Consider the following 142198-nt stretch of genomic DNA (forward strand, 5'->3'; position numbering starts at 1 on the left):
TTCTGCTTTCACTCAACCCTTTGAAATCTGCTCTGCAACCCAGTTTAAGTGACACGAACATGTTAATTGCTGTAAATGGAACAGCTGAGCAGAAATATGCTCTACTGACCTCTAATTAAGCGCTATACATTTGGCTCTTGAGTCAGAATACGGTTATTATTTATTGTCTTGGCAAAACACAATCTGCTGGTTTCAGCCATTTCTTCCTCGTTCCCATTTTCACTAAGTGTGGTGGGTGAGACATGAGCCAGTCAGAGCTGCTCTCAGCTCAAAGCTGTGTTCTAGACAGAGTGTTATTAGTCCTTCATGAATATGTATTCATTTCTCAAACTTTTGAGTCTGTTTAAATTATAAAACTTCTTTGCTGGGAAAGCTTAATTGGGAAATCAGCTGCATATTGTACCCCTGTGGGAATATGCAAGTGGCTGCAGATGGAGTCGCCAGCCTGGCTTCACTTTTGGGGCAACTTAAGCAACAACGTCAAAGCAACAGCTTCAGTTTTGTAAATATAATACCTTCCCTTCTGTATTCATCCACTAACAACTGCTTATTCAGTACTTTAAGATTATTTTAAATTTTAATACAAAATGAATGTGAAGAGAAAGGAAAGCGAAAAGAAGAAGTGTAACACCTGTAAAATCCATGTTGTACAGCGAGCCTGGCTTGCAGAGCTGTTCTGTGGTGCCCTCTAGGATTTGAGAGCACCGAAAAAGCGAATCCTGAGTCTTCACATTCCCAGGAAAGCAAACACCCAGCCCACGAGGCAGACACATGGCAAATGCAGTACAATGATACCAAGCCTACCACGCCAGCTTAGGGAAAAGCCATCTTGCTCCTCTGCATGAATCAGCTGCACGACCTGAAGCAGAATTTATTTTAATGCAGGGCTTGGATTCTTGTGTAAAACAATAATAAAATATGCAAACCGATGCTATTAGTAGAGGAGAAACCTTTTAGTTTCCCTATCTCTTTGTAAGAGCCGTTTCACTGTGACTTCTCAGTGCCACTGCTCACTGCAGCTTATCGTGGCAGCTTCCTTGAGTTTCCTGTCTTGAGCAAATTTTGAGTCATGCTGAAGCCGTGCCAATAGCATCAGTAAATATGCACTATGAACTAACTCCAGCCTGTTTCCCTCAGTCACCTAAGCAGCACTGTAAATCCAAACTGGAAAGACAAAGGGCTAGAGCAGCAATTCTGGGAGCACATAGCTGCCAGGGAAGGAGGCATTCCTGGGCTTCGTGCCGGTCCCAGAGCCAGGCTGAGGTGCAGGCAAGGCTGGGCACAGGCTGTGGGGAGCTGCTGTGCTGGCAGCGCTGCCAGAGTGGCAGGAGGCTGTTCCACCACAAGGATGATGTTCTGCTGGGAGGATGATGTTCCACCATGAGGGAGATGTTCTGCTGGGAGGATGATGTTCCACCATGAGGGAGATGTTCTGCTGGGAGGATGATGTTCCACCATGAGGGAGATGTTCTGCTGGGAGGATGATGTTCCTCTGCTGCAAGGATGATGTTCCACCATGAGGGTGATGTTCTGCTGCAAGGATGATGTTCCACCATGAGGATGATGTTCCTCCATGAGGATGTTCCACGTGTGCTGCACTTACCCAGGCACCTGTGGGTCACACTGACTGTCACTGCTGACGTGACAGAGACACCCCTGGGGAATCCATGGCTGCATGTAGAGGTGACAGCTGGACTGGCAGGACATTCCTGAGGTACCAGTGTGCGTGCTGAAGGATGGGTACAGAACTGCAAATACCTGAAGGCAGCAGTGCTCTGTACTGCATCCATCCTTGCCATCCCTCAGCTGCAGTACTCTTGATCTGTTACTAAACACTCCAAGCTCAGATTTGAGCAATTGGACAATTGGACAATTCATTCAGTCTTCCGTGCCAGGGCAGGATTTCCAAGATACCTGACTCATCCCTGTCACCTTTTCCTGAGTGTCATCTCATTTTCCAGTGGCTCTTTGGAAGGGTGGGCCGCTGAACCCAAGCACAACACTGGTTGTGACGGTGGCTGACATTGATCACAGGCACCAAGCTGCCTCCCTGCCCCGGCAGTGTCCAACGGGAAATCTCTGGAGCCGAGCAGCCTGTGCTGTCCAGGCAGCTCAGCCCTGTCCTCACGGGCAGCCTGCACCTCAGCACAGCCCTTCTGAGCCTGCTGGCACTGGGAATGGAGATCTCACATCCTGGCTACAACAGTTTGCACATTCTGGCTGCAGTGCTTCAGCTGCAAAAGGTCCAAACACATGAGTAAAGAAGGAGGCAGATTTTTTTCTCAGCCTCACTGTTCCATGCCTTCTCCCACAGCCAGCAAACGAGTGCCTTCCTGCTTGCCGTGCCGAGCTGTTCTTATTTTGGAGCACAACATGAAGCATGTTGCATTAGCACCTTTCCCTCCATCGCTCCAGCATATGCCTGGAGCTGACTCGGTTTCTGTCTGGTAGAGCTGGAGCTGAATTCCTTCCAGCTCTGCCTCCTAATGCACTTTCTGCAAAATCTGGGATTTTATACCACTGATTTCCATTAAACTGAATGTTTTGTTCCGTTAACAGCTGATTTAACCCAAACGGATGATATATCCCTAACGAGGAGCGAGAGTGTGCTGGAGCACAAATGGAAATTCCCAGTCAGTCCAATTAGTGCTGAGCTGTTGTGGTGTGGGGGAGTGTGGAGGGAACAGGCTGCTCCTGAATCCAGCTGTTTCTACCTGTTGGTGCTGGCTGTCAGGAGGACTCAGATGTCAATATTTCAGGGTCTGCTGGTACAGGCTGCTTGTTCATACAAGGGGCCCAGGCCAGCTGCAGGCTGAGAGCTGGTGACCTTGTAAATGGTCATCACAACGCCTGCTCATGGGGAGGGAAAATATATATAAATATACACATAGGATCTAAGGCACGCTGCACCTCACTCAGGAGTGCTGCTGCTGAGCACAGAGATTGCAGAGCGAGCACAGAGCTCAGGGGGTGAGCAGAGCTTGGAGACTGAGCTGCTCCCAACTCCCCGTCACAGGACACCTCACCTGCTGCAAAAATGCCTGTTTCACATTTTACCTCAATTGGCTTGTGACCTATCTATTGGCTTCTGGAGAGCTTCATTTGCCGCACCTCAGGAAACTCTTTAGGTCAAACAACACTTTACCACTTTCTTCGGTCCCCGAATCTTCCTTTATTCCTTCTTCACGTGTCAGAAGACAGCATCTCTTCTCAGCACTCTTTATACACCCTGCAGGCTTTCCACAGGGAGCCCAAAATACAATTTATTTTAAAATTATTTTAAAATACTTCCCAATGTTCCCGTTTCCCCTTGTGAAGGGCAGGTTTCCGTGGGCCGGGGCAGGAGCTGCTGCGGTGCGGGATCGGTTCGTGTGGCCGGGCAGCCGTGCGGGGTGAGCGGGCAGCGATCCTCCCCCGGATCGGCCGCCGCTCTTTGCCTTTCCTCGGCAAACAAGCGGGGAAATGGCAGCTCGGGAGGCGATAAGGACAATCACAAGCGTCTGTGGCGGATAGGACACGCAGGGCTGGCAGGGGCAGGTCCGAGCCCAGCCGGGACGCGCCCGCCGGAGAACGGGAGAAGCGAGCTCGCCCTGCACGGCTCCCCGGCAGGACGGTGAGCTGGGCTCTGTTCCCTCAGAACACGGGGAGAACCAACCCGGCTTGTGCCAGGGGACCGTGAGGCTGAAAAGAGGGGAAATTTCTTCACCAAAAGCCCCGGCACAGCCGGCCAGGGCAATGGTGGGGTCCCCACCCAGGAGGGATTTGAGAGCCCTGTGGATGTGGCACTGGAGAACCTGAGCGAACGGTGGCATTGGCAGTGGGAGGGGGACTCGGTGGTCTAGGAGAGCTTGCCCAGCCGAAATAATCCTGTCATTCTATGACTCTAAGCTCTGATGGTGTTTCTGTCCTGTTGCTGTCCTGGCAGAGCGGCAGCTGCTGTCCCTGGGACTGTCACCCCACAGTTCAGGGGGTGACAGAACCATGCTGTGCTCCAGCCCTCCAGGAGACTCCCCAGTGCCTCCTGTGGCCTGGGGAGCAGCTCTCCCCTCCAGCACAAGAGGAGCCGGCTCCTCTCTGCATTTTTATGTCAGAGCTGACATTTTGCTGTCTTGAAAACAAAAGCTGTTCCTGGGTTAATTAACTAGATCTCATCGTGTGTGCCCCAGGGAGCCCGAGCCCAGCGGGGTGTGAGCTCTGGGGGGCAGAATGGCACGGTGGTGTGCTGGGAACAGCAGGTAACTCTGTTCTCAGCAGTGGGAGCTGTGGTCAAGAGACAGGAGATGGGAGGCAGGAGTGCCCAGGCCAGTGTCCAGTGGGAATCTCACAGCCCCAGAGCCGTGAATGCTGCACCTCTTTGCTCCTCCCTTTTTGCCTTATTAATATTATAAACCAACAAGGATAATGAAGCTTTTCTGGAGTCCCTTCTGTATTCCAGAATATGCAAATGGTTTGTGATAGCAATACAGCACAGCAATAATTGGAGTTAATGGAGGTGACTTATTATTCCTAGTAGAGCAACTACACTTCCAGAGTCTAAAGATAACACAGGATCCTGGAAAACTTGTTCTAATTACAGCAGGGAGCAATCTTGCCTTCTTCCTACATTGCCATTTTAAACTGAAATTACTATTCTCAGTTGAAAAGCTCTTTTGTTCCGCTCCTGGCCAAGAAAGACAATTCTGCTGAGGCAGTTTGATAGCACATTAATACTCACGTTATACAATTGCCCCAAACGGCCAAGAAGACAAACAGGTCAGCAACACTGAAGATCACATACCAGGGGAGACAAAGTTAAATATTTCAATTAAGAATTTGTTACCTAATGCATAGGGGGAATGAATGTGGGGCTGGCTCTGGGGTGCTGTGCCCTAAGCTATGACCCAGCTGCCTGGCAGGGCACTACTGAGGCACCAGTGGGACCCTGCAGGTGCCTCCTTCCAGCCCTGTGAAGCTCCTCATGTGGCCACAAATGGGGGCAGCAGCCAAGCCTGGGACAGAAGAAGACGAATAGAGCTCAGAAAATACCTGTCATTGCACCACCATCACATCACAGCCAACATCATCTGCTGATGTTTAGCAAATATTAGCAAACTGGATTTTTAATTAAATTTCCCTTTTGAGATTTCTTTTTATATTTGTTTAAATATTGGCAAAATTGTTTCTTGATGTTTTAGTGTAGTTTTGATCAGGTCATCTCTTTGGTTAAAATAAGTCTTCTCAACCCTCAAAACCTCGAACAGCTAAAATCAGGCACAGTTTCAGGTGCTAAACTCATAAAGATGATGTTGAAACTGACCTGAGAGAGTTTTTTAAAGCTAAGACAATGAAATCAGAGGGCAGTAATGTAGTGAGAGGTGAGAGCCCAGAGTATTGCCTTTCCATGGGCAGCTGCGACCATAAATCCAGAGTTGTGGAGGTGACTCTTGCTGCTCTCCCAAACCCACATGCTGGAGCCCTCTGGAGCTGCCATCCTTCCACTCTCCTTCTCTCCCTGCCCACATTTCCCTCGGGATCAGCTCTGCTTGCGCCCAGATCCCAGCAATGATTCCTCAGGGCTTGTCTAATGCACCCAAAGTCCTGCTTTGGCTCTGTACCAGAATAGGGAAGGGGTGATTCCTGCCCATGGTTCATCCCTCACTGCCGGGGTGGAACCCAAGTGCTCCTGTTCCCTTCCTGCCCTTAGCACCAGCTCTGCCTGTCCACTCCTCACATCTCTTTGTGCTCTTGCAAACTGCCCCCACTCCCTCCCATTCCTGCCCCAAGGGTCTAATTAGGGCAAGGAAGGGCCTCAAAAACACCAGTCATGGAAATGGAAATCAAATTGTTCAGTTTCGTGCTGCCACATAATGAATCCTGGATTTTTAGCCTGATGCCAGTTCTCGCTTTTATTTTATTTTTGGAATATCTGAAAATGCAGTAATGACAAAGAAGTGTCAGGAGTTTAAAGTAAGCATTGAAAGTCCCCTTTTCTTTTCTTCCAGCAGGTTTGAAGCAGATGGGGGTAGGAGCACCTTGAGCAACACCTCTGCACTGCTCTCTCCACAGGCAGATCTCTTTATCCCTTCCCCAGCTATTGTTCCCTCATTATGCTGCAGCTTTGTGTCCCCAGCTGCTGTGTCCTCCTTCCTCGGGGAGCTCAGTGTGGGGCACAGTCACCCCTCATTACCGGGGTGCCCTGGCTGCTTCCTCTCGTGTCTCTCATGAGCCGAGTGCTCTGGGCTGAAGCCCAGCAGATGAATGTTCTCCTGTCACACAGCACCTGCCTGTACCTCCACCCTGGCCTCAGGGACACTTCTGTCTGCACATGAGAGCCAAAGGTGAGACTCAGCAGCTCCCAGTGATGGAGAGGAAGGAGGTGATGCCAAGGAACAAACACAGACACATCAGTACTTGAAATAAACCCCCCTAAAGCTAATTCTGCAGGACAAAGAAATGCCAGCTGAGCCCCTGGCACTCCTCACTGAGGCCACTCCAGGGACGAGGGGCAGCCTCTGACACTACAGCTGTAGTTGGGGCTGCAGGAGCTGCAGCTCTGCAGCGCTGGGGGGACCACGTTCCCTCCTCCCTGATGAAATTCCAGACACAAATAAACTCATCTGGTTTGTGCCCTGAGTCCCAGCCCACTGCACCCTGCTGGCACTGGGGCCCCACAGCCAGGAGAGGCCAGTGCCCGCTGCAGGTGCATCTCCCCCTCCTGCCCTTCAGCCTCTGCTTGCCCTGTGCTAATGCTTTCCAGCCCTTAATGAATGATTGTTTATCCAGCTCTTAAGGGATTAACCTTTGTCTTTTCAATTTGGAGCTTCAGGAGCTTATTCCATGAGCCCAGTCTAAAAATGTACTGGAAAAAAAATGACTGGCATAGATAATCCTTTTTATAACCTCTAGAATTTGACTAAAAGAACCCACTGTTAAGGAAAAATACATCTGTTAATGTTCAAACATGAGTGAGTCTGGTTGTTGTTGTACAAACCTTTTAAAGCTATTAATGATTGATTTGAATGTCTCTTATTTAGAGGGGGGGCAAGATCAGCGCTGATTTAGAACCATGGCAAACTGGGGGTGGGAAAGCAAAACCTCCCCTGTGAGTTTTCCTTTGCTGCCTTGATTTCTAAATGAAGTAAAATCAATTAGAAATGGGGCAGGTAAAAGAACTGTGCTCCCAGAGCTGCAGGGATGGTTCTGATAAGGATCAACACCAAGCCATTCTGTGTCTGGGGGTTTTCTTAAGAGCAAGTCATCCTTCATGCCCAGAAGCAGCACCCTGGCACAGAGCTCACTGGGTTTCCCTTGGCAGAGTGATTCCCCCATGCCTGACACTTCCATTGCAAACTGTAGATTGAGATGTTTTACCCTGTTCTGGTGAGAGCCCGACAGACAGGAATTAAGTTCTAATTTAGCCCAAAAAATGGGCACAGGCAGGAGGAGCAGGAGGTGACAGCCCTGCAGCAACAACCCCAACACGGGGAGTGCTGCATCCAGCCCTGGGGCCCAGCACAGGAGGGACCTGGAGCTGCTGGAGCAAATCCAGAGGAGCCCCTCTGGAGCCAGGCTGGGAGAGCTGGGGGTGCTCACCTGGAGAGGAGAAGGATCCAGGGAGAGCTCAGAGCCCCTGCCAGGGCCTGGAGGGGCTCCAGGAGAGCTGGAGAGGGACTGGGGACAAGGGATGGAGGGACAGGACACAGGGAATGGCTCCCAGTGCCAGAGGGCAGGGATGGATGGGGTTTTGGGCAGGAATTGTTCCTGGCAGGGTGGGCAGTGCCTGGCACAGGTGCCCAGAGCAGCTGGGGCTGCCCCTGGATCCCTGGAAATGCCAAAGGTCAGGTTGGACAGGGTTTGGAGCAGCCTGGGACAGGGGAAGGTGTCCCTGCCATGGCAGGGGTGGCACTGGAGGGGCTTTGGGGTCCCTCCCATTCAGTCTGGGATTCTGTGATTTCCAGGGATGGGATGCTGACTGTCCCAGAGGTGCTGCCCTGTCCCTGCCCCAGCCCTGGGGCTTGCCTGGGTGCTGGCAGTGGCACCAGGAGGGGAGGCAGAGCCACCGAGCTGCTTGTTTCCAGCCCAGTCTGGTTTGCTCAGCTGGTTTCACACCGTGTGAGTGATGAGGGAGCGCTGAGGAGAGGGGAGCAGGGCTTTTGTGTCGGCTGTGTTTGTGCTGTGCCTGGCAGGGAGGCACTCCACACTGCCTTAATGGCAATAAATACCTCCCTGCTACAGGTGCTAATGAGGCTTCATGTGTCTGGCTCAGGGATCTGCCTCAGGAACCCTGCCAAATCCCCTCGGCCTGGCTCCAGCCAGGAGAGGAGCAGCCACGGCCGGGGCTCAGTACAGGGATCATCCTGCCCAGCTCACTGCCCAAATAATGACATCACATCTCTGAAGTCAAAATCTGGTGGTTCAGTGAACTAATTCTATGTGAACTGCCAGGTCTAATTATGGGAGCCATTTCTGGAGACAATGGGGTGTGCGTGTCCTGCTCTGCCGTGTCTGTTCAGGGTCCCCCTGTCCCAGCGGCCCAGACGGGCCCTGTGGCTGTCCCTGGTGGTGCTGCAGGTGAGGGTCACACTCTGGGGCCTGTCCCTGAAACATGGCTGTGTCTGCTGCTCTGGGGCCTGTCCCTGAAACATGGCTGTGTCTGCTGCTCTGGGGCCTGTCCCTGAAACATGGCTGTGTCTGCTGCCCTGGGGCCTGTCCCTGAAACATGGCTGTGTCTGCTGCTCTGGGGCCTGTCCCTGAAACATGGCTGTGTCTGCTGCTCTGGGGCCTGTCCCTGAAACATGGCTGTGTCTGCTGCTCTGGGGCAGCGGCCACAAGGCTGCAGCTGTGCCCTGCCCTGCCCATCCCTGTCCAGGCTCTGAGGCTGCAGCCCATCCCTGCCCATCCCTGCCCATCCCTGCCCATCCCATCCTATCCCTGCCCATCCCTGCCCATCCCATCCTATCCCTGCCCATCCCTGCCCATCCCTGCCCATCCCATCCCTGCCCATCCCTGCCCATCCCATCCCATCCCTGCCCATCCCTGCCCATCCCTGCCCATCCCATCCTATCCCTGCCCAACCCTGCCCATCCCTGCCCATCCCATCCCATCCCTGCCCATCCCTGCCCATCCCTGCCCATCCCTGCCCATCCCTGCCCATCCCTGCCCATCCCTGCCCATCCCATCCCTGCCATTCCCATTCCTGTCCATCCCAGCCCATCCCATCCCTGCCCATCCCATCCCATCCCTGCCCATCCCATCCCATCCCTGCCCATCCCTGCCCATCCCTGCCCATCCCTGCCATTCCCATTCCTATCCATCCCTGCCCCAGGCCCGAGCAGCAGAGTGGCACAAAGCGGTGCCAGGGCTCCCTCAGCCCCCCGAGCACCAGCCCCAGCAGCAGCCCCCGGCCAGGGGAACTGCCCAGTGACCCTGACTTCTCAAACAGCAGCTGCTCTTCTGTGAGAAAATGGCATTTCTGGTAAACCCTGACGAGAGCATAAGGGGCAAGAAGAAAGGTCAGATACGGAGCCTTCTGTCACGTTGGAGGTTGTGTAGAAAACATGAAACCTGCTTTTTACAGCTCCCTGACAAACAGCTTCCTCATGCCTGCCCTGCATGCCAGGTCCCAGTGCCACGTGTTTAAACTTCATCCCTTTTCTGTGCTTTTCTCTAGTGGGTAAAACCTGATTTTTTTTTTAAATTTTTTAGCACTGATTAACATTAAAGCATATCTCCTTAGGGGCTGTTCAAAAAAAATGCAGAGCCTTTGGCGGGGGGGAGGGTGAACACTAACGTGCACTAAACCACATAATTTAATTTATATTTTCCTGTTTAAATTAATGCAGGGCTTTAAAAGGCTGTTTAAAATCAGGGCAAAAGATTCTCTGGTGGTGTTAACTGGGCCACTTAGAGCAAATGGGCTTTAGCAGAGAAATGCACAAATAAATGTGCTGTTCTAGCAGTGATCACGGAGCAGGCAGCGTATCTCCTCAGTGAAAGCACAGAGAAATGACAGACTCGTGGTTATTGACTTTGGGTTTTGAAATGAAATTACAGCAATTATTTTGCTCTTGCGAACAAGAAGCTCAGAATTAATGGAATTCGCAGGAGATGAATATTCAATTATGCTGGGTTAGTGGGGGTTGTGGTGTTGTCAGCCGGTGCTAAAGCAATAAACAAACATTCCTTGGGAGAGCTGCCTCCCGAGGTGGCTGCCCAGCCCCGGGCTGCCCGATGCTGTCCAGCAGCACAATCCTCAGCCAGGGCGCCTTTCCCAGCTCCCGGGGCCGGGGAACAGGGACAGGACTCATTTAGTTGGTGGCACCCAGGGCACGGATTCTGCTGCCCGCTGTGGCTCGGGCTCCAGCCGCAGGTAACTTTCTGCCCTGTGCCCACGGGCAGAGGTCTGGGGGAGCCTCAGGGAGGACCTGTGAGGCTCTGTGGATGCTGCTGTGCTGCAAACCTGACCCACAGCACGGGCTGTGCCTGCGGAGAGCTGCACTACCCCTGCTGCCCCTGGGCCAGGGCTGACCCTTCACTGCCCCTCTCCAGCCACTGCCCGGCCCCGCAGCGCTGCCAGGCAGGGAGCGTAAGGGCCACACTTCTCTTCCCAGCTCACAGCTCTGCTTTAGAAAAGCACAGCTGAAGATTTTTGAAAGTATTTTCTGCTGATAATTAAAAGGCTGGGTTTGTTTTTGAAAGCAACAAACTACCACGTGGCAGAAAGAAATGGGAGGAAACGATCTTTGGAACAGTAAAATGCATCAAAATTGGCTTATCCTAATGCTTGCAAGGTCCTTGAGCAGCCTGTCCACGTTTTGTCCCCAGGACTGTTCTGTGTGTGCCCAGGAACAGGGACCCACCCAGGCCATGGAGGGGACATCTGCACCAGAGCCACCAGAGCCCTGTCCTGCAGGGATCTGAGCTGAGGGAGGGCATTGGACACTATATATATATATATGTATTCTTTTCAGTTCTCCCAACTTTCTTGATTTTTATAATTTATATTTATATCTATATAAATATAAATATCTATATACTATATAAATATCTATATAAATATCTATATAAATATCTATATAAATATCTATATAAATATAAATATAAATATAATTCTAAATATAAATATAAATAAAATATATAAATATATATAAATATATATAAATATATAAAATATAAAATATAAAAATATAAAAATATAAAATATAAAAATATAAAAATATAAAAATATATAAAATAAATATAAATATAAATATAAATATAAATATAAATATAAATATAAATATAAATATAAATATAAATATAAATATAAATATTTCTTTTTTTCTTAATATACATATATATATTCTCTTAGGTTCCCACAGCCTTGCAGAGGAGGCATCAGAACAGCACAAGCAAATGTGTTTACAGCTTCACGCTTAAATCTGAAACGTGTTTCTAACCTGACATCTGTGTATTTTCAGCCTTTTCCAAAGCTCTTGTTTTGCTTTCTATGGCTTCTGCTTCATTATTCTAATTTAATAAAACTGCAGTGAAGGCAGAGTGCCGACTCTTTGTGGCTAATGAAAGACATTGATTTGTTTGTACTTCTTGTTATAGATTTTTCCTAATTACAGACATTTTTCAGAGGCAGTTGAAAAAATAAATGAGCAGCTGGTTTGAATGTGCAACCTATTATTGTATTTCCTAGAACTGCAGAAAAAGTATTAATGCTCACAGCGGGATGGTTTTCAATGGAGGAGGGCAGAAAAGGTATTTTCCAGGTGGGGGTCCACTCACTAGTCCATTCCCTTCCTTCCTTCAGCACTGCTGAAAGAAAAGATGAAAAATTGGCTTTTGCTGTCACAGCAGCTCCAAGTGTGGCACATGGGCTGTCCGGGGAGAGCAGAGCAGCCGGGGCAGGGAGGAAGAGGAGCAGCATCATCCCCGGGGCTGGAATGGACGCAGGATTGCCTGGGGGATTCCCAGTGGCATGGAAAGCACAGCAGGAGCCCTGGGTGCGAGATGCTTTCCAAAGCCAAGGACCAGGGGGAATGAGCAGCACACACAGAGCCTGCCCACAGACCCTCCCTGGCTTGTGGTGGCCACATGGCCCTGGCATGGCCCCAGCACATGGGACACGGGATACAGGACACACATGGGACATGGGACACACACAGGACAGGGGACACACACAGGACACACACAGGACACACACAGGACACACACAAGGGACACACACAGGACACAGGACACACACAGGACACACACAGGACACACACAGGACACACACAGGACACACACAGGACACACACGGGGCACACACACAGGACACACACAGGACACACACAGGACACACACAGGACACAGGACACACACAAGGGACACACACGGGACACACACAGGACACACACAGGACACAGGACACACACACAGGACACACACAGGACACACACAGGACACACACACAGGACACACACAGGACACACACAAGGGACACACACAGGACACAGGACACACACAGGACACACACAGGACACACACAGGACACACACAGGACACACACAGGACACACACAGGACACAGGACACACACACAGGACACACACACAGGACACACACAGGACACACACAAGGGACACACACAGGACACAGGACACACACAGGACACACACAGGACACACACAGGACACACACAGGACACACACAGGACACACACAGGACACACACAGGACACAGGACACACACAGGACACACACAGGACACACACAGGACACACACAGGACACAGGACACACACGGGACACACACAGGACACACACAGGACACAGGACACACACACAGGACACACACAGGACACACACACAGGACACACACAGGACACACACACAGGACACACACAGGACACACACAGGACACACACAGGACACACACAGGACACACACAGGACACACACAGGACACAGGACACACACAGGACACACACAGGACACACACAGGACACACACAGGACACAGGACACACACGGGACACACACAGGACACACACAGGACACAGGACACACACACAGGACACACACAGGACACAGGACACACACGGGACACACACGGGACACACACAGGACACACACAGGACACACACACAGGACACACACAGGACACAGGACACACACACAGGACACACACAGGACACACACACAGGACACACACAGGACACACACAGGACACACACAGGACACACACAGGACACACACAGGACACAGGACACACACAGGACACACACAGGACACACACAGGACACACACACAGGACACAGGACACACACAGGACACACACAGGACACACACAGGACACACACAGGACACACACAGGACACAGGACACACACAAAGGACAGGACAGCTGGCCCTGCTGCAGTGACAGAGGACAGCACAGGCACCTGTGGCTGCCAGGGGCTCTGGCACCCAGCTGCAAATCCCCCTCCACACAAATCGCAGGGACAGCTCCTGCGGGACCCCATTCACACGATCCACAGAAAGATTTCCCATTAAACACTGACGGGAACATTTCCCGAGGGGGGTGCAGACCTTTCTCTCCACGCAGGGATGTTATTTACTGCACAATGGAGAATTCCTCGCACTGAGGAGCTCTGCAGGGGCAGGACCTTGGCAAGCCCCACACAGCCCTTCCCTCCCCCTGCCAGTGCAGCCTGGCCTCTTCTTATCACACAGGAATCACGCACGTGTTGCAAAACTATTGCTAAACTCTGGAAACTCACCCAAGTCCCAGTCCCTACACGTTTGAATCATGCTCCCAACAAAGGCTGATTTTCCTATGAAAACAAACCACTACACGCTTCTCCACCCCTAGGCAGGAGGAGCTGTGGAGGTGGCTTTGTTTGTTTGTTGCTTTGTTTGTTGCTTTGGTTTTTTTATGGAGAAACCATTTAAGACTTGAATGAAAACAAAGATTTATTTGGAGCCGGTTCTCTTTGCTAGGGCAAATTAAGGAAAAGTTGCATTTTAAGCCAAACCATTGACATTTTGCCCTGGCAATGTGTTGTGGAAGGGCACAGCACAGGACTCCTGCCAGCACTCGGCAGCTCTGCCTCGTCCCTGCCCAAATCTCTTTCAGAGCAGCAGAATTGCAGCAGCAGGGTCAGGAAAGTGGTGTTCCTGGAACTGGAATTCTCTGTCGCCGAAGCAAGGTGCCTCAGGGGGCAAACAGAGCGAGTGCAGAGAAAACACTGAGCTCTACCTGAGGCAGGGGTCGGGATCTCTCCCCACGGGCACGGCCGGACAGTGCTGTGCTGGCTGTGCTGCCCTGGCTGTGCTGCAGCACGACGGAGGAGCAGGGGTCACTTTGCCAGCATCTGTGACAGAAGCAAAAATAATCCTTTCGCTCCCACATCATGAATTTCCTAGCATGATTCATTTGAAAGCAGAATTGGCTGCAGTGGGGTTGGCCACGAAGGCTGTTGCAATCGGGAAGCGGAGGTGGGAACGCTGGTGGGACAGCAGGAGCTGGCAGAGGGGAGCCTGGACTTCTGCAGGGAGCAAATCCCTTCACCTGCCCCTGCTTCAGCTTCCGAGTGAGCAAACCAGGATGGTCCAAATTAACCACCCTGGTAAAACACTTGGGAATCTAGAACTGAGAAGGACTGTAAAAGAGCTGGAGGTACTGCAGGGGTTTGGAAGCTGGAAGCTGTAATTGTTTGTGACCCCAAAGCTCAGAGCTGCACACACAGATTGGGTTCCCGTGCTGGGAACTCTCCAGCCTCGGGCAGAGGACTCGTTCCTCCTCGGACAGGAGCAGCAGGAGGACTCACAAAGAAGCAGGGAAGGAAAAACCCTCAGAAGTCCGGTCTGAAAACAAGGAAACAGCACTGTCAGCTCATTGTTCTCCTCGGCTGTGTGCAGCCCAGCCCCTCGGGTTTCCTGCCGGGGTGTCAGAGCCCTCGCTGCTGGCGCTGGCCGCGATGAGGGGCAGGATGAGATGACAGGACTCTGCTCTGCTGAAATATTTGGAGACCGAGAGACTCTCCCTTCTACTCCCTGCCCAGCAGAGCATCCGGAGAGGCCTGGGCTGGCCCCGGGCAGGAAAAGGATCTGCCTCTCTCAGGAGCCTCCTGCTCTGCTGCAGCCTGACCACAAACACGGAGCACGGGCGGGCAGGGGGGAGCCCTCTGCAGCATCTGTTTCCTATTCAAACCAGCACCAAAAAAACCCTTGGGACCACCCCCCATCCCCCAAAAGTTCAGTGGGGGTCTTCCACATGGAACCAGAACGAATTCCCAGCCGGGGCTGCCCAGGGGAGCAGGACCCGCAGCTCGCTCAGGACAGGAGCCCAAGGTAGCCGGTGAATGCGCCCAACTCTGGGCACAAACACAGCAGTCAAACAGGAGCCAAGGGGCTCAACTCACTGCTCAGCCCACCCAAGAAGCCCATCTCTGTCCCCTCAGCACCTCCAGGGTCTCTCCTCCCCTGGATGTGCCCATTCTGCCATCACACAGCTCATGCTGGAAGCTGCACCTCGGTAAGCACAGGAGCTTCATCTGACTCGGATTCACAGGCAGTTCTCTGCAGAGGAGCCAGCTCCCTCCTCACAGCCTGAATGAACTCTGGGCTTGAGCCAAAGCAGAGCAGAACCAGAGCCTTTATGCTCTCTGCTCCTTCCTTGTCACCCCAGGTGAAGGAGTTCAATGGCAACCACTTGGGGTGGTGTTTTGTTTGGTTTGGAGCTTAAGAACAGAGTTTTTATTACTCCAGCAATAACGAGAAGATAGCACTCCTCACAGAGCTGGTGTCCCGGCCTGCGGGTGCCCATCCCCTCAGCGAGGGCAGGCACACAGCCTGAGCTGTGAGCGCTCCGCTGCCGCAGCCTGGCCGATGCTGCTGGGTTAACTCCCCCGTGCCCTGCTCCTGCCACTGCTCCTGGGCCAGGGCTCCTGTGCCACGGGCCGGGGCCCCCAGCCCCACACGGGTGGCTGCGCTGAGAGGGGCCTGTGCTGAGCCCCGGACCGGAGCAGGGAGCGGGGACATGGGCAATGGGGGCTCTGGGGTGGAGCTTTCCCTCCTCCCCCGGCACTGAAAAGCAGCTTCTCCTTTTCCTGCCTGCAGCCCAGCCTCTGCCCTGGCTGCCCCTGCCCCTCCTGGGTGATGTGGAGCCTGACTGCTGCCGCAGGGCTGCGAGCTGGAGCACCCACCCTGCCCAGCACCCCCAGCCCCGCACGGGCTGCCAGGCTCGGGTGCCACCGAGAGAAGGAGCAGGAGCTGCTGCCGATGCTGCACGGTGCTCAGCCAGAACAGCAGGCTGCTGGGCACCTGGGGGGAGTGAGGGCACCTGCAAGGACCCAGGACACCTGGAGGGACCGAGGACACCTGGAGGGAGCGAGGGCACGGCCCCGCTGGCTCCTGCCCTTCTAGGATGTCTCTGGGCTTCACGGGCTGGGCAAACAGTCTTTACTCCTGGAAATTCCCAAATGGTTTTCAAGGCCTGAGAAAAGTGATTCTTAATAGTTCCCCTTTTATCCGAACTTTTGGCCAATCGTGCCAAAGCCTTTGTTGACATTTTGTAACTTTTTTATTTATAAATTTCCTTCCCTCCACCGCAGCTGCTCCACACAAACAGCTTTGTAAGCGGAGTTGTCTCCCAGGCTGAGTTATCATACTTCCCCCAGATACAGGCCTGCTTAATAACTGACAACTTTGTAAACTTTACTGGAATATTGTATGGATTCCTCTGGTGCACTGAAGGAACCCAACCCTGCTCTCAGTGCTTGGATGGGAGCTGGGAGATGAGTGCTGGGTGTGGGGCAGAGCCAGCTCCCAGCAAACTCTCATTCCTGCTGGAAGGTCACACATTTTTTTAAAGATTGCCACTTCCTGCAGCTCTGGGGAACGGTTCTCAGCCATGCAAAAAGTGGATGTTTAAAAAGGACACCAAGCCTCCGAGTCACCAAACGCTGGGGTTTGCCAGCAGCTCCCGTGGTACCTGCACAGGCCATCCTGTCTGCTGGGAGTGCCAGACGCTGACACAGCCACACCTGAAGGTGCTGTCACCCACAAAAGAAACCCCGAGGGTGATTTGCTGTCTCTGCAGAAGGCTGGGCTTGGGACAGAGCGTGGGGCTCCGCCCTGCAAACCCAGCAGCCCTGGCCCAGCACAGCTCACGGCGACGTCAGAGCTGCTGCCGAAAACCAAACGCATCAGTATTCCTCTCCCTGGGCAATTCTGACATGTTTTGAAGTGAGCTGAGAAGTTTTTACATTCATAGTTGCTATTCAGTATTTTGAGTAGAAATATTAATTTTTTTTCACATTGAGTAGTGTTAAACCCAAAGTGCTGGAGCATGGCAGTGCTTCAAGCTGCTAGCAACATTCTACTCTGAAATGTACCCATAAATAGGAAAGACTGGATAAATTATACTGCACAGCTCCATAAAACTGACATAAACCCATAAGCAAAACCAACAGGGAAGAAAACCTCTCCTCAACAAAGCTCATCTGAGTCCTTTAATTCTCATCTCCAAGTCTTTCCTTGTTTAACCCTGGTTTTAAAAGACCTTTGAAAGTTTACCCTTTCCCCTCTCCCCTTTCTTAAAATAGTTCCAGTTCCATGAAGTTTTGCAGAGTGAGTGACAGAATTTTTCCTCTCTCATTGCATTAATTCCCCTGCTACTGAAAAATGATGGCAATCCTGGGATTCAGCCTGGATTCAGACCTGGGATTCAGCCTGGATTCAGACCTGGGATTCAGCCTGGATTCAGACCTGGGATTCAGCCTGGATTCAGACCTGGGATTCAGCCTGGATTCAGACCTGGGATTCAGGTGGGGAAAAAGCAGTGGGGCAGCCAGAGCCAGTGCTCCGGGCTGGAGCTGTCCCACAGAGGGACTGTCCCCACCCAGAACTCAAAGCATGTCCTGAGCAGCCCGAGCACAGCAGCCAAGTGTGAGGCGCTTCTGTTTCCTCCCCTGATAAAGCTCGGCACATTTTTGTGTTATCTCAGCAATTTCTGCCCCGGTGCAAAGGCGCCCCAGGAATGCGGCTCCAGGAGCGCTGGTGCCCGTGAGCATCGCCTGTGCCCTCCCCAGACCCCCAGCCCTGCTCTGGGCTCTCCCTGCCATGCTTGGTTGGTTTGGAGGCTTTTTTTAAATGTTAACTTCCCCAGCCGCCTGCAGGCACAGCAAATCAAGCTGCTGTGCTCTCCCCCCCGCCCAAATTCCAGGTTCCAGGCGCTGTATGGCCCCGGCACATCCTGCACCGTCCCCGTCCGGCCAGGGCAGCTCCTCAGCCCTGAACACATCCCCTCGCTCTCACGGCCTCTGGAACCCAGCAGGAGTCTGACAATGAACATTTCATTAAAGCAAATCCCCACGTGATTTGCAAACAAGTTTTGGTTTTTGGGGTTTTTTTAATTACAGTGCATCAGAGCTATATTTTAAAAGAATTGTACCATGCTGCTCCCAAAGCTCAGGAGCACGTAGATGTTCATTTTCTTATCTCCGTTTATTTGTTTTTACCCTGCACAAACATGCAGACAACAGCTGCCTGCAGATGCAGCACCTGGCCGGGGCGATGGCCACAGAAGGGCCCGGGCATTACGGGATCAGCAGCGCCGGTCCCGGCTGGGCTCTGTGTGGGGAACCCGTCTGGGAGCGCCCCAAACGTGCCGGAGCTGCTTCCGAGGCCATCGGTGTGGGGACAAGAACCAGGGGGCTGTGCCCGGAGCAGAGCGGGGCTGTTGGAGAGAGCTGAGGGCACAGACAGAGGCTGTGCCCCTCCCGGTACCGGCACAGACAGCGCCGTGCCCCTCCCGACCCTCCCGGTGCCGGAGCCGCCCCGGCCCGACCCTGCCATGTCTGGCAGAAGAGGCACGAGAAGCCGCAGCTTGCAGAGGCGCAGGACAAAGCAGCAGCTCCAGCGCGGTTTTGATGCTCCCGTCCCCTTCCCTTTGGGGAGAAGCTGGAGCGCAGCCCTGGGGCAGCCCCGGGAGCGGGGCTCGGGGGACACACGCTGTTCCCGGGGGCGACACCAGATGTGCTGGGCAGGCACCGAGCACGGAGCCGCTCCGCGCCTGGCGGGGACTCAGCTGAGCCTCCTTCGGAGCAGCAGAACCGGGCGTGACTCGGCTCCGGGCACTGGGAGCCGAGCCTGGGGCTGCACCGCCCCACGGGGCTCGGGCACCGGTGAGAGGTTCGGACACGGGTGAGAGGTTCGGGCTCGGGTGAGAGGTTCGGGCACCGGTGAGAGGTTCGGGCTCTGGTGAGAGGTTCGGACACGGGTGAGAGGTTCGGGCACCGGTGAGAGGTTCGGGCTCAGGTGAGAGGTTCGGACACGGGTGAGCAGCTCCAGCCCCAGTGAGCAGCTCGGCCCCAGTGAGCAGCTCGGCCCCGGGGCTCCAGCAGCATCCCAAGGAGCTGGGAGCAGCTCTGCCAAAGGCATTCCCAGCTTGGCACGGGACCTGCTCCCCAGGCAAGAGGAGACACGAAGCCGCTGACACGTTTCTTCCTGTTCCCTTTGAAACGGCATCGGAGCAAGGCTGCGAGAAATCACGCGCTGGGTTTAACAGATTTTTCTCCAGCATGAGTCTTCGGCCCGGAAGGGGAGGATGTGAGAGTTTAAAAAATTAATACAAAATTCTGTTTGCCTGAGAGTACTGTCACAGCACACTCGGACAGGCTGCCAGGTCCCTCCCGACTGCTCCTGGCCTGCAGGAATCTGAGCCGGTGCCACTTGGAAAGCAGCAGTTCGGTTTGTGTAATCATTAATATCCACTGCATCGGGAAAGGATTCACAAATCAAATACAAGAAAATGTTGCCCATCTGTTATGAGTGGGAACCTTCAAACTGCAGCGTCACGAACTATTGCCCAGGACTGTGAAGGGAAAAAAGGAGGAAGGAAAGAAAAAGGGGGAGGGATTGGATGTCCTTTCCCTGCTGTGTGTCAGGGACACTGACCCGCCGGGCAGAGCTGTGGCCACTGGCACCGGGACTGGCAGGTACCAGGGATGGGAGCACTGCAGGTGCTGCAGCAGGGAGAAGTGCAGAATACCAGGAAATATCCAGGAAATAGGAAAGGACCCTTCCAGCTCTGAGTGTGGAACGACACGGGAGAGGCACGTGAAGCACAGAGCAGGGCCTGGCAGTTTCGAACACTGCGCGCTGCCCGTGGGTCGCTGCCTTGCACCTGCATGTTCGGGCACCTCAGGGCGTGAGGCCACCCCCATCCTGTCCCTTCCTGTCCCTTCCTGTCCCTTCCTGTCCCTTCCTGTCCCTTTCTGTCCCGTCCTGTCCCTTTCTATCCCGTCCCCACAGGAGGTGGCAGCGCTCGGCCCCTGCAGCCCCAGCTCACAGCCCCATCTGCCCTGTGCAGCCTGTGAGTGACTCGGGGCTGCAGGACCCCAGAGGCGGCTCAGGCTGCAGGATGGGACCCAGGGGAGCCGGTGGCAGCCCCGGGGGGCTCGGCAGTGGGCTCTGGACACTGCCCCGTCCTCCTTGACATGAAAAACGAGGGGTCCTGCCGGCATCTGCCGGGCAGCGGAGCCGCGTGTGTGAACTCGCAGATGAATTACGTTTTGGCTGCCCTGAAAGCAACGTGATGACTGAATTCCTGAGAAAGAAAACAGATTGGGAAACAGAAGATTGCTCAATGCACCTGCTGGTGAGTCAGAGGCACAGACCCTGCAGGCTCCCTCTGCAGAGAGTGGCAGCCAGGAGCGACCCAGGGGCACCAAACCCTCACTCCGGCAGAGAATTCGCACTCCAGGCTCGGCTCTGGCCTGAGCCCTGGCCTGGAGCACTGCCTAGGGCAGGGAATTCCGAGGGCTCTGGGCTGGGTTGGCCAGAGCTGCCCCAGCCAGCCCTGGGGACAGGCACGGCCAGGACAGGGCCTGGCACGGGTGGCTGTGGCTGGGGGCTCACAGGAACGGGAACAGCTCAGCAGCTTCACCACTGGAGCTGTCTGGCACTGCCAGCCCAACACCCGGCACAGGAGGTTCCCCCAAAGGAAAATAACGTGGATAAAGCACATGAAAAGGCAGCTCAGACCCAGCTGCACATTTCACTGCAGACACATATCCTCCAAACAGCGTGGAGGAGTTTTGGAGAGCAGACACAAAGTGACTGATTGCAGCTATGGGGAGCGCTCAATACAGGCGGCAGCAGTGACCCTCGAGAGGGAATGTTGATAGAGGCTCAGGGAACCCCCCAAAACATTTATAAGGGAAGTTTATAGGGATTTTGGTGAATTCCCTCCAGCTCTCTCGTGTAAGCTGCTCCTCTTCCCTCTCTATCTGTGCATCTATTTTAGGATGAAGTTTTCACTTCAGCACAGATGTTCAGAACTGGGTTTTGTGCAGTAACGATCTGTTCACATTTTTTCCTTTTTGCACCAGGAACCACGAATTGCAGAGCTGGAGCCAGCAGCAGCTGGCAGAGCCGGTGACACTCTGGGCGTGTTTCCCCCTTTGCTTACGGCTGCCGGTGCCACGGGCACGGTGGCCACAGTCACAAAGCCCTTGGCCACCGTGTGGGGCTGTCCCCGGCAGCAGCCCCGGCTGTGGCACCGCTGCCACCCCTCGGGGCAGCCTCGGCCCCGAAGCGCCGGGTGTTACCGGAGCCTCTGCCCGGACAGCCGGCGAGCTCCGGGCAGCGAAGGCGAGCGGGGAAAGCGAGGGCCGGCATCGGAAAAAGGGTGGGAATGGGAGGGAAGGGACCAGCAGAGCCCCTCCAGGGCCACGGGGCTCAGAGTCCTGGCACTGCTCGGGGCAGCTCCGCCGGGATGTGCAGCGAGCACAGGGACCCCGGGCCGGGCTCCCGGCTCCAGCAGCACCGAGACAAGGTTTGCTGTGCCCAGCCCTACCCCGAGCGGCAGCGCAGAGGGCCCGGGCTCGGGCATCGGGGTCCTATCGGGGGCTGCCGCTGCAGCAGCTCCTACCTGAGCACACAGAGGCTCCAGATCCCTTCTCCCTTCTCCCTTCTCCCTTCTCCCTTCTCCCTTCTCCCTTCTCCCTTCTCCCTTCTCCCTTCTCCCTTCTCCCTTCTCCCTTCTCCCTTCTGCTGTGCCGGTGGCTCGGGATGCTGGCGATGCTGTGACAGCAGCAGCCGTGGCACCCCCGGACACTGCAGTTGGCACCGCTGAGCCTTTCCCAGCCCCTCTCCCCATGCCCAGCACCAGGGCACGGTGCCACCCACAGCTGGGAACACACAGATGGGTGCCATCGGCTCTGTTTGGGTAAGAAATATGCTTTTTAAAAACTGCAACTGATATCCGGATGCAAAAACACCCTCAGAATTATTCTGTTTCCTTCTTCCTGCAACCATTTCCTGCTCAGGGAACCAGAGGCGACTCGAACTCTTCCCCAGGTTCTTGTTCCTCCCTCCCTGAAGGCCCAGAATCCTCCCCCAGTTCAGAAAAGCCTCTCAGCTGCAGACACAGGAGATCCTTGGAACAAAATTCTATTATTTTGCCTCTCGCAGCTGATGCAGTTGTGCTCCCGTGGTTGTCACTGTCCTGGCCCTGGCCAGGGAGGGAGCGGCGGGGCTGGGGCAGCCCGGGATGGAGCCCGGGAGCCACCGCAGTTCCAGCCGGAGTCACAGAGGAAAATCGGGCTCTTTTTGCCAGTTCTGAGCACCGGCACCGGGCTTGTTTCCCCTTGGCAGCTAAATGTGGGGATAAAGGAAATGCCGGTGCCACCCCGAGCACGGGGGCAGAGGGAGTGCAGGGCAGAGGATGCTCGGGCAGCAGGGATGGGGTGTCCAGGTGTGCTGAGCTGGGAAATGGTGCCGATAGATCTGTCTGGGAAAGGCCGCTTCGTGCTGGGGGTCACAGGAGACACCCGGAATCCCCCTAGGAAACAACTGCCCTGCGGTGTTTCCTTTAATCAATTAGAGCTGGGATGTGGTGATCAAAAATTCCGATTATCGGTGATTTGTGGGAAACCGACGGAGGAACTGCAACACGGGCTCCCTCTAATGTCAGCCGCTGCCTGGCGGCACCCCACTCCCTGCTGCCCCATTCCCTGCACCTCCCTTCCCACTTCCCTTTATTCCCTGTGCCCCTTCCCCTGCTCCACCTTTCCCTGCTCCTCCAGGTTTCTGCTCCCCATTTCTTGCCCCCCCAGTTCCATGCTCTGCTCGTTCCTTTCACTCTGAATTCCCTGCATCCCCCAGCTCCGTGTTCCCCAATTCCCTGAGCATCCACGTCCCTGTGCCCCCATTCCCTGCAGAGGGAGGGGCTGGGGGTCCCAGTGTGTCCCTGAATCTCCCTCTCATTGCCACAGCTGGGGCTGATCCAGAGCATCCTGGTGCTTTGTGTTTACCCCCTGGATCTGACAGGAATATCCCGAACAGGTGGCATTTTAATACACATCCTGTGGTTGGAACGTGCTGGTGCAGGAAAACCCCGGTCCCAAATAACCTGTGGGCAGTCCCACAAGTGCTCAGACACGTTCAAGCCTACATAACCTGGTGGAGCCACTTTTAACCTGGTAGAGGAAAAGAGAATTAAGAAAGAGAACTTTTCTTAGGGCAATTTCACTTTATTTTTTCCATACAGCAAGGTCAACTATAGCAGTAATAATAAAATAAGCATAAACCCAAATTGCAGCCCAGGACAGAGTACGTAACTGGAGCAACTACAAGCGAAAGTAAGTCTGTGGTTACGTAAGAGCAAACGCGAGCGCGCCCGTCCTTGCAGCAGATGAGGCCGAGAGCAGCTCGGTTATCGCGGCTGTGGCCGGGCTCCTGCAGCGCCTGCCGCCAGCAGGGAAAATCTCCCGGCTCCTCTTTCACCTGCTAAAAGAACAGGACCGCTACAGCGAGAAAATAATCCCCTACCCTACAGCTACGGCTGCTGTTCCGTTTGCCTGTCCATGGCTGAACTCTGTGAACGTCAGTATTTGTTTTGAAGAATCTCTTTTTTGTGAACAAGAAACCACTGAAATTGTCAGAAACTGGTTTGAATAGCATATATCTTTAATATATTTTGATACTTTAAACATGCAGTAGATTTTGAATAATGTACGGAATATCTGAGCCATGATTCCCTGGATGGGCTGAAGTACCTGCTTTTTTTTTTTTTTTATTTTTATTTTCTTTATTTTTTTTTTATCATTTTTTTTTCTTAATGATTCTCAGGCAGATTTGACCCAGTGGAGCTTCTGTCAGTCATGAGATCTCGGAAGGATGGCAGATCTTTCCAGCTGAAAAAATCCTGGCAAACTACAAGCTGTCCACATAAAGCAAAGCAACTTTTTGGAAGGGGGATGGAGTGCTAACTCTGTGCCACTTTTGCAAGCAATTTTGTTCAGCCTGTCATTTTATTTAGCCTTAACAAAACTCCTTGTAATTATAGACATTTTTATTCAAAATAAGATCTTACTATTATACAGGTTTCTCTCTTTTTTGACTATATACAGAAGTGCAAAAAGTCAACCTTCGCTCTCGACGTCCCAACTGCAGCATAATCAACCCTCAAGAGTTTGCACACACACACTAGAATTCTTGTTACGTAAACTTTGAGTATTTGGATTATCAACAAAAAGTCCCTTGATCTATTGATTATGCAGCTTATTTATAACAAGGCCTGATATTCAGGGATTTCAAAAAATATTTAAACAATATTTTAACATTTGAAATGGATACAGTAGAAAATAAATTTTATTCTAATATCTAGGAACTAGATTTTTTTTTTTCTCATAATAACTAATTACAAACAAAATAAATCATCAAAATATTACTCAATTGTCTGCCAGGATTGTTGCCATAGCAACAACTTAACTTCTTACTTAGCAATGATTATATAATTATAAGATATCCATATAAAAGATCTTTGTTCTTTTAATGAAAACTAGACAAGAACTAACAATGACTGACATTCTTACATTGTCATATTAGATCAGTAAAATAGAAATCATTTAGTTAACAATAATACGAATACTCATAAGACACTACATGTAGATTCCAAACTGAGTATGTTATGAAGAAAACTACTTTTTTTTTTTTTTTTGTATTTTGAAAAAGTCATCAGTAAATTCTAATAAAACAAAATTCTATGAACTGAAATGGTATCAACTGGTAATAAAAAATGAAAACGAGCTAATATATGTAAGAAATAAAAACTACATTTTTAACAAGAAAAAAATAAGTAAATTCTCTATGGTAAGTCACTACAATAACATGTGAAGTCACCTATACTTTCTTAACACGATTGAAATTACATTGGTATGGGTTTTAACCCGTAATGTAATAATCTAAGGCTTTAATAGATGTACAGTACAATCAGGAAAATCAACACATCATTCTTATCTATAAAGCATCTCTCTCAAGCATAAAAACTCGCAGTAAACTCGGAGTATGGCGAGTTCTAGAACCGAACCCGCGCCTCTCCCTCCCTGCCCACCCGGGGCCTGGCCCCAGGCAGCCCCTGGCTGAACAGAGCAAAAATATCCTTTACTGGCTGCAACATCCAAACCACAAAAAGGAATTCCTTTGGATGAATCCATTCTTAAAACTTGAATGCACATCTATTTGTTTGTTTTTATTTTGTAAAGGCTTTCTAAGGCTATAAGCAGTTAATCTGAACAAAAAAAAATCACGTATAAAACTCACCCGAGTATTAACCCACCCAATTTCTACACTAATTAACATCTCATTTGTCCTATTTTGGTTTGTCATGCATCTGCTGTCAGTGCTTCTGCGTCTTTGTTTAGAGTCGCCGCGGACGCGGGACTTGATGAATTAAAGTGAAACCCATCTCTGCAAAACATTTATAGTCCTTGTGACTCGACAGAGGCTATAAACAGAGCAAAAGAAGTTCCTCAAACATTTGTTACTGTGTCTCAGAAATGGCTTTTCCCTTTCGCAGCTCACCTTATACAGTAAATATGCATAAATATGACACACACCGCCTCGGGAGAGTTTACAGATAGCATTGTCCATAGGGTTATGCACAGCTGGAGCATCTCTCTGCTGCTGCCCACTGGCTGTGAGGAGCAATTGGCCATTTCTGAGACAGCTTTGGTTTGAAACAGAACGGTGCCCTTTGACTGATCAGTACTCATCAAGTCAGTGAAAACGTGGTTCTGAAAATAACACTGCGGAAATAATACTCTGATGGATGTACAGTCTATGGCACTTCATGAGAATCCTTAACAACGTGGTACTTAAAGCCATTGATGTGCTTTAAAATATACACAGTTGTGGTTTTGCTTGGCACATTCATCTCTGTCAGATTCCTCTCTTCTCATTTCTTACAATCTATTACATTAAAAATATTACTCTTAAACAAAAATTACTGTGCATGCACGCTCTCGTCTATAATGGCAATTTTAAATACAAGGTGCACCTTTGTTATTTGTAAACCTTGAAAGAAATAAACTTACTTTAAAAAATTATATCTTGGTCTACAGACGTACCAATACATAATAGATTTCTGGTTACAGCATCGTCGGTCTTTCCGGTGACGTCCGTGATTGTGGGGAGCAGCCCCGAGGCAGGGCCCGGGCACCGCGGGCCGGGAAAGGCGGACGATGCTGCAGGCTTAGACAATAAATCACCTCAGCACAAATATCAATTCAATGTACAAAGTAGATAGGCAACAGTGTGCAGTGGAGTCCCACGGTCTCGCTTCGTCTCGTTAACATGCAATGTGTGATGTCACTGCTGAGGGGTTCCCAGTGCTGCTGGACAGTATTTACAAACGCTATGGCTAATGAGCTCGGCCTCTTCCCACCCAAATCCGGCCTCTCCGCCTCGGACACCATCTGGGGAGGGAAAGCACAAAGTGTTCTCGGCACAGCCAGGACCCGGGGTCACACCACACCAGCCCCAGCTTTACGGGGAGCTGTGTCCCTGCAGGAAGCCTCCAGCAGCAGAAGCATCCCGTCCCACTCGAGCCCTCCCATCCGTCCCACCCTCCCTGCATCGCTCCAGCAGTTTAACAATGCTTATGCTCAGCTGAAAGGAGCAGCTGTGATTACAAAGCCACTGTGGCCAAAGGGCCAATCCTCGCCCTCAGAAACAATCCCATTATGGCCAAGGAATCCAATAAAAACGCTGCAGAAATGGACAGAGCAAGGTAATACAAAGGAAGAGCCATCCTGGGACGGGATGGCTGCGGCAGGGGGAATCTCACAACAACAGAATTATGAGTTTCCAAACCCAGGAAATGCTGAGGTTCCGAATTTTGAGATTTAAAAGCTCCTCTTTCTGAAGAGAACCTGATGGAATCATCTTCCCCCTCAGTCTGCCCCTCAGCTCACCACAGGCCACCACAGAGAGAACATAAACCTCTGTGAACGCTGATTTTGCTGGGTGGGCACGTACAAACGAACACGATGTGACCACTGGTATCTGTGGGATCTCCCCTTGGAGAGGATTGGCCCCTCAGGGGGGGCAGAGCCTCCACTCCCAGAGATTACTGGTTTTCTTAGAAAGAAAATAAAAACCTTCTGTCCCTTACAGCAACAAATTACACACATAAGAGTAAGAAAAAACCAGCAACAACACACGGGGAACTTACTGTTTGATGACCAAATGTCTACATCTGTGTAACATACTTGTGGCTAGTCAGATGTTCGGCAGATATTATGGGTATCTACAGGTAAGAAATGTACACAGTGAGTGACATGTGCAATGAGCCCCCCAGAGGCACAGCATTTGCTACAGAACATCAGTTTGGGAAAGGATCAGCTGTGAGTTGGTGGATTTTATATCGTAACTAGAAGTTAAAGTCAACTGAATGCTACAATAGCAACTTACAACTGGAGGACACTGGGTTAAGTACTATTGGACAAATACAAGTAAGTATTTATTGGTTGTTCAGGAAATAGGAGAAGTTAACATCTACAAGTCATGCAGTGCAGTAATTGAAAATAGCCCTTTTTGTTGGCCTACACAAAATTCTGTGCTTTCAGCATCTCAGATGATGGATTCTACAGTGGCCTTGTGTCAGTGTGATTTTGTGAAGCGTTCACTGCCGTCACTGTCCTGTTTGAATGCCAAACCTAGGATGCCCTGAACTTGCTTTTCATGGCTGGTGACAATCCCCAGCTGAGAAGAGCTGTGCCCTTCCCACAGCAGCTGCGGCACCGCGCAGAGCAGCCGGCAAGCAAAGCCTCCCCAGGCAGGGAAACAACTCCCAAACGTTTGGCTGCACGAACAGGACTGAGCACTGAACAGGACTGAGCACAGGCTCCCTTCTCGTGCCCATCAGCTCAGTTTCCCCTTTGAAAAGCCAGGATTGCACTGGGAGCCAACTGCCAGCAGTGCCACGAACAAACGGCACCGTGCCCCGGCCGGGGGGCACCGCGCCCTGCAGCGCCCAGGGGGAGCAGATGGGCACAGGGACACAAAATGGATTTGCACAGTCACAAAGGGCTGTGGCACTTGGAAAGTTTTTCCTGATGGGCACCAAGGCTGGCCTGTGAATCTGCCTGGTAAAGAGGACGGGGGTTCCTCTCAGTGAACTCATTGGCAGGCGCTGCTGCTGCTGCTGCTGCTTTTCCACCCGTGCGCCCTCTCCTCCCCTGGCAGCTCACACACCACAGCACTGCCAACAGAACGGGCCTGGAGCAGAACAAAGCTTCTCATACCATGTTCTCCTGCTGCTGCAGGACAGGCTGTGGAACCCCACTGGAGCAGCGTCAGGGGCAGTGCTGTCGAACACACCAAGGACCTTCAGCACCAGCCCGGGAAGATGCAGGGCCAGATCTTTAGCCTTTGGCATGCAGGCACACGGCTGGGCAGCATTAAATACCTTCAGCATTGCTCACATGGTATATACATATATGGCTATATATGTATATATGGAGGTTTGGCTGCAGAACTGCACTAAGTGTGTTATGAGGCTCTGGGGAGGAAAGGCATGAAATGACCAATTCCACAGCAGAAGGTTTTCCCTGGGATCTACCTGGGAAGTGCATGGTTACTAACAGAGAGATGATTTAAAAATAATGACTTTTTCTGTGGCTTATCTTGTTCTCACAACCCTCAGGACACGCACAGGATACAGAGACACACTGAAAGTAACTGTCTGGTGCAATAAACTGCAATATTAAGAGACTCTGGGCACACAAGAGGTTGCCTGCTGAGGTGGCACATATGCAGAGGGAGCCCCACCTATGAACTAGCTTTTCAAAACACAAATTCTTAGGCCACGCTTAAAGCCCTGAGTGAGCTGTTTGTTCTGCAAACTCTTCTCAAGAACGTGCTAGCTGCTGAGCAGACTGAGCTGGGCTGGTTTTGGAATTCTACAATATCTAGGTCCCTTTGGAGGCTCGGGATGTGCACACCTAGGTGTCACTGCAATGATGCCATTTGGGAACTGTATTTGTGAGAGATGAGGAAGCAGACAGGGTAACGAGGGATGTACAGCTGGGGCAGCACAAACTGGTAGTGCTCAACAGGTAAAGGTGCAAAGGCTCGAAGCCAAAGGCCCTGAGGCTTACTCTGCAGCTCTGGGTGTCCTGAGGAGTCACCTGTCCTGAGCCAGAAGCCAAGGGTGTCAGGTAAGCCTGAACATTGACAATTACCTGCACAGCTCATCCCAGACACAGGACCACACCTGCACAACGCTGAGAACCTGGAGTTCCCTTTTCTAGAGGGCACAGTTGTGATCCCACTGAGCTGGGTATCAGACCAGAACTGACGGCTTCATGGCATGGACAACTAACTGCCCAGTAAATCTCCAAAAAGAATTTGCTTTTAGGAGAGGAACAGAAGGCTCTTTAAAATGTTTTTATTGTTGCACTTTCAGCCAGGTGTTGTACAGAAATCTGCCCTTCTGACAGCGTCCTGTGCTCAGGTGCAGCTCCAGCCTCTCCTCTGGACCAGGGACTCATCTCTAAGCAGTGGCTCTGGCTTTCCTGGGAGGACTTCTAATCACTTACGTGGTAAAGCATTACTCATATTCCTGAAATACATCCAAACACAGCAATGACTGGGGTGGCTATTGAGAAACAAACCCAGACTCTTATGGGCATTTTCTTAACTGAGCTCTGTTCAAAGCAATGGGCCATTCCAAAGAGAATCACAAGACTGAAACAAAGGTTTCAAGGAAGTTTCTGTGTGGTCCATGCTCACAGGGTTTTGTTTTAAGCTTCGAAGAGGAGAGTCAGAACATGTTTGGACTGCTAAACTCAGACTGTATGAACCTGTAACCCCTCTGCACAAAGACTCCCCTGGCTTTCCCTGAGTTTTGTACTGAAAGGAGCTGCTGGCTCCACAGAAACGGAAATAAATCATGGGTTTGTGTATTATCCCTTGCTCTTTGCATCCCTGAGAGCAGAAATAAGCAGCATGGCCCATAAATGTCAAGACTGAGTCAGAAACTCTATTGTCAATTATTTTTAGCATCAGAAATGGAACTGCAGCACCTTTGGAGCACAGCTAAGGGCTGATTAAGCTGTGCTGCAGCTCTCTGAGAGAATGTGTAGGCCAACAAGAGGTCAGATCCAAACCCCCATGCTCATTAAAGCACCGATTTCGAGATGTCTGTAAGGAACAAAGCTGTAAATTAGCAAACCTGGTTGGCTGTGGCTGTTGCAGCGAAGGGAACACTTGTGGCAGATGTTGTTGCTGCAGACACAGTGGCTGGCGTAGCACCGTGCACCATGGGAACTTTCGGAAGGAAAATCAAATAAGCAAACATACAGAAGAGTGTGGCAGAATGGGACCAGAGCGACACGTGGGAGGGTCATTGAGCATGGTTTACCACAGCGAAAAGCCCGAGACATCATTGCCAGCGCGTGACATGCAACCACAGTGCAAAGCAGGACAACATTCCGGCCGGGAGGGGAGGGAGATGAGAGAGAAAAAAAAGGGGAAAATGCTTGTTACCATCAAATCAAGAAAATCGACACAAACAAGCTTAACCATTTCAATATGAAAAACAACAGCAGAGTTTTTTCAATGCCCTTTATATTTACAAATTTCTGTCTTTTAAAAATTCAACCCAAATGTTTACTGCTAACAGAAATTAATCTTGTAGAAGGACAGAATACAGCTACATGGCTATGGTAAGATACAGTCTTTAGTTAACACAAGATAGGCTCTAAACACTGGAACTCATAGTCCAGTCAAAATCCACCAAGGAACAATGTGCAATTAAAAAGTGCTGTACAAAATTAACATCTACGTGTCCATGTCAATTAAATAAAACAATCACATTTAATTGACAGGTGTTAGTGCAGAAGGCTCGGGGAGATGGACTGGCACAAGGGCTGTATGTTAAACCTAGCAGTGGATTTTGAGGGTCTGTGAGCTGCACCACAGGTTTAAGATAATCAAGAAACAAAGCTGGCACCTACCAACACTTGTAGCGGGTGTCATGCACAATATTGAGCCTGCTCATCATGCATTGCAACAGGAAGGTGGATTTGGAAAGGGAAAAGAATTAAAACAACCCATCACACGTGTAATTAGAAATTTCATTTGAACAAAGAAGAAAAATGGTTATTAGGGGCACAGTGGCATGTAACTGTCAGCACAATCAAACCATACAATAGCACAGTGATCCATCAGAACGAGGCCTCAGGGACAGATGGAGCCGTGCTGAGACCCTGCTGGCCCCGGAGCACAGCCAGGAAAACCTTCCTCAGCTCTAGCTCAGAACTCCTGAAACCCTTCTGCCTTTTGACACAAGCCTTGCCATGGTCCTTTCCCTGCTCTTCTCACATCCAAAGAGATACTTCAGACTCACCCTCCTGGTGCCTGCGGTCCCCGGTGCGAGGGCAGCGGGACCAGGCCCTGCTGTCCTTGTTGGACCTGTCCAAGCAGATGGACGGTGGGAGGTGACAGAGTCCTGTCCTGTCCTGTCCTGTCCTCTCCCCTGCAGGTGAATGCTTGCTGTGTCCTGTGCAGCTCATGGTGACACCTCTGAACACCTGTTCAGCCTCTTGTTCTACATTTTAGGATGTATTTTAAGCTGTTGGTGCCTGAGCTCACAGCCCAAATTCCCTTCAGACCACGCAACAATAAAGCACCTGGAGAGTTCTGCCCTGCAGCCAGAACCAGGAGCAGGAAGGTGTTTTTAGGATCATTCTGGCATAATTTTAAAGTATCACCAAGTTGGCAATTCTCTTTACATTACACAGCAAAATGCCTTCCACCAGACTGACCTCACAATCTTCTATTTCTGCTTCCAAATGATAAACATATACTGATCTTCCAGACTATCCATTTTTAATAAATTATTTACTTTTTAAGGTAACAAATAACATTTATTAACACTGTTAATGATGACTGACACAGCAGAAACTGAAATAAACTCTGAAATCTGGGAATGAGATTGCAATTGAAATGGAAACATGTCCTGGCAGACTGGCAGAGGCAGGAAATGCAGCCTCTGTGACACCCCGTGACTGTATGGGGACAGGAAATAGCTCCAGCCCTGCTGGAGGGGATCCTCAGGAGCATTTCACTATGCAGGGAAGAAGTCGGCCAGTTTAATTGCTGCTGGAGCCAAGATTATTGTCTGTCACTGCTGTATCTGGAAGGCAACAAAGGCAGGGCCATCATCATGTTTCCTAATTCTGTGTGTCACGGGAGAGACTGAGAATGCTCCCAAAGCAAGGGTGAAGGTGCCTCTCCTGACCTCCTCAGGCACAGATGATGGCTGGGGCCAATGGGATCACTTGCAAGATTAACAAATGGCGCAAAATTTGGCTAAAAAGTACAAACAGTAAGCAAAACTGTTTCCTTGGTTCCTCTTACGGGCTCTCAGTGGCGTTAGTGAGGTTCCAGAGCAGCTCTGAGCTGTGGCTCTGCAGAAGTGCCCAGGGCTGTGCACCCTGCACTAGAGCTGCAACAGAACCTCACTCCGTGCTACACACGAGCTGGGTCTTCACAACCACTCTGAAACATCTCTGTAAAGCTCTCCAGTTAAAAGCTCTGAATTTCAGTCTGAATGATCATCATTAACATTATGACCAGTGCACACAGGTTTTGAAAAGGAATTTAGGCAAATGAACATGAGGCAAAAAGTAGAACGCCTGCTAGGGTGGCATAACGCCCAAACACAGATATTGTGTTATGTGACCTTCTTACCAGTAATAAAAATAATTTTTGCTATGATCTTAATATTCAGCTTGACTTCAGAAGCTTTGACTGACTAATGAGAACACATGAATAATGAATGTGCACTTTCAGTGTTCCCTGGCTGTTCGGCACAAGGCAGAATTTTAATTTGAGGATGTTCTGACGTAACTGACCATAACTTCACAATCAGATTATTTCTGCATCACAATAAAGCTATTTTTAGAAATATTCTGGGTTTACTGTTTTAATTATTTTTTTCTCTTTTCTCCCTTGTATTGTTCCCCTCAATCTATTTTTTCTGCCCAATCTACTACAGCCTAATTAAAAACAACACTCCAGACAGCACAAGCACTCTGGTGGAGGTGAGCAGTGGTGCTTTCCTGTAGGTTTTGGGGGAGAGCAGTGGTTTAGCACCAGCCCAGCAGCCCCAGGGAGGAAAGTGCTTTAGGAAAGCCCCTGGGCACAGAGTCCCAGCCAGGAACAAGAGTGTCTGTGGTGCTGAAGCTGCAGTAATTGAACAAATACACAAAGGGTTAACACCATGCAGAGGCAGCTGCAGCCTTTCCTCACTGGCTCGGGGGTTCAGCTGCCAGCTGCAATTCTGCCCCTTGCAGCTGCACCACAACATCAACTCCTGGGAGCATCCTGCCAACCTGAGCCCTTCCCCTGGAGGATGCAGCTTCTCAAGAACACTCTGGTCACCTGGGGACCACGCCTGGGGCAAAGGCTGTGCTCACACTCCTGAGGAGACAGGGACTGAGGCACAGGATGGGCACAGGATGCCACTCGCCTGTCCCCAGCAGCACTCTCCAGTCGCTGCAGGACATGCAGCAGGTCAAGGTCTGAGGACCCAGAGCTCTGCACATTCACAGCAGGAGGGTCAGCCACATCTGCTGAGGTGTCCCAAGCTGGCAGCCAGGACCAGGGAGCAAACCAAGCTGTGAACACCTCCAAGGCACGCAGAGCTCCTGACGCAGCCCACTAACTCCCCTTACTTCAACAGCACAAATGTCCCTGGTTCCTTCTTGTAACACACCTGAACTCCTCTCTCAGCTGGGGACAGCTTCCAGCAGCCCAGGTTACGGGGACACCTCAAGAGAGGAGCTGTGCACAGAGGGAGCTTTAGCTGGGAGAGGTGGTATGAATGTCTGAAGAACATCTAATCACTTAAGGCTGGAGTGCAGTGTCCACTCCCAGGCACGGACGTTCCCTGGATGTGCTTCACATCCCTGGCACACAGCCAGCCAGAACAATGCCTTACAATTCACAAAAGGCACCTGAGGTTTTCTGGAGTATCAGTGGGAGAACACGAGGAGCAAAGTGCCCTGCAGAGAGGAGGGTCCTGCCCAGCTCGAGCACAGGGGACCAGCCCTGGGCACACTCCCCTGGGCAGGCTCTGCAGGTGTCCTGCCCCCAGCCCTCCTGCATACTCTGTCTGGAGCAACTAGGAACACAAATGAGCACTTACACCTCGGCTGTCTGAACCTGAAAAATGTCACTTTAATTCAGATGCCACTGAGCTGCCCTGGCCCTGCTCCGTGTCCATGGACACACGCTCTGTGCTCTCCGTGGCTTCGTAGGGACACATGGAGAAACTCTCTTTCCAGGTGACTGTGCCGAAACAGGAACTGATGCCACTTCATCTGAAGTGGGAAAAACTAAAAAGGGCAAGGTGCCAAAGGCATTTTTCAAACTTTTTGAAAAGTACTGGATTACTGGAAAGCTCAAAATGCAGCTATCTGAAAAATATAAACAGAGAATTTATAATAGCTCAAGCTAAAAACTCCCTTACTTTTCTTATGTAACATACACTAAACTTCAGTGGTAAGGAAAGGTCTAATGAAGCCTCAAGAACCACTGCCAAGCTCCTGGAGGTTTCAGTGTGGATCTGCTGGAGCAAGAGCTGAGGTAAGGTGAGTCAAGAGCCAATGGGAAAGACCCCAGTCTATGATGAGGTGCAAATGGGGTCTGGCACACACAGACCACAACCCCAGCTCCAGAGTTCCAAGGGGAAGTGCAAAGGCAGTTCCAGCATTTCCAGAAACCATCCAGCCCCTCGCTGCTTTCATGGGAGTGGGAAAACTTCAGTTTACAGACTCCACTGGTTATGCTGTGCCAAAAGAGAACTGTGAATTGTTTAACATTCATAGGTAGGATTCTGAGTCTATCTGGATGGGGCTCTGAGCAATCTGATCTATTGGAAGGTGTCCCCCCATAGCAGGGGGTTTGCAAGGTGGTCTTTAAGGTCCTTCCCAACCCAAACCATACTGTGGTTCCATGAGTCTATGATTGCATATGCATTTTTATATGGATTTTAATATGTGGGCTAGGGATCTGACCTGCAGCTTACTCGAACCATCTTGCTATTGACTCCAGCAAGCTTTGCAACATTTACTGATACATTTCAGTGGCTGCAATGTATTTTTGCATTATTAAAATGCACTAGATCAAGAAACTGATTTTTGTGCCATTTAAAGTACACATGTTGGCTGTATGCCAGACCAAGACAGAATAGTAAAGGGCGTTATACTGATCTCCTGGGAACATACTTGCCAAAGATGTTTAGGATAAAATCCTTTAAATTTTTTGGGTAAAGACTGATTAGCTGTATTTCTTCCCCTTCCTGGTCTGCATTATGAAGGGCTGTCCTCACAGACTCTTTCCCATTTTTGAGTACAGATCTATCAGCTGGGCTCTGCACACCTGCTGGAATGATGGTGCTGCTTTGTGTGGGTTCAGGGCTAACAAACTACCTCAGCTGTGTAACTAAGGGCAGAAGCTCCTGATCATTTCCCATGCAGTGCCATGGGCAGAACCAAAGCACATGCTCCAACTTCATGTCCCATCACTAGTTCGCCAAAGGGATTTCTGCTTGGTGCATAGTACAGGTGTCAACTCTTCAGCAGTGACACCAGGCCAAGTGTAGAGCTGAGAACAAGCACTTGGCTTTGCTCAGTCCAAGACCAGCCCTGAGACATCAGCGGTAGAGGCCCAACCTGTGACTTCTTGTGTAGGTTTGTGATTCTCCACCTGTGAGACTGCCTGTGCTGCCTGGGATCACTGCACCTCATTAAAACCTCATTAAAAACCCTTTTGTGCGTGTGACTCAGAGCCACGGCCAAGGGGTTTTACAGGGAAACAAGCACAACAGCTGAGGGATGTGGAAGGAAGAGCAGTTAATCCAGGGAAACAGGAAGGAGAGAGATTTCCAGTTCTGATTTGGGGTGACAGAGCATGATGCTGATTTTGTGTTAGACTGGAAAACACCCACCCAGCTTCTGCAAGGAGCAGAGAGAAGGCAGCGTTCCCACAGCCAGCCCCTCCTCTGCCCACGGGCACAGGGCACTGCTGTGCCATGGCCGGAGGGGCTGCCTGTGCCTGGCACCAGCTGCCTCCAGCACACACCACATTCGCCACCAGCAGCCAACAGCTGCCTCCTCCTGTGCTTTCTCCAGGAGTCCCCCCTCTCCCTCCCCTGAAAAGGTGCCCGTGCAGCACTTACCTGGTGGGAGAAAGGCTGTATGCTGCTGTAACTGCATGTTGGCAAGAGCTTGCTGGTATTGGAAGATACCAGTGTTAAAGACTGCGGTGGCACCATTGGTTTTTTCAAGCGCAGGCCTCTTTGGTAAGGGGGGAAGTACAGCTTGAGGAATTCCCTGAATGGTGGATGGGTATAAAAATAAAGTCCAGTAACAAAAAGAAAAAAAAAAAGGGGGGGGGGGGGGGGGGGAGGAGGGGGTGTGGGGTGCGGAGGAGGATGGGAGGGAGGGAGGGAAGAAGGGAGGAGAAAAGGAGAGAGAAAAAGGGAAAAAGATAAATCAGTAGAAGGCAAAACAACCAGGCAGCACCATGTTTCTCCATGAGCAAGCAAGCGGCATAGCAGACTGAACTACCAAATAAAAGGCGCGGGAACAGCTTTCCAGGGAGCACTATTTGCCTTCCACTACAGCGGCACAGGGACCGGCGGGACAGCCGCTCTGGGCACCGGCATCAGTACCACGCCACGGGAAAGCTTCGGGCTGGGCCAGGAGCGAGGCTCTCGGGGAAGCAGCACTGCTAGCTCCATGAGGATCACACGTAGAAGCCATGTTAATAGTCACCGTCCGGAGCGGATGGCAGGGCCGTGGTGACACCCCAGTCGCGGGCCCCGGCGCCGCCCGGGCATGCAGAGCGCGCCGCATGCCGGCCCGGCCGCTCCGCGCCACCAAGCCATGCCAACGCCCCAGCGCCGGCACCCGCCAGGGACACGAGGGACACGAGGGACACGGGGGGACGGGAGGGCAGGGCAGGGCACGCAAGGGGCCGGCGGGGCGCGGGGGCGGCTGCGGGGAGGGTGCCCAGCCTGGCCCGGCCGCCCACACGCCCTTGGCCGGGGACACGGGGAGGGAAACCGGGATGTTCCATTTCTACACGGTAACCCCAAACTCGACTCTACGATACAGCTACATGCCAAGCTAAAAGGTGAAAGGTCATAGTACCAGGTCAAAGGTTGCCTCGAGGGGTCGCTTCAGTGATTTGACAGCCGACTGAGTCTTAATTAGCAGGCAGCGAGCACATGATGGCAATGGCCAGTGGGGTCAAGCGCATTAACATAAACAGCAAGCAGAGGTGCGTCATGGGGGCAGCAGTGCATTTGGGGAGGTGAGAAAAAACAAATAAAAACAAATCACCGGATGCCGTGTACAACGGTAACAAGACTAGGCATGCACGGGGCCCGCGGGGCAGGGCAGCGGGCAGCGGCGGTGCCCACGGCCGGCCCTGCCACGGTTCCCAGGCCGGGCGGGCTGCGGGGCTCACGGCCACGCCGGGCTGGGCTCCCCGCCCGTGCCGGACCCCGCGGCCACCGCCTCGCCCCGCCGCCCCCACTGTGCTCCGCTTCCCACACCCACGGGCTCAGCACAGGCGGGACCCTCTGCCACCACAGCCCCCCGGTGCTGCCCTCGCCTCGCCAGCAAAGCAGCTCCTCGCTGGGCCCAGAGCCGCCTGCCACGGCTGCGGGCCTGCGCTAGCGCCCGGGACAGCCACCGCCAGCCCTCGGGACACGGGACAGCGCTGACACGGTCAGATCCACTTCCAAATACACCTCTACAAACACGGACTTACAGAAACTAAACACGGATTTCTCTAGCTGTGCGGCTGGATACGTTCACATCTGCCCACACACGGACATACGGCCAACCAGAGACACAAGCAGCCCACACGCACACACACGTACGCACGCACAGAGGCACACGCGGGTACTCCGTACATCAGCAGGCACAATCAGTCAAACACCTCAGTGCTCTGCAACTACTTCAGAGCAGATCTGGCACCGCATGCTGAGAAAGCTCAGAGCACTGTGTCGTGTCCCCAGGCACACGCACCCTCCTTAGCAAGGACAAACACACATCCACCATTGCCTCTCCTCAATGTACATCTACGTCCAGAAGTGTTCCCACACTCACCATGGCAGCTGCAGTCGCTGCTGCTTGGGCAGCTGCAGCTTGGTTAACCTGGTACTGGGCAGCCTTGATCTTGGCTTGCAGGTGTGCAGGAGGGTGAAAATATTTGCACTTTTCCCGGGAGCACCTCCCTTTGATGTAATCCATGCAGACGGTGACCGTGTTGTCGTTGGTGTCGATCATGGCGCTGTCGGCGGGGTGAGCGAACCGGCAGTCGTTCTCTCCCCTGTTGCAGTTCCCACGCTGGTACTCTCGACACACCTGTGACACCAGGAAAAGAAAGCTACTTAGTTTTGGTGATGGGTGTCGCAGGCTTGGAGCAGAGACAAGCTTTCTGAAAGCCTGTGAGAGCACCACGAGGAAGGGGGCCTGGCCCAGGCACTTCAGTGGGATGGAGGGCTCAGGGACCTGGCAGCAGACACTGGCTTCTCCAGAGCCACTTCTGATGTCAAGGAGCATGAAACCCCACCGTGATCAGAGCCAAGCACGCAGCAGCTGTCATTGTGGCTCCCCCTTAGCTGCCCCGGGGCTGCTTCTGTCTCCTCGAGTGTGCCGTGGCCACTCTCGGGCACCACCCAAGCACCCCAAGGCGCTCGACCATGCCCTGCTGTGACCTGGCTGTGCTTGATGTGCTCATTCGGGTGAGTGGACGGTGTGTGGCCGCCCCCAGGGAGCCCCCCAGGTGGACACTGTGTCCATGTGCCCCCCACGATCCCGGTGCCTGCCAGGAGACATCGACCCCCGGCCCAGGGTGGGGGCCCAGCCCCTGCGCTGCCCAGCCATCGCCCCGAGCTGAGGTGGGGAATGCCAGCGGCCACAGCCAGCAGCCAGATGGAGCTGGAGGGCTCAGACACTGCAGCTGCTCGGGTGACAGCCCTGCAGCGTCCCGTGGGCTGCAGCCCCCAGCCCACACACACCCCAGACCCCTGCCACCCTGACACGGTGTCACAGTGTGACAAACACCTGCCCCTCTCCTCACAAAACCCTGTGTCTGAGACTGACGTGGCCTCCTGTCACGGTCAGCTCTCCCCAAACTGCCAACAAAACACACTCAGCATTCCAGTTTCCAAAGGCATAGGAAACCAAGGGACAAAAGCAGCCAAGTCTGCATAAAATAAAACCCTTTTGTAGATGGAATTTCCTCTTCAAGGTGGGTGCCTGTGAACTTGGATCATGAGTATTTTCTCAAGGACCTTGGCTCTGATCCCTGCAACAACCCAGATTTGGTGGTGGTTTGGTTTCCCTTCACACCAGTCCTCTGGCTGCTGTTTAACCCTCGTGTCACTGCCAGTGCCACCTGCCCATCCTCCATGGCTACGAACTGTCCCCCCTGCAGGACCAGGACCAGGTCAGGTGTGAGAACATCTGGCCAGGGTCACTCCTGCACGATCGTTTATAGGCTTTTTCAGGTGTGACAGACTCTGGGTGTGTATTTGCACCAGAGCCACACAGGCCAGGCCCAGCCCCTCCATGGCCCCTGCTCATCCTGTGCCCTCTTGCTCTGGGCTTGCTGAACGGATTCTGCAGCGTGTCAGAAACAGCTCAGGCAAATTCCTGGGCTGGAAAATAACCACTGGCCTGCCAGGTAATCCTGCAGCCAGATCCCTTCTCTAGTCCAGTCCCCTGCAGTGACATGCCAGCCAGCACAACAGTCCTGACCACCCAGAGCTGACCAGCTCCAAGAACTTCTAAGTTGCTTCTTTCTGGGAAAACATGGCATGAAAGGACCAAGCAAGAAACAGCAGCTTGGCTGTGGCGATTCCTGACTTTGGAACACTTCTAATAGAAAATGATGGCATTCCAACAGAAACAGCTGTTTTTGATAAAGCGTTAGGCAATTCCTTTCTCTCTCACTTCCTTGTCCTTCTTGCTACTTTTCTAGTTCACTGAAGAACCACACTTTGTTCAAGATATTTCCTGCAGGGGAGGAGTGTGAGGAAAGCTGTGGAAAAGTCTCAAGCCATGACATTTCCATCCTTACAGGAGTGGCTGAAAGCACTGGGCACCCATCCCCTACCTGCATGCTCTCGGTATGAAATCCAGATTAAAGCAATCCCACTGCTAGCAGCAGTCACTCACCTTACTTTACCAAGACTCCCATTAATTCAGGAGACACAGCACTGCCCGACAGAGCTGTGGTGTCTGCCTGCATCCCTGCAAGCCCCAGGTGTGCCTACTGAGAGCTTGCAGCTTGGGAACAGCCTGGGTCTGTATGCCAGAACGTGTGCTGACTTAATTCCTGCCAGTGGACATCACTCTTGAAAATAAATATTTAAAATTCTAAGCAGAACCAATCATAGTCCAAGATTAGATGCTAACATCATTGTGGTTATTTTCCTCCAGGACAGTTCATTCCAAGGGAGAGTGAGTGGAGCCTTATAAAGCTCTGATCACGCCATAACAAATGGCAATGCCACGGCTGCAGCTCCCTGGAAGAGCAGGTAGACACTGCTGGCTCCTATGGGAGGTAATAGCCAGATCATGCAGAATCTCCAAAATCTATTCTGCATTTCTGTAGCCTATAAAGTACATTCAAATATTTTGCTGTTCATAAAAATGACATGCTTGTTTAGTGTTTGGATACTTAATTTGGATACTCCAGATCAGATGACCACTGTACTGGAAAGCATTTACAAATGACGTTATCGCCTACATGTTTCACTGTTTAAACTGGATTTGCAGAGGGAAAAACAGTATTGTGACCCTGAGAAAGTCTAGCATCTCCCTGTCATGCAGAGGAGGTTGGCTCAGCAGTGCATCACTTCTCTGAAAGGCAGTATCAAGAGAATGCAGTGTCCAGAGGGCCCAATCCTGCACTGAGGTCCCAGATGTCATTGGCTCCCTGTGCACAGCACAGCCTGCAGCCAGCGCCAGGGCTGCCCTGGAGGGGCACACCAAGGGCTGCCCCTGCTTCCCTGGGCACTGGGGTGCTTTTGAGCCCTCGTGTCCTACCCTGACCAGCCCATGGGCACTGCAGGAAGCACAATCAAACACAGCAGCTGATCTTGGCAGCACAACCCAAGGGGTTCCCACCATAGGCCTCCTCCTCTCCATACTCATTTCCAAATCCATTATGATTTATTTATGAATTTACCTAATTGCATTTTGGTTTTAATCCACCTCTGGCAGGTGTCCATCATGAAACAGAGTCCTCAAGGGAAAAACATCCCTGGGTGATTCCAGCCAGCCACCTGTGTTCCAGCTCAGAGCTCGGCACGGCTGCCTCCCCTGCAACCCGAGCGTGCTTTGGGGAACGCTTCCCTCAGGGAAAACATCTCTAAAAAGGGAAATGATGCCATCCCACAGGAGGGTGACCTGTGGTGATGTGAGCTCTGAGAATAGTGACAGTAGCAGCGGGAAATGCTGGCTGCCAGATGACCCTCCACACTCCTCCCAGCTCACCCCTTCTGAGCAGCAGCTTGTCAGTCAGGGATGCAGCTAAGGAAAAGGAATTCATTTCCCTTGGAAAGAGAGTTAATCCCTGTTAGTGCAGATGCACAGGCAGAAGGAACAGAGTTACAAATACAGTCAGCTGCATAAAACGGAGATCCTTCTTCCTCCTCCCAGTGTGCTCCCTGACTCAGGGACCAGACCCACAGCCTGAGACCAGTAGGAGACAGCAGCCTTGTGCCCTCACACCCATGTCCAGCACACACCAGGGTGACAGCAGGGCAGCCTGGCTGCTCAGCCTCCCCCACCAGACCTAACCAGGGCTGCCAAGCACCTGCTCTCAGGCTGTGCCCATGGGCTGGGATCTGTGTTCTCAGGCTGTGCTCTCAGGCTGTGCTCTCAGGCTGTGCTCCATGCTCTCAGGCTGTGCTCCATGCTCTCAGGCTGTGCTCCATGCTCTCAGGCTGTGTTCCATGCTCTCAGGCTGTGTTCCATGCTCTCAGGCTGTGCTCCATGCTCTCAGGCTGTGCTCTCAGGCTGTGTTCCACGCTCTCAGGCTGTGTTCCACGCTCTCAGGCTGTGTTCCATGCTCTCAGGCTGTGCTCTCAGGCTGTGTTCCATGCTCTCAGGCTGTGCTCCATGCTCTCAGGCTGTGCTCTCAGGCTGTGCTCCATGCTCTCAGGTGTGCTCTCAGGCTGTGTTCCATGCTCTCAGGCTGTGTTCCATGCTCTCAGGTGTGCTCTCAGGCTGTGTTCCATGCTCTCAGGCTGTGCTCCATGCTCTCAGGTGTGCTCTCAGGCTGTGTTCCATGCTCTCAGGCTGTGTTCCATGCTCTCAGGCTGTGCTCCATGCTCTCAGGCTGTGTTCCATGCTCTCAGGCTGTGTTCCATGCTCTCAGGCTGTGCTCCATGCTCTCAGGCTGTGCTCTCAGGCTGTGCTCCATGCTCTCAGGCTGTGCTCTCAGGCTGTGCTCTCAGGCTGTGTTCCATGCTCTCAGGCTGTGCTCTCAGGCTGTGCTCCATGCTCTCAGGCTGTGCTCTCAGGCTGTGTTCCACGCTCTCAGGCTGTGCTCCATGCTCTCAGGCTGTGCTCTCAGGCTGTGCCCACGGGCTGAGCCCCAAGCTCATGGCAGCAGGCAGCAGGTCCCTGGCTCCCTGCCCACGCTGCCGCAGCACCGATAAGGTGCCGAAAACACTGTCAGGCCTTTCAGATAAGAAAGATTTGGAGCAAGGGAGAGCAGCAGCTCGAGAGCACCAACACTTGTCAGGGTTGTAGCGAGGGTGATAAGCCAGGTGCGGGAGGCCAGCAGGGGAGCGTGGACACCGTGTGCCCAGAGCCAGGGAGGCCGAATCATCCTCACTCCAGCAGCTGCAGCTCTGCACCTCTCCCCAGTGCTCAGTGCCCCCACCATGTTAAGGCCTTCTGGGCACACACTAACAGCTTCCTGGCTTCCTCCTGCTGCTGCCGTGATCTTTCCTAAATGTTTCCATTTCCTTCTGCAAGGGAGGGTCAGAAGCAGAGTGGCAGCCTGAACTTCCTGTACAATCACTCTGTCACTCCTCGCTCTTACCGTCACAAATTTACAGCATTACCAGCACAAGTGAAACCGGCATTATTTGCTTTCACAAGAAAAGGATTTCATATCTAGAAAACATAATAAATGATAGTGCTTGTGAGAATAAGCTCCACCACCCAGCTCCTACCTCCAGCCTGTCTGTCCTCATCAGCTTCTGGGCAGCGGCGGCAGCGGCGGCAGGAACCGGCACGCCAGGGTTTCCTGTCACCAGCATGGGGGCCGTGGGCAGGATCTCGGCGGGGACCAGGCCCGGGGAGACGGGCCCCAGGTAGGGGTTGAAGGCGGCTGACGCGTTGGTGGCTAAGCTCGGTGCGACGGAAAACATCGGCTGCAATTGGAGACGGGGAAAGAGACACTTAACGTCTGTGCTTGCCGTGCCATCACCAAAACAACTCTCTGGCCATCCCCTAAGCTGAACGAGGTGAGTTACTGCTGCTAACTGGAAAGGAGCACTTGTTGTGTTTGTGGGCCATGAGGAACACCCGTGCAGCTGCTGCACGTGAGCAAGAGCACGGACAGGTATCCCCACCTGCCTCTGCTGGTTCTCCTGCTCCAGCTTCCCTGCAAGCTCACAGCACGTGGCAGCTCCTGGAGCAAAATCCCAGTGGATCCACACTCCAGCAATGCCATAAGGAATGATAGACACTCTGTAGGGTCACAGAGAGTCTGGGGCTACCACAGGGACGTGGCCACAGCAGGTACAACACTGGCTCTTGAGGAAAAGACATTTGGGAGCCCTGACAAAACATCAACCACACTTGACTTCAGGCACTGGCAAAGCTTTTCTGACCCTGGTGCAGCTAGAGCTGCCTCAGGAACTCCTGGGGTTTCACACAGTCACAGTCCTGCTGTGTCCTACAGAATTCAACAGGCTGGCCATGCAGATACTCAGACACTCACTGCACTGCATCAGGGAGATGCATTAATTAGGCCAAAACATTAAACCAGTGGAAGAAGGAGCACATGCAAATATAATTTTCTTTTGTTTGTTTGTGTGTTTTCTAAAAAGAGTCAAGTGCCCTTGTGGGTGTGAAGATAATTGTGTGTAGAGCCCAAATAATGCTGTGAAAACCCAGCACAGAGCTGCTACACTGCGGCAAGGATTAAGTAAGTCTCCTGCCCCCAAATGCAGCATAACTGCCGAATAAAATTCGGCTAGGAGTATTTATCTTTCACTATCTAAATAAAGCAGTTACTCAAGGCATTTAGGTTTTTTCCCCAACTAATTTCTAGAGGGAAAAACAACTACAGAGTTAACAAAACTCTTTCTCTGTTTCATATCAATTTAAGGCAGACAGCAGAGAACAGCACATGTTTCTATATTCCTGAGGAAATGACTGAATTGTTTGGAAGCAAGAGACATTGGAAATAATGAACAAAAACATGCAGGGATTACTGGACAAAACAGAATGAGAGTTGCATAAATGGGTATAATTTCTGTAATGAATGATTCTTCATCCATGTGAATGAAAAACAATCTGGCAAATATTACAGAAAGTTAAATATTACTCTTAAATACACTATTAATTAACTGCACTTTTGATTACTGGGTTATCAGCTACGCAATAATGAACTTTAAAATAGAACCAGTCTGTTAGTGTGTAACTTAAGAGATGCTGATGTTTGATTTCAGCCCGATACACTCTAATAGACACCTGTGTGTCTGCTGTACAACAAATAAGACTACCAGATTTATTTTCTACTGTGCTTATTTTATAGCAATATAAATATCCTGCAGCCTTTTGACCACTGCAGAATAGCAGCACGTTATCAGAGCCACCTGGCACTGCTCTGAAGCTCACAGGTACATCATGATGTGCTGCACAGCTCCAAGTGGGGACAGCCCCCTGTCCTACAGCCCCATCAACACACGGCCACTGTGGCCAGGGCCCAGAGCCACCTCAGCTCTCTGCTGCTGGCTGGGCTCATACTGACTGATGCACTAGCCATGGCCAAGCTGAGCCTAACTCCCCCTAAACCAAAGCTCAATTCTGGCAAGCAGTTCTCTGGGAAAGTTCCTTTGAATGAAGGGAAAAGACCCAGTGGGCATCTTCTCAAAGCCAGGAGTTTCCTAGAGCACACGATAACTGCAAAGGAAATGGAAATCTCACACAGATCACTCGCTTTCCAAACTTTGAGAATTAAGTTGCAAAAGATAAATTAACCCAAGATTACTGAAATTAATATAAAAATATTACTTCAGGCAAGGCAGAATTAAGCAACACAAAGACATACAGAGGGGCATTTCAGTGCAGTTGATTCCTCTCCCATTCCCGACCTCTGTGGGATTTCCCTGGTGTGGAAGTGCCTGCACTCAGCCCCAGGGGCTGAGGGAACCCTGGAGTGCACGTACCACGGGCTGCAGCGGGGCTCCGGGCATCATGGCATTGGCGAGCTGCATCTGCTGGGCCAGCATGGCCATGTTCTTCTGCTGGATCAGGTTATTCCGGCCATTGATCTCCAGCTGCGTTTTTAAGTGTGGTGGTGGGTGAAGATATTTGCAGTTTTCCCTTGAACAGCGACCCTGAAGAAGAGAATGGGCACAGCAGGATTAGAAGCTGCATCTCTGTTCCTCATGCCATGGGCTAAAGCAAACACAAGCAGACACATTCACCAGATACCTGGAAAATGAGCAAAATGTAACAGTCAGAGCCAATTACTGCCAACATGAACTACAACATGTGCTGCTGGAATCAGAGGAGCAGTTGACCAACCTGATTCTGAAGTCCAGATTAAACTCAATGTCCTTATTTCAGTGCTGGGGTTTAGGCTGTTCCACAACTCTCTGGATGAGATCCAAAGCCTGGCAGTACATGCTGTACACCCCAACCACTTAATGTACTTCATACACTCAAATGCTTTAAAGCCATAAAAAAATCATTCCTGTGATCTAATGCAATGTCCTCCGGCTCCCAGGAAACAAGGAGCCTCGCTGCTTCCCCATTTCTATCCACCTAGGAGATGGTCTTTAAGGAAAGCTATTTACTCAAAGACTACCAGGATATACCACAGCCCTGGGTAAATTGTGCTTATGCTTAGCTATCACTAGCTACTATCAAAACATTTACATCCTCCTTGTTTGCAGGTAGCTCTGGAGCCCAGGGCACCTTTAACCTTCAATCTTTTTTAATTTACAGATCTTAGTGAATTTCCCAAAAGAAATGCAGACTTGTCTGTCTGGGAGCAGGGTTTCTTGTCTCGCTTTTATCCCATGGGCCTTTACAAATGGTCCACAGAGCGCCCAGGAGCTGGAAACCGCAGGCTGGGAACCACTGCCACGGATCTCAACAGAACACGGGCACCATTCATCCCTCCACCCTACAGCGAGCAGCTCCTAATTACCCTGTCACTGGATCCTGCTAACTGTGGTCACAGAGTTCAAGGCAGATTTTCATCTCTCTGAACCTTTTCTGAACTCTCTTCCAATCATTACAAAAGGATATTATAAGTGAGTAAATTCAGAGGCAGCGGTGGCTGCTGCAGAGTCCTGATGGGCCACAGCAGCACACCAGGGGATGAACCGATCCTGCTGGACTAAAGCTCAGGACAGGTGCTCCCGAGGCTGCCAGCACACCCCTCAGCAGAGGCCCTGGAGCAGTGGGGTGAGGGGCAGAGGGCCAGCAGGTCCCTCGGTGTCCCAGCCCCTCTCCCATGGTGCCAGCCCCTCGGCCATCGGACAGCACCGCGTCTGCAGCAGCTGTCACACAAACTCTTCACTCCTATTGCAAGCATGGCAGCAAGCACACATTTACTTTGCTCTCATTGCAGCAGTAAATCTTTTAATCTCATGCTGCCTCTCCATTTCTTTTTTTGGTACTTAATACGCAGATTTATTTCCTACTCTGTATAGTTCACTTTCACTGTCAAAATGAAGAAATGCCATGCACTCCGGATGGGAGCAGGATGTGCCTGACCTTGCTGTGCTCAGCCTCCTGTGACACCTCACTGGGTGCAGCACAGGGCTCAGCATGGTCTGGTGATCAGGAGTTGGATTGGGAGGATCTCTCACCTTGCCCTCAGGGAAGCAGGAACATGTGCCCGTCCCCAGGCACCTTCCCACAGGGCAGAAGCATCCCCAGCTCCACACCACGGCTTTACTCCCCACAAAGCACAAGGCACTTTGTGTGAACACTTGCACAATTGTGGAAAGTATGGAAAACTCAGACAAAAAAAAAAAAAAAAAGACCAATCATGCCTTGGAAAAATCACTCCTAAAATCCTACATTCCGAAAATACAGGTAATTCCTAGAAGATTTGGATCCTCTGACAGGCATGCTGGAGCATGACAGTACGCCTGGGCTTTTCAGACCTGCACACAGGTGAACAGGAGTGTGCCCGTTTCTGTGTGGTCACCACCAGGCTCTTCCCCACACCACAAATTTTCTGGGAAGCACAGCACACCCTGCTTTTAACATCCCACACTGAATGTTGGGAATACAACTGCAATTTTTGCTCCCTGATAATAATCTCCTTCCAGAAAACACCATGACTGCACATTTAATAACACAAAAGCTTTCTTGGGATCCCCTCCTGAGACTGCAAGCTCCTTTACTCACTGAGTCTGTGATTCTGTAATTTTAAATAGCTATTCATGGTCAGACCCACAACCCTCTAACATTTAACAGGCTACCTCCTAAAGAGAAAAGGAAAATCTCCTTGTGGCCAACAGAGCCTCCAGTGAGTGCTGCACATCCCAGCTGCCCTGCGTGAACACCCATCACTATGGGCGATAGTTAACTATAATTAACAATTATTAATGACTGTCAGGATTTTCAGGCCCTCAGCCAGCTGTGGGTGTCCCGAGGGTGCTGCTGGAGCTGCGGCCGTGCTCCCCCAGCCGGGGGCTCTGCCTGGGGCTGCCTCCCCGTGCTGAGGGTGCCAAAGCTGCAGGAGCAGCTCAGCAGTGCAGCTGGAACACACAGAACGCTTCTGATCCAAAACAAACACCCAAACACCTCCCTCTGTCAGGGACTACAAATTCCTCCTGACCCGGCGCGTTTGAACCCGAGCAGGAGGATGGCTGCTACATACCATCAACTATTGCCTGTAAATGGTAAAACTATTTATCCTGATGCCCGTGTGTTTTACAGGAAAACATTTAACTCCATGCAAGCTACGGTTTCCTCTTTAATAATAAACTGTTTGCAAGTGCTTTGTGTTGGGGCTGCCCACCACGTTCAGAGAAACCCTTGCAATGTTACAGGGCCTGCCTTGAAACACGCGGGCCCTGAGGCAGCAGAGGCAGGGCTGCAATCGCTGAGCCTCTACACAAGGTGAAGCACAGCCTGTTCAGACAGCCCAACACCTGCTGAGGGGTCACTGCACCCCGCTTCTGCCTGTTCAGACAGCCCAACACCTGCTGAGGGGTCACTGCACCCCGCTTCTGCCTGTTCAGACAGCCCAACACCTGCTGGGGGGTCACTGCACCCCGCTTCTGCCACTGCCTGATGCTGTGGGACCACAGCTGGGGGCAGTGCTCACCCTCCGGGCCCTGCAGCTCCCCCAGCTCACAGCCTGCCATGGAGGGGCTGTGGTTCTGGAACAGCTCACAGCCTGCCATGGAGGGGCTGTGGTTGTGAACAGCTCACAGCCTGCCATGGAGGGGCTGTGGTTCTGGAACAGCTCACAGCCTGCCATGGAGGGGCTGTGGTTGTGAACAGTTCACAGCCTGCCATGGAGGGGCTGTGGTTGTGAACAGCTCACAGCCTGCCATGGAGGGGCCGTGGTTGTGAACAGCTCACAGCCTGCCATGGAGGGGCTGTGGTTGTGAACAGTTCACAGCCTGCCATGGAGGGGCTGTGGTTGTGAACAGCTCACAGCCTGCCATGGAGGGGCTGTGGTTCTGGAACAGCTCACAGCCTGCCATGGAGGGGCTGTGGTTGTGAACAGTTCCCAAACAGCTCGGAGCAAGCAGAATTGCAGCTGGGGGAAAACGCACATCTCCAGGGCAAGGAAGGGAGGGCATCCCCCTGCCTCAGCTCCCTCCAGGGCACAGCGATACTGATGGCAGCGAGCTGCAGACACTTTCCTAAGCGAATCCTTTCATGTGAAAACACACCAAAGTGACCAGTTAATGACGTCTTTGTGTGTGATTCTCGTACATAAAAGCCTCAGCCCCTCTAATGGATCATTTGGCTTGCACAGCTAATAGCACTCCTACGGGAGCTGTCCTACTGCCATGAAATACAACAGGATTTAAAAAAAGAAAGAAAAAAGCAAACAGAGCAAGCAGACTGCCAGCACAAAACAGAAGGAAAGACACCAGCTCAGCAGCAAAACCCTCCCTGCTGCTCCTGCTGTCTGTGGGTCCCTCCTCCTCCTCAGCCCCGAGGAAGCACAGAATGATCCCCAGTGCCACAACAGTGGCATGAGGACAGGGACAGGGATGCAGATAGGGACATTCAAACCTGTGCCACTTTTCTTTGTACAGTGATGTCAACTGAGCACCCATCCAGCCCTAGCCACTCTGACCCTGGGTAAGGCGGCTGCTGGGACATCCCCAAATGACCTCAATTCTCATTTCATAACAGCATTTAGCAAGTGCATCAACCTCGTATGGACATACAAGTAATTATATAAATTCTTTAACTTTTATACACGTTATTTATATTTATGTATTTAAACATTTGTATGTTTTTAAAATTTATATAAATATTCAATAGAATTTGTGGTTGATCTTGGTATTACTACAAATGTTTGTATACCCCCATGTCTGTATAGACACAACATATACGTACCAATCCATCAGTATTTATGTTGACACTCCCAGGACACACAAACTCTGCAGCCCGAGATGGAGCAACACTTTATTGCCTCCCAAGCACCCCTCCTCCTGCCCCTGGCAGTGCTGTGCCCCAGGACACCAGGGAATTACATTTTTCCAGGTGGGTACAGAGAGAGCAGCCTCCCCCCAGCCCAGGGGGCTATGTCCCCCCAGGCACGGGGGTCACAGCACCCTTGGGAACCACGAGCTCTGCCCAGAGAGAGCTCCAGCTGCTCCTTGAACTTCCAATGCTGCCAAATCCTTCCAGAGAAATCTCTGGCAATCCATACAATCCCCACTCAGGCACGTAAAAACCCACAATTTAAGGGGAGAATGAATGGCTTTATGCATCAAGTAAAACACACAAGAGATTTAATCTGTTTATTGGTGCCCAGCAAGTGGGAATCAGAACAGATGGAACAGAACAGTGGGATGCTGAGCAGGTACGGGATTGCTCTGGTCACACTCCTGCTCACAGCTGTAATCCCCTGACAGTGACACCACAGGCACGACACAGAGCACTACACAGAGCCTTCTCAAGAGGCTTGCCCTGGAACAGACAAAGCAAATAAGCAGCAGGAGAGGGGTGAGGCACCACCACTGTGCTGAACCCTCTGCAGAGAGCTCGGGAATGAGCGCATCACGGGCACCCAGAGCACAGGGACCGCAGCCTGGGCACCCCTGACAGCTGCCTTTGGCTCCCAGAGATGCCCACAGCCACAGCCTGGCACCCCCCTGCCCCATCAGACAAGACACATAGCCCTTCTGACAGCACCCACATTCCCCACCTGCAGCTGCATGTGGCCAGGGCCAGAGCCACCCCTTCCAGATGTGTACAAGGGCTTGGGGTACACAAGCTCCAAAACAGGGGAGGAGAAGCAATCCCTGAGCTTTGATGCACTATTCCCCTGACAAGACCCAGGCCTTTCGCCAGTGTATTTTCAAGAGGTGTTGAACCTCTCCTGCAGCTCCCCCGGCTCTCTGGAGCTCTGATGCACACCTTGGCTGCGGAGGCTGCAGGTGATGCGAGGACAGGGCTGCAGTGCTCCCGTGCAGACGTCAGCGCCCTTACGGCTCAGGGCAGGCTGGATAACACAAAAATCAGCGTCACGTCGATAAACTGTTCTCTGCTGCCCAACAGCACAGCAACGGCCTCCTCCAGCAGGCTGAAGGTCAGTGGCTGTCAGTTTTTATGTCTGGATTTTTATGGGAGGGAGGCTGCTCTAAAAGCATTGCTGAGAACTGCAGCCCCACACCCCAGACACGAAATCACTGCTGCAATCGTATCCTGAGATGCCAACACATCCACGTTTGGGGTTTTTATTGGCACAGTTTATATACAAATTATACCTTTCCCTATTTTCTTGTTATCCTTTTAGTTGTATTTTTCCCTTGGTTTTAGCAAGAACAGCATCTTGACATGCTTTTGACATGTATTTCAAATACAATTTAAATATTATTAGAATACATTTGTTAGGCAAATATATTATTGACTGAAAAATAATTAATTCCCCAACATTATTAGTAGGGAAAGTAATAATTAAAGTATTATTTTATTCAAGTGAAGTTAAATGATAAATTCTGGCTGAAATTTGGGAAGTTTATCGAACTTCATTTCAAAATAGGACCTGAGTTTACAACTGAGCGCAGGTGAAACAAAGCACTCTGAGAGGAAAAGCTCCAAATGGGAAATTTCGTAGCATCACAGCATCACAGACTTGTTAGGGTTGAAAGTGACCTTGAAGATCACCCAGTTCCACCCCCCTGCCATGGGCAGGACACTTCCCACTATCCCAGATTCCTCTAAGCCCTGTCCCACCCAGCCTTGGACACCTGCAGGGAGCCAGGGGCAGCCACAGCTTCTCTGACAACCTGTGCCAGGGCCTCACCAGGCCCACCACTCACAGAGAAGAATTTCTGCTGAAAGAAGAAATCTGCCTGGACCTGTCCTTATAGATTAATAAACATTTCCTGAAACCAAGGTCAGCCACTCAAATGGGAACTGCTCTGGGGATCAATACCAACGTCTGCAGATATGATTTCAAATTAATCCCCTGAGCTCTGCTCTGAGATGCCACTGCTCTTAGAATGTGGAAAGCAGAGAGTGAAGCCTCCCCAGGTGGAGAGCACCAGCACAGGGACCCGTGGCCAGGCACAGAGCAGCTTCCTGGCACTGTGGGAAGCAGTGGCTGTTGGTTTGCACCTGGAGAAGCCAACAGCTGCTTTCTCAGCACGAGGAACTTTCCCCCAAAGGATCACAAGTTTGAATTAGCAGCATGAGGGATGATCTCGACTCTCTTTCAGCAGCACCACACAGAAATCTCCGCTGCCACATGTGGCTCTGCGAGGGCTGGCTGGCACCTGGCAAAACAAACCTGGCACATCCCACTGCTGGAAAACCCATGGGCTGCAGGGCAGCCTGTGACATCCCTGAAAGGAGCACGGAGACGTGACCTGATTTTCAGGAATGCAAACAGCTCCAGGCCCCTGACCGCACACGTGCAAGAGACGTTTTACAACACAATAAACTGCCTAAGACGGAAACATACTGCTTGATCACATCCAAACCTTTCTACTTAATTACTGCACTCTTCCAGTACTGCCAAAATAACCCAGAGCAGTGGCTATGGAGGCGATGGGGAGAGCTGTCAGGACTGGGACAGGAATGGGAAAGGCATTACAGAACCCACAGCCTCTCGGAGCAGCAGGGGGGCCTGTGTGGCTGCCATACCCACAGACTTTGGCAGCTGGCACCAAGTTCTGCCTCTGGCAACCAAAAAATTTGACACTTCTGGCTTTTCTGTACAGCTTGCTTACATGATAAGCAAATTAAGGCCATTCAGTCCACTCAGTAACAAAACAAAAGAGAGGCCCATATATCACACCTGGCACCCAGGACAGGCTGCTGCAGGAGGCACAGGAGCTCCAGAGCAGTTTAGTCTGATGTTGCTGCACCACAAAACACTCAAGCTTGGAGATCAATTTCCACAGCAGGCTGATGGACCACTAATGTCTGTCACAGCGGGTAAAAGGTGGATGTGGAGCCCCTTAGAGCAGCATGGGGTGACACACAGGTTTGACAGTGAAGGTTCACAGCTGCCACCACCACAGTGCCACTGACTGCAGGTGTGTGGGCCAGTGCTGCCCTGCCTTGCAAACCTGAACAACAAGAGAAGTTCACACAGGAATGGAAGGAAAACCAATCAGAGTTTCCAGTAACAGGACAGATCAGGCCAGCGAACACCTCTCCCAGCCAGAATCCCACTGTGACTGAAAGGATGAACCCACAGAAAGCACTGCCACTGTCCAACAAGAATTTTAGGAACTAAATAAAGCTGAAGCATTTATCTTTCAAAAAAAAAATCCAAAACAAATCCAGGGAATCTTTAACAATTTCTAAGAAAAAATTCCACCTGTTTTCCACAAGAGGGAACTTTTGACAAGACAGTGATTTCCTATAAAACACCCTTTTAAAATCAGTCAGTGCAGCTTCCCAGGAGCAGAGGCAGAAAGGAGCCCCTTAATCAGCAATTCAGGAGGCATTAATGAACCCAGCCACATTCACCTATGAGGGCAACACCCAAAGGGACCCCCAGATCAGCAACAGCCCCTGGCACAGTTGTGCCCAGCCCAGGGCACTGCCATGCCCCTTCCCAGGGCACCACCACATCCTCCTGAGACACTGCCACATTCCCCCTCCAAGGGCACTGCTGTGTGCCCCTGCCAGGGACACCACATCCCACCCCAGGGCACCCTGCTATCCCACACCTTTCCTCTTTCCTTCTGTTGGATAGCAATTAAGTACCCTTGGTCTCTTAGAATTATTTTTTTAAAGCTCGTTCTTTCTGGTTTGAAGTGAAAATCAAAGAACAATCATTAAAAGATAAAGATTAGGCTGACAGAAAAGTAGGCTTGCATCTTTCCTTAAATGTGCAAGACAGACTCAACACAGCTCTTCTTCTACTCTCTACCATATCATAATTATCACATAAGCAGAATTGTTAGCCTTGGCCTTTGTTTCTCTATGTGTCACCTCTATAAAACCCACGGAGCCTCATGGGTATGGTGCCCTGGAATTTGGTAATTGACAGAATTCAACACATGAAAGTAAAACAATTAAAATTAATACTTGTTGTAGTGATAAAGTGCCATAAAAACGTAAATAAAAAAGGGAGATGCTCTTACCCTGGCATAGCCAGCCCTGCTGAGGCCTGGGGTCACGAGCAGTTTAATTCGACGTATGAGAAACTGTCTTTCATGCTGTGACATTTATGTGTCAGTTTTCACACCCAATCTCTGCCAGGCACTGTTCATTTCCTGCGAGCTCTGTCCCCATTTGCTTCCAGATGAAGTTTCCCTCCCCACTTTTGAAATTCTGTGTAATTGATGGTGCCTGGCCACAAGCAGCAGCTCCAGCAGGAGCCGCCCGTGGTGCTGGGGACCCGAGGAGCTGGCACTCGGATGCTGTGTGACACAGCAGCAGTGGCTGGCAGCCAGCAGCCCCTCTGGGCACCTCCCAGCCCCACTGGCCCTGTCCCACCCTCCCAGCACCAGGGGAAGCGCCTCAAGCTGCTCCCAGTGCTCGGGATGTCTGAATAAGCCCTCGGTGGCAGCGCGAGGCAAGGCCCTGACTCAGCTCTGCGTGGCCACCCCTAATACACAAAAATAGCTTGTTTATTCCTCCTGAGGTATTATTTTTACACCAGCAGCACTGGGCTGCCGTGGCTGTTTGCTGCTACTGGTCCCAGTGGAGGCACGTGGTGGGGGCCAGGTGCATAAGCCCTGCCGGATCGGGATGTCCCAACCCCTGACCACCCTGCCTGGGTGCAGAGGGCTCAGTGCGGGGCTGGCAGAGCTCCCTGGACTCAGGGGGTCCATGAGAGACACCTGCCAGCCCTGCCCAGCACCCTCCAGAGCTCCCTGGACTCAGGGGGTCCATGAGAGACACCTGCCAGCCCTGCCCAGCACCCTCCACCTCCCCACAGCATCAGCCAATGCCTCCAGGCTGTCCTCACAGCTCCAGAGGGAAAACCCTCTCCTGAGCAGCTCCTTCGATTTCCCATCATCTGAAGGAAAGCCCTGCTAAATCAAAGTGTGCCTGTGGTTTCCAAGGAGGCAGGAACGATTCCTCTGTACACACAAACACACCCATCAGGCAGGGACAGCTCAGGACAAGGCTGCGATGCCGCCCTGGCTGCACCCACACCGGGTGGGCTCACATCACAAACCAAAGTGCAGCTCTCCCTCCACAGACCAAGCATGGTCCACAGTGCATTCCTGCAGCATCCAGGTAACATTCTCCTGGTGCTCACAGCTTTTTATAAATCCTGCCTTTAGTGGAAATAAGTCCAACAGAGTGAGTGGGAACATCCCTGAGGGCCGCAGGATGAGAAATTGAGAGGTAAGTGGGAACAGGACAGAGTGGAGCGGGACAGAGGCAGAGGAAGCTGCTGGCAAGTAAGTATTGCCCAACACGACAGCAGGATTGGGGAAAAACTGACAGAGTGGAATAACAGGAAGCTTAGTCACTTCTGGACAAAGAAAGCGAGCGTGCGAGCGGGGCGGAGGGGCGCGGAGGGAGGGACGGGATGGACGGGACACGCTGCCGTGGGCACTGCACTGGCCAGAGGACACTGTCCTGCTGCCCTGCTGCACCAGACCCACCACAAAGCCAGCAGGGTCCTGCACAGGCTCCCCCAGTCCAACTGTGACCCCGTAAATCCTCACAGCCAGCTCCTCCTCCGCCTTCCTCAGCACCAAGAACAGCCCAGCTGCTCGGCTTGGGGTGGATGAAAAAACACCAGCAACAGCGCCCTGGAGAGCCCTGTGCTGGTGATGGAGTTACCGTGGCTCTGGTGGCCCTCCAGCCAGCTGGTATCCACATCACACAGGCACTCTGCAGAAGCCTCAGGAGTGGGGAGGAAAGTGGAAAGGAAGATCAGATTTCCCTGATGGCAACCAAATTATGGTGTGCCCCATCACTGATGAGGGGATAACAGCACTGGGTGTAAGTAAAGGGACGTGAAAAACACAAACACAGAATTTTACTACATCATCCAGAGAGGCAAGAGAAAAGACAAATTTGAAGTAATTAGAAGCTAGATAAAGAAAGCCACCAAACCATGGCCAACTGAAGACAAGCTTGAGTAATGTTGCTTTTTTTTTACTGCTTAGGCAAACTAGGGAAGAAAAGGATATAAATAACAAACGGTATAGCAGCAGAGAAATAAAGAAACTTAAGCTAATTTTATAGTTCAAAAATTCTTACAGGAAGGATCAATCTAAGTAATTCAGACTTGAGGGACAAAGATAAATGATACCAAAAAATGTTGATGTATTCAACATCAGAAGGCAAACAGAGAGTTAAAAGTCTTTAACAAAGAACAAATTGAAGCAAGCAAGAGTAGGAAAGGGAAAGTGTCGTGGGTAAACAAAGGCTGACACATCAGGTTTGTTTTACCTTGCAAGTGTGCATTGAGGCACAGTAAAAGCTTCCTAACCAAACAAACACCCTTGCAGTCCCTGCGGGAAGCACCCCGGGAAGGAGGGCAGGGCTGGAGGCCCTGCTGGAGCAGCACCACATCCACTGTGCCTTGGGGACACACTTGTCTCTTTGGAAAAAACCAAACCCAATCCAGCCCTGAAGCACTGAACAGCTCCAGGGACAGCCAAGGAGCGGAGGAGATTCCAGCTGGGGAGGAAAAGCTCCGTGTCCCGTGGAAGGCAGCACAGCACAGGCACAGAGGGAACACCAGCTCCCTTTGCCAAATTCCTCCTCTGGGCTTCAGCAGGGCCTTGCCATCCCCACAGTGATGGGACAGTGCAGTGTCCATCCCCAGGGTGACAGGGCACTGCAGTGTCCATCCCCAGGGTGATGGGACAGTGCAGTGTCCATCCCCAGGGTGACAGGGCACTGCAGTGTCCATCCCCAGGGTGACAGGGCACTGCAGTGTCCATCCCCAGGGTGACAGGGCAGTGCAGTGTCCATCCCCAGGGTGACAGGGCAGTGCAGTGTCCATCCCCAGGGTGGCAGGGCACTGCAGTGTCCATCCCCAGGGTGATGGGACAGTGCAGTGTCCATCCCCAGGGTGACAGGGCACTGCAGTGTCCATCCCCAGGGTGACAGGGCACTGCAGTGTCCATCCCCAGGGTGACAGGGCAGTGCAGTGTCCATCCCCACAGTGACAGGGCACTGCAGTGTCCATCCCCAGGGTGACAGGGCAGTGCAGTGTCCATCCCCACAGTGACAGGGCACTGCAGTGTCCATCCCCAGGGTGACAGGGCACTGCAGTGTCCATCCCCAGGGTGGCAGGGCACTGCAGTGTCCATCCCCAGGGTGACAGGGCAGTGCAGTGTCCATCCCCAGGGTGACAGGGCAGTGCAGTGTCCATCCCCAGGGTGACAGGGCAGTGCAGTGTCCATCCCCACAGTGACAGGGCACTGCAGTGTCCAGCCTCCGTGCCCTTGAGTCAGGGTCTGGCTCCACCACTGACACACCCACGACATGATCCAATAATCATTAATGCTGGACATGGAAGCATCAACCAAAATGGGAAGTTTCAGCCCATACCAATGCTGAATTCCTTGCTCAGCTCTGTGCTGCACTGCTGAGGGGGGAAAGGCAGGACAGAGGGCTCAACAGGCCCTGTATCAGTCACAGGTTTTTTTTCTCATATAGCTCAGGAATAATTTCCAGCACTAAGTGCTTTCCAGACCTCTTAACATTGGTATTACAGATCAATATTTCACAAAGACAAAGCTGCCTGATGGATATGTGCACTCATTTAGGCATCTCTAACAGGCAGCGCTGCTGTAATCACACTCTGCACCCCTGCTACCTTCTACCCCAGAGGTTTGGCCTTGCTCACTTTCCACATGAAACAAAATGACAGTAAAATGACAGAACAAAAGACCCACTGTAAAGCAGTGTGCAAATAAAGACAGTATCTATCTGCTCTGCCCGCACCAGTGCAGTGCAAATATAATTACAGCTACCAGGAACCACTGCTTGCTCTCAGGAGCTCTCCAGCCTCTCTCTGTTGAAGCCTCTACACACACTTTACTTTTAAAAATGCAACTCCTTGTTAGCACAAATATTCACCCAGAGCAGGACCAGGTGAGAGCTTCTGTGTGCTCAGAGATACGGCTGCAGGGGGATTATTTGATACAAGTCTTGAAAAGCTCAACCCTGTCAGTCACACATTAAGGGGAAAAATGCTCAGAAAATCTTATGAAATATGTGACAATGATACCAGAGGAGCAGAAACAACACACAAACAGCAGAAGGTGTTTTTCAGTGTCTGCAAGGCCTCGCAGAGCACGTGGGCATGCAGGAACACAGAGGTGCAGAGCCATCTGCCCTTGCTGTGCTGCCTCAGCTGTGAACAGAGCAGGTCAGTGCACACGGACCAGTGGGAAACACAGGTGGTAGGATTCATTTTTCTAAAGTTAAATAATCACAAAACATGCCAAACACTGCTCTGTGGTCAGAATTCCCTGACTGTTTATTTTCACATGGGCACTGACAACTGCCATGTCCTGTCCCAAAGCACAGCTGTGCAGACTGCAGCAGCGCTCCATTCCTCCGGAGGGAAGCTCGGCTCCCCAGCGCATGCTGAGAGGAGCTCACCCAGGAGGAAGACACAAAATCCCAACCCAATGGTAAAAAGGAAAGAGGAGTAGTATTTGTTTGACAGATGCAGACTTTCTGCAGGAAGCAGCATTTTCAGGAAGAATCTCTTTACAGAAAAGGTGGTCAGGCAGTGGAAGGGGCCGCCAGGGATGTGATGGAGCCCCCAACCCTGGAGGTGTCCAAGGAATGACTGCATGTGGCACTGAGTGCTCTGGGCTGGCTGACAAGGTGGGGATTGGGCACAGATTGGACTAAATGATCTTGGAGGTGTTTTCCAGCCTAAATGATTCTGTGGCTTCTGCTCCTGTCGGTTTGATGTCGTTGTAGGACACTCGGGCAGCGTCACTGCCCTTGGTGCACACGCTGAGCTGCAGGAAATGCCACCTTGGCAGATACAACCTGTGCCTGCCTGTGAGCTCAAACACACAAACATCACCTGAAGACTCAAATGCTCTCACTTCAAGTGATCAGCCACATAGCTGGTGGGAAATGAGAAACTTTCCATGTGTGGGTGCCAACCGAGCTGATGAAACAAACAGGAACATTCAGAGGGAGGACTCTGAATCATGATCTCATTGCAGAAGCACTTTTTCCCCAAGTTCAGCATGTGTGAGGCAGAATCAAAGCTCCAAAGATGAGAGCATCATCCTCTGGGCTGGGTTGCAGGGCCGCCTTACAGGTGCTTGCTCTTTAAAAAACTAAGTTCTCTTTAAATATATTTCACTTAGATCTATGAGAGGAAACAACTTATTTCTGAGTATTAAAGGGAAATAAAACAAATACTGAATTCTTCTCTTTTCCATGACCTTTTTTTTTACATGAGACCTGACTCACTCTAAAAGTAGTAAAAGAGCAAAGTAGTGAAATAGAAAATGAGAACTTTTTACCCCACAACTACTCCCTACAAAGAAACAAGTTCACGGTGACAGCTTTGCTCACCATTATGCCCAAGAGCTCAGAACCCCAGCATTCCAGGAGACCTGGAGATGTGCTGCTCCCAACAGCTGATCCTGCTCTTCCACGGCTCCACTGCCACTGGGAACCCCTGCCTTGTGCAGCATCACACCAACACTGGGAACCCCTGCCTTGTGCAGCATCACACCAACACTGGGAACCCCTGCCTTGTGCAGCATCACACCAACACTGGGAACCCCTGCCTTGTACAGCATCACACCAACACTGGGAACCCCTGCCTTGTACAGCATCACACCAACACTGGGAACCCCTGCCTTGTACAGCATCACACCAACACTGGGAACCCCTGCCTTGTGCAGCCTCACACCAACACTGGGAACCCCTGCCTTGTGCAGCATCACACCAACACTGGGAACCCCTGCCTTGTACAGCCTCACACCAACACTGGGAACCCCTGCCTTCCCCAGCCTCACACCAACACTGGGAACCCCTGCCTTGTGCAGCATCACACCAACACTGGGAACCCCTGCCTTGTACAGCATCACACCAACACTGGGAACCCCTGCCTTGTGCAGCATCACACCAACACTGGGAACCCCTGCCTTGTACAGCATCACACCAACACTGGGAACCCCTGCCTTGTACAGCATCACACCAACACTGGGAACCCCTGCCTTCCCCAGCATCACACCAACACTGGGAACCCCTGCCTTGTACAGCATCACACCAACACTGGGAACCCCTGCCTTGTGCAGCATCACACCAACACTGGGAACCCCTGCCTTGTGCAGCATCACACCAACACTGGGAACCCCTGCCTTGTGCAGCATCACACCAACACTGGGAACCCCTGCCTTGTACAGCATCACACCAACACTGGGAACCCCTGCCTTCCCCAGCATCACACCAACACTGGGAACCCCTGCCTTGTACAGCCTCACACCAACACTGGGAACCCCTGCCTTGTGCAGCATCACACCAACACTGGGAACCCCTGCCTTCCCCAGCATCACACCAACACTGGGAACCCCTGCCTTGTACAGCATCACACCAACACTGGGAACCCCTGCCTTGTGCAGCATCACACCAACACTGGGAACCCCTGCCTTCCCCAGCCTCACACCAACACTGGGAACCCCTGCCTTGTACAGCATCACACCAACACTGGGAACCCCTGCCTTGTACAGCATCACACCAACACTGGGAACCCCTGCCTTGTACAGCCTCACACCAACACTGGGAACCCCTGCCTTGTACAGCCTCACACCAACACTGGGAACCCCTGCCTTGTGCAGCATCACACCAACACTGGGAACCCCTGCCTTGTACAGCCTCACACCAACACTGGGAACCCCTGCCTTGTGCAGCATCACACCAACACTGGGAACCCCTGCCTTCCCCAGCATCACACCAACACTGGGAACCCCTGCCTTGTACAGCCTCACACCAACACTGGGAACCCCTGCCTTGTGCAGCATCACACCAACACTGGGAACCCCTGCCTTCCCCAGCATCACACCAACACTGGGAACCCCTGCCTTGTACAGCCTCACACCAACACTGGGAACCCCTGCCTTGTGCAGCATCACACCAACACTGGGAACCCCTGCCTTCCCCAGCATCACACCAACACTGGGAACCCCTGCCTTCCCCAGCTCCCAGGGCTCAGACAGCTTTTACACAACACTGAGGAGCAGAAGCTGAACCAAGTAATTTGTCAGGTGATCAAAACAGAACTTGAGCAGTCACTCAGTAACACTTAATTATTTGTCATTTAAACAGAACAGAGAGGAAAGAATGGAACAGCTACAGATGGTGCTGGACAACTGACCCATGGCTGTAATCCAGACAATGATAAAATCCAGCAATGCTTTCCAAATTTTAAATACTAAATATGGGCGCATTTTTAGCAACTACTATTTTTATTTTTTTTAAGCATAAAGCAGCTTCTTAATTCACAAAAGGTCTTTGCAGCTCCTGTATGCTCCTTTTTGTGTACAAACCCAAAGTCAACACACAAAACACACAGCCTGAAAAACCCTGGAGTTGTATACATACTGACATATATTATATAGAATATACATTGAGCACACATACATACACAAACAGTCTACACTGTGTGCATAGAGCAAAACAGTTGACAAGTATAACAAGTAACTTCAACCTTCCACTGTTGCTACTTTTTCAGTGTCTAATTCCTTACATATCTAAAATCACCGGAAACATCTAAACCATAAATATGTGACAAATGCTGTGTAGAAACAGTTTACATTGTTACAAACATGAGCAGTCTCTTCAGCCAACGGACTAAACACGCACAGGAGACCTCACTTCCCTTCTGATTTTCAGTGCTGGACGTCGTGAAGCCAAATACTAAAGGATTCCAACAAGACAAAACAAGGTGTGCCTTCCTCCAGTGTAAAAAAAATAAATAAAAAAAATCCATCAGCAAGTGTTATTTTTCTCTTCAGATATATTTAAACACACCAGTAACCACGTCTGGAACCAGGTGCAAAAGATGTGTTGCAAAAAGCTGGCAGAACCTGGGAACAAGCACATTTTGTCAAGGAATCTTGGAGCCCGTCTGCACACTACATCCTCGGATATCCCCTGATCTCCCTGTCCTGTGCTTTGCTCTTGCTTCCCCTTCCCCTCCCACCTGCTCCCACAGTTCAGACAGAGCCCTCTCTCCTGTGTTATCTGCCAGGTGGTACAACAGCATCTGACCTCTTCAGCCTTTTGTCTCTTTTCTGTCCCTCCCTTTTTCTTTCTCTCTTCTGCCTTGTCTTCTCTTCTAGTTAAACTTAATCACCTTTATCACTGTCATAAAAAATCCCATTTCCTCCTGTTCAGTGCAGCCATAGAAAAAGCCCCAAACCCTGGTCCTGGTTGCAGTGAACTCACTCTGTGCTGCACATCTGTTTTGCTCCACACACCATCACTTCTCTGCAGCCCAGTCTGGAGATGTTCCCTGGACTGACCAACCCCACCACACCCCTCCAGTATCACCTGGAAATATTTAAATCGCAAATTAACTATTTTCTATGAAACAATTCCTTTTGCTCCACTATCAACAAGAGCTTTGCATTTTAAGGTACTTAAATTTATGGTACTTTGGAATTAAAGCTGCCATATATATCCATCCATCCATCCCTTGCATGCTGTGTGCAAGGGAAGCACCTCACTCTGCTCCACGAGGTGCAGCCGGTGTTCAACCAACAACAGGAGTAAATAACAACACAGTAGATACAAAGAACTGACTCTTCTGCTTCCTCTAAGGAGTGTTTAGTGAGCATGAACTCTTTAACCCTTCAGTTTGCCCAGTCAGGGGCTTTCCCAGCTCACCTGCATTTTTATTTGGTTACAGTCACTGCGGATGTCCAGGCTGTCTCCTGACTCAGCTCACTACAGGGAAGATTTTACCAGGACACCAGACAGGCAACGGTATGTCAATGCAGATCATTTTCTGAACATACCCTCCAACCAGAAAGCTGAGTTCCAGGCACAATTTCCCATCTGCAGCTGGCTCTAAACACTGGCTGCACTGTAAAAAATGGGAAGGGATAGCAGAACCAGCAGCCCATCCAGCTGCAGCTCGCCCTGTGGCACAGTGTGCTCCAAGCTGCTGCCTGCTGACGGCCGAATTCTGCACAAAGAGCCCAACCAAGTGTACTCTTCCTTTTCCACTAAGTGTTTGTTTCACTAGTGTCAGTTTACAGCGAGCCTCAAGGACCCAGAAAACATTTCATTCTGCCTATTCTTTTCAAAATACTTCAGTTAGATGTGCTCTTGTTCCTATATAACAGAACAAAGTACAAAAAACTGTGCTGTTCCTGACATTGCTGTGGTGACTACTGCACACCTAAAAACCTGCCAGACTCCTGGGGAGACTCCTGAGCCAGACAAGGCTGGAAAGATGCTCTCAAATTAAAAAACACAATCTCCTCCTCGCCCACTATCAAATACCAGCACTGAACCTGTACAGGTATTGGACTGAATCCCACCAGGATAAAGAAGGAGCAGAAAACAGTGAGTTTTACTCCTGCAAAGTGGTAGTTACCTACTACACCTGCAGCTACCCTGGCTTTGCTGGCTGCTCCCAGACTGGGGGGTTTTCCAGCATGTCCACACACAAATGACCCTGTCCCCCAGAACACCACAGACCCCTTGGGCCTGAGCTGAGCCGTGCCCATGACCTTCCCCAGCCACAAACTGCCCTGCTCCATCTGGGATTCAATGGAATGCTTGCTCCTCCTGGTCACACAGGTGTGTCTCCCCAGCAGAGGTGGCCCCAGAGCCACCCACTCACCTTCCACATCCTCACAGCTCCCCCTCTACTGCATCCTCCCATCCTCCTGCCCTCCCCTGCAGCCGGCACAGCAGGGTGGGCAGTGCGCACACACACAAACGACAATTTCCATACTTTGCAATTCCTCTCTTCCAAATTTAAATCTTAATCTCACAACCATTTTGTCTCTATGTAAGCCTGGAATTAACCCATGTAAATTCAGTGAAATCGCACCAACAAGAAGTAACCCGCTTTGCTTCCTCCCAGAACTGCTCCTCTTTTCAAACAGCACTTCTCTCTTTTTGCTGCTCTCTGTACTATTTTGCCAAGTTAGGAAGGGTCCAGAGAAATCTGGAGCTGAAGAGAGTCTTTCCAGGAACTTGACGGGATTTGAAGTGCTCAGAGATGAAGCTGGATCCAAACCTGTTCCCCCAGCCGGCCCCTTCCCCCCTGCTGCTCCTGTCAGCAAACTTGGGAAGCATCAGGCGTCTCCCATCAGGGCTGCACCACCAGCCCCTCTCGGGAAAGACAGAGAACTTCTTGGGATCTCCAGGGCTGAGAGCTGAGAGTTTATCCAGCGAGTGGAGTATAACAAAAAGGCAGTCTGAGGAAGCAGCGTGCTAGTGGCAGAGTGAAGCCCTCCAGCAGCACTACACTGGATTTCCTCTTCTTTAGAAATCCTCTTCATCAGATCTATTTTCCTTTATTTGATCAAACACTGCAGTTGCTTTCAGCTACCTCAGTGTGTGTTCTACATCAGTTAAATCTTGAGATGTTTCCTAATGAAGAGGGTAAGTCATAAGTATTTCAATAAATTCAACCATGAACCTGAAGGTTTTCTTACTTGCATACTCCTGCGTTTCAGGACCTGACAATTCAGCGTCGACTTAAATCTCATTTCAACAGCAGTAATCCTCCTAGCAGCACCGTGAAACGGGGGACAAGGCAGACCTCTGGATGAGGATAAAAGCAGCTCTTGCTTCCTCCGGGGGCTGCTTTGAGGGCCAGCGCAGCCCCGCGGGGGCACAGCCCAGCACGCAGCACCGGGGACGTGCCCCACACTGACAAATCGCTGGTTCTCCCTCTGAGGGGATGTCTGGAGCACTTGCAGGGAGGCTGCTCACCTGGGGAAGAGGCTCCTTCCTTCTCAGGCATCGGCACGGGAGCAGCTCCTGCCGGGAAGCGCAGACTCAAAGCAGCACCCGGGACAGGAGTTCCTAAATAACATCCAGCTGGGCTAGCAAGGCTCTGCAGTCCCAACAGAGAAACACCAGCATTTCTCCAAAGTCAAAAAACAGATGTGATCATTCGGTCTTGAATGTAATTTGTTGCTTCCAACAAATTTCAGTGAGCCTTGGCAACAAGGCATCTGTATTTGGAAAAACAGACACTTGGGGTCATCCTGGGAAGGAGACAGGCCTCACAGGCTGCTCCTGATCACTCACTTAAGATTTGGGACAAACCTCTGAATGTTCTCGACATGAGGTTTTCTTATTTGATGCCTCTTTACATCTTCCCTGCAAACCAGTTCAGAATTTGACTGATTTTGACTTTGCCCAGCAGAGTTCCTGACTGTAACAGGAGCCCACGCTGGTTTCTATTATGCACAGCCTTTAAAAAATGACAGTGCAAATGCTGCAGTGCAATGTTTTAATTTCTACTTCATTTCTTTCTGCCGAGGCAGAGCCGAAGCTGTAAAATGAGCTGTGAAGGCTGTAGTTAGTTGTTACTCTTCTGTCCAAAGACCTGATAAGATTTCAAAACACCATCTATCTTCCCACAGAGGAACACACGTGCTTTCAATTGTTTGCTTTGCTAATGGACTATTTGCCACTCCACCTAACAATTGCCCCATTTTCCCGAACTGTTTGCCACTTTTCCCTTTGCTTCCTCTTCTGGAGCTCAGCCTGCTGGCAGTTGCACAGGCTGGAGAGGAGAAAAATGGCAAATCAGACCTTAGGAATTTGAACATTGTTTATGTTTTCATTTTTTGCCAAGGGTTACTGCTTTACGAGCTTCCTTGGGATCAGCCGTGTGTCCATCTGCCTCCCAGCCCTGAGCCTCAGCTCATGTCTGCACCCCGAATCCTGGCACTGCTCCAGGGATGCCAGACACCCAAGAATCACCTGCTCAGGTGTTCTGGCTTTCTTCTTTTGCCTTCATTAATAGAAGAATCAGATCCATGATCTGCCATTCTCAACATGATTAGTGCAATAGGCTTACAGGATTTCCTTTTCTTTGTATTAAATGAAATAAGGTTCTTACTCTATACCCTTAGGTAAGTGTCACACAAAGGGGAACAACAAGTCAAAAAAAAAACAGGATTTTTTTTAAGCAACAACAAAGTAGAGATACTTGAACAACTAACAATTACATCTCTGAGGTGGAAAAAATAAGATGCTCACCAATTTCAGCATTAATAATAATAATAATAATAATAATAATAATAAGAAGAAGAAGAAGAAGAAGAAGAAGAATGCTACATTTATATATTTTTAAGCCTTCTTGGAAAAATGTGGCAGTCACTTTTACAGAGTTCAGGTGTACCATTTAAAAAAAAATAAAAACTACGTCAGAAGATAAAACACTATCATACCAAGTGCTGATGGGTCTCAGACACAAGGCACCAGAGCTTTAACCTCAGATATCATCACTACAGTGACTTACACTTCTGGCTTCCAGCTTTTTCTTAGAATTAAAAAAAAAAAGCAGAGAAATGTGGAAGTTTAAGACTTTCCAGCTGTTGAAGAAAGAGTAGAAAAAGCTTTTACACCGCATTGGGACACCCAGCTTGAAGAAGAAGGAGCCGCCTTAGCAGGAGCATAACTCAGGAGACCAAAAGCGGACTGGGAGCTGCAGCGCCGAGGTGCACACTGGCTCCAAGGGCCTGGGCTAGCTCGGCTCGGCTCAGCTCAGCCCGGCTCGGCTCAGCCCAGCTCGGCTCGGCTCAGCTCAGCCTGGTTCAGCACGGCTCAGCTCAGCTCAGCCCGGCTCGGCTCAGCTCAGCCTGGCTCAGCACGGCTCAGCTCAGCTCGGCTCAGCTCGGCTCGGCTCAGCTCGGCCCAGCTCAGCTCAGCTCAGCTCAGCACGGCTCAGCTCAGCTCAGCCCGGCTCGGCTCAGCTCAGCCTGGCTCGCTCAGCTCAGCCTGGCTCGGCTCGGCTCAGCACGGCTCAGCTCAGCCCGGCTCGGCTCGGCTCAGCTCAGCCTGGCTCAGCACGGCTCAGCTCAGCTCAGCTCAGCCTGGCTCGGCTCGGCTCAGCACGGCTCAGCTCAGCTCGGCTCGGCTCGGCTCAGCTCAGCTCAGTCAGCCTGGCTCAGCACGGCTCAGCTCAGCTCAGCTCGGCTCAGCCTGGCTCAGCTCAGCTCAGCCTGGCTCAGCACGGCTCAGCTCAGCTCAGCTCGGCTCAGCTCAGCTCAGCTCAGTCAGCCTGGCTCAGCACGGCTCAGCTCAGCTCAGCTCGGCTCAGCTCAGCTCAGCTCAGTCAGCCTGGCTCAGCACGGCTCAGCTCAGCTCAGCTCGGCTCAGCCTGGCTCGGCTCGGCTCAGCACGGCTCAGCTCAGCTCAGCTCGGCTCAGCCTGGCTCGGCTCAGCTCAGCCTGGCTCGGCTCAGCTCAGCTCGGCTCAGCCTGGCCCAGCTCAGGCTTTGGGAGCACAGCAGCCCCTGTCCCACAGAGCCGTGCCGGGCTGTGCCGAGCCCCTGCCCCTTTCCCCGGCGCAGTGACCGCGTGGCCTCGGCGCATCTGCTGCTCCCACAAGATTTGCATTTGACATCCATCTCCCCATTGTTCAGACATCTTTATCTCAGCTTTCAGGAAACGCGGATGACTCATCTATCGGAACATCTGACGAAGCAAACGTAATTTCAAAAACGAGTTCTACTTAGACTTATTTTTCCAAGAAAAATAAAAGAAGAAAAATGTTTCAAAATTATGGTAAAAATCAAATTTCTGTTGCAAACCAGTTTCCTGATTTAGGAACTCGAGCTTATTTTTGCTGTAGACAGTCTAACGGGGTTTTAGGCATCCAAATTTAGGAAAAAAATCCTACGGCATTTAAACAAGGCAGAGCGGGAGCTGGAGCTGACTCAGCCGCTCCAGCGCATAATTTGAATACACTACATAATCATTCTTGGTTTAAAATTATCCTCCTAATATCTAAGGGCCACATTATCCCACACACGTTCATCTTGATTCATGCGCTCCCCTAGGCCAGCCTTGCAGGTTTCATTAGCGCTAATTAGGCAGCAGGATGATGACATCTCGCTGGGGCTGTCCCAGCCCTGACCTCCTGCAGCACCTCCGAGGTCACAGCCACGGCCTGGCTGCCTTTTGCTCCCCACAGGTAAGGGAGGAGCTGCCAGGTGCAGCCCAGGCCGTGTTTCCCAACCGGAGACGTGTCCAGAGCCCAGTGCCACCGCTGCCACCCAGCACGGGAGAGAACCTCGGGAGAGAACCTCGGGAGAGAACCTCGGGAGAGAACCTCGGGAGAGAACCTCGGGACGGAACCTCGGGAGAGAACCTCGGGAGAGAACCTCGGGAGAGAACCTCGGGAGAGAACCTCGGGAGGGAACCTCGGGAGAGAACCTCGGGAGAGAACCTCGGGAGAGAACCTCGGGACGGAACCTCGGGACGGAACCTCGGGACGGAACCTCGGGAGAGAACCTCGGGAGAGAACCTCGGGAGAGAACCTCGGGAGAGAACCTCGGGAGAGAACCTCGGGAGAGAACCTCGGGACGGAACCTCGGGACGGAACCTCGGGAGGGAACCTCAGGAGGGAACCTCGGGACAGAACCTCGGGAGAGAACCTCGGGACAGAACCTCGGGAGAGAACCTCGGGACAGAACCTCGGGAGAGAACCTCGGGAGAGAACCTCGGGACAGAACCTCGGGACAGAACCTCGGGACAGAACCTCGGGACAGAACCTCGGGAGAGAACCTCGGGAGAGAACCTCGGGACGGAACCTCGGGAGAGAACCTCGGGAGAGAACCTCGGGAGGGAACGCTGCTTGCCCTGCTCTAGCCCTACACCGAGTTTGTGCCTGCATCTCGCAGGTCGCAGAAATAATAATTTAAAAAAAATAAAACAGCGCTTTACCCAAGCTGCAAGTTTCACTTCTGGGATCTATTTTTGCCTCCTCCCGGCAGGGCAGCGGTGCTCGGCTGCGCACTCGCTGTGCTCTGTCCCCGCGCCCGCAGAGGACACCTGGGCCAGGGCCAGAGGCGAAGGGCACTGCCACTGCACGGGGTCCCCTCCGAGGATCTGCTCTGCCTGTTTATCTCCTATAAATATAAATATAAATATAGCAGAGCACACGGGCCATCTCCAGCTCGGAGCGGTCCTGCCCAGGGGCTGCGGCTCTGCAGCACTCACACCTGCCTGACGTCAGCTCCACACAGCAGTCACTCCTCGGGCACACACCAGCTCCTGGACTGACACATCACAGCATCACACCGTGGGCTGGCCTGCAAGGGACCTTAAAGGTCACCTCCCTTCAACTCCTGCCAAGATGCAGGAATTTGTAAAGAAAAATCCAGTGACTAAGTATCTGTCTTATGTCCAAGAGATAATGCAAGAATAGCTGTCTAATTAATACTAATATTATATACATTAATAAGAAATCAAGTATTTTAACATTAAGGTAAATTTTTCAGTGCACTGCTATTTTAGTAAAGAACAAGGACATTACATCCATATTGAATTACTGAAAAATTAAAAATTACTTTTGAATGTCCTAACCAAAAATCTTTTTTAATCTGTACTAAAGTATTGACTGACCTTATAAGGCCCAGACAGAGCTGGTGCAGCATTTTCCTAAATTGCTTTTGCAGAACATCTAAAGTTTAGGATGTTGCAGACAAGGCAACTCAGTGACTAGCGTTGATTGAGCTCAGCACACACCAAAACCAACACAGAGCTGAAACAAAACCAGAACTGAGCAACGGCTTCAGCAATGGGGGCTGGACTGGGAATTCCCCAAAGGGGGATATTCCATTTTCTGTTCACGCAAGGTATTCACACATATGGCACAGCCACTTCACTGCCCACGCCTGCCCAGGGGCTGGGGAGCTGCTGGCAGCCACAGGCGCCGGGACACCGCAGGATCCTGCCCTGGGCTCAGCGAGGGGATGGCCGGATCCCCGGGAGCCTCTCCAGCACACAGCAGCTCAGCCACCGGCAAACCTTTCAGCATGAGCACAAGTAAACAGCTCTGGTCAGCAGTGTATTTTTAAACAGCAGATTCTTTCCCAGCTCCCAGCTCGGCCCCTGGCTGGCTCCACAGGGCAGCAGCGCACTCCTCTCCTCCGAGGATCCGCAGCAACGCTGAAACGTTACCCACGGTTATCACCCCCGGACCTTGCAGCGCTTGGCAAAGGTCAGCCTTGGTTCCTGCATTAAGAAAGGAAGCGAAGAGCCCTGCTGACGGCAGCAGGGCCAGTCACGCTGCCGGAGCTGGGGAAAGCAGGCCAGGCCCGGTCCATCCCCTCTTACACAGACAGCAGCTCCCGCTGCCGCCCGGCTCCAGCAGCTCCCGCACCCCCAGGCAGCGGCGACATTTGAAGGCACTTCCAGCGCCGCTGCCATCACGTCCGGCTCGCTCCAGTGGCCGGTGTCCAGCCGGTGTCCAGCCCTTCGGCCACAGCCTCACAAGCGCAAGGCCAGCGGGGTCAGGCGCGCCTTGCTGGGAAAGCAGCCCGGGGACACGCGGGTGCTGCTGCCACCAGCAAAGCCACCGCGGCTGTCACAGCCCCTCGCTCGGGACTCTGGAGCCAGGCCGTGCTCTGGCAGCACCGCCATCCCCACAGTGGCACCGCGTCCTCGCGATGACACCGCCGAGCTGGGACTCCCCACTGGCACGGGCAGCCCTGGCTCTGCTCCTACCGCCAGCACGTGCTTCATGCATAAAAACATCTTATTTCCACATTTTAAAATTAATACGCTGCATGCATTGTAATTGCTGTATTTAAAAATAAACCAAACACAGAAACAAATCCTTCCAGTACCTGAAAATTAAGCCATGGGTGGGGGTGATGGAGTGGGCATTTCAGGCCTGAGAGCATTGTAAAGCTTTACCCTGTGCCCTAACCAGAGACAAGACACATTTTGGAGCTGGGGACGTTGAGGATTCACAGAGACCCGCAGTAAGTCACTTCCTGCCTGCTCGTGCTGTGCCGGGCCCGGCTGGGACCTGCAGGAGCTGCTCCAGCTCCCTCCCTGTGTGCCAGCAGACAGCTCCACACACTCAGCTCCACTTCCCAGCATCGAGCCCAGCAAAAGAAAATCACATCAGAAAAAACCGACAGACAAATTTCTGCTTCCCAAGGTTTGATTTTTTCATGACTCCACTGGATGAATTCTGCACTGTTTGTGATATGAGTATTTTACACGTTAGGTTATTTACATCGTGGAAAAACCACGAGAAGGAGCTGGGACCTGCACATTTAACATCACTGACACCACAGCTACACTGAAACAACAGTCCTGTATTTATGGTGCCCAGCTGGGATGTGGCTCCTGCCATGCTTGCATGTCCAGAGGCACCTTGCCCTCTGCTAAGTGCTGTCCTTCCCTTAAAGCAAGTGCACTTGGGAAAAAGATGGGATAACCACACCAGTGCCAAGCACGGAAAGGCAAGCAGGGTGCTCACAGACATCCAAATAACCCAGGGAGGAAAACACTCTTCTAAGGTTCACCATCAGCTGTCCAGAGACACCAACAACCCACTGGTAGTTATGAGATGGAAACAAATCCGCATATTGCTTACGTGGTTTGTGCTATTAAAAACAAAGAATCCTCACAGTGACTTTGCTGTTTCTACGTGAAGTGCCCTTTATTCCAGCTACAGGCAGGGAATGATTTGGAGGCAAAGAATGAGCCCCTGTAGCCATACTGGAGGATCTGAGCACTGACAGACGTATTTTCCTTTCGTTCCCTATATCCTTCCCCTTCTCCTGAGGAAAGAAGCAACACAAATCGCCAAGCATCAATAAAATAAAAGCAGCAAAACACCCCACTGCTGGCAGCCAGCACTTGCTCCTGTTTGGCTGCAGGATTTCTCTGGCTACAACTGCTTCTTTCATTAACCACGTATCCTTGAAAATAATGTAATATTTACTCACTTTCAATGAGTCAAAGCAGGCGATTACGCGTCCGTTTTCAACTTGGCAGCTTTTCGATGGGTGTGCAAATTTACATTCCGTGTCTGGTCGTGAGCAAGTCCCCCTTTGGAACTCCCTACACACTTCCAGCGTTAGCCATTTTGTGTCCCGGATCGGTGTGACGCTAACAGCCATCTTTAGATTTTACAGGTAGTTAAAATTTCCAATAAAAATGGGCAAACGAGTAGCTGAACTGATAAACTGGAAATTATGAAAGCGCCACCTCCAGAACACTTTTTCCCCCCCCCGCTCCCTATTTTAAAATAAGTACGTGTAAAACTGGGTGGCTGCAATCTGGAGGAAGAGCTGTGTCACCAGAGTTCAGAGCGTGGCACGGTGAGCGGGGCTGGGGAAGGCCGGGGCGGCGGGCCGGGGTCAGCCCCGAGCGCACAGCATCCCGTCCTGAGTGCGGCCGCCGCAAGCATGGGAAGGTGGCGGGCTCCGGCAGCGATTCCCGAGCTGCTCCCGGGGACGGCGGCTGGCAGGTGCCTCCGGCAGCGGGCTCGCAGCGGGCGCTGCGGTGCAATCGGGATCGATTAGTTTGGCATAGACAGATGCAGCAGTTTAGAGCAACGACCGACACCGGCTTTGGGCTGGGGTTTTTTCTCCTCCTCTCCTTGGCTTTCGGGCAGCAGAGCTCTGACCTTCGGGGCACACTTTAGTGCACAGTGCAGCGGCGGCGGGGGAGCAGCGCCGGACCGTCCTCCCGGCGGGCGCGGGGCTGGCAGCGGCGGAGCGCTGTCGTCGCAGTCTAGCTGGCAGCAAGCAAGGCAAAAGCAGCGGCTGCTCTAGAAGCGGTCCCAAGCAGCAGCGACGTCAGGAAAGGCACTTCTTAGTACCAACCTGTGGAGAGAAGAGACACGTTACGAGCGGGCGGCGCGGGCGCCCCGCGAGCCGCCGCCCCGCGCAGGGCACTCACGGCTGCGGGCGGCGGGGCCGCGTCCCCGCGCGGGGCCGGGCGGCAGCACCGCCGCGGGCCAATCGCGGCGAGCGTTGCAGCGACACTCCGGGCAGGGAGCCAATGGCGGGGGCCGTCTTATGAAAGGTCGCGCCTGTCAGACGCCGGCCGCGCCGCGCTGCCCCGAGCGCGCCCGCCGGGGGACGCGCGTGCGGCCCGGCGGTACCGGCGAGCGAGCCCGGCCCGGAACGGCGCCGGCACCGGCACCGGGAGCGCCCGCCGGCCCCCCCCGCGGGTCGGGCCCGGCGCCGCCTGACCGCCCGCCGCGGCTCCCCGGGTGCGGCCCGGCGGTACCGGCGGCCGAACGGGACCGGCACCGCCCCGTCGGCCCGCCCGGCGTGAGGACAGCCCCGAGACACGCTGAGCCCGGAGCGGCTCGGGCCCGGCGGCGCTCGGAGGGGGACACCGGCCCCCGCGCCGGGCCCGCCCGATGGAGCAGCGCTCTGCCCCCGGCGCTGCCGCCCGCCGCCGCCCGGCAGCCACGGCAAACCCTGCCTCGGGTGCCTGGCCGGGGTGCATGGGCTTCCCTTCCCGAGACTCAGCTGCCCAGCTCTGCCACGGAAGCCCGGTGCCAGCTGCGAATACAAATCTAGCACGATGAACTGCAGCTCCTGCCCCACTGGAGGATCCCGGCCCAGAGCACGGAGCAGAGGGACCCTCGTGGCACTGCCTGGGACACGCTGACAACACCAGCCACGACGGGGATTCTGCCAGCACTGCAACCCCAACAGCATCCTCCACCTGCTAAGGGGAAGACTATTCCCATCCCCGTCTATCTAAAGATGCTGCTTCATCATCTTCCTATTTTCCACTACCTTCCAATGCAGGTCACTGACACGGCCTCCAGAATCACACCCTGGGAAGTGATGCTCTCAGTGTGGATGCAAACCGACAGATGAGAAAAAGCTACAGTCTTTTTGTAGGGACACAGTGATCACAACAACCAACTCCAGGGGAAGGAAAACACACCTAACAGAGCTAATGAGATTACAACAGGCACCCTGCGTTCTTTGCCAGGACACTTGAAATCATGCCACATTTTTAATCCCTGCGAGGGAGAGACAAACAACTACATAATTACTTGCAAGCACAAGTTAACAACTAAGTGTCTTTGTGGTAAACACAGATACTCATTTGCTTCAACTGCCTAAAACTCTGAAGTTTGGGGTCATCCTGCACCAGCAGTCACCACTCCTTAGAGCTTGGGATATCAAAAATTCGTGGGTTTTGAAAAATTGTTTTGCAACAAGTGTCCAGGCAAACCCGTTCGGTTGTTGCACGTGTGCCACACTTCCCAGCCGTGACAGATTAGCACCAAGAGATCTGAAAGCAGAGAATGTGCTGCTGGAGCCGTGTGCCAGCAGGTGCACCAGATCCACCAGGCATCCCTGCAGCCTCATGCAGGAATACCAGCACATCAGAGCGCTTCTGGAAGCCTAAACACATGTCCCAGCCTTCAGTCAAGGTGCACTGCACCTTGTCCTCCACAGACAAGAGCTGGATCTGCATCCTCCCACCATCACTCCTGCACTGCACAAAATGACTTGTGTTATTTTGGTAGGAACGTTTGTTCCCTGTGAGCCCTCAGGACAGGGTGCTTGCTGCCAATGCCACCAAGAAGAGCTCTATCACAAAGCTGTGGAACAGCTCTAAGCAGAGTTTTCTCCTGTTCATCAACTTGGTAACCAATCCATACCAAGCATTGATTTTTCCAAACACCAAGAAGAGTTAGAGCAGCAAATTGATGCATTTTATGCGCTAAAGCCAATGCAAGTTAAAGGCCACCGCTTCCAAACAAGATATTTCACTCTCATTACACAAGCAGTCACCCCTAACAAGAAATGAGAGCATGAAGGCAGCACCCAAAATGAAAAGATGAAAACTAGCTTTTGTGCTCACATGTACTGACAATAGAAATATTCCTGGTAATACTCCCTGAACTATGTTTTACTCCCAGGTTTGTAATAAGTTTTCTGTTAGGTTTTGGACAATCACCCACTCAGAGAGAAATCCTGTTCCTGCTGAGGTCAGTGACACACTTGTGACTGCACTAACTGAGCCTGAATTCCACCCTTCCTTCTTCAGGCTGCCAGCCACAAAAAGAAAAGTATTTCTCTGAGGAGCTGATGCCTCGAAGGTAAATCTTGGGAACACAAAGGAATACTAGACGTGTATTTTGTATGAACAGTTACTTGAAGAAAAAGTGTTTTGTTATAGTTTGTTGTCTACCTGAAAACAGCCAGAAATGTCAGCTTTAAAAATAGCCTTTGAGCAGAAATAAAGCCTGATGTCATACCAGAGGTTTATCTTCAATATCTCCACTAAATAAAGGAAGATGTTAGCATAGAATTATCTGTCTTTATCTGCATAAACTGTTTTCTCATCACTTTGAAATTCTCTTGTGATACTCAGTCACTAAGGAGTTCTCAGTTAGCTTCACATGCTGGAAGATACACTGTCTGCAAAACCCAGCTGATCCATGTGATGTCTCCTTTGGGCTGTTGCTGATAAGATGGGAACAACTGCAACAAATCCAGAGGGAGAACCACAGAGACAGGACAGGAAAAAGATTGAACTTTTTATTGTTCATTTAATTAAAACTGATTTAGGGGTTGACAGTTTCTAGACCCCACCTAGCAGAGCAGTCAGTAATAAAGATTCTTGTGATCCACAGGTGGGTTTTAAAGTTCACATTTTGAATTTCAGAAGCATTTGCTACTTGTCTTGGGAATAATTGCAACATTGGTTTGGCCAAAGCAAAACCTTGTCTTCACTGAGTATCAGGATACAAGGATTGAAAGCAAATTAAAAAGTGATTCTCAGAAGAGACAGAAGAGAGAAATAACACTGAGAAGTCATTCCTTAGGAGGGTTTCAGAGATGACTTATTTGTATCCAGAGCTGGGTCAATGAAAATGATTAAGAAACAGCCTCACAAATCAATGGAAGGGTTATCTGGAAATGTCCAAGAAATTGAATCTGACACAGAGGAGACTCCTGTTACTTCCCCTTATTGCTATAAAGAAATGTACAGACAGATTAATGATGCATTTTTCCTCCTCATTACAGTCTTTGACACAAAAATAAGGTATCTCCCTGCACTGAGAATTGCTCCCAAAGAGGCATTGTTTTCATTGTTCCTGTAACTGGGTTTGCTGGACATCCCTGTTTTCTCGATCTCAATTCACACACATCTCTCAAAGAAACATGTAGAAAGCTGGGCAGGCAAAGAGCCCAGCACTGAAGGAGAAGATGGCAGGGAAGAATGCTATTTTTATGCTTAGAGCAAGTGGAAGCTGAAAACACCAGTCTCAATGACATGAAAACTGTCAGCAAGAACAGATAATTACACAACGTGAATTCATCCTCATGACAATGACTCTAATGAGATAGGAAATGGAATAAAATCAATATTCTATTTACACTGACAGGGCAGTCTCAAAGCTTGAAATTGCCAAATGGCTGTCTTTTAAATCAAGGAACACAAAATTACTGACTCCTTACAGTATTTTCAAAACACCTCTGCCAAACTCAAAGTTTACTAATAACATATCTCAATAAAAAATTTGGAAGAGATACAGCAATTACCCCATGGCACAATTGAAGGATATAATTATTACACTGTCACAAAATTAAGCTGAAACAATGATCTAATTAACATCTTGTCACACAACAGTACAGGATTGGATAAAAGAAAATATTCTTTAGTAAACTACAGCTGAAGAACCCAATTGTCACACTCTGGGCTGCACCCACTGCTCCCACAGGACAGCACGGAAAAGCAAGATGACTCCTCTTTCAATTTTGTACTTTTGTACGTTTCAGGAAAAAACGGGAGTGCAAAGGCAGGAGCAGAGAGCAGCCAGCTCTAGAGCAGGACTGCCAGGGTCGTGTGCCCTGGGCTGGATTTCACAGCTCCCCAGCCCAGCAAACTGGGACTTGGAGCCTGGTAAAACTACAAGCACATGTTAGCTCTGAACTGCTAAGTGCCACACCAGATTTATAAAAAAACTGTCAACACTGCTTCTATGACCCAGATATTTTGCATGATATGCATAGTTTTAGTAGTAGTACTACTACTAGTGTTTTAAAGGCTTTTTTCTGTACTGTTTTAGCTCTGACAGACTTGCCTGGTGCAACCTCCCACTGACTTCAGTGGCTCCTCCAGCACATCCCCATCAGACATGGTTTTATCTTGAGTCTATTTCACAGTTTCTGAAACTGTTTTAGCAGAACCACCTAACTGTGACATTCCATCTGAATTTAAGACACCCAAGTGTACTGGGTTCATGAAAATTTGATAAATAATGAAAAAAGAGGCAACATGTTGTACACTACATGTCCCAACCACGTGCAGAAATCAGGTATCGCTCCAAGATTTCCCTGATCAAACTCTGAACCAATTCCCACCAGCAGCTCATGGGCACTGACGTACAAATCTCACAGCCCAACCCTCTCTTACTTTAGATTACAGTAATGCTATTTTCAAATCAGAAAGTTACACCAAAAATTCCATAAACCCTCTTTCCTTTAAGGAGCAGACGGTTATGGATTAACTGCTCTCGCTGTAATTTAACAAATATTCAAGTCAAGAAACATGCTGTTGGTTTTGGTTTTTTTTTAATAACCTGGGGTATATATCAATCTCTGTTACAAAATTCAAGACTTCAGGGACACACAGGGTTCAGTTTGACAGCATTAGCTGGGTGTGTATTAAAGAGCAAGAACATGCACAGGCCAGTCCCTGTCTCTGGACAAGGACGTGGCACACAAGCTGTTACTCTCTTCTTGCAACCTTATGCCAGGGACACAAAATGGGAAAGGACTACTTTCCCTTTAATCCACTTTTCATCAATTCATGTATTACAAAGCATTTACATATCCATCCCCACCCACCAATGAAGTTGCAAATACTGTTTCTGGCAATAAAAACATAATCACACTGTAATTCCTTTGCCATAACATTCACATAATGTATTTTAGAAATGGGAAATTCTCTATTATCCTGGCATAGGGGATTCCACCAAAAAAGAAGTGACATTGCCCAAGCAAATCTAAAAATAAGTTGCTTATCTTTAAAAATAACAGCAATCTAATAATTTAAGTTAAAAATCCAAGAAGTAACAAACCAAATTGAAAAAATAAAACCTGCTTTATTAAAATCAGTTTTATTTTTTTGTTCTAATAGTAATTTTAAACTTGTTTCTATACAAAGATATTTGAGAGGCCATAATAAATCAACTACGCAGCCTTCCAAAAACTACAAGCTATTTATTAATCCGACTCTTGCGCACTTTGTTTGATTAACTGCAAATGTACACAAGCCAAGCAAGGCAGGAGAGCAGCAAGGTGAGCCACGGCAGCGGGGCCAGCCCAGGAGCTGCCCCCCAGCCCGGCTCTCCCCAGGGCAGCACAGGGTGTGTGAACAGACCCCTGACTGCACCACGGAGCTGTGACTCTCTAGCTCATCTCCCGTCTCAGTGGGTGCTGGGTGCTGTCCTCCAGAACAGCCACATGGCAAACCCCTGGGTGAGTCCCACCAGCGAGATTCAGAGCTGGGGGGCACCTGCAGCAGTAGCTAAGAGGCAGAAACTGTCCCATAGTGACAGGTGATTTCTAGCTGCACGTGTGAGTGTGAATTTATATAAAACATGATGATTAGCACCATCCATAATAAGAATCCCTGCAGAAAAAAAGCCACGTCCATGACTCAGCAAGGGAAGGAACTGCTTCCCTCTGACACCAAATTCAGCTGATGCTGATGGTTTCAGGGAGAAGTGACCTCTCACTGGTGAGAGGTGCAGCAGGCACCAACCCCAGCTTCCTGTGGGTCTGATGCCTGAACATCTCCTGCACCGAAGGGAAAACAGACCAGCACCTTATTTTACTGCTCAGGTTTCCACTTCCCTTCCTAATGCAGCTGCCATGTGGCCCTGGTGCAAAGGGTGGCTTTTTCTTCCCAAGACAGCTGGATAAAGCAGGGGAAAAAAGGAGTCCTAAGAGACCACTGCAGTCAGCACCTGATTGATCAGGACATACACATGGCCACTACTAACATTATTGATTTAGTAATAGTAGCACTTCCTCCAGACAATTAGCTTCTCCCCTTGGCCTCACAAACTCATCCCTGGCTGGGCCACCCCTCCCACCTTCACCCACAGCAAAAACTCCACATTTCAAAGTTCTTGCCTGTTCACATGACAACCACTTCATTAGGACAATAATCTTGAGCCAGGAGTCTGGATGCAGCCACCACATCCCTGCACACATCAAATTAACTAGCAAGATTAAATCTGAACCCAATTACCAGGAAGAGAAGAGGCCATTCCTGTCACCTGCTCCACGCTGGTGTGTCATCCCACTCCCAGTGACAATGCCAGCAGCTCTCCTGGCCCTGAGGACACGTGGACCTCAGTGGGACACGATTCCATGGGGGACACCTTGCTGCTCTCTGCCTGCTGCATAACAGGCACACTGCCAGCCAGGCCCATTGGAGCTATGGTAATTACGGATTGCTTCATCCTGCATCTGACTTGAGGGCAACCGAAAAGGGACGTTGAGTCCAGCTGATGAGGAACTCCTTCCACCGAGTTCTGCTTGCAGCAGATCTGAGAACTGGTCACTTCAGCTCAGCCACGGCAAGCTATGGCGATGCAGGGACAGTCACCTGCTCCTCCCCAGGGACCAGCAAGTTACACGGGAATGAGGGACAGCGGAGTCCTCAGAGCAGTTCGGCGTGGACCGAAGGACTGCTGCCCAAGGGGCAAAGCAGGCTCTGCAGCACGGCCAGTGGCACCCCAGTCCCACAGCTCTGAAACCACACAGCACCACGGCTGGCAGCGCTGCCATGCTGGGGACACCGGGAGCAGGGAGCCACCGCCCGACTCCAGTCACCAACGTGAATCACAGGGCAAGGACAGCCCTGGAAAACGCTCCAGCATCTGCTGGGAGACAGGAGACACAGCCGACTGCATTTGCATTCACAGCTGGATGTTTCTCAGGGAATCTCAGATCCAAAATAGAGCGCTTCCCATGCTTTGATTCATTCTGGCCTTACATTTAATTTATGTTTATAATCACATCCTTCCAGGATAATAAAAATTTGTACAGCTTCTCAGAAAATACAACAAATCTATATAATCTATTTCAGTAGTTACATAAGAATCTAAACCACAGAGAATGGGATTTTTAATTCTCTCTGCTCTGCCACCATCTGAGGTATCAAAGATGACTGTTATATTCTAAATACGAAATTATTTTTCCACACACAACAAAACTAAACCAGTTTAGGAGCTGCCTTCCTTGACTTAATAGAGATCCCTACATATACAGCGCTTAGCAGCACAGAAACACTTCTGATATGATTAATTTTGGATCGTGACCAATCTCACGCAAACTAAACCAATACACGTGCCTTCATATAGCAAGCAAAAGCTCCAAATTAGTCACTGGAATTAAAAAGAAGTAGTAAAAACGGAATGACTTTTATTTTAGGAAAGAAGTGGAAAATATCTTTGAGACAAGTTGTTAATCAGTACTTGCTTTAGTATATTGTTACGCTTGTTCATTTCCAATCATGCTAACAATAACCATGAGGAAGAAGCCTGTAACAGCCCCAGCTGCACACAACCTCAGGCAGCAGAGCTTTGGGGGACAAGTCACAAAGGGGCTCCTGGGCTGGGCTGCTCCCTGTGTGTGTGTAGCACCAGTGCTGCCACTGACACTGTCCCATAGTATTTCTCACACGGAATACTCCATCCTCTACTTGGGCTTTCCTCAAGGTGTCCCCTTTTTCATTAACATAGCAAGCTACCCAAATTAAACACAATGAAAGCATTTTGGAAAAACCTCAAAAGATTCTCTTTGTATTTTCCCTCCTACCTCTAAAAGCCATTTTCAAACACCAAGAATGAAAGTTTAAATTCCTGCTCTTACACAAAAAACATGGGATATTTGGAAAACAGCTTCTGAAATGACTTAAGAAAACCTAGCTTTTATAAAAATGGTGATTAAAGACAGAATGCTCAGAAGTTGTAGGAACCAAACCAAATCCAAAGCAATAATTTTGGCAGTCATGCAGAAAAGTGAGTGAAAGAAGTTCAAGTGCTTGTATTTCTGTCCTACCATTAGCTGTATTTAATTAGAAGAATCGAATGGAGCTGTGTCTACTTTTCACAACAAAAATCACATCATTAAAGATTTATTTATTGAATATATTTGCACATAAATACAGGAGCTCAATAAAACAGTGATAAGCAGCAGAGATCTGCCCAGGGACTTCCTTCCCAGCAGCCTGCAAAGCTCCAGCACCACAGTAAGTGCCTGCACACCCTGAACCGCTACACATCAAAAAGCTGAAAAATACATAGTTACATTATCAGAAATACAGACTCACTACCTTTGATTTTTTACTGCTTGAAAGAAGACTCAAAGTCCACTGAAGTTGTGCCTATATTTGGAGCATGGAAGGATTCCCATATAAAATTATAGGTAAAGAGTATCAGAGCTCACTGAAAAGCAGAGGTGGCCACACAAAGTCCAGAATGCTGCCCAGGCACTAATAAACTCTTCCACACACCGGCATCAACGTTTTTGTTTGGATTTTATTCCAGGCTTCAGAGGGTCAGAGAGGAGAAGAGGAGAGTTCTTTCTCCCCAGAAGGCCGTGCCGTGTTTATCAGTGCGCGCAGCTGACGGGACCTTCCTTCCCTGGCAGCCAGAGCAGCTCTGAAATCCCAGGGGCGGCCCTTGGGAGCGGCGAGGAAGAGGAAGGGCGGGTGCCCCGCACAGCCCCTCTGCCAGCGGCTCCTTTCTGCGGCCAGTGCAGGGCTGCTGCTGCTGCTGCTGCTGCGCTCCAGCCCGGCACCCCGCTCGGGAAGGCTGGCACATGTGCCTGCTGCAGCGCCCGGGGCTCCGAGCTCCCGGCCCTGGGCACATCTACACCCAGCCGACACAGCAAACTCCACGTGCTCCCTCAGAAATTCCCTTCCATCTAAAGGAGAAGCTTATCTCCTGGCGCCGGGTGCTGTCACCGCAGTGCAGATAACGCCGCTGCAGCGCCGGGCTCCGGCAGCCTCGGGAGCGCATCCCGGTCCCCCGGGGACTCCGGCAGCCTCGGGAGCGCATCCCGGTCCCCCGGGGACTCCGGCAGCCTCGGGAGCGCATCCCGGTCCCCCGGGGACTCCGGCAGCCTCGGGAGCGCATCCCGGTCCCCCGGGGACTCCGGCAGCCTCGGGAGCGCATCCCGGTCCCCCGGGGACTCCGGCTGCCCGCAGCCCATCCCTGCCCGGCCTCGCACACCACGCTCAGCAGTGCCTGGCCTTGCGGGACTAAGCTGCGCGCTTCTGATTGCTCTCCCTTTTTTAGAAGGAAAAAATTCCAATTAACTTCTCTGGAAGCAGGATTGGGCCCAGAGCCCAAAAATGCTCTGGGTTCCCAAGTCCTTACTCACTGCTCGCAGTTGGAGTCGCTGGCGCGGGAGGCAGCAGGGCAGCAGGAATGCTGCGGGAGGCTTTGGGAGCCCGGGGCCCAGCCCTGCTCCTGCTGCCCTGCTCCTCCTGCAGCCCTGCTCCTCCTGCAGCCCTGCTCCTCCTGCAGCCCTGCTCCTCCTGCAGCCCTGCTCCTCCTGCAGCCCTGTTCGAGCACAGCCCTGCTCCTGCAGCCCTGCTCCTCCTGCAGCCCTGTTCGAGCACAGCCCTGCTCCTGCAGCCCTGCTCCTCCTGCAGCCCTGCTCCTCCTGCAGCCCTGCTCCTCCTGCAGCCCTGCTCCTCCTGCAGCCCTGCTCCTCCTGCAGCCCTGCTCCTCCTGCAGCCCTGTTCGAGCACAGCCCTGCTCCTGCTGCCCTGCTCCTCCTGCAGCCCTGCTCCTCCTGCAGCCCTGTTCGAGCACAGCCCTGCTCCTGCAGCCCTGCTCCTCCTGCAGCCCTGCTCCTCCTGCAGCCCTGCTCCTCCTGCAGCCCTGCTCCTCCTGCAGCCCTGCTCCTCCTGCAGCCCTGCTCCTCCTGCAGCCCTGCTCCTCCTGCAGCCCTGCTCCTCCTGCAGCCCTGCTCCTCCTGCAGCCCTGCTCCTCCTGCAGCCCTGCTCCTCCTGCAGCCCTGCTCCTGCAGCCCTGCCCGAGCACAGCCCCTCTCCCCAGCCCCTCTCCCGCATCCCCTCTCCCCAGCCCCTCTCCCCACCCAGCGAACAGCAGCCATGCAGGGCACGACCTGCCCTCACCCTCCCGCTCCGTCCGCACGGGAATGCAGACGCCATCAGCTGTGCAGCCTCTGCAGGCAGACCTGAACCCACAGCCACCCAAGTCAGGACACGCTATTTATAATGCTTTCGACATTTCACTTTTCTTTGCAAATAATACCTGCTCCAAGTTCAAGTCCGAGGCATACTTTGCCTTGCCAGATGATCTGCGACCGTCTCATGACTTATTACATTGTTATCGCTGCTAAGCTGAGCAAACAGGGCTGCTAAGTCTATTAATCTTCTGAAACACGAAGTCTGAAACTGTAGAAACAAAACATCTCACTACAAGATACATAAAATGTGCTATAGAGAGATAAGGGGGGAATTCAGCGCACGCTCTGGTAAGTTTTTTTCTGTGCCGCTGCAAGCAAGACTGACGCACTTTTGCAAGAGCCGACTCTGGATGTAACACCAACAAGTTACATAAGGGAAAAGAAATTCCTTTTACAAGAGCAGCCTGCCCCAGGGCGGACAGCGAGGTACACTTCCCACAGGGAAAGCCGGGCACGCTGCAGGCGCTGGAGCTGCCACCTGTACATTCACAAGGACTGATAAAAGGAGCCCAGCCCAGCCCAGCCAGGCTAACCGTGGCGGGCTGTGCAGGAGCTCTGCTCAAAACACACAAGGACTGGACACATTCCAACCCATCTAATACTCATTGCCTTTTATTCTGCACAAGTTCACTCGGTTCAGCTGCTTGTGTGCACCTTGCATGTTTACGTACCAAAATATTTTTCTGAGAAAAGTAGTATTTGGCCTATTTGCCCAAAGCAAAGGTCCCACAAGCACACAGGAGTGATAGATTTGATCACAGTGCTCAGATCAGGGCAGCTCCAGGAGGTAGCGGGGCTCTGGAAGGACAGGCAGACCCAAGCTGAGCTGGCCCATTCTCCAGGCTGGGCTAATGCTGGTCGGGCACCTGCCCAATTTAATGCAGGATTTTGCACCCTTTTGACAGAAGTGCTGTCTGTCACCTTACACACCGCTGCTGCTCTTACTAATTAGTACCAACAGCAATTTTACCTTCAAAAATTCAAGATTAATCTAGCTGAATTGTGAGAAACTCAAGTTAGATTTTACTGGAGATAGATTATACCTATTGCAAACTTTTTTTTCTTCCCAGCTACTTAAAATAAAGATATTTTGGATAAAAATATTCTTCTATAGCAATTACATGCACATAATCTGAAACATGGACTGCTTCACAGGGTAGGAGTTGACAGAAAGTAGATATTTAAAAAAATTAATTGACCCTTTAGGAAAACCAATTCTTTATCTGATAGATAGTGGGATTTCACCCTGAGGTGAAATCAGCACACATCCAACCCCCAACTCCCCAATGGGCATAGGAAGCCTCGTATCTGTCAGCCTGCCCCAGCTCAGGTGCTGCTGTTGCTCTTCTGTCGCTGCCTCTGAAGCTGCTGAGGAGACTTCAGAGCATCTTCACAACAGCAAAACTTACTGCTGGTTTTGAACGCACAGATCAGGGTAAACCAACATTTGTCACTGGCTTTTTTCTCTGATCACAGTCCTGCCCAGGACATTCCCCTTGCACAGACTGCTGAAGGGAGAGTGGGCTCCAGCATCCTCACAGCAACCACAGCAAGCCTTCACCTCACAACTCGGCACATTAACTGTATTTTCCTATCTTAGGATGAACTGAAGTTTCAGCACAACCACAGCACAGTTTTAATAGTCCCTTCTCTTTCCTTGTTAATTGCTGGGAACTCTCTTTGATACTAATGGAATTGCAATTGCACATATTCTCGGCAGAGCAGGCTCCAAATGTAACCAGGGACAGCATTCAAACATATTTACATGTTTATCCTTTTGGTAAATAACTAGGGGATAGGAGGAAAGAAATGTTGTTTACTGCGTAACTTGGGAAACTAAGTTTACAGTATATAATTGTTAATAAAATTAAAAAATAATAACCATAGGAAACTGCTCTAATCCTTAAGGCACACAAACAGTGGAGACTACCAGTCATGCAAGGGAGAGGAGAGCCTCTGTGTAGGGCTGGGCACAGCAGGTCACACCGAAGGGCAGGAATTCCCAGGGAAGTGACTGAACTCTGCCAGATCCTCCCTCTCCCTTCCCTCCAGACAAGAGTAGTAGCAGGAATTTGCTGATAAACTCATAGTTGCAAAAATCATCCTTGGCATGAACATAAATCATAACAAATGGGAACAGAACTTTTCCTTGCAGCTTTACCTTAACAAGTTGCCCTTAGCTAACATGCTGTTTACAACATTCCCATCGAAAATATGCCTAAGGAAAACACCTATTAAGCCTTTGAAAGTAAGAGTTACCACAAGGCCTTTTACAGCCCAACACGGGTGACTTCCTCAGTGTCAGAAAATGATGTCTGCAGATTATCCAGCAGTTCCTGAACAGTAATCACCCTGAGCAGAAATCATCCACTATTTAGGAATGAAGAGGTGCTGAGGCTCATGCCCCTAATTACAGGCTGTCAATACACTGTCAATACCACCTCCCCACTGACACTGAAGCAGCAGAATGAAACAAGTACTCGAAGGAAATAAAACCAGAGAGGAAAGCCTATGATTTAATCTAAGCTGGCCATCAGATCTTCATCTACACCACACCTGTAAGAACCTTCCTGTGGCCACAGAAACCCTCCTGGACAGTGGGACCTCACAAGAGCCTTTACAGCCTGTCTGATGTGGCAGCCAAACCCCAGCCCTGCGGGGCAGCACCCTGCCAATGGGCAGTGCATGCTCCCATCACAGCTCCAGGACCTCACAGTTATACTCCAGGCTTCCAACACAGCCAGCTCCAAGGACAGCCAAGTCAGAGCAGCACCAGATGCAGGGATGCAGCAGGGCATGGCTGGGACATCACACCAAGGCCACGGAACGGGGCATTCACCTGCCCTCCAGACTGCAGGTGTACATTTCAGATTCTCCTCAGACACCTACCCGGGGGGACCAGGCTGGAGGCAGCTGTGGGATACACCCAAACTGGTCAGTACCCACACCTGCTTTCAGCCCAGAGCAGAAACACTCCCAACACCTCTGGCTCCTGCAGTGGCACATCCCAGCCTTCCACGTGCAGCAGTCCTGTCACCATTGCACTGAGCACGGGGCTGCCCAGCCTCTCATTTCTTCCTCTTTTATCTACTTTAAATTATCATAACACTGTTCTCTGCCAGTGGGCCTGCCCAGGGTCAGTGTCACATGCAGCCAGCCTGAGGGGAGCCTGCAACTTCTTCTCGGCTCTCACCCCAAACTTCCCCTGCAGCAACAAGCGCCATCGGTTAATTATTCATTATGCAAATCATTTGTCACTTTGGAATGTGTTGTCGTTTCATTAGAAACCTTTCTCCATAGTGCCAAAAAAAGACATAACCCAGTTAAGTTATTCACCATTACTATTCATTACTCCCATCCTTCTTTCCCGTTACATTCCTTCCCTGAACCTGCTCTCCTGCACTTCATTATCTCTGTCACCCATGTCCTGCTTCTCCCTTGCTCCGGGGCATACATTCCCCACCTCAAAAAAATGACCAAAAGAAATTATTTCTTTCTAAAAGAAACAGTCACATATTTTTCCAAGACAACCATTTTACACAAACATTCCTGCATTTTTCCCTTCCACTATACCAACATCTCAACAAACGGACTTGTTTGCACCTGCAAACCCAAGTTCTGAGTTCAAGAACTTTCTCTCGAAAGAAAACAAGCAGTTCAGTTTCCCGCGGGCCGTGCGGTGGGTGCGCACAGGGCTCCGCGCCCGCCTCGCACCGCGGCCCCGGCCTCTGCGGCCGCCCCCCGCCCGCCGGGGCAGCGCGGAGCCGGCCCGGGGGCCCCGACCCTCGGCCGAGCCCCGCGGGGGGAGTCCGGGCTCCCGGCGGGGACACGCGTGGGGAGCGCCGCGCCCCGGTCCCCGTTCCCGGCCCGCAGCAACGCTGCCTCCCTTCCCCGCGGAGCCGCCCCCCCCGGGCCGGCGCCCGCTTCCCCCGCCGCGGGGCCGGGGCCTCGGCGCCGCCCTCCCCCCGGGCCTGCCGGCGGGGCCCTGCCGGCGCGGCCCGCCCGGCTCAGCGGCTCATGCTGACGGTGCCGCGGGCGCGGCGGGCGGGGGCAGCGGCGGCCCGGGCTCCCCGCGCCAGCCCCGGCCCCGCTTCCGCCGCCGCCCCCGCCCCGCCCGGAAGCGCCACCCGGCCCCGGCCCCGCCGCCAGCCCCGGGCCCGCGGGGGGCCGGGCCCGCCCCGGCCCCGGCCCCGGCCCCGGCCCCGCCCCCGGCCCCGACCCCGGCCGCGCTCACCTAATCCCGGCGCGGCCTCCGCGCTCCGGGCACCGCGGGAGCGAGGGGAAGGCGCGGAGCGGGGCGGCGGCGCGGCGGGCTGCCCTCCCCCGGGGCCGCCCTCCCTCATCCTCCCCGCGGCGGAGCGGCCGGCGCCTCATGAGTCACCGAGCCCGGGCCCGCACACGTGCCCGGCCCCGCCGCCTCCGGCCGGGGGAGGCACGGCAGCGTTGGCCTGGGCGCGGGCAGCGCTGCCGCGGCCCGGCCGTGCCCGCAGAGCGCCCGGCGCGACTGCTCCAGACCCCCCTCACGCCGCTCCTGAGGACGCCATCCTCTAAAGATCTGCTGCCCAAAGCGGGTAGAAGGAGCCTGCTTTCCTCCCGGCTCCCGCTCCTCCTTCCCGGTAGCAAGAGGAGCCATCGCAGCGCGGTTGGTTTTGTCGGCGAGGCCAGCCCGGAGGCTGGAGGGGCTGCGGGGGCTGCCCGGGGCTCTCCCGGGGCTCTCCCGGGGCTCTCCCGGGGCTCCCCGGCACCCACCGTGAGCAGCTGCTCCGCTCCCCGGCCCTCCCGAGCAGCAGGCCCATCGCAGGCAACAGGTCGGCTCTGTGGCACAGGGCAGTGTCGGTCCTGCCGCGTGGGTGATGCTGACAGCAGAGTGCAGAAAAGGAAACAATAGTCTAGATTAGCCAGATGTGTATTAATGTGTCCCCTGCCAGCACACGCAGCCAGAGCCATGAAACCACTATCATGCTAACCACACTTTAGGAAAGACATAAACAAACTGAAAAGAGACAAGGAAAGAGACAAGGAAAACGACAAGGAATTTATCTCCAGTGTCAAGTAGTGTTAAACATCCTTTAACACAGACACCTAACCAAAGGGTTATGTTTTGTGAGATGAAGTTATAACAAATAATTCCTCATTTGACTTTGGGAGACAAATTTTGTTACCTGGTCTCGAGATCTAACTCCAGCTGCTTCCTTCATGAGGCTTTTTGTTCTATTGCACAGCCTGGAGGGGATATAATTAACTTTGCTTTTCTTGTGCTCTAATCACCTCTGCAACAGAGCAGGCAGCACTTTGGAAACAGGATGGGCTTAGTGAGTATCCTTCCTCAGAGCTGCCCAGCCTGGGGAGCATCCAGGTGTGCTGCATGCCCGAGGGAGTGCAGGCACCTCACTGGCAGGGAAGGAGAGCTTTCTGATACCTCTGATGGCTCTTTCCTAGAAACTGGAGACAAGAAACATGTCCTAGAAAGGACAAAGAAACATTCCATTTTCTTTCAGAAAAATGTCATGTTCTTACACGTGTTCTTGCATTGTGTTTCAATGAAGTTTAATCCAGATCAGAACAAGATCCATGACAACTGGTATCCCATATATTTTATATTTACCTGCCTCACCTGGTGCAGTGCAGATGTTCCCTCGGACAATGCAGCCCTGGCTGCACAGCCCCAGTGGGAGTGAACATTGTACTGGGTCATTTGTGCTCTTCCTGTTCCCGTTCGAGCACAAAGAGCTCCGTGGGCCATTTCCTCCCTGAGAACCGACATCACCATGCTGGGCATTTTCAAAGCACTTGTTCTGGTCACAAAGTTACTGTACTAACTCCTCCCTGCCCAAATTCTTCTTAAATAATGGTGTAGGACAGTGTCTTGGTGCTGCGAGACCGGAGCTGTGTCCTGGGCGCAGTGATAGCATTTCTGACTGTATCCCATAAAGTGAATGCATTCCATTCACATCAGTTTATGTAGGTTACAGGGGATCAAACCCTAGAGGACGTATGTCAGGCACAAGCTCTGTCATAACAAAATGTCCAGGCAGGGCAGGGTAAAGAGGAAACAGTAAGGAAATCTCAGATCCAGGGGTCTCCCAGGTCATCATCCAATACCAGCAACAGTCACCACCTGGGATTCCAGCAGACTAATTGTCTTACAGCAAAGATAAAGAAATGTGTCATTGCACACTCAGCATTGTGTGCCACTCAGCCCTGAAGACATAAATCAGTTCTCAAGGACAAAGAGAAACATTGTGTGCTGAGAAAGTTTTTTGAGAGGTATTTTATGGTTTAAAACGAGTCTCTATGTGCTACTGCACCTGGAGCAAGAAAGAGGAGCTCTCGTGGCTGAGTCAGTGCAGCCCTGGTGCTGTTGAGGTGAGAGGCTGACCTGTGAAAACAGTGCCAGGGTGCTGCCCTTCCCTCTGGGCCCGGCAGGCAGCAGGGCCAGTGGTCACCAAATATCTGCAATACAGCAGTCACAAAATCAACCTACACTCTGATTTTCCTTCCCTCCTTGAGCCTTTGTTAAAGGCAGACACATGAGTCACTTCAAACATGGTCTGAATATGACTGCGACCCTGGAGAAGCCGTTTGCTTCCTGATGCCCTTATTTGTGCAGCACTGGTGAAGCTCAAGTTCCCCAAAAAGGTCTGACACAAGCGGCAGTGCTGCCGCCACAGAAGGCCCTGCTGCCTCCCTGCTCCTCCGGAACCCGCTCCCGCGGCACGGCACACGCAGCCACCGCTTCCCGCCAGCCCAGAAACATTAAAACATTTCTGTTCTAATGATCTCATCTGCATTTCTGAAAATATAACACGCAAATTTATCATTTGGCCCTTACATCGTTTTGGCCTCTTATTTTAAAGCCTCCTGCAACTCCTATGTGATAGTATTTTTGTTGAAAACAATAAAATAATCTCTCCTAGTCTACAAGCACATAAATGAGCAAAATCCACAGTGCAATTCCCCGCAAATAATTGTGATACACATTATAGCTTTGCACTTTCTTTCCTTGTATGCAGCTCACGCTGCAGCCCCTCCAGCAGCGCCTGGTGGCTCCCCCAGCCCCTCGGGAGCAGTGTGGGTGCTCAGCCCGGCGGCTGCTGCCTGCGATCCAAGGTGGTGTTTAGTCACGGAGAGCTGCCGGGACGTTCGCCAGCAGCAGCGGATTTCACGGTAGGAAGCTGAGGGTCGCTCTCAAAGGATTAATGTCATTTTAATCTGCCATGTGCTTAAGGTACAGCCGCCCCCCAGCGCGGCAGAGCGGGGCTGAGGAGCGATGCTCCAGGGACGGACACCCAGCTGCCTCCAGGGCTGGCAGGACCCTGCGGAGGAGCAGCGCTCGGCCCCGCTGGGAACTGAACCCAAAGTGCAGCACAGCCATGGCGGGGCTGCCTCGCCGGCCCTGTGCCAGGACACACCGGGTGTTAAACCAGCTCACAGGGCTCTTGTAAGCATGTGAAAACCTCTCTCTCAACTTCTCCAGCACGGTAATCGCCACAGGTGATGAACAGATAAACTATAGTAAAAGCAGAGGAAAAGAGAAGATGCACGTGGTGGCGCCATGGCAGAGGACCCCAGCACACGCCGCAGAGGGTCTGTGGTGGCTCTGACTGCGACTTTTAATGCTCTTCAGGACCACAGAGGTTTGGCACTAGTGCCTTGCATAAAAACATCTTGCATTTAGTGTTCGTTTCTCTAATAAATTATTCCAGTCTTCACTAAGCCAAGATAGTGAGATGCATATGCGAAAGCAGCACAAGGAAAGGCGACCACGAAACCGTCCAGCTTTGCGAACAACTCACCGTCCGTGTCCGACGGCCGCCCCGTCCTGCTGCGCTCCGCGGCGGCGAGGCCGGGCCAGAGGCTCAGTCCCAGCTGGGGCTGCTGCGGGCGCACCGGGCTCTGGCAGCGCTGCTGGCACCGCCACCGCCTCCCCGGTGCCGCGGGGCCAATTGCAACATGTGGGGCTGCCCAGGGGAAGCGGTGACAGGCCAGGGAGTGACACTTACCAAACCTAGGGGGCCCGGGGATCCAAGCGAGCCCTACGTGCAGCGGTAACCACGGCCACGGCCTGGGCTTTGCATATGTATTTTCTTAAGGAAGCAAAACTGACTTTGTGCTAGCGAAGAAGGCCCACGCCAGAGGAAGTGCTTTGCACGGCTTTGCAGCCCAGCTCGCTGACGGGGAGCTCGCTTCGGGGAGTTTGGGGCTCAGGGACGCGGACACGCGGTTTGAGGCGCGCCGATTGCAGCCGTGTCCCTGTGACCCATTAATCTGCCCGCCGGCAGCTGCCGGGGGAAACGGGCTTGTGGCGCTGACATGGGCCATCGCCCGCCGTGCCTGGAGATGGGGCAAGGCCTGGGGCGGTGGCCCGGGACTCCTTCCTGCTGTGAGCCGCAGATAACGGCAGCCCGGCCAGCCTGCACCCGCAGCGGGGCCCGCCTCGCCAGCCTGCCGCTTTCAGGACAATTTTTGCTGTTTCTGCTGGGGTTACCACCATCTCCAGGCTTCCAAAGCCAGCAGCGCTTCCGCCCGAAGCTCTGCTGCTGCTCAGAGCCAGCTGGAAATGGAAATGTCCCTCGCTCGGCCCAGGGGGAAAAGGCCACGGTGCCCCATCTTCACCGGCCACGCCGGCTTTGGTAAACCCGTGCAGTGGGTTCACCAAAACCCCGGCAGCATCCACGGCGGGCACGGCCCAGGGCAAGGGCTGTGTGGGCAGTGCTGCACTGGAAGGGCCGTGCAGCTCGGCTGTGCCAGCTGTGCCAGCTGTGCCCCGCAGCCCCGTGCCAGGAGCGGAGCCGCCCGAGCTCGGGCCGTGCTGCAGGTGCAGCTGGAGGTGCAGCACGCAGCCGAGCAGCCTGGAAGCGCTGCCGAGGGGCGCTGCAGCCAGCACGGCCGCGCACAGGATTTCCCGTCCTTTCTTTCCGCTCCTCCACCGGCGTCCCACTCTGCACTGAGCGCTGCTGGATTCACCATCCCACCCTACGGGCTACTGCAGGAGCTCAGGGAACAGCTTTCCATGAGTCCCTGAGCCTGGCTCGTGGCAGGTACCAGGCAGCCCCAGCCTGGCACAGCCCCGGCCTGGCACAGCCCCAGCCTGGCAGAGCGGGGAGCGTGTCTCTGTGTCTGCACAGCTTCCGTGCCGAGACCGCCACAAGAACTGCCCCTGGTGAGAAAGACAAATCCTGAGTCCCGATTTCAATCACTAACAAATAATAAAATCAATTACAGAGAGTAAATGATACACTGATTTGACTTTACTAGGATTTGGAATAGTCACCTGAGAATATCCATTCCTATTACAGACTTTTGTGTGTTTTGGCAGGGATAGGGATACCCTTCCCATCCTGAAGCCTTTTTCCAAGTGGAACACAGGCACCCTGGTCCCTTCTCTGGGCTTTCCAGAGGCTCAGCAGCGTGGTCAGAGTGAAACTCCAATGAGGGTGAAAGGTACCTAGAAGTTTCACCCAGGGAGATACAACGGATAAAATTTCCCATGTGTGTCAGCTATCTGTGCAGAAACCCAACATCCTCAAGGCCTCCATCAGAAAAGAGGCCTCTGTGGAGAGGGGCCCTGGTCTAGTCTGAAAATCATGGCTGAAATGAGAGATTTTCTCCTTTCTCTTGATACAGCTCTGGCACTGCTGGGCACAGTGTGCTAGCAAACACCCCCGTTTAATGTGAAATGATTACCCAGGCTATAAACAGAGAGCCGGGCCCATCTGCCTTCCCTGTGGTGTCAGACATGCAGCAGGGGGAGTCTTCATGCTCTGCTGAAGGAGTGAAACTGCTCACTAAGCACTGATCACAGACACACTTGTTGGCACCTTATTGCTCAGACCATAGTTTGCTTTGTGGTGTTGGTTCTGAATTGAGCTGAAAGGTGTCATCAGCCCCAGGCTGCACAGGGGGAGCAGCAGTGGTGGGACAGGTGACAACACTGCCCAGCTTTTTTTTTTCAGTCCAAAGCCTGAGGTTTTTCTTAGGTTGCAATGATTAAAATAATGAGTTCCTCAAGGCAGCAAGGCCAGCCCATCTCATGGTGCTGCTGAAAGGGGTTTCTGTTCCAAACATTTCAGTAGCTTTAATTCTTTCCCATTAAAGCTGACAGTGTCTGACCAATCACCCAACTCCATCCTTCTTATTATTTTTCCAAATTTTGGTCACATCTTTGTTTTGAAAAATAATGACTGTAAAAGTTTTCAGGGACAGGAGCATTTTGTTTTGTTTGCAAAGAATGAGGAGCCTCTGGTTAATCTGTAAAAGATTATCTGAATCAGAGGAAGTATGGGAAACATATGGACAATCTTGTCTCTCCCTCATTTGGAGATAAAGTCCTCGCTCCTTGTTTTCATCCCAGCATTGGAGATAACAGCTTTGCCTTCCTGCTGGATATGGTGTCAAACAGATCCAGATTGGAAACAGAGGACTTGTCCTTGATATGGGAACCAGGATCAGGATTCTCATGTTTTTATATTAATCCCCAGTGGGAAATAATAATAAACTGACCCTTTTGCACCTTCTTGTGTTGTTTAGGTGGATTTAGTGTTTTCCATGAGGAATTGTGTATCCAGGCAGAGCTGTGACATGGGCACTCTGGCCTGGCTGGCACTGGGCAGGAGTGGGAGCATCCCAGCATCCCTGAACTTCATCCCATACACAATTGTTTGAGTCCAGCCATAAAGGAGGAGGAGGTTGGCTCAAAAAATAAAACATGTAAGTCCCAAAAGTAAAATTCATATGTAAATGCAAAGTGCACCAGGTAAAACAACAGACACTTGCTTTGCTTGGCATTTTTTCCCTTTCAAAAGGTAGATCCCAAACAAGTGATGTTACTAATGGCATTCCTGCCATATTCTTTGCCTTTTTACCCTCTTTTTTTTCGTTACTAAGTTTATCCAGGTATAAAGTAAAAGATAGTTTTAAGAAGTTTGCAGATTTTCAGGCCTAGGACTTAATTTAATTTTCTTTTTCAATCCTACATGTTATCATCCCAGTGCCTGACAAAGAGCCAGCGAAACTCCCCTCCTTCCCTGAGTTTCCCACCCTCCCTGGGCTTCCAGAGCAATGGCACATTCCTGCCTGCACCGATGCAGCCAAATTAAATATTAACTCCTGGAAACGTTGCTGATTTCTCTCACGTATCCTCTGGGTGAGGCTCTGCTGGCTCTGAAGCTGGCCGGCAGCGCGGTGCCTGTGATGCTCAGGCACATTCCGGGTGCTGCCAGCGGCTCTGCCAGAGGAGAGCGTCCCCACCCCAGGGCAGGGTGCAGGGGGGCTGGACCCACATCTCCCACTGGCATCATCTCCAAACACCTTGTACAACCAGCACTTCAGGCACTTTGATCCCATCTCCAAATCTGCCATTTCAAATCTGAGCTGCCCGGCTGAGGGGGTTGTGGGGAGCATTGCCTGTCCCCTAAGTGACAGAGGCATCAATAGTTCACAGCCACATTTAGAAACAAAGAAATTCTTTGGGGAAAAAACCACAGCAAACTACTTATTAGTTACTCTCAATATTTAACTCTAATCACGGCTGCTGCTGAGCAGGAAACACTGCTCTGGTGAAAGCTGTGGACTTTTAGCAAAGTATCCCTTTTGCTTCCAGGGGATTTGTGCACCTGTGACCCAAAACAGCCACGTCTAGAAGTATTCTGCTGTGAAATTGCCAAGGGCCACAAGTGGAAGCACAAGGTGAGTCTGCCTTCACACGGAACACAGCAATTCCAGACGTGGAGATGTTTGTAAAGGACGGCAGTAGTGCACAGCCTTTCACAGAGCCCCACACTACAGAACCCAGCATCGGAGAGACTGCCACAGACCGCAGGCAGTGACAGGGAGCAACAGCCCCCTCCTGCCGAGGAAGGACACTAAAATTACATTTCAAGTCTGGTTTCATTTCTATGAGACCATGGAGAGTTGCTCCTCCTTGGCCCACGCACACACTGAAGTATTACGGTATAAGGAGCGAGGCAGATGTGACTTGGTGACCCCCATATTTTTAGCCAAATAACAAACGTGCTGCAGTTTTCCGTGTTTTAGCACCGGCCCCAGCAGCGCCCAGCTCCAGCCTGACAGCACCCCATGCATACCTGGTGTCACACCCCGGTGTAAGTGTCACACCCCGGTGTAAGTGTCACACCCCGGTGTAAGTGTCACACCCCGGTGTGTCACACCCCTTCCCGCAGCTCCGGCACAGCCGGACCCGTGCCGCTCCCTCCCAGAACGCCAGGCCCGTGTGCCAGGAGGAGGAAAACGCTGTTCCAGCCCTCCCGAGGGCCAGGGGCAGTGCCAGGGCTGAGCCCCGCCGGGCCGGGCAGCGGGAGCACGGCAGGAGGCAAAGCACAGCCAGCGGCTCTGCCGGAGCGCCCCGGCACCTGCCGGGGACACGGTGCCACAAACCTGCCAGAGACTGCCGGGGAACGCCGGGGAACGCCGGGGAACATCGGGGAACGCAGGGGAACATCGGGGAACGCCGGGGAACATCGGGGAACGCAGGGGAACATCGGGGAACGCAGGGGAACATCGGGGAACGCAGGGGAACATCGGGGAACGCCGGGGAACGCCGGGGAACGCCGGGGAACGCCGGGGAACATCGGGGAACGCCGGGGAACATCGGGGAACGCCGGGGAACATCGGGGAACGCAGGGGAACATCGGGGAAGATCGGGGGACGCAGGGGAACACCGGGGAACGCAGGGGAACGCCGGGGAACGCAGAGGAACATCGGGGAACGCAGAGGAACATCGGGGAACGCAGGGGAACATCGGGGAACGCAGGGGAACATCGGGGAACGCCGGGGAACATCGGGGAACGCAGGGGAACGCCGGGGAACGCAGGGGAACATCGGGGAACGCAGGGGAACATCGGGGAACGCCGGGGAACGCCGTGCCCAGCCGAGCCTGCTGAGCCGAGGGGACCGGGATGCGGGGACCGGGATGAGGTGATGGGGATGCGGGGATGGGACTGCGGGGACCGGGCTTTGGGCCCCCACCGTGTCCCCGCCGGTCGCTCCCTGTGCCTGGCGCTGCTTCCGACAACAAAGTGCAGACCCTGCAGCGCCGGAGCACGAGGGGTTGGGAACTCTGGTGCCAAGGCACAGTCACCAACGCTCTCAGACCAAGCAGCCCCGGCTTGGAGCGGGTCCGGGGCTGTTGTTGCTGGGCCAGGCTGGGGAGCAGCGGCAGGACCTGCCCTGACCCGGCTCAGGCCGGGGCACATCCCGGCTCTGGAGGGGCCCCTGGCTCCAGGGCCGGGTGGTGTCTGGGCTCAGGTATCTGGATCAGGGCTGGGAGAGGACGGAGCCATCCCAGCAGGATGCTCAGGGATGCTCATGGATGCTCAGGGATGCTCAGGGATGCTCAGGGGTGCTCATGGATGCTCATGGATGCTCAGGGATGCTCAGGGATGCTCAGGGATGCTCAGGGGTGCTCAGGGATGCTCAGGGGTGCTCAGGGATGCTCAGGGATGCTCAGGGATGCTCAGGGGTGCTCAGGGATGCTCAGGGATGCTCAGGGGTGCTCAGGGATGCTCAGGGGTGCTCAGGGATGCTCAGGGATGCTCAGGGATGCTCAGGGGTGCTCAGGGATGCTCAGGGATGCTCAGGGGTGCTCAGGGATGCTCATGGATGCTCATGGATGCTCAGGGATGCTCAGGGGTGCTCAGGTGGTGTGGGACAGCCAAGACCCTGCCTGGGAGAAGGCATTGCCTTTTTGTCACTTTACTGAAGGGATACCTAAGGGTTTCCTCCAGCCTTGCAAACTCTGATCAATCTATGTTTCTGTCTCTCCAGGAAACCACAGTCCTCAATTTCTTCAGAAGACACTGCTAATTCACACGGCTGTAGTTGAGACCTACTTTCAGACACATCATCTGCTATGAGACACCCGCCAAAGAAGCATTTTGTAGCACATTTTCCCAGCCTGAGGAATTAACCAACACAGATAAAGTATTTTGGGGAGGGTTTTGGGTTCACAGCGTACGAGAGGCCACATTACTTCACTGGAGCAATTTCTCTGGCTGACAGCCCTCATCTGGAAGCACCAGCCCCATCCTGTCATGCCCAAAGCAAAAGAATCAGAATAAAACTATTGGAAGATGACAAGAGTGCTGTTTCTGTCTTGCTCTCATCAAGGCCACAGTTTCAGGGTTTTCTTCTGTAATCACACATTGCTCGAGAACTGCAGACAGGATGATGGGCCCTGTGCTTGTTCACCAAAGCACAGTGACAAGCACAGACCCCACAGACAGACAGGGGACAGACAGAACAGATCACCCACTTCACCCTGGCACCAAGCAAGAACTTCCATGATCTGCTTTTCTATGACACAGCTGCTCCTGAACGTGCATCCTGTTTGTCAGTGTCCGTGCTCCTGGCCCTGCTGCACTGGGGCACAGCCCTTCCCCAGGGACAGAAATCCAGAGCAGAGCTTGCCCAGCCCAGAGAAGCTGTGCAATGGGCACCCTGGGATGTAGGGTGACATCCCCAGAGCCAGAGTTAATGATCAGCTCATTCTGTAAACACCAGTGGATTCTCTAGCTCAGTGTTTAAAGTTGTACTCTTTCTAATCAAGTAGTGACTATAGCTACATGTCATAAAAATCAGATTGCAAGTAACTAATCATTAGGTCATGTTTTAATTGGGTTTTTTAGTGAAAAAGGCATCCTTTGTCTCTTGTGCTATTGAAGGGGATATAAAGAAAAATGTAACAGATACTATTACAGAAAGAGAGAAAAATAAATAAGAAGCAGCACATCCAGACAGTGAGTCCATTCCATGGATTTACAGTCTGCATGTTACAGGCATGAAGCAGAAACCTGCTTTAAAATAAGATTTAAAGAGCCCAAGGAATCAAAATCAAGCCTGGCATGCTAGGGAACACTGCTGGAGAAACTTACACTGAATGCTATCAGCACAACAGGCTGAGTCACTGTTGTGATGGGCAGCAGCTTTAAGAAAAACTGATCTCTCTGATAGATTCAATATAGGAATAAAGTAACTGAGAGGGACCATTAAACTCTGTTTATTTTTATCTTTAATTGCGTAAAGCAGTACTTTAATTGTGTAAAGCTACATAGAATGGTCTGAAAAGCAGTTTAGGAGGTAAGCTGGGTTTTTCTTCCTCACACAGGCAGCAGGTCTGGAAAAGCTGCTTTCATAAACATAGCAGAAGTCACACCAAACCCCTTGGAACCTTGTATGTCACAGTAAGCAGAGGAACTGTTTATGAGAACAGGATAATTGTAACTAAACATTAATTCCTCTCTATTTATTTTGGTACAAGGTCAATTCTGATGTTATTTCTTCCCATGCCAAGTTATACCAAACACTGCCCAAAGGTGTTGCAGGCAGGAGAAAACAAAGACTGAATTAATCTCAGATGGGAACAGGAAAAGTCATTTTGGGATCCTTTGAGGTTACTATTGCAATCCTTCTAGGAAATAACAGAAATCAAAGCAGAGGAGAGAGCATCTGCTCATCAGCTCCAGCTCCATGCACAGGATGAGGGTGAAGGACGTGCACTGCTCCTGTGGGAAGGCAGGGATGAGGCTGGGACAGGCACTTGGGGCCACAGCACTCCTAAAACACAGCCAAACCCTGAATTCAAAGGGATTTTGTGGAAATCAAGCCATCTAAAGCATCCTGTGACACTTCTTTACATGAAGCAAAATGAGCAGCATGAAGTGCCACCATTTTGTAATGATTGCCCTGAAATGCTCAAATACTAATTAAAAGGAAATAAGAAAAAACAGCCTGAAAGACAAATGGGCACTGAAAATAATTTGCTCCCAGATCAGGGAAAGCTTATTTCTCTGTGACAGAACTATAGACACAAACCTCAGAGAAGCAGGCATTTCTAAGGGTGGTCGATAGCTAAAGCATTCCTTGCAAAAATATTGGGAATATCCCCAAAAACCATAAAGAAAAATAAACATTAGGATGATAAAGCACTTCCTCTCCTGTCAAAAATATATTGCTAGATATAAAATCATGGCAATTGAACCTCTTACACGAGGTTTTTAAATTCAGGCCTCTGTAGAAATGTGCTCTAACAGGATGATGATTGTTTTCCCTGGCTGCTGCTCACCCTGGAGAGCCCCCAGCCATTGTGCTGTTGCAGGAGGAGGATTTCCGCTAGTAAACCTGCCAGGGGAACACAACCAGGCATCCCAGGAGCTGCATTTCTTCAGGAGAATGGAAAACCCCTCAAGTGCCAGGAGCTGTAAGGAGATGTGAGCCCAGGGCCCACCAGGTAATGTCATGCTTGTTTTGAGAGACTCCACAGGCTGATCAGGGGAAAGGAGACTCTGGGATTGTTTAAAGAGAGAAAGAGAAAGTCCAAAGTACTTTTAAAAGTACCATCCAAGGATGGAGGTGCCCGCTGGAAGGGTTCCCACATCCTGAGCCATTTGCCAGATCAGCTGAGACAGAAGTGCTGGGCATCCCTGCAGAGCCCGGGGGCAGCTCCAGGCTGCCTTGGCTCACAGCTGCTCCTCATACTTCCATTTGCAGGGGACATTTCTGAGTGCTTTCACTTGTCACCCAGCTCTAAGGATTAGTTTTTTGCACCCTGCCTCTGTTACTACAGCTGCAGAAGCCACTGGCCCTGCTTCCATGTGCCACACTTCACCTCCTGCCTTAGCACAGAGCAGCTCACCTCAGGCTGCTGCACGAGCACTGAACACACATTTCCCGTGCTACATAACCCAAACTGGGTCACTGTACTCCTCTGCAGGAACTGCTGATTGCATCTGTCCCACCACACTCACACAGCCTGTCTCTCCAGCACATTGCTTCACCACGCCGCCCCAAGCAGTGCCACAGCCAGCAGCGCTTTTTTCTGCTGTAACTTATTGAGTTATAAAATAGACCATCCTTACCTGTTCAGCTTGCTCCTTCCTTGTGCACCTGTGGCAGCCAGGAGCAGCCCAGGAGCAGCCCAGGAGCCTTGTGCAGGCAGGGAAGCAGCACCACAGCTCCTGTCCCACCCCTCTGGAGCCCCATCCTGATGGAGCTGCTGGGGCAGCTGGGATCCAGTCCCTGCTCTGTCGGCACTGCCCGCTGCTCCAGCCCCTCACCTGCCCAGGGGACGCTCCCCAGGCCCTGCCCAGCGCTGCATCACCTGCTGGGTGCCCCAACAGCTCCTCCACGATTTCCCCCAGGCTCTTTGGAAAGCTGGGCTGTGCCAGGCTTGTCCCCACCTTTCCCACCAGAAGGAAAGAATCGGGCCAACAGCAAGCGGGCCGTGTCTGTCCCTGAACAGCATTTACCAAACAGAGCAGGTCTCTGGGAAGGAAAAAGAATTCCTAAGACCAAGCCTTGGAGCAACCAAGAGCACAGGATTTATTTCAAAAGGCAGCAGGCAAGCTGCTGGATTGCTTTGTTTTTCAAATAATTTAATTATTTCATCTGGACTTTTTTTTGTGAGACCTTCCATCCTGTGACTCTTATGTAGCTGTGTCAGGAAGTGAGGCAAGAGTGCAAGAATGAGCAGAGCAGCAGTTAAATGTTCCACTTCACTTCTGTGGGTCAAAAGCTCGATAAGGCACAGAAAACTGAAAGGAAGATGAGTCTTGTAGGCACCTTGCCCTGCCACCAGCTCCCTGCAGCGCTCTGCCCCAGGTGTTTGTGTGCTCAGTCAGACCCCGATGCTGCTGATCCAAAAGCTGCTTTGAATGAGCAGGTGAAGCTGGAGGTGTTTCCACGAGTGCTGCACACCTCGGGCTGGGGTGAGCACACCTCCCCAGCCAAAGGAGAGCGCTGGGCTGCTGTACACAGTGCCCCGAGGTAAAGCTCCTCCTGGGCTCCAGGAAGAATATTTTTAGCTTAAATATTTTTAGAAAGTGAAAACCGAATTGAAACCAAGCAGAAGTCAGCTGGATTAGTGTCTTCATTGCTGCCAGCAGGAGCAGTTGGCTCTGAGCTGCCCGAGTGGCCGGGGCTGGCCGGGCAGGCAGGCTCACACAGCCCCAGGGCAGCCTGGCTGGGCAGTTTGCTGCTCTGCACACATGTCCTCATAAACCATTATTAAAATAAAGCAGAGCAGGAGCTGCTGTGGCACTGAGCACTGAAGAGAGCTGGGGCCAAGGAGCAGAGGCACCTGAGCCCAGGGCTGCGCTGCCCGGGCAGTGCTGGGGCAAAAGGCCATGGGAACAAAGGCAAATCCCCTCTAAATGTCAGGAAAAACATTGCAGGACGTTTTACGCGTTCCAAGCTGCAGAGGACCTGAGGTATGGTCGGGTTTGGAACGAATAAGAAACAGACCCACGTGTTTTCTCAGGGGTGTGGAGCTGGCTGCGAATCCCCTCCAAAGCCAGGTTCCTGCAGCTCACACCTGAGGAGGAGACCGAGTGCAGCCCAAGGTCCTGGGCAAGTGCCAGCAGGGCTGGGAGTGCTCAGCCAGGCAGGGCCAAGGGCAGCCCCTCGCCCTCCCCTCACCACTCTTCCCAGGAACAGCTATTTTTAGGTCACTTACCGCCACTAAAACATACTCGGGCTGTTTTCAGGCTGACTCACAGCTGAATTCCTGTTCTGGAGGCATTTTCAGTCCACACCCAAAATAAGGGAAGACAAAACAAAATGAAACCAAAAAAACTCCATCTGAATCAGAACCAAAGCCTGTGTCCAGCTGTGCTGATGCCGGTGCCTGCAGCCCAAGTGTGGCTCTGCCTGGGAGAACCTGCACCCACAACCCACTGCCCATCGCCTGTACCCACACCTGCACCCACAACCCACTGCCCATCTCCTGTACCCACACCTGCACCCACTGCCCATCTCCTGTACCCACACCTGCACCCACAACCCACTGCCCATCTCCTGTACCCACACCTGCACCCACAACCCACTGCCCATCTCCTGTACCCACACCTGCACCCACAACCCACTGCCCATCTCCTGTACCCACACCTGCACCCACAACCCACTGCCCATCTCCTGTACCCACACCTGCACCCACAACCCACTGCCCATCTCCTGTACCCACACCTGCACCCACAACCCACTGCCCATCTCCTGTACCCACACCTGCACCCACAACCCACTGCCCATCTCCTGTACCCACACCTGCACCCACTGCCCATCGCCTGTACCCACACCTGCACCCACTGCCCATCGCCTGTACCCACACCTGCACCCACAACCCACTGCCCATCGCCTGTACCCACACCTGCACCCACTGCCCATCGCCTGTACCCACACCTTCACCCACTGCCCATCTCCTGTACCCACACCTGCACCCACTGCCCATCTCCTGTACCCACACCTGCACCCACTGCCCATCTCCTGTACCCACACCTGCACCCACTGCCCATCTCCTGTACCCACACCTGCACCCACAACCCACTGCCCATCGCCTGTACCCACACCTGCACCCACAACCCACTGCCCATCGCCTGTACCCACACCTGCAACCACTGCCCATCGCCTGTACCCACACCTTCACCCACTGCCCATCGCCTGTACCCACACCTGCACCCACTGCCCATCTCCTGTACCCACACCTGCACCCACTGCCCATTGCCTGTACCCACACTTTCACCCGCTTCAGCCCTGCTTAGCCCAGCTCAGGTGAACCAGGTAATGCTTTGGTGCTTTATTAAGTTCAATTTTTCCATGTACTACTCAGGAGTAGAAGAATTAAAGAGTATGCGAAGCTTGAACATAATGGTTTTTATTCTATCACATTTTTCATTGCAAGGCCAGCGGCACCTCAGTAAACTGTGTCATGATCAGAAGTTTCTCTCATTAGTTTAGGGAAATGGAAGTCATGGAGACTTTAGAGATTGCCACTAAATCGAAAGTACAAACCAGGGCTGTCTCAGAAGGGGGAAGGACCAGAGCCCAGCAGTCTCTGAAGCCCTTTGAGGTGCCTGGGCTCTGTCTGGAGCTGCCCAGCTGAGGAGAACCTGCCGTGACCACTGCAGGTCACAGGTGACCAGGCAGGTGCTGGGGCAAAACCAGCATCACTGTGAGGAAACCAGGTGACAGAAGGTTGGGAGCTCTGCTCAGCACTGGGATCCCAGGACACAGCACCAGCTCTGCCTTTGCACCTTTCTGATGATGGATCTGGGGTATACACTGGCAGAAAGAGGATGCATTTGAGGCTGATGATTGCCCGTGGGTGAATGCCATGCCAGTGTGTGCTCAGGCAGGAGCCCTTAGTGACTCAGTCACTTAGAAGGAGGAGATGATCCTGCTCACCTCAGTGGACACAGCAAAACGAATAATTGAGCATATTAATCCATAAAAACTGTCACTGAACATCGTTTACAGAGAGAAATCAGCTCCTGGCCATGGGATGGCACCTGTGTACAGACACCTCTGGAGAGGGCAGTGGCACCCAGTGTGCCCGTGGCTGCAGCCCTGCCTCGGGGCCTGGGCTCGTTGGGCAGGACAGAGGACAAGGACCAGCAAGACCAGGGCAGTGACACCTGGGTGCTGCTCTTCCAGCAAACCCGGCCTCAAGGAGGAAATCTGAACTGACAAAGCACCTTGAGCTTCTGTACAGCTGTTTCTGGGCTAAAACCCCCAAAACTAGTTAAGTTTCTTCTGCATTTCTGTGAAGAGCCCAAAGTCGTCTCCCTGGCGGGCACAGAAGTGCTGCTGCTGTGTGGGGCTGGGACCCAGACCTGCCTTGATAACACTGTGACAGGGCTGTGTCCAGCCACTGGAACATGGGGCACAGACCAAGGCTGATGTTGGGGTTTCATGGATACTCCAGAGGTCAGCAAACAAAGTAAAACAACACAGAGGAGATATTTTCTAGTTTTTTAAGCGGTTTATTATCTGGGAGCTGGTGCCTCCAGCACGGTGAGGCACGTTGCAGGTGACTGACACATCAGAGAGCAGAAGCCAGGATGAGCTGGGTGATCCCTGTGCTGGGGAGCAGAGTCCCTGGCAGGGCTGGGGCCCCTCGGTGCCTGCAGCAGCACAGGCAGGGGAGGGGGCTGCCCACACCCTGCCCACCTTCCTTCCCAGCAGCCCTGGCCAGCCCAAGCTCACATGAGCTCATGAATCCATCGATCTTTCCCGTCTGTTTGAAGTCAGGTCAGTCCATTGGAGAGTAACTTGTGCTGCTGATCGATCCTGCAGGGATCAGGCAGGGACTGGCTCCTCATTAGCTCCTGGTTCATTAGTAGAACTTGCTAATGAAGTTTGAACTAAGTTCTGCTTCAGGCTGTGGGTGCCACGGGCACTTATGGACAGCTAGACTGGAGACAGGTAACTCCATCCCCCACAAGAGGCTGTGTGAGTGCCCGTGGCAGCGTGCCTGGTGACGCAGGAAGGCGCGTGGTGTCCCAGCCCAAGCCCATGTTATGGCTCACAGAGCAGCTGTCTGAGAGCACTGTGTTCTCCCTCCAAGAGCTGACTTGATGCTCTTTTGATGGCAGTGTTACCTGGCTGTGGGGTGTCCCAGTCAGAGAGCACGGTCCTGCTGTCCTGCTCCAGCAGAGCATCCCTCCTGGTTTGCTGGAGGCAGCTCAGCAGAAATCTCCCATACAATAAGGTAACAGCTGCATTTAGAGGAACACAATCAGCTCACACCTATTCTATTGCATAAATAAAGTTATCTAAAAAAAAATCACATTGCTGAATGCTCTCCCTAAGAGAGTTTCCTCCCAGACCTCTCCCACTGCAAGGTCTCCTTACTCCTTCACTTCCCAGTGGTTGCCAGCCTGCCCAAGAGCTGTCTTGTTTTGGCCATCAGCATCTCCCTGAACTGGTCACCCATTAGGAAATAAAAAACAGGATTAATGGCACTATTTAGAAAGGCAAAGGGTCTGGTGATGATGTAAATGGTGCTGATGATTCCCTGCGTGCACTCAGAGACGTTCAAGGCCGGAATTCGGGACGCGAGCCGGACGTTGCGCATGACGTGGTAGGGAGTGAAGAGCAGGGAGAAGATAACCATGGTGAGGATCACCAGGGTAAGGGGCTTCTCCAGGGGCAGGGCAGAGCTGATTTGCTCGCTCCTGTTTTTAAGAAAACGAACCATCTTCACGTAGAAGCAGCACATGGTCAGGAGAGGAATGAGGAAACCGAAGACAGTCAGGAACATGCTATAGATGAGGTTTCTCACGGGGTCTCCAGAGCTCGCGTAATCAAGACATTTGTAATTGCTGGTGGGAGTTGGAGGCTCCAGGAAATGCACCAGTGGCAGCAGCTCCAGGATCACCCCAATCCATATGGCAATGGACACCATAAGAGCTGTTCTCCTCTTCTGCAGGATGTGGTCCCTGAAGGGGTGCTTGATGAGCATGTAGCGGTCAGCGCTGATAGCGGTGAGGAAGAGGATGCTGCTGTACAGGTTGGCGTGCAGCAGGAACCTGTTGCTGTGGCACAGCATGCCCTCCTTTGCCCACTGATGTTGGGAGTAGCTGTTCACCAGTATTGGCAGAGTGCACAGAAATAACAAATCTGATATGGATAAATTGAACAGGTAGATGTTGCCGCTTTTCCATTTTTTCAGGCAGAAAATGTAGCCAAACACCACAATGGTGTTTCCAATGGCACCTAAAATGAACTCGAGGGTGTACATGGTGGAGAGATAATATTTTTCTAGTACTTTGTTTATCAGAAAACACTCACTGGTCTCATTCATCGCCTGGAAAATCAAAAGTAAAAGAATAAACACCAAACCCAAGTAAAAGACCATCGCACAGTTATCGTTATATCATTGCTGTAATCAGTGAATGCTATTTCCTTCCAGCCTACAGGGTAAGTGGATATGTGACCTCAAACAATGTCTCTCACACACGGGATCAGTACTTGCAGACACTGAGCAGGTACAGAACAAGATGAAAACTGCACAGCAAAGAGCTGTGTGGGGAAGTGGGAGCATCACCTGGATGAAGGTGGCAATCACAACGTGCCAGCTGCTGCTTGGCCAAAGCCAGGGCAGTTCCAGGGGCCAGGAAAGTGAAACCAGCCCACGGGTGCCCTGTCAGCCCCTCGTGGAGTCATCTGCCTGTTACCCAAGGCCAGTCCCGTGTTCCTCCCTCGTCACTGAGGCAGGGGTTTGCTGACAAGGCTGGTGAGGGATGAACCCTGCTCAGAACTCCTCAGAGAGCCAGGAGAGATGTGTTTGTTAAATTAACCCAGCCCTTAACCGAGCACTTTGTGTGCCGTGCGCACGGAGCATGGAGCCCGTCTGTGCGCTCTGCCAAAGCTTTCTCCGAAGCTGCAGCACACATGAGCTCGCTTTCTCTCTAAAGGCTGGTTCAAGAAATGCTTTCAGGGAAGGAAATAGAGCAGGATCTCAAATATTTACTCCTCTCCCTCCTCAGCAAAGCCACCTGCCCCTGCTGCAGGACACAGACAGCTTTTGGTGAGAGCCTTGGATACAGGGTCAGCAAACAATTGGACAGCAGGGAAAACTAAATGCCAGAAACTGGGATATAGATCAAAACTAAACTCAGGCTGAGGTTAAGCATTTCCAAAGGTGTTTCAGTGTCAAGAACTTGTTCACAGGTCTCTGCTGTCAAAGCACTGTATTTCATTCCGAAGGGAGATCATGAGGCAGAACAAAGACTTCATAAAGCTATTTCCATCAAGTCTCTGTACGTACTCTGTGCCCCCAGGAGACAGAAATGCTACAGAAAGAGCTCGCTCTGCTCAGACCTCACCTGCTGCACCTGCCGAGCCCTGTCTGCTCTTGAGGAGAAACCCAACAGCTTAGAGAGATGCTAAATCTGGAGAGCACACCATGGACATTAGCACTTTAAACAACAATAATAATTTAAAGCTTGGCGTGGACAGATACATTAATTTAGCAAGTTGTTAGGAAAAGGCCGATGGATCACTTTTAAGGTAAGAAGGTAAAGCAGTTAGAAGCACACTCAGAAATGGGCTTGGTAGAGGACAGAAGAGGCTGCCCAGCACTGGAGCCCTTACCATGGCCAGGGCCGTGGTGCTGCAGTCCCGGCAGAGCTGTGCGATCCCGGCTGCCGCCGCCTGCGCGCCCGGCTCGGTCATGAACGGGGCCAGGCGAAGGCGGGATCTATTTGCTGAGCTGTCGAGATGCAAACAACACTTCCCCTTCACAGGAAGCTACTGGGAAACCAGCTGGGAGGGAGAAGGCACCCACTGCTCCCACCCCGTGCCCTGAGACAGCCAGGGCCCGCGGGAGGGCACAGCCGGTGGGAAGAGGAGACTTCGTTTTCAGGCAGCAGCGCATCACCGCTCCAAAGCTCGCTGCTTTGCTCAGCATTGCTACATCAGTTACTGGCAAACATAAAATACAATTAATGGTGCTAATGCAGAGTGACCAAACCCCACAGAGACTTATTCCACCCCCTCTGCCATGGGCAGGGACACCTTCCTCTAGACCAGGCTGCTTCAAGCCCCATTCAACCTGCTCTTGAACATCCTGGGGTATGGGGCAGCCACAGCTTCTCTACCTTCCTCCCCTCTCCCCTTTATTGTGATGTACTTCACAGTTAACAAATATTAACCCTATTAATACATATAAAAAGCTATTGCAGCTTTTCTCTGGGGGACAAGGCAAATAAATCAGCTCATATTTAGGCGTTACAGAAGCTGATTTAAAATTTCCCCCATGGCTAATAACCAACACTGGCTTCTCATTTACCAGCTTTTAAATATCTTGTTCATTCAGGCAGCTGCTGTTGCATTGAAGGATAAAATAGGGCTGAACAAATGGAGCATTTCTTCCTTCCTGCTGCAGTAACTCCTCAGAAAACTGGTGAGGGAGCAAGAACTGCTCCTTAATGCCATTTCAGTAGGTTTAGATTGGTCCCTGCTTTACAGCTCTGTGACTATAGCATCAGTTGATTGTACCTCTCAACAGTTTTCTAACCCTTAGTTATCTTGAGGCTGTCCCAGTCACACACGCTGGTACCTGTGATTCCATTGCCTTTCAGCAGCCCTGTCCATGAGAAACCCCTGAGCTGGGGGTCCCAGCAGCAGGCTCTGTGGTTCTGGAGCACCTGGTGCCAGGCAGCTGCTGGCACGGCAGGCTGGGTCCTGCTGGGGGGCTCCAGCCAGGGTCAGCGTGAGGAACCAGAAGGAATCAGGAGGGGGAACCTGCGAGGGCAGCGCTGGGACCCTCCCCGAGCCCTTCCCGGGAGCGAGGGCCCGGCTGAGCACACAGCACACCAAGAACAGCTCGACCAACACCTCCAGAAACACCAGGAACACAAGGGCATTGGCAGGTCCCAGGGTCTGGGGTTTTGAGGGTGGTTTGTTGGGGATTTTTTGGTTTTTTTAACCAGTGTAGTACTTCAACAAAACGTTAAGGGTTTTTCAGAAATGGGTAATGGGGAAGCCCGGATTGCTGGGGATACATCGAGGATGCCTCATTTCCTCCTTGACTCACTTGCAAGCAGGAACCCCATTCTCTTCATGCACCTACCAGTGCACCCTGTGCTAGGAGAGTCTGTGATCAGTCTTGGACACCCTTGGAGGGTTTGATCTCTGCACCCAGAGCTGGCTCCAAACGGGGTCGTGAGCCTGAGCTTTGTCCTTGACTGTCAACCACCAAATCCCATTCTCCCTTCAAGGGAAGGCTTTTGGAGGAGTACCAAAGCCTTCCCTTGTGGTGGTTTGTCTTGTTTTCTGGTGTGGATAAATGGGTTGTTTACTGCAGCTCCAGCCTCTCCTGCCAGCAACATCAATAGTGCAGCTTTCACTGTCTCATTTTGTGCCTCACCACGCACTTCCAATCCCGAAAGTCTATTTTAAGAACCTAAACAAAAACATACAGCCCAATCAATCATGAGTCCATATTTAGGTGCTGGTGCTTAAAAGCCATTTACTTCTGGTTCCAAGAGAGTCCTATAAAAACACACAACGGAAGGCTGGCAATTTCTGGCTGGCATTGTTGCTTAGAACATAATTTTTTCTTCTGCCTTACAGACAGACATTGTGTCCCTGACACAGCTGATGCCTGAGGAAACACGATATTAGTGGCAGCGTGGGCAGGGAGGATGGCCCAGGTTTGCTCCAGCTGGGCTGGCACAGCACCTCCAGCACCCCTGGAGCGAGGCAAAGCCACCTGACCCCAACACTTCAGCCCAGTGCTGCTCTATCAGCAACATCCCAGAGCTGCAGGGCAGGAGAAAAACCAAAGCCAGTTTGGGTCACAGCAGGGCAACCTGCTGAGGGATGTGAAGTGGGCACGTCCCCTCCAAATCCAAAACAACCATCCTAGCCAAGCAGTCTCTTGAGCAAGGCTGTCCTCCTGGAAACCCCAGCTGGGCTCATTCCATTAGCATTCACAACCCAGAGATGTCCATCCCAGGGAACATTCTTGTGGACATGACCCTAAAACTGTATAGAAAACCAGACCAAAGGAGTTACTGAGCAAAACCCCAAAGCCCAGCTTCCTCAGGAACACTAAGAGGCTGTTAATTAATTCCAAATGTGGGAGGAATAAAACTGCAGCACAACTGGAGCGCTGGGATGTGCTGGCAGAGCTGCAGGGAGACCCGAGGAATAATTCCCAAACACTCTGGGATTGAGCAGGGAGCCCAGATGTGCACCCAGAGGGTGTGCAGAGGTGCAAAGAGAGACCTACAGAAGCAGTGCTGCCTCCCTCCCCGACAGCCCCTGCCAGCAGTGGGAGCAGAGCTGACACCTGGGGCTTCAGCACACCTGCCCCTGCTGCCCATGAACCGGACACCTGAGCGACACAACACACTGCACTGGAATCAAAACCGGGTTTAATGTTTATATCCAGCTTAGCAAAGATGGAAAACAGCAATCATCCTGTACGCAATCCATCTGAACAGGCTGTACACGCTCAGGAAAAATAACCCAGAATTATTGAAGATTCAGTACCTTTTATGCAAAAGAAAAGCAGGATACATGAAGTACCTGCTGAGTGTTTGATTTGCTTAAACCAACAGCCAACCCCTGCATTCATGCTTCAGTCAAAAATTTTAGGGTTTCTATTTAACACACAACATTTACACAGAGGTTATTTGTTCCACACAGCCAGCTGAACCATGTTTCTTTTTCAAGCCTATAAAGCTACTAAGCTAATTCTAGATTATAAGAAAACATAGTAGAATCTGAGGAACAATTTTTAGGACAATAGAACACCTAGTACATGACTTAACAGGTAAGTGGAGCACAGACCATGCAGCAGTGTTATCGTAAGGCTGGGACCTTCACAGCTTCCTTTTTCCAGTGAATATCCAGTGCTGGTTTGCTTCACTATTTCCTGCTAGTTCAAGGATTAAAGAAAGGAAGTAGGAAAAAGAGATGTGCTTTAAAGAAAACCCACAACACAACAAAAAACCCCAAATAAACAAAACCCCCAAAACAAACAAACAAACAAAGCCTAAAACACTTGCACAATTTTTCAGCCGTCCCACAGGGTTTCCAAGTGCTTCCCTCAAGCTGTGCAGGGCAGGAACAGCAGCCCCAGCCCAGCCTGGATGGGCAGGTCCCTCCAGCCTCCTGCAGCCTCCCGGTGCTTCTGTTCACCCCATCACCCCCGGCAGCAGGAGGGCCCTGCTGCCACATCCCTCAGAGCCAAAGGGGACACAGGACAGCAGCCAGCGAGCGCGTCCCGTGTCCCACAGCGACCCGGCCCTTTGACACACGCGCCGGTCTGAGGCTGCTGTGGCAGGAAGAAAGAAGCAGCAACAGAGACAAAACACCAAATCCCGGAGGCTGCAGGCCAGAAGAGGAGCCCCAGGGCAGTGCTGGCAGTCGGGGGTTTGAGGTTCAGAGGACGGCACGGGAGAACGTGTGGGTTGGGATCAGGCTGATTTCCTGCCAGAGAAGGTGGGACACGCTCCAGCCCCTACGCTGCGGGAATTGCAAGGGAGACGGAACCAAATCCAGCCCGGCTCCCTGGCCCCAGCCACACCTGGCGGGCGGGTGGGCTCCATTTCCCGCTCACAGGTGCTCCTTCAGCCAGTCCAGGCAGGCGTCGAACAGCCGATGGCCCACGGCCAGCTTGAACGGCCACACGAGGAAGGTGACGGCGCCGTGGAAGGCGTCCTTGGCGTGGTGGTGCGTGACGGGCACGCCAGCGGCGCGGAGCCGGCCCGCGTACATGACGCCGTCGTCGCGCAGCACATCGTGCTCGCAGGTCAGGATGTAGGCGGGAGGCACGTGGCGCAGCCGGGCCTCGCTGGCCAGCAGCGGCGATGCCCGCGGGTCCAGGAAGCCGGGGAACCTCCGCGCCAGCTCCGCGCTGCCCGGCGTGGGGCCCCCGTACGCGTGAGCCTTCCTCATCTCCGCCGGCAGCCAGCGGCTCCAGTTCACAAACTGGAACAGGTGGCTGGACTCGGCCGGGACGTGCCTGTTGGAGTCCATGGCCTCCCTGAGAGCGGGGTCCGACGTGAAATACTCGCTCCAGAACCTGACCATCAGCGACCTGGACAGGATCGGCTTGTCGGCGTTGTCTCGGTACGACGGCAGATTCAGGTCCAGGGCCTGCAGAGCAGGGTAGATCAGAATTTGAGCTTTGAGCTTCGTTTTGACTTCAGGGTCCTCCGACAGCTGTAGAAAAAAACCAGAAACCATCGCAAAGCATCAGTAAAGGTGTCGGTTCTCCCACACTGACAGGTCACCTGAGGTAAAGAATTAAGACGTGCATCTTGCAACCTGAGCAAAATATTGATAAAACCAGGATTAAGAAACTCTGAACCTATAGGCGGGTCATCAACAGTATGCTGTAATAAAAATTCTCAAACATAAAATATAATTTAATTCTATTTCTTATATTGAAGGTTAATTATTTTCGAGAAATACTTTTTGAAATTTTGATGCTTTCTGAAGTATTTACAGAAGATTTTCTATAGATTCAGAAAATTTCCATTCAAACATCATGAAACTTTCAGGTTTCTGGGTCTCCTTATCATTTCACACAATTTAGAGCACACTCATTTGTTTGGTTTTTAACTCTGAGATGTTACAACACAAGCAATAGCAATTCTGTGCATCTTAGAGATGTAACAAATAAAATGTGATGAACTGAACACTGACATTTTTTTATATGTCAACCTTTTCCCCTCTTCACTAATAAATTTTCCATTTTCTCCCTCATCTTCTGCCTTCAGCATCCTCAGCAAATTCACCACCATTCCCAGTGTTTCATTACAGTCCAGACAGCTCCTCAAGAGAGCAACAACACCGTGTTGACTTTATTTAATAAAGCTGAAGGAGAAGGGCAAGAGGCACCAGACTGTGATCAGACACTGCAACGTTTGGTGAGGGTTTTTTTTTGTTTGTTTGTTTTCCCTGCTATTTACATCTTTAGGAGTCACATAGTTAAAATTCCCTTTTCAAACATCATACCTAAACCAGTCAACATGAGCTTAAGGTCAGAGTGATGGATGCCCCAACTAGAGGGAAGAGAGCCTTTTTTAGGGGACAGATGTCCGGATGGCACCCAAGCCCTCCGATGTCACTGAGGGGCTCAGGCACAGTCGCTCGCCTGGTCCCTGGTGCCCTGTGACATTCTGTGTGCACAGACCAGCGCGTGCTGGGAGCTGAGCTTTTCTTAGTGGCTGTGAAACGACAAGAATACTGATTCTGAGCTTGCAAACCATTTCTGTTGTACCTGCTGTGCCACGGCCGCGGCCAGGTTGCCCCCGGCGCTGTCCCCGGCCACGCAGACCCGCGCAGGGTCCACCCCGTACTGGGCCAGGACCTCGCTCTGGAGGAAGAACTTGGTCACCACGTACACATCTTCAAACTGGGCGGGGAAACGGTGCGGAGGGGCCAGCCTGTAGCTGGTGGAGGCAAGAGAAGCGTGTTAGTACCTGCTGTTAATAAAGAGAATTATTTCTCCTGTGCCCAGAGAAGTGGGAACTGGCCATCCCAGAGGATCCACTTTGTTACCCACCCATCTTCATAAAGCCGAAGTAGCCACCAACCACAATTCCCCACTGTCACCCTGGCAGCCTCTGTTCACAAATGTTTATAAATCAGCAGGGAAGCACCACATACAGAATAAATAAATCAGAATAAATCAGCAGGAAAGTGACCAAATACAGAAACATTGAAAAATCCGATTCATTGAAACAGATTAATTTACTCCAAACCCTCATGCCATCTGGAAGGAGAATGTATCTTACTTGACTGACACCACGACAGCATTTAGCTCGTTTGAAATCCTCCGTGACATGTAGTCATAGCCGTGCATGCCTGAAATGAGAGCCCAGTGCGTGTGAGAAGGGACACACGCCCAGAACTGCCGGCTCCTCTGGGCAGCAGCTTTCAGCTGCCTTTCCTAAAGTTCCCCCTGCTTTTATCCGCTGCCACACCGGTCCCCTGCCCCTCCCTCCCTGTGGCAGCTGCCGGGAAACAAAGGGCAGCGCTTGGCAGGGCTGCTGAGATGTTCAGCGATGGAGCAGAGCTCACCTGCGTCTCCCAGGCACCAGCCGCCGCCGTGGAAGTAAAGCATGGCCCTCCTGAGCCCCCCGGCTGCCCTCCTGGGCAGGTACAGGCGGACGGGGACCTGCTCGAACTCTGTCTCTGTCACAGTGACGTTTTCATCGGATGTGGGAGCGACGAGCTCGACAACCGTGATCAGCCTCAAGCTCTCCATGTAGTGCATCAGCCCCAGCAGCTCGGCCGCCTCCGACTAAAGCACAAGAGAAGGGGAAACTCTTTAAGTGCAGCCGTCTTTACTGTCAGACTGAATTCCCGTGGAGCCTGCAATGCCCTGCACAAGCGGGTGAAGCCGCTGTAGGAGTCAGTACAGCAGCAGAGCGCATCCATCCGAGCTCGGCGGTGCGAGGAGCGCTCTGTGACACGCTCTGACACTGCCACCAGCTGCCCAGCAGGGCCAGAGCCGGCCAGAGCCAGGGCTGCTGCTCCCTGCTGCTCCCAGACACCTGCTCGCTGTTTGTGGGGTCACCTCACAGCCCAGTGCCCAGCCCAGCGACCCACCGGCACCGGCACCGGCACAGAGAGCCACCCACAGCCACCCACAGCTCCTGCCAGCAGCCTGGCGTGGGGACAGCCCAGGGACACACTGCACACAGCCATCCACAGCTCCTGCGCTGCTGCCAGCACCAGCACCACGGCTCCTCCACCACCACCCCTGGCCGTGGGACATGACCCTCTTCCCACCCCAGCCTCATCACATCACTATTGAAACAATAAGAAATAAAGCCAAGCTCTTACATGTTATCTGAAGGTGAAAACAGATGAAATTCACAGCAGGCTTGAGTTTTAAAAGAAAGTATCCAAGCCTGGTGCAGAACCTGTTTGAAGTCTGGCTTCCAAGAGATGCTTTATTGGAACAATGTGAGAGCCCCATGCTGTAACTGGTCCTCTGCTGATGGTGTAAGCTCTAGACTTCAGGCTGTGATGGTGTGCAGTCACACAGTCTGACCCTGCCTGTTGTATTTGTTTTTCTTAAAATTGTATTTAAATCAACTGTTTAATCACCATCTACATATAACCAGCTTTTGAGCAACCGGGTCTAATGGAAGTGTCCCTGACCTCGGCAGGAGGCTGGAATGAGATGAAATTTAAGATCTTTTCCAACCCAAACCAGTCTGGGATTCTGGGATTCCATGACATAACCTTCTGTTTCAGGAGCTAGAATAGCACACAGCTCAGCCCTTGCTGGCAGTCTTTGACAGGGATTGTCACCACATTTTTGAGTCACCTCTCTCTGAAGGCTTGGAGCGCAATGCCAGGAGGAGCCCTGCCAATCCCTGGAATTGGGATGGAGATGAGTGGGCAGGCGCTGTGTTGTGGTTTTAAATCACACGCTGGCACGTGGCGAAAGGAAACACAGGTCCTTGCCATCAGCTCCATGAAAACAAACAAATACAGGTGCCAGAACTGCCGTTTTAGCCACAACATTGACACAATTTGCATAAACATTTCTCAGTTGTTGCTTTTTCCCCCAAGGATTAACATCTTGAAAAAATAAATATCTGAGTCAAAGTGAGTCCTGCTGTGACTCCAATGAGCTTGTGAAAGCCCCGCGGTGGGAGGATTTCCCTGAGCCCCAGCACTGAGGATTTCCAGTGCTCCCAGAGCTGTGTTTTGCACAAGTGGACAATTTACATTGTGGAAAACCACTGGGCTGCTGCCTGCAGTTTCCAGGCCATTATCAATAAAAGGAAATGGTGTCCTCATCTGAAAATCACTCATTGTCCCAGTGTGAGATTATTGGGTGTTACGGAGCAGGAAAGGCAGCACTTTGGGGTTTGGGATCCCTGTGCCTTGGGAAGCATTGTCCCCAGTCACCCCCCCTTGCAGTGAGGAGCAAGGACAGACCCTCCAAAAGCCAGGGAGAGGGAAGGGAGCCCGGCTGTGGCTGGGCAGTGCCCACAGGGCTCCCAGCAGCTCAGCTTGCAGAGGGGCAGCAGCTCGGGGGCCGCTCCCCATGGACCCGACACGGGCAGCTCGAGAGCGGGGCCCGACTCTGGGCTTTGGTGCTGCCACAGAGCTGCCTGAGGAGGGAGGGGGCTCTGGGGAAACGTCACACAACGACAGCAAAAGCATCGTGTTGTGGTTTGTACTTTCTGCAGGCGTTTCAGACCAAGGGTGTGGGGCACTTCCTTAAATACTCGAAGGATTTAGGGCTCAGACTCCACAGCAAGTGGCAGATTTGTTCTCAGAGGCTGTTCCCCACCTTGGCAGCACATGGACACAGGACATGAGCATCCACAGCCAAGGCAGACATTGCCAGCCTCCCTGCTGCACAGAGCGGGGCACCAGGGGACTCAGCACTGGCAGCTGCTGGGCTGGGGCTCCCCAGGACCTGCCACAGCCCGGGGGACAGAGATGTGCCGTGCCGCGTGCTCTTGGCACACCCTTCTGGAGAGGATTCCACTGCTCAGGAATGCTCGAGGGTGGCACTTTGTTCCCTTTGATCAAACCAACATCAGGGAGCTCGAAAGACCAGAACTGGGTCTGCAAACACAGCCCTGCCCTGAGTGACCGCTAGTCACTGCCCTGTAACTGGGCAGCCATTCAGGGTGCACTTCGGACAATTTAGAGCCACGTAAATCTAATTCAGTGCAGCTCCGGGGAGGCTGTTGCTGCGTCCGTCCCTTGGGATTATGGTTTCACAGGAGATGAGAGTCCAGTTACAAAATGCCTGCCCGCAGCCCCGCTGTCCCCAGGCAGGCAGGACAACAGGCACCACGGACACAGCTCCATCCTGCAGGGAAAACACACGGTCCTTGCACAAACAGGACGCTCCTGCTGCCCGCAGTGCCGTGCTGAGGCGAGGGAGGGGACAGTGTGACCGAGCAGGCACCAGGCGGGCCTGGACAATGAGCTGCCCGTGCTCTCCTTGCAGGCTCCCTCCAGCAGGGGATTTAGGAGGGGAAGCAGCAAGGCAGCACACCAACACCGCAGGCTAGTTTCTTTCTTTCTCACCACTATCATCTTCCACTGCCTCAACCCCTAAAATCAAAACAGGGGTCCCTGACACACCCCAAAAAACTCCTCATCCTCCCTCCTCCTGCAGATTGGACAGCCCTAAAGAGGTACCCCTTGTCAAAAAGGGCTGTCTCACACACATGCTGTTTTGTGGGAGTTATTCTGTCAGTGGATTTCCATGAAACCACAAAAATCAACAGAATGTGAGAGCTGCTCTAGTCCTCCCCCCCCGACAGCCAGTGCTGCCAGGGAGCCGGGTACAGGAACCAGGGATGAGTCAGGGAGCAGGGCACAGGACTGGAAAGCAAGAGAAACTTGTCTGTGCTTGTCGATCCACAGTCACACCCCACATCTCACTCGTTGCCCTGAACAGCCCTTTCTCAAGGCTGCAAGATCAAATATTTTCTACATTTCTTTCTATCACAGTCCGTTTAGTGCTTCATTTCAGCTCCTCCTGTCCTTCAGTCAGTGTGACACCGCACCCGCAGGACACACGCAGCGGGACACGCGTGTGCCCTGAGCCCCAGCGGCACGAGAACCCCCCCGGCCGCAGCTCTGCCCTCCCGGCCCCCTCCACCTCACCAGGTGCCCCACGGCCCTGAAGGCAGCCGAGACGAGCATCACTGTCCAGGGCTCGGCCAGGTCCTGGGGCAGCGGGCTGTAGATGTAGTAGCCGAGGAGCGCTGTGAGGAGGCACAGGCAGAGCAGCTTGGTCCCCATCCTTGCAGACTCCGCTCCGGCGCGGGTGGGAGCAGCTCTCACCGCCTCCCAGCAGCCACAAGCCAGCACAGGGCAAAGTTAATCCCGTGTTTTGCTTGGGTCCCGGCCAGGAGGTGATTTCTTGTCGTATCACCCGGGGCAGAGGTTACTCCACTGTGCAGCTTCCAGAACAACAAGTTTCCCCAGCCGGGCGTGCAGCCACGGGGAGCAGCCGAGCCGGCCAGCCCCGCACCAAAACCCACTGCCCACATCCAGCCCCGCACCAAAACCCACTGCCCACATCCAGCCCCGCACCAAAACCCACTGCCCACACCGAGCCCCGGGTCGCACGGACAAGCCGCAGGAACGGGAGACAGGGACAGACCGAAGGGACAGGAGGCACGGACAGGAGGCACGGACAGACCGAAGGGACAGGAGGCACGGACAGGAGGCACGGACAGGCCGAAGGGACAGGAGGCACGGACAGACCGAAGGGACAGGAGGCACGGACAGACCGAAGGGACAGGAGGCACGGACAGGAGGCACGGACAGGCCGAAGGGACAGGAGGCACGGACAGACCGAAGGGACAGGAGGCACGGACAGGAGGCACGGACAGACCGAAGGGACAGGAGGCACGGACAGGAGGCACGGACAGACCGAAGGGACAGGAGGCACGGACAGGAGGCACGGACAGGCCGAAGGGACAGGAGGCACGGACAGGAGGCACGGACAGACCGAAGGGACAGGAGGCACGGACAGGCCGCACGGACGGGAGCGGGAGGCGGCACCGGGCGCCGCACGGTCCGGCCGGGTGAGCTCAGCCGTGCCGGCTGCCGGGGGCAGAGAGCGGCCGCTCTGCAAGGCAGAAGCCCAAGCAGAGCCTGGGACACAGCGGTTTTATCTTTTCAGTTTGAAGTTTCGGTGATTTCTTTGGCTGAAGTTTCACCACCAGCAAATCGGCTCAGCCTCGAGCTCTGTCAGGCTGAGCAGCCTGTGGGGCTGGAGCATCTTTGAAGGAGCAGAGCAGGAAACATCACAGAAGGCTGAAAGCTGAACCATGTGCCAACAGCCCAAACACAGGTGAAGATTGGCCCTTAGTCAAACTTTCAGACATTTCTTTAAATTCTGGGCCCTCCAAACTAATCAAGAATTTTACAAATCCATCTGTGCTCTCTCCTCAGTCCCTCTGTAGCACAACAGTCAGTGGAAGTCCAAGGTTCTTGACCCGGTCCCAACAAACCCAAGAGAGGACACGGCTCCATGGCCACTGCAGCAGGGCCAGGGGCTGGGCAGGGGACAGCCCAGCCCATTCTGACACAGGTGAGGGTGGCCTGGCCCTGGGTCCCAGCTCAGTGACGCCTGTACATGCAGGGCTGGGCACAGACCAGCAAAGCCATCTTCTCTTTTGCACAGCTCAGGTCTTTTATCAGGGGCTGAGAGGTAAAACATAGGTAAAAGAAGCCAGATTTCAGGTAGCATGGGAAGATAAGGCACAGCTGAGAGATGGGGAATGCAGCACAAAGCCCTCTCCTGCCCGGTCCCTCCCCAGGAGCCATGGGAGCTCCCAGGACAGCTCTGGCATGGGCAAACAGCACGGAGGAAGATGAGGCCAGACCTGGAACCACCACAAAACTGCTGTTTTATTTTGTTGCACTTTAGGAAGATTTCCCACTGTCCCTCCATGTTGGTGTCCAGGCAGCCTGAGCTCTGCTCCTGCCCTGAGGCCACCCTTGGCTTAGGGCAGGAGCTCAAGGTGCTTAACCTTGAAAGACCAACATCTCATCTGGTGCCAGAGCCACTCCCCTGCCCTCCAGTGAACCACCCCAGCAACCTCCCTGAACCCACAGCACTCCCAGATAAAGGACATCATAAACTGGTTTATCCAAAGGAACCGCACAGCATCAGCTGCAACAGGGAAATGCACATAATGTCAATTTTATTAGAGCCCTTTCAGTCAAAGGGACCTGTTGGGACAGCCCAGGACCTCCCTCAAGGGGCTGAGATGTCAAATAAAACACATGGATATTAAAATCCAGATCAATCCCATGCAGTGATTACCCTTCATGCCTCCCCCCAACACCAGGCCCTGTACTGCCAACACTCTCCAGAGCCCGCACCAGCAGCCAGCACTGCTGGTTTGCTGTGCATCACGTGCTCCCCCACTACTCACTGCTTTCTAAAGCAAACAAACATTTGGTTTAGCCCTTTTCCTTCTTATTTATTTAATTAAATAAGGTTGGATGGAGCTTGGAATAACTGGCCTAGTGGAGGGTGCCCATGGTATGTGAGCAGAATGAGACGATTTTAAGACACCCCCACAACCCAAACTGTTCTGTAGTTCCATGAGGATGAAACCTCAGTTTGCTGCTTTTCCTGCACACAGTGAGCCAAGAGCCATTCAGCATGCCCTACTTCCCACCTTCTGCATTTTTACATATTCCAAGCTATGATGTTTCAGAAAAAAATGAATGCAAAGTTAAGCAGACTAAAGCCAGGGTTCAAAGTGCAATGGGAAGGAGAGCAGGCAGCATGTCACCCTGCTCAGAGCCAGCGTTCCCTGCATCCACACGCTCCACGACAAGGGCAGCCAGAGCTAGGATTGCCTGTCACTGCATGTTGTTCACATGGAGAGAGTGGCATGGACTCAAATCAGGCACTGACCTGTCACCTCAATAAGTCAGACCAGAAAAAATAAATGTTACAACATCAGACTGAGTTTTCAAATTGGTTTGGAAAGGAGAAATGCTGTAACAGCAATCCAGTTTACAATTACATCTGTTTACAACAGCCGTCCCTCTTCACCGCTCTGACACCCGTTGCGTTTCCATTCACCACACTCTCACAGCATGACAAGCCTTTGCTTTGTCTGTCAGTCACAGAATCGTGAAAAGCTCCCCAAGACCATCGAGTGCAACTCAGCACTGTCAGGCCACCACTGATCCATGTCCCCAAGTGCCACATCCACACGGCCTCTGAGCCCTCCAGGGGTGGGGACTCCACCAGTGCCACGTGCAGCCCGTGGATATTATTGCCCAATCTGCATCGTAAGCCTGCCCTGAGGTTCAGGTCCTGCAGCAGCGGTGAGCTGGGCACGTCACTGCTGTGGCCCTGGCCGAACAGAGGGGTGCTCCTGGCAGAGATGGCATCCCTGGGCTGTGGGTGGCCCTGCTGTGTCACAGACACCGCTTGACCCTGTGAGGACAGCTGTGGCTTTGCACCCCCGAGAAGGGACATGTCCCTGTGCCAGGGCAGTGTCACCCACGGGTGACAGTCAGGGCCTTGTGGCCATGTCAGGGCAGTGTCACCCATGGGTGACAGTCAGGGCCCCGTTTCAGGGCAGTGTCACCCACGGGTGACAGTCAGGGCAGCCAGGGCCCTGCTCCTGCTGGGACACAGCGGCCAGGCTGGGCACAGGCAGCCCCTGGTGCCCCAGCAGGGCTGTGGGGTGAGGGATGGAGCCAGGGCTGTGGGGATGTGACACCACAGCCTAGTGGTGTCACAGGAAGGGAAGGGAAGGTGCGGGAAGGTGCGGGAAGGTGCGGGAAGGTGCGGGAAGGGAAGGGAAGGGAAGGGAAGGGAAGGGAAGGTGCGGGAAGGGAAGGGAAGGGAAGGGAAGGGAAGGGAAGGGAAGGGAAGGGAAGGGAAGGGAAGGGAAGGGAAGGGAAGGGAAGGGAAGGGAAGGGAAGGGAAGGGAAGGGAAGGGAAGGGAAGGGAAGGGAAGGGAAGGGAAGGGAAGGGAAGGGAAGGGAAGGGAAGGGAAGGGAAGGGAAGGGAAGGGAAGGGAAGGGAAGGGAAGGGAAGGGAAGGGAAGGTGCGGGAAGGGAAGGGAAGGGAAGGGAAGGGAAGGGAAGGGAAGGTGCGGGAAGGTGCGGGAAGGTGCGGGAAGGTGCGGGAAGGTGCGGGAAGGGAAGGGAAGGGAAGGGAAGGGAAGGGAAGGGAAGGGAAGGGAAGGGAAGGGAAGGTGCGGGAAGGGAAGGGAAGGGAAGGGAAGGGAAGGGAAGGGAAGGGAAGGGAAGGGAAGGGAAGGGAAGGGAAGGGAAGGGAAGGGAAGGGAAGGGAAGGGAAGGGAAGGGAAGGGAAGGGAAGGGAAGGGAAGGGAAGGTGCGGGAAGGGAAGGGAAGGGAAGGGAAGGGAAGGGAAGGGAAGGGAAGGGAAGGTGCGGGAAGGGAAGGTGCGGGAAGGGAAGGGAAGGGAAGGGAAGGGAAGGGAAGGGAAGGGAAGGGAAGGGAAGGGAAGGGAAGGGAAGGGAAGGGAAGGGAAGGGAAGGGAAGGGAAGGGAAGGGAAGGGAAGGGAAGGGAAGGGAAGGGAAGGGAAGGGAAGGGAAGGGAAGGGAAGGGAAGGGAAGGGAAGGGAAGGGAAGGGAAGGGAAGGGAAGGGAAGGGAAGGGAAGGGAAGGGAAGGGAAGGGAAGGGAAGGGAAGGGAAGGGAAGGGAAGGGAAGGGAAGGGAAGGGAAGGGAAGGGAAGGGAAGGGAAGGGAAGGGAAGGGAAGGGAAGGGAAGGGAAGGGAAGGGAAGGGAAGGGAAGGGAAGGGAAGGGAAGGGAAGGGAAGGGAAGGGAAGGGAAGGGAAGGGAAGGGAAGGGAAGGGAAGGGAAGGGAAGGGAAGGGAAGGGAAGGGAAGGGAAGGTGCGGGAAGGGAAGGGAAGGGAAGGGAAGGGAAGGGAAGGTGCGGGAAGGGAAGGGAAGGTGCGGGAAGGGAAGGTGCGGGAAGGGAAGGGAAGGTGCGGGAAGGGAAGGGAAGGGAAGGGAAGGGAAGGGAAGGGAAGGGAAGGGAAGGGAAGGGAAGGGAAGGGAAGGGAAGGGAAGGGAAGGGAAGGGAAGGGAAGGGAAGGGAAGGGAAGGGAAGGGAAGGGAAGGGAAGGGAAGGGAAGGGAAGGGAAGGGAAGGGAAGGTGCGGGAAGGGAAGGGAAGGTGCGGGAAGGGAAGGGAAGGTGCGGGAAGGGAAGGTGCGGGAAGGGAAGGGAAGGGAAGGGAAGGGAAGGGAAGGGAAGGGAAGGGAAGGGAAGGGAAGGTGCGGGAAGGGAAGGGAAGGTGCGGGAAGGGAAGGGAAGGTGCGGGAAGGGAAGGTGCGGGAAGGGAAGGTGCGGGAAGGGAAGGGAAGGGAAGGGAAGGGAAGGGAAGGGAAGGGAAGGGAAGGGAAGGGAAGGGAAGGGAAGGGAAGGGAAGGGAAGGGAAGGGAAGGGAAGGGAAGGGAAGGGAAGGGAAGGGAAGGGAAGGGAAGGGAAGGGAAGGGAAGGGAAGGGAGAAGCCATCGGGAGGCAGTGCAGGAAAGGAAAGGAAGGGAGAAGCCATCGGGAGGCAGTGCAGGAAAGGAAAGGAAGGGAGAAGCCATCGGGAGGCAGTGCAGGAAAGGAAAGGAAGGGAGAAGCCATCGGGAGGCAGTGCAGCCCTGCGGCCGAGCTGAGGGGCCTGCAAGGCCGCGAGCAGCCGGAGCAGCAGGCCCGGCACGGCCCGGCAGGCTGGGACAGACACCTGGAGCCATCACAAGGGGACACAGCACAGCACTGCACCCTTCAGTGATCAGCACCACTGCCTTCACACAATGCTGTTCCCACCTTGAGGCTAAAATGAGTTGTTCTGCCCTTTAATGCCTGTGCTGGGCACCCACTGACTGGTCAGTACCGTCAGAGCAGCACGGGGCTGAAAATTGAGTCCAGGAACAGCTTTTGGGTTGATATTTAGAAGCCAATGCTAGATTTCCATACCTCTTCACTAAGCTTCAGTTATTCTGCTTTCCTCTTTCATTACTAGTATCTGTACCTTTTAATACTACTCACAGGACTGAAAACCAGGCTGTTTGTATGAAATGAAGGGATGGCATTCACAAGAAATTTTATACAAGGGAATTTGGGTACTGCTTTTTCATCTGTTGCTTATTATCAAATTGAAAGTTGTATAAATGGAAACAAATGTCTTATTTGACAATATGTTCATACCCTGAACTGAAAAAAGCAATTCTCTGAAACTTTAGTAAGCAGAAGTATAGCAGATGCAGCATTTCTGAACACAAGACAAAGCAGCAGCTCCAGAAACATACTGTGTTCATGAAGGCACCAAAGGCCAATAAAATATCTTCCAAGTCTGCCTAAAAAGAACATTATTATCAGGACAAGATAACAGGGGTTTTCAAATAAGTCAGTGTTTCTCTTTGACGCTTTCACACTGAAATGTTGTTTCCAAACATGCAGTTCTTTACTGTTTGGCAGGAAGGCAACAATGCTTTTGCTTTTCACTCATTCTGTTCCAAGTGAAGCAACAGGCTCAGAGCTGCTCACTGTGAGCCAACACAGCGCCTGCTTTGGAGGCAGGACAGGAACCCCCTCACTGAGCACACACTGAACCAGGATCTACACACGCTCCCAGCCACCTCCACCAATTTTCCCTTCTACATTAAAGTTTGTGCTTCAAAGCAATTTAAGAAACCTGAATTTATAACAAGGATTTAAATCCAGCTCACACCTCCCACTGCCAGCTTCTCAATGCCCATCTAGTTCTCATGCAGGTACCCATTTTTGCAAAAATAAGCACAGTTCCTGAATTCTGGATCCAGCAGCAGCTTGCTGGAGTTAGATTTGCCATCCTGCTGGAACAGAGAAGGAGACAGAAACAGCAGAGAAGGACCCCGAGGGACCAGCCAACAGGAATCTTACACATAGTTAAAGCAGTAAATTTTAAAAAATAATTGATAAAATTGAAGCCCAAGGCAGTCACCTGGGAAGGGGAATGATCCCCTGAAAGACCATGAACAGGAAAGACACCATTTGGGAAGTGTTTGCAGCAAGAGGGGGCTTGGATTTGTTTACCAAACATGTCTCTGGCTTTGTGAACACACATATGGACACAAGCAGGAGCACATGGAGGGCAGCTCCTGACTCACACAGATCCCAGGGGTCAGGAGGGCTGTCCAGTCTAAGAGGCCATCACTGGAACAGGTTGTCAGATGTGGGACTGCCCAGACAGACACAGCCTGCACTGCCAGGGCACCTTTGGGGCACTGACACTGCCCAGACAGACACAGCCTGCACTGCCAGGGCACCTTTGGGGCACTGACACTGCCCAGACAGACACAGCCTGCACTGCCAGGGCACCTTTGGGGCACTGACACTGCCCAGACAGACACAGCCTGCACTGCCAGGGCACCTTTGGGGTACTGACACTGCCCAGACAGACACAGCCCTCACTGCCAGGGCACCTTTGGGGTACTGACACTGCTCAGACAGACACAGCCTGCACTGCCAGGGCACCTTTGGGGCACTGACACTGCTCAGACAGACACAGCCTGCACTGCCAGGGCACCTTTGGGGCACTGACACTGCCCTGCTGCCCTCCAGCCTCCTGGGTGATGCAGCTGTGCTGCACAGCTCCATGCTGCTCTCGCTGCCCCCACTCCTGTCTCCAAAATTAGGGAAAAAGGAAAGCAAGGATGGGCATTCCCATGTGCTGGGAAGACTCTGATATTGCTGCTAAGCAGATAAAGCTACAGGACCAGGACTAGCAGAAAGGAACCATTTACACTTGATCTAACATTTAATAAAGCAAATATGCAGCAGTATTGGGACTCCCATTGACAAGGACATAATGACACGACTTGTGCTGAATGAGCACAGTATCCTAGGGAAAGTGTGGGCTCCTGGGAGCCCCTCAGGTGTACTTTGTGTTTCCCCCTCACAGATCTCTCCCCAAAGCTGTTCTCCCAGCACTGCAGGAGCAGTGCCCCACACCCACCTCCCTGCTGGGCCCTGCCAAAGGCTCGCCCTTGCATAAGCAGGTCCTGCTGCACTAAACAAAACCCCAACTGTTGTCCAGACCTCATTTCTACAAAGCTTTTCCTTTCATTTTGTAAGCAGAAAATCACTTTCTTAATTTGTTCCTTTTGTGAATAGGAGAGGGAAAGGAAACAACCAGGAGTGATTCTCACCAGCTGCTGGAAACACCAACACAAAAGACCCCAGGGACATTTCTTTATGCAAGAGGAGGTTTGGCCAAAGTGCCTCAGGTACTTGGCCTGGGTATTAGAGAAAGGTTCAGCTAAAACTGTTGTGTACCAGGTCCCCATCCCTGAGGCCGACCCTGCAGCAGTGCCAGGAGGATGGATTTAAACTCTTCCTATTCCCACTGGAAAAGTGGGGGCTCTGCCAGGGTAAGTTACACAGCTCAGATGGGTATAAAATCACCTCGCTGATCTTTGGAAGATCTTAAAGCTCTGGAGAAACAGGGGCTCCATCCCACCTGTGCCAACAGTGTGTGACAATGTGTGACAGCAGCCAGAGATAGCACTGCCTTTGTGGAGTCGTGGGAGTGCTCTGAGGGAGCCTGGGCTGTTTCCCTGCCTCTGGGGGCTGGTTCAGCAGCAGCTCTGTGCTGGATCCCGCTGGCTGCTCCTACCCTGCAGTAGGAATTGCACTCCAAAGCACCAGAACTCGAGCAGTAGCCACGTGTCCAATGCACCTCACATGTGCAGTGCAGTCAGAACTGGCAAACCTGCAGGTTTCATCTTGTTTCCACAAAGATTATAGTGAAAGGCTGGCTCTCAGTAAATGCATTTTTACTCAAACCAACATTCTAGTTTTCATTCTCTCAGTGTGTAACAAAATCAGTCATTTGGCTAAAATCAAACACAAAACTGAAAACTGGAACTCCCAATATCTTCATTTGGGGAGGCATTTTCTCCCCCTGCTTCTGTTTCTCACAGCCATTCTCAGCCAGGCCCAGGCATCCTGAAGCAAAGTTCTCCCAGCATCTATGGCCAGGCTGGGGCTGAGGAGCACTGGGGATCCCAGGGACACCCAGGCCACAGAGCTTTGAGCAAGCTGCAGTCACCAGAGCACGCTGGCTGCTCAAAGCAACAGTGACACAGCCATCAGGAGCACAGACACACCAGGGGACACAGAGTGGTGCTGAACAGCTCCTCAGAAGAGCTGAATGTCCCTGGTCACACCAGATACCACCAATGTGTTTTCTCAAATCACCCTGCAAAGAATTTGGGATTGTGGCTCGCCTCTGACTGCTCAGAGCTGAGCCAACAGAAACCCCTCCTGGAATAATCTCACCAGGTAAGGTCTAAGAATGAGAGTTCAAGCCAGGACCACATACAGCTCCTTCATCTTTCAGTCCACCAAAGTTGTACAAAACTAGGAGAAAATATTGCAGAAGTATTTGGTTGATGTTAAAATTGAAACTGTTTAAAACCAAAGCAGAAAATCTATGACTTCAGTAGATGAGGGGGAAAACCCCACTGAGTAAGCAGAGTCCTGTCCATGCACTCTCTCCTTACTAGAATCAGATGAGCAACACATTTGTGTCGAGTGCAGAGTTTGTTCTTCACTCTCAGTGAGTTCTTAGAATGGACACACAGGGTTTGGCCTCACAAGCATTCTGAGAAATGTTGCAATGTCAAATACTTCTAATAAGCATCAAGGACATGAATTTGCAAAGACTGATATTTAGCATTTATGAGTTGGAGGTTCATTACAGAGAGTTCTATGAATCTTTAAAGCACCTGCAGTGCCCAGCAGGTAGCAGTGCTGCTGCAGCATCCTGCTCAGTCTGCAGTAAAAGATTCAAGATGCTCAAGTGGCAGCTGATATTCCTACCTGACAGGTGGGGGTCAGACTCTTCTCCCAGGCAACAAGTGACAGGATTTGGGGAAATGGGCTGAAGTTGTGCTGGAAAGGTTCAGGCTGGACATCAGGGAGCATTTCTGCACTGAATGGGCTGTTAAACATTGGCAGGGGCTGCCCATGGTTTGGAGTCTCCATCCCTGGAGGAGTCCAAGGAATGACTGCATGTGGCACTCAGTGCTCTGGGCTGGGGACAAGGTGGGGATTGGCCAAAGGTTTCACTTTATGGTCTTAGAGTTATTTTCCAGCCTCAGTGACTCTGTGATTCTGAAGCAACTGCAGTGGATGTGCAATGAAACAACCAAGTCCCTGAGGCTCATCTCTGCTGCAGCTCAGGTTTCCCCATGTTGCAGAGCAAGTCCCAGTGCTCCCAGTGGGTGATTTGAAGTGAAAACCATCTACAATTATAACTCACTAAAACCTTTAAAAACCCATTTCTGTCTTTAATAATAATAATGCAAGCTAAGCAAATAGCTCTCAAACCACTTCTCTAAATAGAAAATCAGCTCCAAGACCGTGTTTTGCCTGTGGGAAGGTGAAGGGATGGAAAGTGACTCATGGCTTTGCACAGTCCAAGGGACAGAAGCAAACCTGACTGCTGGTGCCTGCAGCCTCCCTGGCAAGTCTCCCTTTGTGGCCCCATCACTTACAAAAACACTTTGGAAAGCGCATCCTGTCATTTTCTCGTGTGTAAAACCATTAAAAAGCTGCAAGAAAATCCACAGCCTTTGCCAACAACCAACAGAGCTAAGGAAAAAAAAATAGAATATTAAGAGGACTGAGATTTCTGGGATTTGACCAAGGACCAAAAGGGTTGACCAAAACTTCATAGAAACAGCCTCAGAATGTGAATGGTGTCAGATTAAAAACCCACAGCCCTTACTTTTTAAACAATCCCAGCAATCAGCAGCCAGTGTTTCTTGCCCCTGCCCATCTCAGCCTGGTGGCCTTGGCAACCTTCTCGAGACATTTATGTGAGCCACAACACCCAGTTCTCCCCAGCCTGCATCCCTGGGTTCCCGGGGTGCTGTGGGAGCAGGAGCTGCATGGACATAAGGAAGGGGGACAATTTTACAGCAAAAAGGATATTTTTAAAATGATAACATGTATTACAGGAGATTTAGCTTCTACAAAACAGAAGAATCAACTTCAGGAGGAGGTTGACTTCAAGCCACAAAGAGGCAAATATAAAATTATCAATATCTGTATTTGAGTGGAAACTCTGAGTTCCTGAGAAATTTCATTCCTGCTGTAATCCTGCTCCAAGCAGGAACTTTCACTGTCAGCCCTGCTGTAATCCTGCCACAACCTGAAACTTTTATGGTTTTTCCATGGACTGCGTTCTTTCTGGCTAGAAACAGATTCTGCCTTTAGCTCCCTGAGCCAGTTTATCCCAGAGATGCTCCCAAGCCAGCACTGACTCTCCAGGAGCAGAGCTGTGAGTGAAGGGGTGAAACGTGGCTGAATTCCCCATCCACGGTGACCTCCCCATGTCCAGGAGGGGACCTGGCCCCAGGCAGGGCTGGTTCCCCTGGGACAGGAGCCACAGATCCCACCAGGGAGCAGCTGCAGCAGCCCAGCTCCTGCAGGGAGGGGAAAACTCTGCTGCTCCCACGGCCCAAGAGAGACAGAGCAGGGGTGTCTGAGCCTTCCCTGTCACCTGAGGGGCGCCTCAGCAAGGTCAGCACTGCCCTGGTTACATCTTCAGAAGACAGAAATGAGAGCTGGACCCCAGGCAGCTGTCCAAGCCAAGGAAATTACTATCTCTGGGAATGAGCCCACGAGTTAGGCATCTTATTCAGGCTCTATGGCTTGGTCTTGAAATAAAATATTTCAAAAACTGCACCTGAAATGTGTCACAGCCTCCTAATGACACCTGTGAAAAATTTAAACACAAGTTGATGTTGCAGGTGGAAAAGGCTCCCTCCTTCCATCCACTCCCCCAGCTCAGGAAGGAAAAACTTCCTGGGATATTCTGGGCTTTACCTCCACAGTGCAAGGGGAGGGCGGTGGGGCGTGCACAGAGCCCCAGGAAATGCCCATGCAAAGGGCACCTGATGCTCACTGCCATGCCCAGGATGCTGCACGTGTGGTAGTGACCACAGGAAGGAACTACAGCTAAAAACTCTCAGGAAATTACAAAGAAAAACCATTTGATATCCAAGGAAGTAGAGAGAATCATCATGAGGGAGCATCAATGAGTCAAACTGCTCAGCGCAGTGGCTCAACAACTGAAAGTGTGTTATGTCCAGCAGTCCTTGACTCCCTGCTGACTGCTATGTCCATGCCTTGTTTTGGTTTTAACACAAAATTACAGCTCATCATACTGGTGAATAGAAAAATAGCAAAGAACAGTGTGTACATCCAGAAAGACAGAGAAAATCTCCACATCCCCTGTCAAGCCAGGCCAGAAAGGAAATGAAGGCTAATCATCCCCTCTCTAACAAAGGTAAAACATTCCCTGTATGGAGCACCAGAGCTGCTGACCACAGGATTGCAGGAAGAGACCTGAGAAGCTTTTTGGGTGCAAACCCCTCTCAGTTGTGTGTCCAGTCTCAGAGGCTGCTCTGGCAGTCACACACAACAGCAGAACTTTGCACATTCAGGCAGTTCCCTCAACACCCTGCTCTAGGGAAGGTGTTCATGCTCAGTTTTATGTGTCACTCCTGCACTCCTGCTGCTGAAAGCACATTTTGCTGAGGTCACTGCTCCTCTCAAAGCCATATAGATAAATTTTATTGTCTTTTTAATGTGTGGAATAAAATTGTTAAAGCTGTTGCACACACACACTGCTGAGCTGGTTTTGGCTGGGGTTTAAACCACAACAATTGCTTATCTCAGTATCAGGACAGACAAATCACACTGGCTCAGCATCACACTGCAGGACCTGCAGGAAGGGTTCTGGCCCCAAATTTGTTTTATTACAAATTTATTACAGACATGTGCTGCTAATATCAGTACTTCTCATGCTTCAAAAAATCATTTATCCTTACGACATGAGGGTTTTGTCTCTCAGCATTTCTGCCCACCATAAATTATGGTATAATAATGGCATAATCATGCCATTATGACAACCTGGTTGCCATTTGAGGCTCGCCTGGGACACCCAGGAGGGGGGTTAAGCCCTTGTGCAGATCTGGGAGGTGGCAGCTGTGGGAACTCTTGCAAGAAACCTGCATGCCCCCAGTCAGGAGAAACCAGGGGAGCAGAGCTGTGAGACAAGGGTACAAGAGCTCTGTAAGGCTTCTCCAGCTGAGCAGCGCTGGTGGCATTTGCTAGATATGTTTAGCTTCATTTATACCCTCAAATATATGCAGACACATTCAGCCTCTCGAGCCAGCAAGCACTCACATAAACATCTGAACTGGGGAAAAAATAATGGAGTGCTGGCAGAAAGTGAGCCAAATGTGTTTGTCAGAGGCACTTGGATTTGCAAAACCCAGCCCTGTACAGCCAATTCAATCTCTGGAAATCAGTGGGAGTTTACCCATGTCATCACTGGATCAGAATTTGGCCCCTCATCCCTGTTTACCACGACCTAGAAATTAAACCCAGCTCGTACACAACCAACCAGGTATTTTCTACACGTAGTCACAAGGGAAGCCTTGCCAGCAGGAGCTCAGTGAGCCCTGTGGCACTCTTAGCTTGGTTTATACTTCAACCAGCATTACCAGGGAAAAGGCAAATCCAGCAGGAGACCATCCATAGAAGAACGCCAGGTGGAGCAGAGGCTCGGCACGGGGGAAAGTGTCAGATGTTTCAACAACAAAGAAAACTCAAGCTCCATATTTGTACACAACTCTCCGAAGCATCTGCACTCAAAAGGTTTGAGCTATGTGGCCTCTCTGCCAGATGTTTCTTGTTCTTTTAGTATCAGAGGTGGATAGAGGGAGCAGAGAGCAGCTCCTGGGCCGGAGCAGCCCATGGAAGCTGCCTGCCTGGAGCTCAGAGCCTGGCACAGCCTGGCAGCTGTGGATGTCCCCATTGCCAGAGGCATTTTCCCTCTGCCTGGAAAGCTGCAGCAGGAGCCCAGCGATGTTCCTGGCAAGGCACTGGTGGGATGTGCAAACATCCAGCCCCACGAGCACACACAGACATGGGAAAGCAGCTGAGGGTGTGGAGGGACCCCCTGGTACCTCTGGGCTGTCTGAGCCAGCAGCTCCTCACCTTGTCCCTGATCCCCCCCTTGTCCCTGATCCCCCCCCTTGTCCCTGGTCCCCCCCCCTTGTCCCTGATCCCCCCCCTTGTCCCTGGTCCCCCCCCCTTGTCCCTGATCCCCCCCCCCTTGTCCCTGACCCCCCCCTTGTCCCTGACCCCCCCCCTGTCCCTGCTCCCCCCCCTTGTCCCTGATCCCCCCCCTTGTCCCTGATCCCCCCCCTTGTCCCTGATCCCCCCCCTTGTCCCTGATCCCCCCCACCTTGTCCCTGATCCCCCCACTGCTCCTGCCCTGGGAGCCAGGCTGCAGGAATTGCAGCTCCCAGTGGGAATCTCACAAATACTTGGTACTGCTTGGGTCTGACAAGGACTAAACTGGAATAAAATGTTATTTTCGTTTACACATCATGCCCTCACACCATCAGTGGGGCACAGAAGTCACCAGCTTTGCCCAACACACATCTTAATCTCAGGACTGTAAAACCCTTCTGGGGAAGTCACTTTGGACCTCACATTGGTGAGGTGGTGCACATTCAGCAAAACCTGAACAAAGCCAAAGGCTTTCTGCTAAACACACAGGAGATAAAACAGAGGCCAAGAGCATGTGAATTTACAGCTAAGTACTCCCAGGCAGTCACTCTGGTCTTGGCTAATTTCAACATCAGAAAATGTTTTTCCAGGAAGGACTCAGAAATTAGCTGAGTCTTTTAGAGAAGGAAAGAAGCCAAGCTGCCCTTTTTCATCCTTACAGTGAAAAAGGAATTCTGAAAGTCCTTTTCTAGAAAAGGAAAGACTGCATTTGGTTCAAATGCTGGAGGTACAGCTGTGGGTGCCTCCATCTCTTGACTGGGAAATGTCCCTTCCTCGGGTGCTGGGAGGGCACTGTCTGTGCTTGAAGGAAGGTCAGCATTGCCTTGGGGCCATCAAATGTTCCATCACTGCACGGAGCTGCTCCTCGGACACAGCACGGTGTGTGCAAGGCACAGCACAGGGAAAGAGGAGTGCTGGGGAGCTGCTCTAGAACCTCCCACTCACTCCTTCCAACAGGTAACCAGTGCCTGCTCCTCTGCTGTGAAACAAAGCAAAAAATGTGCATAATGTTTGCAAATTCAGATGAAAATCTTCCATCATTGAGTACAACATTTACTGCAAATCCGGTGTTTAGAATTGTTTTCCAAGTGCTTTGCACATAAACAAGGCTTTATTAACATGCTGGCAGAGGTTTAAAAACTGTTTAATTGCACAAGTCCCTGCTGGCTCAGGGCTGGCAGGGACAATTCAGCAGGACAAACCAGCTGGACTTCGATCTAAAGCAGCTTCTGGCCACAGGGTTCCAGCTCAGAACTCCAGCACCAGCCCAGGTTACAGCACCTTGCAGAGCTGAGCTTCCTTGGGAAATCATTTCTGCACACATATTGACACGTACCTTCAGCCCTGAGACAGCATGGAGAAAAAAAGGCATTTTCTCTTCATATCAAAAATGCTGGAAAAGAGGAAATTGAGGCAAATGTTGTAGAAATAAGAACAACATTGCTGGGCTTTGTGAACAGAGCTGCTGAATGTGTGGCTTGGGAACTGCTGAAAGAATTAAGGGCACATTCCTTTCAGCTTGATTCAACAATTTTCTTTATGTAAAAAATGCAGCATTAAGCTGACTGCTGTGGAAAATTTAGCAGTTTTTTAGCAGAGACTTACCAGCTTTAAACAGAAAGCTCTCAGCCTGCATTCAGAACTTGCTGTAGTTTTACCCAAGACCAGCATTAAAGTCTTTATTGATCTGATTATTTCCTATTGCGAAATTCAGCCACTGTCATGTCCCAATGAACATAAAGGGTTTTTGTACAGCACTGATGTATTGTACCCACAGCAGCAATGTGTCATACCCACAGCCTCTCTAAGATCAGTGATTTTTCCTGGTGCAGCAATAGGAGTCAGCCATGCTTTTGGGTTTGACCTGTATTCAATTAAAGACTCAGTAAGACAGTCAAAGTTTGAGATTCCTAATGCAGCACATTTCATTTCCGGATGCAAGCCAAGGAACAAACAGAGAAGAACATTTATTTTAGCGGCTGTCGAGTTGCTTCCAAGTGCTCTGTATCCCACATCCCTCCCAGGATAAATAAAACCAGATCATGCTGGGCTGAAGGCGAGGGATCCCAAATCCCGACTCCTCGCAGAGGATCCCTGCTTGCCCAGGTGTCCCAGGGGACCCTGCAGCATCTGCTGCCCTGGAAATGCCAGGCAGGGCTGCAGGTGAGGAGCCCCCAGCCTGGCACCAGTGTCCCAGCACTGCCCCTTCCCTGTGCTCCCCAAAATGATGGAATTTGCACTGAGAGCTGTGCCAACAGCAACAGGGAGGCTGGAAACTGGAGAAAGATGGAGGGCGAAGAAATGGAGGTTTATTGTATTTTGATATGTACAAAAGCATCGGATTTCCTCAGCACAGCAGCTGGATATTCCATAGGAGGCTTTCACGGAAGGAAGCGGGGTTTTGGAACAGCGTGCAGCATTCATCCCTGGAGAGTTTATTACACTCAGTAATGGAAAGGACATCCGACCCAACAACAGCTCCGACACAAACCAACGTCCAGCAAAGTCTGAAACACGCTGTCCAAAACAAATGGAACATGAGAGCAGTGCCCCAGGGCACCAGTGGGGAAATGCTCTGCCCCTCACCAGCCCCTTCTTGCTTTACACTACCCCCAACAGAAAGGTTTTGTTTCATCCAGCACTGCTGAAGGGTGCCCAGCCTCATCCCTCTGGCTCAGGGTCAGCAGGATGTGCCAGCAGGGCTGCTCAGCGATGGCATTTCCTCCCCATTTCCTCCCCATTTCCTCCCCATTTCCTCCCCATTTCCTCCCCATTTCCTGCCCATTTCCTGCCCATTTCCTGCCCATTTCCTCCCCATTTCCTGCCCATTTCCTCCCCATTTCCTGCCCATTTCCTCCCCATTTCCTCCCCATTTCCTCCCCATTTCCTGCCCATTTCCTCCCCATTTCCTCCCCATTTCCTGCCCATTTCCTGCCCATTTCCTCCCCATTTCCTCCCCATTTCCTGCCCATTTCCTCCCCATTTCCTGCCCATTTCCTCCCCATTTCCTCCCCATTTCCTCCCCATTTCCTGCCCATCCCAGGAAACAGCCTCACGTGGAGCCAGATCCCAGGGTTAAAGCTGACAGCCCAGTGCTGCTCCACACCTGCCACTGCAATGGCAAGCACCAAAGGCATTCCCCAGGTAGATAAATGCTGTTACAAATGTAAATCTATAAACTTTAGTGTGTCAGATTAGACTCTGTTTTCCTGGAATTGGAGGGGAATTCATTTCACTGATAAAAACAACTTTGTAGGAACCTCTGGGCCCAGGGAACCTGGATCCATGCCATTACCAATACACCCATAGCTTAGAGCTACCACACCAAAATAAAGCTCAAAATGTTCTAGAAACACTTTTAGTGATATAGTTCATTCAGATTTACCCCTTTCCTTGTAACCAGCAAGGCAGTAGCACAGGCCTGTAGCCAGCACCTCTGCTGGGTTTATTGGGAATGCCACAGGTGGCCATTCCAGTCCAGCAGGGCTGCTCCTGCTCATCCTCCTCATGACCTTCTTTATGTGCTTCAGCAGACTTCAGGCATTTTTAGCATTACATTTAAAAACATCCATTTTTTAAAAATGCCGAGTCACATTTGTGTAAGAGTTCAGCTACTTCTCTGCATGAACATGAGGTTAAACACAACCTGGAGAGTCTGCAGAGCACAGAGGGAGAAGCTGCACAGGGGCACTCGGTGCTGGAGCATAATTACCAACACAGACTTCAGAAACCTCATCTGGAGAAGTTTCTGATGTGGCTTTTTTACTGGATCTTGATTTTGCCTGTGGTGATCCACTTTAAACCATAACATAAAGTCTAATAACATAAGTTACATGTTATATAAGTTGGAACACAAGTCTAGCAAGGGACACCACAGCTTTAGCATGGTTTAAGTGCTGAAGCACCCCACATCCAGAGCTCAAAGCAGAGCCATTCACCAACATTTAATTTGGCAGAGGACACAGCCACTACCAGAACTTTGGAAACAGCCACACAGTAATCCCTGGGAGCCATTAAAGAAGTCATAGGAAAATACTGTTAAGACAAAAGTAGCAGAAAAAAGTAGTAGACAGAAGAGACAGTGGGAGATCATTATCCAGCTATGACCAAATTGTTTCAATTAGGAGAACTACAATCTTTAAAGGATTTTTAATTAGATATTCTCAACTGCTTGAAAGTGGTGGAGAATTACTCTGCTGAACATACAAATGGAGAGGAAGGAGAAAAGGACAAGCTTGAACCCTGCACTTTTCACTTTTTAATCCATATCACACTTTCACATGCCTTCTCCTCCCAAACAATTCTTCACAAGCTATTCCAGAGAAAAATAATTCCATCATTTAGAGCCAAAGGTTTTAAAATGGCCCAGCAAGTGACCATCCCCTCTGCCTTCATCAGCTTATCTGTGCCACTTCTCCACATCCCCAGCATTGCTTTGCTTAGCACACACAGCCCCAGAACTCACACATTTAATTTTTGCTGGCATGGCTATAGCAGGGAAGTCTTCTGATGCAAATTAAACTTAGGAGAGCCTAGTCCAGTTCTATGTGACCCACCACGGCAAGTTCAGCAAGTAAATTACATTTACTAGGTAAAAAGCATTTAACTCCCTGTGTTACCAACGTGAAGACCCCAGGGTAACCTTCAGGCTCCCTTACCTGCAGGGCAGGCAGCTTTGCTCCCCCTCTCCCCACAGCTCAGCCCAGAAGAGCTCACCTTTTCTAGTCTCGACCTTGACTTTTAAAGACAGGTAGCAATTCCTGCATCCATGAGGCTTCTCACACCCTGTTCTTGCTGGTTTTCAATCACAGGACTCAAAACAGGGTGTAAGTCACAACTGGAAACGCTTGCCCCAACAAACAGGGTCTGACCCTTGAACAGTCCCAGGGGTTTTTGTGCCTGGCACCTGTGCCTCACCTTTCTGGCACCTGGAAATAATGCAGCTCCCTGGCTGCTCAGAACTGCTGGCAAACTGAGAGCAGCACCAGTCAGATGGGCAGGGGAAAGGCTGCAGCTGACACCTGGACTCTGCCTTGAAATTGTTTATTAATTGTCACTGGGAAATAAAACATAATTCAGGCATGCATTCTGACCCATAAATTGGGAATAAACAGCCATGCCTCATCTCCCTCACCCAGAGGAATCTGCTGGTGTCTCTGGGCTAGGGTTGGTTAGGTTTTTTTTGGGCATTTCTGTTTGTTTTCTCAACAATTTAAAAGCTGAATTAAAGACCAGTGTGCAGGGCCGTCTTCAGCAGACGGCAAATTTATTTGGTTAAGTTATTCTGGGACAAGCAAAAATTGTGCAGCAAAGATCAGTTTTTGGTTTGCTTTCAGTTGGCTGGGGGGTGTTCAGGTTCTTGTTAATGACCTGCAGAACATTTTCCTTTAACTATTGCATTGGGTGTGGCCTGTAGGTTTTGGGGGCTATAGATTTATAAACTTGCTCCCTTATCCTATGGATGTAAATCCACAAGGTACAGCGGCCATCGACACACAGGAACGTGCCTGATTGATCACCCTCACAAAATAACTCCAGAGAGCAAGACAGAGACCTCCAAAATCTGGCTCAGTGCTGCTTTTGCAATTCAAACCATGAAAAAACACTCCAGCTAATGTTTAAGAAGAGTGTTGAAAACATCCAGCCTGCACCTGCAGAAGTGCTTTAGCAGGAGTGCCTGGAGTGCAATTGCAGGTCCCAGACCTGAGCTGGCCTGACAGGAGATTAAAGATTTCCCTGAGAGCACAGGAGCCACCGATGGAGCCTGTCACTGCAGATCAAACATGGAACTACCCTGGCCGAGCATCTGCTCCAGTAATGAGCAGAGCAGGTCTTCCTCAGGCTTTTCCTCTGAGCTGCAGTGACAGACAGCCCCTCCCTTCGTGCCCACCTCCAACAACTGCCCATGTGAAAGAGAAAGGTGCCGCAGCTTTCCAGACAAGAAAAGGCAGGCCTTTCTCAGCTCAGCAGGCTCTGGTCCTGTTGGGATGAGATGTACCCGGCAGGAGCTGTCGTGTGGCCGCCCACGCCGCGGTGATTTACAGAGCCCCGCTCACCAGTGCTGGATGAGTTCAAAAGCAGCAGCCACCGGGGGTCCCTGGCCCCTCACACCTGCTGTGGACATCAACAACAGCCCATCCCACCCTGGAGAAGATGGATTGCCTCCAGCCCAGCCGGCTGAGGGAGCACAGGGGGGACAGAAGGAGCACGGAGCTGCTGGGGACAGGAGGGGACAGGAGGGGACAGGAGGGGACAGGAGGGCAGCCATGGCCCAGTCCCCTTTACATTCCTCTGATGTGCTGCTTGCTTTCCTGGAGCTCAGCACCACACTGCCCACGTGGGCAGGTTTGGGGCAGATTTTGTCCCCAAATCAATATTTGCACAAAGGCACCGGCAGCTCCAAACACTGACAGTGCTCCCAGGAGCGGTTGCTGCTTTGCTGGGAGCTTGTCCAGCTCATTACAATGGAACTAAAATGTCTGGCTGTGGCCTTGAGCCACAGGAGAGTTGTACCTAAGTGTGTTATTCTGAAAATTCCCAAGGAGGCATGCGGAGGGTCATGTCATCCTTTTCAAGGCATCAGCAACCCACCGAGGCATTGAAAGAATTTGGCCAGCAAGAAGCTGTGAAGGAAAAGAACAACATGAAAACATTTTGCAAAGGGCCTTTAAGGAGAATTGGCACAATGCAGAGAGAAGAGAGAGCGTGGGGAGGGATAAACTGAGGCAGGGTGGGAATGCTGTGCTGCAGGGACAGAGGCACCTGCAGTGCTGGCATGGGAAACAGCCAGGACTGTGTCACAAGGCAGCAGGGGCATGAGGGAGGGACCAGGCAATGCCTGCAATGGAAGAACAAATTCAAAACCAAACATCATCAAACAAAACCCAGATATATAATAATACCTAATTAAGATTAGAATTGCATAAAAAAATCCCCTTTGCTGATGCATGGAACACATCAGGGTGGTGTTCTCCAAAGCTGTGTTCTGCCTCCTTAATAGAATTTCTATTGACTCCTGTAAGTAAAGAGATCATCCACTACTTCTGTCAAGATCCCAGGTCTGTGGATCAGCCCCACCACAATTTTCTTTAGGGAAGCTGAAGATCACCTGAAGATCCAGAGCCTCACACAACAACCCCTGGTGAGCATGAGCTGCATCCAGACTCCCTGTGCTGGGCTCTGCTGCTGTCCCAGGGGTACCAGCATCATCATTAAATACCAGATTAATGAACAGGCTGCCCACCAGAGAGGCAGTCCCTGCCTGAAGTGAGGCTTTTCCATCTCTTAAGAAAATAAGCATTCCTCCCATACATCATTTGCTTTCTATGACTGCATTCCATGAAGCTCAAGTCTTTTTCCACTGTCCCTTTCATGCTGAGGAAGGAGAAAAGGGAAGTCTGGGTGTGCCTGGCTCCTGGGCTGGGTGTTCCAGAGCTGTGAGCGCTGTGAGACAGACCCAGGAGTGCTCAGAGCCGGGGCCAGGGGGGTTTGCAGGACAAAGATCTCATGCTGAGCTTTAGAGCATGAGTGTTACCCTGACACCCTGACCCGAGGCTCAGGCTGTGCCCTCGTGCCACCTCAGCTATTTGTGCACTCCTGTGCAGGTCTCCTGCTGACCTGTCCAGGGTCACCTGCCCAGTGTGACCTGTCCTCAGTGACCTGCCCAGGGTTCCTGCCCTCTGTGACCTGTTCTCAGTGACCTGTTCTCAGTGACCTGTCCTCAGTGACCTGTTCTCAGTGACCTGTTCTCAGTGACCTGCCCCCTGTGACCTGTTCTCAGTGACCTGCCCCCTGTGACCTGTTCTCAGTGACCTGCCCCCTGTGACCTGCCCCCTGTGACCTGTTCTCAGTGACCTGCCCCCTGTGACCTGTTCTCAGTGACCTGTTCTCAGTGACCTGTCCTCAGTGACCTGTCCTCAGTGACCTGCCCCCTGTGACCTGTTCTCAGTGACCTGTTCTCAGTGACCTGTTCTCAGTGACCTGCCCCCTGTGACCTGTCCTCAGTGACCTGTCCTCAGTGACCTGTTCTCAGTGACCTGTTCTCAGTGACCTGCCCCCTGTGACCTGCCCCCTGTGACCTGTTCTCAGTGACCTGTTCTCAGTGACCTGCCCCCTGTGACCTGTCCTCAGTGACCTGTTCTCAGTGACCTGCCCCCTGTGACCTGTTCTCAGTGACCTGCCCCCTGTGACCTGTCCTCAGTGACCTGTTCTCAGTGACCTGTCCTCAGTGACCTGTCCTCAGTGACCTGTTCTCAGTGACCTGCCCCCTGTGACCTGCCCCCTGTGACCTGTTCTCAGTGACCTGTCCTCAGTGACCTGTTCTCAGTGACCTGCCCCCTGTGACCTGCCCCCTGTGACCTGTTCTCAGTGACCTGCCCCCTGTGACCTGTTCTCAGTGACCTGCCCCCTGTGACCTGTCCTCAGTGACCTGTTCTCAGTGACCTGTCCTCAGTGACCTGTTCTCAGTGACCTGTCCTCAGTGACCTGTCCTCAGTGACCTGTCCTCAGTGACCTGTTCTCAGTGACCTGTTCTCAGTGACCTGCCCCCTGTGACCTGTTCTCAGTGACCTGTTCTCAGTGACCTGTTCTCAGTGACCTGTTCTCAGTGACCTGCCCAGGGTTCCTGCCCAGTGTGACCTGTTCTCAGTGACCTGTCCTCAGTGACCTGTTCTCAGTGACCTGTTCTCAGTGACCTGTTCTCAGTGACCTGCCCAGGGTTCCTGCCCAGTGTGACCTGTTCTCAGTGACCTGTCCTCAGTGACCTGCCCCCTGTGACCTGCCCAGTGTGACCTGCCCAGTGTGACCTGCCCAGGGTGCCTGCCCTCGGAGCACACAAACCACACAGAAGAGCTGTGGAGCAGCTCTGCCTTCCCTCCTGGTTTGGACAAAGCCAGGTTATTGCACAGGAAGGCACATCAGGAACTGAACTGCTGAAATTGTGCTCCAGCTTTGACACGTACAATTTCTATGCAGATCCAATTCACAAGCACTTCCTTCACTCAGCTTTCCTCTTCCCAGCACTCCTGAGCTCACACTCAATCACACTTTCTTGCCAAAATATAGTTTCACTTAACAAAAAACTCCTTTCATTCTCCCTAGTAATGAATTCCAGCTAAACCAATGTCTTAAAGTCAGACATGGGCCAGAACTGCCAGCAAAGCAGAGAGCTCAGCACGGGTTTGTACAACCATTGTTGTTCTCTGTAAGGCCACCCTGGGAAATCCCAGCCACATTACAATAAAATATTCCACATGTTCCTCAGCCACCTTCCGGAGGCAGAACTTTGTATCTCTTGTAATTTAATGCTCTGCCTCTCAGAAGTGAGAGCTGCAGCTTAATGACAAGAGACAGCATATCCTGAGATGAAAACCCTGTTCTTAACAGGGGCCTTGACAAGGTCCATGTACATTTAAAATATTTGTTTTTATTTTAATGCAGATTTTCAGATATGTGATTTTGGGAAACATTCTTAGAAGTGACTTCAGTTCCTTGTCTACTGTGTCTACAAATTATGGAGGCTGATACAGATAATTTTAAAATGTCTTTTACCTCATATTTAAACTCACAGAACACAGCATTGGAATGTGTCACTCCAGAAGCCTTGACCTCAGTGACCCAGAAGAAAAAAATTTGGTGAACTGAAAGAAAGCAAGTGATGCTTTGCTTTTCAGACAGTAACTGAGATGGAGAAAATGCAGCTAATAACAGCCTTCTCCCTCTCCAGCACTCTGGGGAACAGAATTCAGTGTCAACTATCAAGATTTTCCCTGTTCTCAGGGTAGCACCTAAAAATGCCACCTGAGGATTTAGTGCAGGACTCAGTTGAGGCATTGTTGTTTTTTCTGAGACCCAGAGTGCAGTCACAGCAGTGGCTCGGTGTTTTCAGCTGAATCGAGGTGAGCCCATCCACGTTTCACTGAGGCAGCCCCTGAGCAGATAACAAACACCAGCCAGGGAATTCCAGCTCTGGCTCACACAGATCACCCCATCCCTGCCAACCCTCCTGAACTCCCACAGCTCACATTTGATTTTGAACTTGTCTGAACAATTTCAGAACCATTAAAAATATATTTGAGCCTTTATCTTATCTTTAATGTTTTGTCTTGCCTTTACACATCCAGTGGAACTTGTGGAAGGAGGTTTGTCCTAGAACGGCCCAGTGTGAGCAGAAAGGTGCTGTCAGTCGGGTTTGTGGCTGTTACAGACACATCTGAGCCAAAAAGAAGGACCTGAAGCACTGACAGATTCCGTCTACAACGAGAGGAAACTTGTCCTCCAAAACCGAGCTGAACCGGCGGCTTCTGGGAGGGCTCATGCACCAACTGCCCCCGGACAGAGCCCGCTCCTTGTGGCGAGGGCAGCGGGCCCGGCGGGCCGGGGATGCGGGTTCGGGGATGCGGGTTCGGGGATGCCGGTTCGGGGGATGCAGGTTCGGGGGATGCGGGTTCGGGGATGCGGGTTCGGGGATGCGGGTTCGGGGATGCGGGTTGGGGGATGCGGGTTCGGGGATGCCGGTTCGGGGGATGCGGGTCCCGAGCGGGTTGGGGGATGCGGGTCCCGAGCGGGTTCGGGGATGCGGGTCCCGAGCGGGTTCGGGGATGCGGGTTCGGGGATGTGGGTTCGGGGATGCGGGTTCGGGGATGCGGGTTCGGGGATGCGGGTTCGGGGATGCGGGTTCGGGGATGCGGGTTCGGGGATGCGGGTTAGGGGATGCGGGTTAGAGGATGTGGGTTCGGGGATGCGGGTTCGGGGGATGCGGGTTAGGGGATGCGGGTTCGGGGATGCGGGTTCTGTGCGGGTTCGGGGATGCCGGTCCCGAGCGGGTTCGGGGATGCGGGTTCTGTGCAGGTTCGGGGATGCGGGTTCTGTGCGGGTTCCGTGCGGTGCCGGTGCCGCAGCATCCCCGGGAGAG

At 51.9% G+C, this 142198-nt stretch overlaps 3 protein-coding genes across 15 annotated transcripts; all 3 read right to left on the reverse strand.

The window, feature by feature from the left end:
• Window positions 1-23468: 23468 nt before the first annotated feature.
• MBNL1 (muscleblind like splicing regulator 1) lies at window positions 23469-91642 on the reverse strand. Of its 13 annotated transcripts, XR_015773438.1 has the most exons (11): window positions 72112-72690; window positions 45749-45919; window positions 43523-43723; window positions 38433-38690; window positions 37467-37520; window positions 36491-36644; window positions 31260-31295; window positions 30476-30570; window positions 28545-29863; window positions 27473-27547; window positions 23469-26714 (listed from the first exon to the last, which is right to left on the reverse strand). XR_015773438.1 is itself a non-coding variant. In XM_088060943.1 (10 exons), the coding sequence occupies exons 2-9, from the start codon at window positions 45815-45817 to the stop codon at window positions 27491-27493; spliced, it is 924 nt and encodes a 307-aa protein (XP_087917069.1). In that variant the 5' UTR covers window positions 45818-45919; window positions 91398-91642; the 3' UTR covers window positions 23469-26714; window positions 27473-27490. The 13 variants fall into 13 exon arrangements, 11 of the variants coding, with proteins under 11 accessions (XP_087917069.1, XP_087917065.1, XP_087917067.1 ...); XR_015773439.1 differs by lacking the exon at window positions 31260-31295; XM_088060943.1 differs by lacking the exons at window positions 28545-29863; window positions 72112-72690 and adding an exon at window positions 91398-91642.
• A 13297-nt stretch (window positions 91643-104939) lies between these two features.
• On the reverse strand, window positions 104940-107345 carry SUCNR1 (succinate receptor 1). The gene is made up of 2 exons (XM_005525212.3): window positions 107281-107345; window positions 104940-105991 (listed from the first exon to the last, which is right to left on the reverse strand). The coding sequence occupies exons 1-2, from the start codon at window positions 107281-107283 to the stop codon at window positions 105041-105043; spliced, it is 954 nt and encodes a 317-aa protein (XP_005525269.3). The 5' UTR covers window positions 107284-107345; the 3' UTR covers window positions 104940-105040.
• Window positions 107346-110052: 2707 nt separating this feature from the next.
• AADAC (arylacetamide deacetylase) lies at window positions 110053-117498 on the reverse strand. Its single transcript, XM_005525148.3, has 5 exons — window positions 117304-117498; window positions 113731-113953; window positions 113445-113514; window positions 112928-113099; window positions 110053-111864 (listed from the first exon to the last, which is right to left on the reverse strand). Exons 1-5 carry the CDS (start codon window positions 117439-117441, stop codon window positions 111256-111258), a joined length of 1212 nt encoding a protein of 403 aa, XP_005525205.2. The 5' UTR covers window positions 117442-117498; the 3' UTR covers window positions 110053-111255.
• Window positions 117499-142198: the final 24700 nt, after the last annotated feature.

Source organism: Pseudopodoces humilis, chromosome 11 (genome assembly GCF_049639895.1).
Source record: "Pseudopodoces humilis isolate 2021_Gansu_Grassland_sample_001 chromosome 11, ASM4963989v1, whole genome shotgun sequence".
Lineage (NCBI taxonomy): Eukaryota > Metazoa > Chordata > Aves > Passeriformes > Paridae > Pseudopodoces > Pseudopodoces humilis.

Bases quoted from the DNA above. Each gene is read 5' to 3' on its own strand.
- MBNL1 (XM_005525145.3), bottom strand. From the start codon at position 72,285: ATGGCTGTTAGCGTCACACCGATCCGGGACACAAAATGGCTAACGCTG. The intron at 38,691-43,522 runs GTAGGAGCTGGG...CTGGTGTCACAG, and splicing joins TGAGGACAGACAGGCTGGAG to GTGTGTCGAGAGTACCAGCG. The intron at 31,296-36,490 runs GTAAGTGCTGCA...CATGATGAGCAG, and splicing joins TACAGCCTTTCTCCCACCAG to GCTCAATATTGTGCATGACA.
- AADAC (XM_005525148.3), bottom strand. From the start codon at position 117,441: ATGGGGACCAAGCTGCTCTGCCTGTGCCTCCTCACAGCGCTCCTCGGC. The intron at 113,515-113,730 runs GTGAGCTCTGCT...CTCTCATTTCAG, and splicing joins CTGGTGCCTGGGAGACGCAG to GCATGCACGGCTATGACTAC. The intron at 113,100-113,444 runs GTAAGATACATT...TGCCTCCACCAG, and splicing joins GCTGTCGTGGTGTCAGTCAA to CTACAGGCTGGCCCCTCCGC.